The following is a 144,179-nucleotide window of genomic DNA, read 5'->3' as shown; positions in this document are numbered from 1 at the left end:
GGTCCTTCTTCAGCATCCAAGGTGAAGATAAGGACCCTGGCTATCCCTAAAGAACTCAGTATTTTATGCTACGTTAGGCAGAAGGGCAAATATAGTGCTATATGTATTCTTTCCTGCATTCTTTCTCTCTCCCTTCCCCATCATAAAAGATGAATCACTGCACAATAACCCTCAGGCAGTTTCCAGAGTTAGTAGCTCTGTTTTTGAGTTTTGTTTCATCATCATCCTTCTGCCCTCCCTGCTAGAGACTGAGGGAATTTTTTCAGGACGCTCAGGGAAAAAAGCAAGAGATATGGTAAAAAGCCTCCAATAGGACTGACTCTGTTCTCTGAAACAGTAGTTTTAATTGTATGTAGCATATACCATTCTGGAATTGTAATAATATCGCTCTTCTGCTTCCCTAGCAGATTCAGTTTCTCATTCATCAGGTAAGATATTATATTTGTTGAACTTACCTGTGACTATGTGAGCAGGTACTAAGGTTATGTAAACTGCTACCTGCACTTAATAAGGATCATTTGCAACTATTTTAAGAATACCTTGCTATTCAAGTCTTTCCTTCTGAATATATTGTGACTATGGAACAAACAAATCTGAATTTTCCTTTAAAATTTTATCAAAGACATAGGTTTTAAAAGTCACTAGTTTTCTCACAGTCCACGAGTGCCATCCACAGGATGAAATGCACATTTTTGTGCCACTCAATTTCTTTGATACTGCAGTCAGAAAAAAAAAATACTTATTTCAAGAGAAAAACCTGAAAGGAGATTAAATTACCCAATTTACTTTTGATATCATTTAAATTACAACCAAATAGAAAATTCTTTCTCTTATCTAACCTTATCCTATTTGCTTCAACTGGCTTGTAAGCAAAAACATGATTTAGATCTTTAAGCAGCTGATGCAGGATTTTTAACATCTTATGGAAGGTTAATGATACAAAATATACTAGAATTCTTTCCTCCCATGAAAATGATGTAGCTGTGAACTGTTTTATATCAAAGACAATTCTATGGTATTTATACAAATCATACTGATATACTGAAAGCAATTGAAGAAATACTTGTTTGCCTAGGGAGAATTCACAGGAGATTAAAACCATGAACTTCTGCAGGTCTGGGTTATCTAGCTAAGATGACAGCCTACAAAAGCTAATTTCGCAAACTAAGGTAGTATTCTCTAAGGTACCTTCTTATATAAGAAAGTGAAATGTACTGATTTTGTCTAGAACAGAGAGTTAGCTTTCTTCATAGCAGCTCATACACTACTGTGTTTTGAATTTATGACCAAAATAGTAGTGATAGCACACCAATATTTTCGTTGTTGCTGAGCAGCACTCACACAGAGCCCAGACCTTTTCTGCTCCCCACACTGTCTTGTCAGCAAGGAGCTGGGGGTGCGCAAGGAGCTGGGAGGGGACACAGCCAGCACAACTGACCCAGACTGACCCAAGGGATGTCCCACATCATATCACAGACTAACAGGATGTCAGGGATTGTCAGGGAAGAAAAACCTGGGAGAAGGAATAAAGGAGGGAGGACATTCGGCATGATAGTGGTTATCTTTCCAAGTAAGCAGTGTGTGTGTAGAAGCCCACCTATTCTGGAAAATCCTTAAACTTTTCCTGCCAATGGGAAATAGCAAATGAATTCCTTATTTTCCTTTGTTTGTGCCCACTAATTTTGCTTTATCTATTGAACTGTCTTTATCTCTATCACAGGTTTTCTCCCTGTTATCCATCTAATTTCCTCCTCTGCACCACTGAGGGAGGAGTGAGCGAACAGCAGTGTGGAGTTTAGCTGCCCCTCAAGGCTAAACCACAGCTGAAATCTGCAAGATAAAGGGAACTTTCTTATTAAAAGGTAACTGCATAAACTATTTTAAGATCTGTCATTATCTTCAAAAATACCTGTGAGTCAATATTTCCATACCATGAGTCCACAGAGAGAAAATACTTTAAAAGCTTTTTTTTTTTTTCAACATGAGAAAGCATAAATCAGGGGCTGCTAGAGAGTTATAAACTATTTTGAAAGATCCTGTATCATTAGTGACATTTGTACCACAGTTATGGAATCACTGACCCGAAGTTTTGGAGGGCCTTCTGCTATTGCTTGCAATGAAACGAGACAGACAGCTGCTCATTTCGTCATTATCAGAAGTTATCCCTGTCTTCTAATTGCCCCATTCTCTGTCTCCCATCACTGTTTTCTATGCCTGTTGTTTTTGTTAGCTCATTTGAAACACAGTTTTTTGCCTCCTCTTTGTGTATAGTTGTCTGTTTTTCTGCTTACCATGAAGCTATGTGTTGTTCTGAAGAAGTTGGTAGGTAAAAATGCTGAATGACCCTACATCAGTACCTTCTGAATATTTGTTGATTTCTTTTATCCTAACTATATTGTAATCTAGTATAATCACTACCACACTCTGTAATTATCTCTATCTCTCTACTGTCCGAATTTTCCCCTGTATACTTTTTGTATATATAGGTCAAGCATATTTTGTCTAGTCTACAAAATATGTTCCAAACTGTTGCAAAGTAGAAGTGATCCATGTACTAATGCATTTTGAGGAAGGAATGGGATTGATGTTATTGGAATACTTGCATATAAACTTAGTTTTTCAAAAGCTATGCCTAGGGAGCTAAAGACTAATAAGAATTTCAGCTACCCAGCACACCTTGCAGAATTAACCTTCTATGATTATCTTTTGTGCTCTCTGATGAAGGTAAGGTGGATGGGATGGAATTGCTTAAGTGCAACTGAGCACACATGTAATAATACAGCTGTTAGGATTGACCCAAGAATAGTGTATCCCAATGGTCTGATTCCTAGCTGAAACTGCAGGAGCAGTAATTTAAGATTTGATGGATTATTAAGTAAAGGTGATCTGGGAAAGAGTGCAGGAACAGTCACTGTTAGTTCCGTAATCTTATTTTACAGAGCAGTAAAATATCCTTCCTGAAAGTGTGACCCAGAAATCTATGCTATTTTTTTATTGTCAAACTGCTGGTTACCGTCGCACAGGTCAGTGCTTAAATAATGCATCACTTTGTAGGTTATTCTCCTTGCTTCATTTCTCACAGACAGTAAGTTCTGGTATCATAGGAGTTCTTTGTTTATGCCATTAATCTCTATTAAGTTCGCTGCTGAAAATGGAGCATAATGCTAGATGGTGGTGAAAAAAATGGCTTAACAGTTTTAAGTATTTTTCTGCTCTTTTAATATTTTTCAGACTTTTTTTCTTGAACAGTCTTTATGAAGCTAACTTATTAGATTAGCACCTCCTTGTGTCTGATTTTTTTTTCTTCCTCTGCAACTTTAATTCCATTGTAAACAACGATGTGAGCAAGTAGGTTTCTTTGGAACTATTGAGCACTCTGTGAGTTGACATCAACATGTATTAGGCTGACTAAAATGTCTCACTTTCTCCTCATTTTCAAGTACCAGTCATTACATTCTCTCACATTTAGCTTAGAACTGTTTGTAGCTCAGGAATTCTTTTATATATTTGTACTGAATTCACTGAAATAAAATGTTAGCCCACAGTTAAAGATTCAGAAAGCAATAATGGTTAACTCTAATAAAACATCCAATCCTAGAGAGAAGTGCTGCTTCCATTATCATAGGGAAAGGCTTTGAAAGAGAGAAATATGACTTCTTAGGTAAAGGATTTAAATTAAAGATGCTTTGAGATGCCGACTGTTAAGCTCTGTACAAAGGATGTATATACGGGGTAAACTGCTTCTCCTGTATCACCAGTATGCAATAAAATGGTTTGCTATCACTTTAATAAATAGAACATAACCATTGAGAATTGTATCAGCCTGAGTTTCTGAACAAGCTGTATTTATTGCCTGTTCAGATACTGATGTGATGAGAGGTCATGTCCCGTTCTGAAATGTCATCAGTAACCTATGTGCTATTGTATGCTGGGGGGAAGAACACCAGTATTATTTTTAACATGGCCATTGAAGAAATTTTTGGCAAGGACATCCACAAATGACATGTCTCAGGCTAGCCTAAAACATCAAATTCACACTGAGCTACTTGTCTTGACTAAAACCAGTTTGGGAGTGATGGAGGAGGTGTGATTTGCACAGACATATTTTTCAGGGCACCTATGACAGCACATGGCATTATGTAACAAAAATGCTGATGCCTTCCAGGAGGTCTCATTTGAGAGTTAATCTTCACCACTGACCTTCCTAAATCTGGCAGGGAATATGAGCCCATTGAATATTAACCAGTTTCCAAAGCAAGGACAGGGACTGCTGGAGGAAAACCAGTGGATTGTCCTTTCTGTTTGCAGTTTGGGGGGGGGGAGGGGGGGGGAGAAAATTGTCAACTAGGCCAAGGATAGATTTATTCACAGAAAGTAAGCAGTATGGGGAAGTAAGCAGCACAGTGCATTATAAGCATATTTAGTAGATTACTTGAGAGCCATCTCAAATTTTTATAACATGCTATGCCAACTTCTGCTCAACTTTGTGCAATGCAAGCTTTACTGCAGAAGTTCCAAGGGTGCCTTATCTTGCTTTTCCACCTGGTCTGTGAATGCAAGAATAATTAACAGTTTCACAGACCACATGGCACTTGCTTCTAATTCTAACTAATAATGTAGTTAATATGAATGTTCAGAGTATCATTATTTGTTTTAAACAAAGTAAATACCATCTAAGTACCAGAGAAATGTGAGGCCCTATTTTACATAGTGTCCATTTGAATCCCTCCAATTTACAGGGCAATGTAGTCTGTAAATTAAAATTATATTATGAACTTATTAGCAAAAATGAAACCAAACTTATCAAACAATGTCTCATCAACATGAATTCACAAATTAATCGCTTCCTTAATTCATGAATTCTCTCACAAATTCTCAAATTCCTAACTTGTAATTTGCATGCCTGTGTCCAAAATAGTTGCCTAGGCAAAAGTTAAGAGTGCTCATTCTTCCCTCTCTTCCTGTATAGCACCAAGAAGCATGAAAACCTCGCAAGCTGATCTACTTCAAAAGCTTTTTTGGGTAAACTGTTTTATTTATGTCTGGAAGTTTGGTCTATGCTGTATCAGTGGATTCTGAAGAAACTTCCATACAATTACAGTGCAAGAACACAGGAGATGATAGCTGCAAGGTGACAGCAAAGTGCTAGTGGCAGTGGCTGCACTGTAACATATTCTTTCCTGTCCATTGAGTCTTGCCAACCTATTGCTTTGAGTTTGATCAAACAGTTCATCCCCTAGTGTCCATCACAGGCTTTATCACAAACTGATATTAGGGGTCAAAATCAGAGCAGGAATTGAGAGGACAGCCATAACTATGTAGTCATAAAGTCTAACAGTAACTTGAATTCCTGAAAGAGAATGCTCACGGAATTGACGAGCTGAGCTGAAAATGACTTAATGTAATGTACTGGCTAAGCAACTCTGAGAACAAGATTGCTGAGCCAGAAAGAGACACACACACACAAAAAAAAAAAAAAAAAAAAAAAAAAAAAAAAAAAAAAACCACACCTTTTTTCTTCATGGAAACACATACAATGAAGTTGCATACAAAATTTCAGGGTCTTATCACATTAAAAATGTGACTGAAATGTGAAGGTAAAATCAATCTCTTTCAGCAGTCATGTCAAACCATAGCTCATTCCCACTGTATCTACTTTGTTTAAGTACTGAAGTGAATGTTCTTGCTTACTTGCTCTGTTCACTGTCACACATTTTTGTTATGCTTATTATTAGTTAACGCCTGGTGTAATACCCTGTTGGTTATCTGTAGCATCATAGACATGATGCTTAACTGAAGTTTGAGATATATATCAAGTAAGACTTATATTTGTCTAGGTTTGTTCCCCAAATCCCGTATCATGATCCAGTTTCCTTATTTTAAATTAAAGGAAATTTAAAAAGTGAATTGAAGACATTACAATGCCCAGAGTTCTGGAAAAGGGAGAAAAAAAGAGCTTTCTTTTGTATCCCTGAGGTAAGTATGTCTTTGGTGCACTTTTATAAACAGTAGGAGAGCCTTTTTTATAATCCAATCTGGCATAACAGTGAAGCAGGAAAGAATGATAAGATCCTGAAAGAATGAAACATTGCCAAGAATTTTAGCTTAAATTGACTTTAAAATACATTATTTAGATATATGCACATCTAGCATATGACTTATTAATTTTGTATAAACCTAATTTTTTTTTCATTCTTTTCAATAACACTAATCCTATAACTTTCATTGGTCAGTTATACCAGTGTTATTAGTATTATCTATCTGTCTGGACATCATAGTAAATATAGTAATTTAGTTCTATGAGACCTAGTTTCTATGAACATGGGTGCGACTGACACTGAAGATCATCAGGCTATTTAAACACTTGTGCCTTAAGCTTGAGTGCTTCATTTACCAAGATTCTCCTAAAGAATCACTAGCCAAGGGGAACCAGCAGACTCTCTAGCATTAATGCTCTTCTATTTCCACTGTCATCACATTTCCAGAAAGAATTCATAGGGCAGCTTGGGGAAAAAATTAAGGAATGCTGTAGGCTATGCTAAATTGGTAATGAATGTGCAAATGCCTATCTGGCAACCTTTAGCTTTTCAGCTAGTAAGCAACTGTTTATCTCAGCAGGTATATCATATCCTCCATTTTGTATGAAAAATATAAGTAGTTGTTTGTAAATTTTATCCCCTCTTGTGAACTCCATGCTGTTCATGATCTTCAGCGTGGAGATTATAAGGGCATGTTCTTTATCAAAGGGTAGCTCAATCATCACCATATTCCTGCTGAGTACCTGAAATAACATTCTTGTTTTCACTGCAGAGATAAATGAACGGTTTGTTCATCAGTTAAAGAACCACAATTGTCAACCTCCAGTGGAAAAAGAAAAGGCATTTTCATGCCTATGGGAGGAAAGGAGGAAGAGGAAGAGCGAGAAAGGGAAGAGGAAGGCAGGAAGGCAGGAAGGCAGGAAGGCAGGAAGGCAGGAAGGAAGGAAGGAAGGAAGGAAGGCTACCACCACAAACATTTATGTTTGTTCTTGTGATTAATATCATTTCCTAATACCTATGTGCTGGATCAGTCTCAGGGCCGTTGCTCTTTTTCCAGCTCTGATTTTGTTCTGCCCAGGAGAAACAATCTAAGTAGAAGTCTCCTCTAACATTTTTAACTTTATTTCCCATCTACCTCTTTTGAACTTTGATAAAAAATTGTGCAAAGAAGACTACATTTAATTGTGCATTAAATCACCGCCACATAGGAGATGAAAACCCTTCTGAGATCTTTTTTGGATTCTATAAACAAAGTCTGCATAAATATTTTTTGTAGCTGTATTACTCAGTGTTAGAAAATGTGAATCATTATAATCTGTTGTATTACATCTTCATACTTGGAGTTGATAGAATAGCAATATTTACATAAGCAGTACTGAAGCAGAACCAAGATATTTGTCTCATCTTAACATGCAGCACTGAAGGTGAGAATTAGTTTTTCAAAAAATATCTCTATTTCTTTGAATAATAATGATAATAAAAACAATAACAATAATAGTAATAGTAACAAGGCTAGTTTTGCTACTTTAACCACCTTTCTTTATCTGGGATTTTTCCACAGATATAATTTGATTGAATTTCTTTTGGTAATTTACTTCATTTCCAAACTCTAATAGAAATGAGTCTTACCAATACCTCTGCACATGTGTGACTTCATAATTGAGAATTTCATGAAGCTGTCTGGAACACATTGTTTTTTTTTCTCAATCTCTATATAATGAGGGAATCATTTTATCACAAAGCAGAAATGTTCTCATATATTGTGCATGATTACCAGTTTTCAAATGGATGAAATTATAAAAAATGTTTTATAATTACTCAGAGAACAAAATGTAATATATAGAGAATAAACAGAACAATTTCTGGTAACTTAAGCTCTTATTCCAAAACAAAGTTTGTTTTGCAGTGGTTTTCTAAAATTTCATAGTAGCTGTAACACTAACACAACAGCAACAACAGAGTCCTTGAGCAGGAAATCAAGGATATCTCTTTCAGAAATATATTATATTATTCAGTGCTTCCAAATTGTACTGCTCAAACTGAAATCTGCTGTTTCTATTAAGGTTGCGTAGGTTCAATATAGTAAAAAGAAGTGAAACAGCGAATCACTGGAACATTCCCCAAAATATGTAGCTGCCTAACCAGTGGTAAATTAAGTACACTAGAAACACTGCATATTTTCCCTACTTCTAAGCTCTTAGGCTGAGCTCCTAGATACAATACTAGGAGCAGCGACAAGAATGCCGTTTTTGGTACTGCATCCTTAAACTTGGAATTTGGAAGTCTTGCATTTTAATTCCAAAGCACGGATGAAGATGAGATTGGTGAAGAGCAACACTGCCCTCCGGTGGCCGGATTACTTTTTCTCGGAGATAAACACTGGAAATACTGGATAGGTCTATTTACGCAGTGCCTAGAATTGTATTGTTAGCAAAATTGCATGCATGGGACTGAGAATTTCAGGCTAGGTTTATAATATTAATGATTAAAGTATTATTTTACAGAAATATATCAAACAATTTTATGCAAGATTAAAAATCACTGGAAAACAAAAATGGAGAATATAGTAATGTATAAACTGTATAGTGTCAGTAAAGATAATTTAACTAGCTTCATGTCTCATTCACTGTCTCATGAGTTTTCTTTACTGTATAATGAGTTTTCAAACCCTGAGATTAAAGATTTATGGGGGATTTTCCAATCCTTTTAAAAATAGATCAGATTTTTTGAGATCTTAATTTTTAGTCACTGCACAAAGTTTAATAGACACTAGATCAGATAAATAGTGAAAATATTCCCTTTTGAGGCCAATCTGAAAGAAGCACGAGAATAAAATGTGTACAAGTTTGTGTATGTACAATTATGTTTATGTAAAAATAATTCTTCTTGTCAGATACCTATTCTTAGCTCTGGAAACAACTAATTGTTAACTTAGCAGACAAGTTTATCATGCTCCTCCTCATTTTAGCTGGGGTCTTTCAGCAATCTTGAAAAGCTTACCACCATTTGATAAAATTTTATGATAACCTTATACATTATATTTATAAAATTTTATATAACATTATCATACTGTATTTTTCCTGGTTCAGTAGTTTGTTTTATCATAAATATTGTCATGCTCAGTAACAAAAAACAGATTCAGAGCATTCATGAAATATTTCCATGGCCATTTTTCAAAGACTTGTTCTCCAGCACATCAGATTCTTTTTAGTGAAAGATACACAGAGTGCTGAAATTTTTCTATTGTCTCTAAAAATAATTATGATGGAGTTAAACTAAAAAATGAAATGCTGTTTACTGAAAGCCAGTTTTTCAGATAGTGATACGCCAGAAGCATATACTTTTCTCATACATGCAGCAGCAATTTTTATACTATGTTGCTTTGAGATATTGAGTTACTATCATGCCAGATTCCACTCAATTATTAGGACTACTAGGCAGGCTGTATATAGGCTAATGTCAATAATGTTGTTACAGATCTGATCTATCTCTTGTTCCTATCCTGAAAGATGTCAGCTACAGAACAAGTTTAATGTTCCATTTGTTCCAAGGAGACATTTGAACTCTTTCTGCTCACAAAAATAAAAAACCTCCTTCCATACTTACTTACACTACCACTTACACCTACCATTATACAATATGATATGTTAATGCTGACATTTTTAAAGACTATTACAGGAAGAAGATACTCTGATTCCATTTATATTCCAAGAAAGTTGTTTAACCTACTTCTTTATACTAGTGTTAAATGTCACCTTACCAATTACTTAGATCATGGGAAATGAGGGAAGGATAAGGTTATGTTGTACATCTGCACCTAACAAAAAATCAATATATATTTCAGTCTTTAAGTATTTTTGAACTTATATTAAAATCACTATTCTAGTGCCCCAGGATCCTTAAAAGAAAATAAACATCTGGCCTGAATCTTTCTTGCTGCAATTTAAGAATATTTTTTCCTGCCTCAATTGTATAATGAGCATATTATTTGCTATATCCACACAGTAGCATTTTATATTTATAGAAGTTTGTTGTAGCAGTTTAGACTCACATATTTGAGAGATTCCTTCTAAATTTCATTATAGTTTACAATTTTGAGACTCCAGATCTTCATTATGATTTTTAATTATATTTGATATCAATACAGAGACCTTAACAGGGATGGAGCAGGAGATATTATTTGCTTGTCATATAATCCCAGGTGGCTTTCTGGCTGTAATCTGCTAAGATTCAGAAACAGGGCAGCCTAGAGAACTGGGGAAGTGATTGTTGTGCTTAGCTCTGGTGAGGACACACCTCAAATCTGATGTTGTTGTGGGCCCCCCCACTGCAGAAAAGACATCATGGTGTTGAAGCATGCAAAGAAACACAGCAAAGCTGGTGAAGGATCTGGAACGCAAGTCTCAGGTGGAGCAGGTGAGAAAACTGGGTTTATTTAGCCTAGAGCACAGGAGCCTCAGGGATCTTATTGCTCTCTACAACTGCGTTAAAGGAGGCTGCAGAGAGGTGCAGATCAGACTGTTCCCTCAAGCAAAAAGTGATAGGACAAGAAAAAATGGCCTCAAGTTGCACCAAAGGAGACTGAAGATTTGGAAAAATTTCTTCACTAAGTTGTGAAGCATTGGAACAGGCTGACCAGGGAAGCAGTTGAGTCAAAATCCCTGCTGTTATTTAAAAGATGTGTAGTTGTGGTGCTTAAGGACATGGTTTAGTGATAGAGTTGGAAGTGCAAGGTTAATGCTTGGACTTGGTAACCTTAGAGGTCTTTTCCAAGCTAAATTATTCTACGATTCTATGGACTGCCACTTGTACTTTGTTCTGTAATAATGTTGTTTCTCCTGAAATATAATCCTTATAATAAACTTCCATGGGCATTTTTTCAGTTACCAGACCTTTGGTGTCAGCCTTCTGACTGACTTTTTAAAAATGCTCTGCATCTACCTAGCAACATTTTTATTATGAGACATTTTCATATAAAACAGGATAAAAAATCTACTTAAGTCAAAATATGTGACTGACCATATGACCTCTGCTATCCTAGGGGGAAAAAAAAAAAAAAAAAAAAAAAAAAGAAGGAAAAAGGAAAGGGAAAGAAAAAAAGAAAAGAAAAGAAAAGAAAAGAAAAGAAAAGAAAAGAAAAGAAAAGAAAAGAAAAGAAAAGAAAAGAAAAGAAAAGAAAAGAAAAGAAAAGAAAAGAAAAGAAAAGAAAAGAAAAGGAAGGAAGGGAAGGGAAGGGAAGGGAAGGGAAGGGAAGGGAAGGGAAGGGAAGGGAAGGGAAGGGAAGGGAAGGGAAGGGAAGGGAAGGGAAGGGAAGGGGAAGGGAAGGGAAGGGAGGGAAGGGAAGGGAAGGGAAGGGAAGGGAAGGGAAGGGAAGGGAAGGGAAGGGAAGGGAAGGGAAGGGAAGGGAAGGGAAGGGAAGGGAAGGGAAGGGAAGGGAAGGGAAGGGAAGGGAAGGGAAGGGAAGGGAAGGGAAGGAAGGGAAGGGAAGGGAAGGGAAGGGAAGGGAAGGAGGGAAGGAAGGGAAGGGAAGGGAAGGGAAGGGAAGGGAAGGGAAGGGAAGGGAAGGGAAGGGAAGGGAAGGGAAGGGAAGGGAAGGGAAGGGAAGGGAAGGGAAGGGAAGGGAAGGGAAGGGAAGGGAAGGGAAGGGAAGGGAAGGGAAGGAAGGGAAGGGAAGGGAAGGGAAGGGAAGGGAAGGGAAGGGAAGGGAAGGGAAGGGAAGGAAGGGAAGGGAAGGGAAGGAAGGAAGGAAAGGAAAGGAAAGGAAAGAAAAGAAAAGAAAAGAAAAGAAAAGAAAAGAAAAGAAAAGAAAAGAAAAGAAAAGAAAAGAAAAGAAAAGAAAAGAAAAGAAAAGAAAAGAAAAGAAAAGAAAAGAAAAGAAAAGAAAAGGGGGAACTGGAATTGAGTTACATGTTCTTTAAAACTCTGTGTTCTAACCTGTCAGTTTTCCTATCTCTATTTATTTGGAACACATTGAAGTAGTTGGAGTACTTTTTCCACTGTTTTTTACTGTTTTGTTGCTACTATTGTTGCTGTTGTTTTTCCATGAATTGAACCTACATCTGGAGTTGTGGTTTTCAGACATTTTTTAGTTACCTTTTGTAAATATATTATATTCTGGCTTTTTCATTGACACTTTTTCTCTACATGTCTTTTTCAAGCTGTTAGACCATTTCTGCCCTTGCATAATCTCCTTGCCTTAACTAAAATTCCCCAGAGGGAGGATCTTTTATTCTTCTTGTTTTTCACTTGGAGATTGACTTGGCTTTACCACATCCATGCCCGCAATGATATGGATGGCTTTCCTGACTCAAATTGCTGTCTGTCCAGATGCCATCTGTTTTACATTAAGAAAAAATAAACAGTGCATTTGATCTTAATTTTTTTGAAGGGTCTTCAAATCTGCCATTATGGTATCACTGTCTGCTAAGTATCTTAGTTCTCTTGACAGATTTCCATTTCCTCAATCCATCTTCTCCAGCAATAAAAAGCCATTCTTAAAGCCTTACACTGCAGAATCTTTTTTCTTAGCATGTTACCATTCACGCTGGCTGCATGTTACAGACAGGACAATGAAAGTATGACAGAAAGTACTTACCTTTAAGCTTATGTTTCCATGCTTTACTGAATCAAAGCTCAAATTATGAATCAAGTTAAATTTTCTCAGTGATTTTCAAAATACTGCAGCAATATGGTTCCTTCAACAACTGATTTGTTTAGTCTTCACAAACATGCATGATATTTCAAAACTATTCTGAATTGACCAGTTGTCTGTCCCATCCAAAGACTTTTTAAAGCATGACACTAAACTGCTGATTTTAGGAGACTGATCTGCCAAAATAGCACAGACATTTAATGTGTCTTAGCTTCTTTTTAAATACTGATGAGATTTTAAAAATTCTAGTGTTTTTGTAACTAAACAATATGCATTAGTTTACTAGGAAATCACTTTTAAACATGTTTTCTTAACATGTTGAACATTAAATACAACGTATTTAGGAGACTGTGTTTGCATATATATTTAAAATATATCAAAAAGCTGGCATAAATACAGTGAATTTAGATTTGAAATATCCTCTATAAATACATAATGTAGCAAGGTTCAAATGCAAATATGTTTTTTGTTTTGTCTTCTTTTTTTTGATGTTGTATTTGTTTTAATGTATGTAAGCACTATTCTGTGATTCCCTAGGGCCTGCTTCACAATCAGCTGTCATCAGTGGTGTCAGTAACAATGATGTCAGTAAGATGCTCCTTCTTTGGGCTTTGGATTAGACATACTAGCAACCACTTCCCACTTGGACCAATTCGCTTTGTAAGATTTTGTTGAAATAATTCCTGAAAAAGGAATAGGCCATTCTTAAAAAAATATATACATAATATATACATATATTTTATAAGCCTAAGCTTAGCTGATCCTTCCAGATATTAGAACATCTGGCCATCTTGGGTGATAAAAGGGGGCGTATCTCTCTGCTATCTAAATGCCAGTACACCAAAAAAAAAAAAAAAAAAAAAAAAAAAAAAGAAAAAGAAAAAAACAATGAAATTGAATCTACAACTCCAGAAAAGAACATTTAAAGAACATTTTGGTTCTATTATTCTGCAAAATTGCAGGAGGACTAACACAGCCTGGGGAAGATTCTGAAATGAATTATCCTTAGCTGCTCTTTCCCTTATGGCTGGATTCCAAAGCAAAGCACTTTCCTTCTATTCCTTATAAATATCTTTTCCTGTCAGCTCCTGGTTTATTTTACACTGAGGACATGATCAGTTTTTATGTGCTTTTAAAGATCCATTTCTGACAGAAGGTAATGGCATTTTGAACTTTTTGCCTTCACTATCACTTTAGATTTTTTTTGCGCAGTCAAATTGGTCTATTTTCCTTCTTAGTTTGCAGATGGTGAAAACTGATGTATCAGCCTCCTTCATGTTTCCCACTGGGCACCAAGAAATGAAAGGGCAAAATGCCAGGTCTGAAGGAGATCAAGAGACAAAAATTCAATTGTCATTTTTTTTCCTCAGCTTTCTGTTTAGCTTGAATTTCATGTTTTCTCTGCCAACGAGGAAAGATGGCATCACTCCAATAATATTTTATGGAAATTTCCGAACTACGAAAGTGGTACCACTGTTGATGGAGACAATGCTTTACAAATACTATGACGTCTACATTCAAGGGGGCAATGAATTATTCAGAGTGCTTGCAGGGTTTCAGTCTCTGGTCCCTTCTATAGTCCACTAAAGAGAAGTAGCTGTACCAAGTAAAGTACTTAGGTAATCTGCTTAGCCCCACTGCTGCTGCTAATATTTTTTCTGCTGACTGAATAAAGAGACTTAGTCAGACTGTTTGTTGGCCTGGATCAACCACTGCTGCTTGGAAACCAGACATTAATTTAGTCCCTATGACAAGGTTAGTTGTCTTTGCTAGTCAGATTGATGTGTCTGTTGATGTTTAAGCCTCTCTTTGAGTCATGTTTTTGGGGTACCTTTAATCTGGAACAAAGCATGATGCAAACAGTTTGATGGTTTAACAATTGTTTATTCATTAATACTCACAAAACATGTCTAGGAGCTGTTGAGTCAAGCATTAGCTTGCTCACCTCCCCTGACGAACCACAGCAGAGCTTTTGCTGACAAAGTAGGTATCATTCCTGAGAGCAGGTGTCAGCTTCACAGTGTTTGATAGATAGGCATGTAAACATTTGGGGGGGCAATGGGCAGCTTACAACAGGCCTTACCAAGACAGAAGTTTATGTCAGTCTTAGTGACACAGAGTTTCTAATTTCTCCTCGATAGCTAGCTGTTTATATTTAGATACTCATTAGCAGAAATAACAAAATAGTTTATGCTTTTCTCATATGCAAGATCAGCCCTAGCAAGATGCTTAATATAGTGAGTAAACACCATTGCTAGGCTTGGGACCATTGATGGCCTGTGAGAAATTTGGTGGCAGTAGTAGACTCTTAGAAGGCACAAAGTCATGATTATCACAATTGACACTAGCTAACCCAGCTGACCACAGCCACTGCTGAGCTGACACTGGAATTCGAGGATGGAAATAGCTGTGGAAACGAACTGCTATTTCATCCTACTGGAATTCTTGTTCAGACTGCTGTTCAAACTCAAGCAAAGCTTTGTCCTAGCAGTCATATTGTTGCCAAATAGGGAAAATACTGTAATGGTGTGAATTTACCTTGAATAGCTGGTGAAACACTTTGATAAGACCATTTGGATCTTTCAGTCATGATCCACAGTCAGTAGAAGATTACAAAACTCTTTTGTACTGGTGACACTTGACCTATGTTCATCAGCACCAGAATCCCCTGGATCATCTGCCTCTATACATATCTATACATATACATATATTAGGAGTCTATATACTGTGTTCTGAAAGCAGTTTGGAATTGTGAAGAATTAATGCTCTCTGACCTCTCTTCAGTAATGTCTTGTCACAGTTGAGCCAGTGCGAGAAGTACAATTATTATCTGAAACAGCGTAATGGAAAAAAAATATATCCTATGGAGAACCCTTGAAGGCACGTAGAAACCATAAAAGGTTTTATGACTCAGAGAAATATGTGTGGTACTTTGTAATAAGGGTTGCAGTTCATACCAACCAGACCTAAATCTGCACTTTAGCCCTATGAGTAACATCCATGGTCTTAATACAAGTAAAAATACATTATTTCACAATCACATTGAAAGACAACCTAATATTCTATTAAATATTATCTTTAGGCACTGATTGTATTATAGAATGGAAAATTAAGACAAGAAAGGTTTAAAAGAGACAAGAAAAAATCAGATTAAACCAAGTAATATTTTATTGGAGATTAAATAAGGGAGATTTCCTCATTAACAGTTAATATTATATTCACAATTTTTTATTAAATGTTTATTTTAGTTATTGTGTAGTTAAATTATAATCACTGCTACATAAAGCAACTCAAAACAAAATAAAGTGAATTAATGAAACTAATATTTAATTGCATTTTTATTTCTGATTTGCCTTTAAAGAGCAAAGCATAAAATCACCAAAGTAACTATATAATTGTTAAGAGAACTGACCTAAGTGGGATGTGAGTAAGGAAACCTGCGTACAGAAAATGTGTGAATTTGAATTTTCTTGTGTGTATCTTTCTGGGATGATCCTAAAGATAAATTCAGAAAGTGCAGAAAGTTTCAGAATTTCTTGGAAAAGCCTAAAATCACTGCCAATTGACAGCTCTTTACAAAAAAGAGTTTCTAGAAAGATACATCTTAAGGTGACTGAAAATAGACTGTGCTGGTTAAGTGGCTGTTAAACTTCTGTAATTAATTTCATTATGTAGGGAAGTATCTAGTGTCACTGAACAGCAGAACAGCAGAAATCCTGGTGATATCCTGAGGTAATATAAAACCTCATAACTGAGAATCAAAAATCTTGCTTTCTAATCGTGGGAGAAGAAAACTTCTTTATTTAGGAGTTCATATGAGAAGAATGGTGATAAACAATTAAGCAGATAAACAACTGGTTGCCTCCATATGCATAATATATTTTTCCTAAGGTGTGACAAATCCAGCAAGGAGAGTGATTCTTAAAAGAGGAAACACCCTGAAACTGAAAATTAAATATGTCTTACTCTGCCAGAAAAGTGAAGAAGTTCTCTTCTCCTGGGATAGACTCACAATTACTCCCTTAAAAATAACTGTCCAAGAAGCATATGAAGCTGTGAAACACTGATAATATCCCATACCTTTAGAAGAGATAATGGGTCTAAAACCTATAATACAGACATTGGTTAAAGATGGTCTTCTGGATCCCTGTACGTCACCCTATAACACTCCAATTTTGTCAGTACGGAAGGCAGATGGTACGTATTGGCTGGTGCAAGATCTAAGAAAAATTAATGAAATAGTTCTCAAGTGACACCCTGTGGTTCCTAACCCCTGTACTCTAATGAATCAGATCCCACACAAACACAAATGGTCTAGTGTAATAGACTCAGAAGATGCTTTCTGGACCTGCCTTTTGGACTGAGAGTTGGGATCTTTTTGTCTTTGAATGGGAGGACCCAGAAACGAGACAAAAGCAGAAATATAGGTGGATTGTTTTACACCAAAGGGTTCACAGAATCTTTTGAACAAGTGCTGGAGAAAGTTTTAGAAAAGTTTCAGGTTGAAGAGGGGGTCAAGTTGTTATAGCATGTGAATTATTTGCTGATTTGTGGAACAGAGGAGTCTAAAGTAGAAGAGACTACAACTCTTGAACTTCTTGGAGGAACGTTGGCTAAGGGTGTCTAAAAATAAACTGAAAATAAACTGCAGTATGTGGAAAAAGAAGTCAAATACCTTGGGCATGTGATTTCTGAAGGGAAATGGAGAATAAATTCTGAAAGAATTCAGGGAATTGTGCAGCTTTCTCTACCCAGAACAAAGCGGGAATTGCAAGTTTTTAGGTTTAATTGGATACTGTTGATTGTGAATGGTCCTTATTATTATTGTCCTGATTATGAATAGAAGCATATGCACAAAAAAAAAAAAAAAAAAAGAGGGGGGGGTTGTATCACAAACTATCAGAGGGAGAACTCAACATATTAAATGGACAAAGGAGGAAAAAGAATTAGTAGAAGTATCAAAATGGGACTTAATGACAGCACCAGTGTTAGAACTGCCTGCCTTAAAGAAACCATTTCATCTTTTTGTTAAGTGTCAGTGAAGGAGCTGCCCTAGGAGTTCTAACACAAGAAAGGGGGAAACAAAATAAAATCTATTGCATAATTGTCTAAGCTACTAGATCCTTTATATAGAGGTTGGCCTGAATGTGTCCAGGTGGTAGCACCAAATGCCTTATTGGTATAAAAAGGAAGTTGACCCTTCAAAAGTGTAAGAAGGAAATTGTTCAGTTGTTGATATTACATGTTTTGCCCTCCCACCCCACCCTCCACCCCCCTAAGAGATTGCTCCACATTTTGAGGCATGATCGTTAACAATGAAAAACAAACAAACAAACAAATAAACAAACAGAAAAAAAGGAAGAATGAGGGTAGAAGTCTGCTTTTCATCTTCTTAGAAAACCGTGGTGCCAACCCCTCCCCTGTGGGGATAGAATGGGAACAGAATAACTGGTCTAACTTAGAGGGAGTTGCAGATCATATAAATTCCCTTCACAAACAAACTTGTATGGGGTAGAGAAAGGGAAAAATCAATTATTTGTGCAGTTCTAGGAGCTGCTCTTACTGCTGCTTTAAAGACCCACAGCCAGCAGCACATGCCATAAATCCAAATTATTCAGTCCTTGCAGGAATTGGTCACATACCTACAGGGCCAAGTAGAAAATTGTAGGGGACAGTTATAGAAATAGAATAAATAGAATATAGAATAAAAAGTTCTCCTTTAACAAAGCTCTTAGAGAACAGCTAGTAAACGAGAGGGAGATGTTAATGCTAGTTGCCCAGGTAAAGACCTGTATCCAGGAGAAAGTCTGGAGGATGTGAAAGCCCAAAAAGAAATATTAGAACACCCAGCAATCCTTCTCTGCCCTCCAAAAGAAAGGGCATGAATATGAAGAAGGCAAAAGTGGGTACTCTGATGTTAGTATCAGGGAGGTCCCCTGTTCTGTTACTGAGCTGGCAAAATTATAGGAAGACTTTGGTCACGCTCCAAAACTTTGGATTTCACCTACCTTCTGATCTTGGTTTATTTGGGACCAGAAAGTTTTTTTTTTAATTTCCAGCTATGCCTCCTATAATCTTGGTTCCTCTGGAACCAGGAAGTTCTCTCTCTTTTGTTTTGCAGATGCTTAGGAATGCTGACACTGTTGTTGTGACTCACAAGTTCCCTTCTCACCCTGCTCCTTCTCCTGAGATCCCTGCGGTATCATTGGTGTCACCGTTTGGACAGGCATCTTCTTCAGATTAATATTTGTATTTGCCTATGCTGACCCTATCAAGTTCACTGACTGGTCATGGTCCCATGTCCACACTGGACATACCAGGCATATGGGACCAAATTCTAATTCTAACAGAGGGTTAACCCTTTCTATTATGGTTAAGCACAGTAATGAAATGTATTCAGGAAATGAATGGGGCCAGGGTAGTACTGGCCGACTCCCCCAACTCCTGGAAAATGCAGGATGAAGAATAAAGGAATGGTGTTGGATGTAATAGGTGATCTATGTGTACTGCAAAACCCCTGCAGTCTTCCCCACTAGCACTGGGAACCAACCAGCAGTTCTTATCTAATACATTATCTCAGTGGGAAAGAACAAATATAAGACCACCAGTTAACTGTAGATACACTTGCCGTAACTCAAAATAATGTCTTCTAGCTCTTAGTTGTAGAAAGTAAAGGAAACACTTAACCCACTGAAATTCAAAAGGCAATCTCGGACAATGCAAACAAATCTGAAAGAGATTTTCAATCTTAGAGACATCTAGTTAATTTTACTTATGACCCTTTTAATATCTATGCTATAGCTTTTGTCCTAACAATACACATTGCTTCAGTATATACCATATACCCAGTCATTACACTGGGACTGAATCACAACTGGTATATACTCTACCCATTAGAACACAGAGTATGGGCCCAAAAAAATGGAAACAAATGGCAAACTGTTGATGTTAGATCATGTGGTGTATGGGAACAACAAGGATTTATTTGTAGGAGTAATACCATCAAGGTTCAAGACATTTGTCTTGACACCGAGCAAAATATTTGCTATTTTGAGATGTATCGCACTGAGACCCCTGAAATAGTGCTTGTCTGTATTGAAGAAAGATATGTGTGTATGGGAACCTCTTGTAATTTCATACTCATAGGTAATATTACTATAGATACAAGCAATCATTCAAATGTTAGTGTTTGTAACTTTACCAACATCATGGAATGTGACTCTAATTATTCAGTTCCAGTTACATCATATCAGTTGTTACAATCCAATTACACATTAATCCGGAATTTGCTACCTGAATCAATTGGAATCTTGCTTTATTGAAGAAATTACTGCAACATAATTATCTATACCAACTGCTAGAAAACATCCGAGGTAATGGACAAAAACCTCTAATTGCTCTTCACCATGATGCAAAAGAGATACACTGTATCCTAGAAAGGGTGAAGAAGTATGGAGAACATCATTGGTAGGATGTGCTTCTTGGATGGTCACCAACAGCAAGGGGAGTTTTTAACTCTGTGCTTCACCCAGTTGTGATCTTATTAATCCTAACATTGATGTGTTTGTTGCTTGTAATCATATTATATGTGAAAATCTGGCACATGTTGAGGTGACTGGCCTGACTCGAATTACCCAAGGAATTTGTAAGTTAGTCTAGGTAGTAGATTACTTTCTCTAGCCTCCTGGTGATCCATGGGTAAGGCAAGTTCTGCTGTGCACATTGGTGGCACTCACGTTTTGGTCCTTTGCTTTATGTCATTTCAACATATGTATCTTTCCTTTCTCCCCTCGATCCCCTCAATGCCTTTTTTCTTAATACCATCATGGGACAGTGATAACAAAGCACCGACTGGTGTGAGAAGCAGGAACAATGCTTGTCTCAAAGCTTGTTCAGTGGCACTCATCTGAGATATGAGAAGCTGCAGAATGCTTGACTCAAAGCCTGTTCAATGGCACCCATCTAAGAAATGACCTGACCAACAAGTTTTTGAAGTTAGTGGTTGACTACAATGAGCACAGTGGTAAGAGGACAAATGTGCTGTTCCTCATGATGAACAAACTGTGGGTACCCTGACAGCTACCATCACCACGATGGACAGGACATGATGTCCATGATAGTTGGGGTAGGCAGGCCCTGAGTGTCCCAAGGAAGAACAGGTTCCTCTCTGCCAAACTGCAACTGTTAGTTATCGAGATGTTGCTGACCAATCTGATGCCTCCCCACAGACCAACAAAATGTTGCTGGATCCTTTGGTGGTAACTATCCGCACTCTGTAAGACTTTTGCTAGAACTTCTTTCTTTACTATTGCTAAATTTCCCCATCTTCCCCACATTCCTTAGTACTACAATCTGGTTATGCATTAATTCAAGACTTACTACCTGTTCTTATCAGGGTGAATAGTACAGTGGTGAAGAGTATGGAGAATAGCAAGATTATTAGTTTTGATGATAAATTATTATTGTCAATTGTCATGCCTGATTAGAAAGATAGTTTTCTTATATAAGAAGTGTTTTATACTTTGGGACAAAAACACAAGAAGGGTACAAAGAAAAAGAGGGGAAATTATGAGAGGCAGTTTGTGTTTTTGCAGTGGAAGTTTCCAGTATTTCTGTATGTAGTGTTGGATAAGTTGTTTTCCACAAAGAAAGCTGTTGAACAGAGTGAAGTTGAGACTGGGGCATTCTGACCTGGGTAGAATTGGCACAGGCACAAGGTAAGGTAAAGACTCATGGCAGGGAGAGCCTAGTACAGGACAGAATGAATGCGCTAACTTTTGGAAACATTGCCCTCCTTTCTCCATAGAAAAGTAAATAGAAAAGTAAAAACATACCTAAAAGTAGTAGCTGGTAACAGACCTTGTATCGTAGCAACAGCATCAGGAAGACTGTAAGCCTGAGACGCTCAACAATAAGTGCCAGGAGAAGTATTACCTATGTCAGACCCAGAGTATTCAATGGAATGGATTTCATTAACTAGACGTGCAATTTCTCTCTTGTCAGTAGGGAGTGTGTGCCCACTATTGCAATAATAAATAAACTGCTGTTTATGAAGATATTTACTTGACTACAAATTCTTGATTTTAAACATGTTTCTCACAAACTTAAGGAAAAAAAAATGTAGCTTTTTATAAGAAGTTACAAAGAAATACAATTGAGAAAAAAAAAAAAAAATCTCTATGAATTTTTCTCAATGAATTTTCCTGTAATTTAGAGTTGTATATCTGAAATTAAGAAGCATCAATACTTCACTGGTTCCTCTGAATAAATAAATACAATTTTCAGTGATACATTACTTTCCATCACAGGCATTGCAATAATTTATGAAACATTGCTGATCATGTGTCAATACAATTAAATCTCACACGTAATGAAACAGATAAGGGCTACAAGTGAATATTAGAGGAAATAAAATCTGCACAAAGTCCAAACTTGTCCATCTTAGAAGGTAAAGTTCACACAGTAGTCAACAATCAATTCCAGTTTCCTTAGTGGCAGTTTGCACTGCAGAATTTGGTATATGTATGCATAAGCACACTGATAGAAAAATCAGTCCCCTTAAGTTCTATCATTTGTTAGAACTAATGTACAGTACTACCGAACACCTGCCAATCAAAAATGGCTTGTCTGAAAATTGTCAAGGATATCTAGCAAGTACGGATCGAGGAGATTATTTCCTTGAACTTATAGGAATGACCACACTCTGCCTTTTTTCATTCCAAATTTGTTATATAAGAGTATTCTTGGCAAACGCAAAGCTTCCAGTAAAATTGCATGTTTTACAGTACCTTCAGCTTTTCTCTGACACAAGGTTTGTTGCCCTGAATTCTCACCTAGCATTTTCAGAGGAACACACTTCAAAGCACAGGACTACATTCTCAAAAGAGCACAGTACTTTGAATGTGAATTTAACCTGCTATGCTCTTTGTGATGTTTGAAAGCAGTTTATGTCATTAGATTAATACAGTCATAACCTGCTGTTTGAGTTCTGAGGAGATTCCAGCCTGTCAGAGGATGACTGGAGCACAGCCAACTGCCAGCCAAGTAATCTCTCCTCATTTGTACCCTACACAACACATTTATACTCTCTTTGGCTGTTTGTCAGAATCCAAATCCATACCTTTTGTGATGATTTAGAGCTAAGGAATGTGCTATTATCTATTGCCTTAGATCAGTAATATGAGCTGTACATTCATAAGGAGAAGAGATTTTGCCTATGTTCAGTTTTGTTCACGGTTTGGTTTTGGTGTTTTTTGGTGTTATTTTTACCTATAAAGCCACTAACAGATTGCATTTTACAACAGGTTGGTTGTGCTTTAAGCAGGCTCTTACTTTAACCTTAATTCTAAAATTTAGTCAATTTCTATGAAGTAAAAAACTTAGTCAAATTTGATCTGCCTATGGAAAAAAATCATTTTCCTCCTCTTTTTCAAAAGCTAAAGGAATATCTTAATTAAAATTTCTTTAAAAAAGCAAATGCAAAGAATCATAGAGTCATAGAATCATAGAATCACCAAGGTTGAAAAAGACCTCCAAGATAATTCAGTCCAATAATCTATTTGCATCATCCTGCTCATAGTAGGACCTCTTGCTTATCCTGAGAGTGTAAAAGCACCAACTATAAGCTCTTCTCATGAGATCCTAGTTGCCTTCCCAAGGAGATGTTCAAAGCTGAACTATGTCCTCTGGTATACGACTGTTAGCTCTGTGACCCTCTTGAAGTGAGCATCTCTGCACTAACTTAGAAATTCAGGAAGAATAGTAGAAAGATTTAAAGTTTTGAGTTTGGTAGGAGATATTTGAGAAAATAGATACATTATTTTCATTTCTTGAATTACTAATCCATAATAAAACCATGTATTACTATTAACAAGCTTTCAAAAGATAAACAGAAATACCTTTTTCCTAACACGCACTTAAAAATAATTCACTGCAATTCCAGCAGAGGATCAAACTGACTCATCTGTGTGCACAGTTGCTAATGCATAAAATCAGATAACCAACGTCATATAGAACTAACTTATTTTTGAAGAGACGTGGCATATATCTTGCATTTTTTATTAAATTTGTTCAAGAATTGTATACTAAAATGCATCAGTGCTCAGTGATCGGCTACATTAAGACTAACCTTTCAAGTTCTTTACATACTGAAGCTTTGGTTATAGGTTCTTCTTGTTTACATTAAAAATTTACTTGGAAACATTTAAAAAAGAAAATGTATAGCATGCAACTTTTATGACCTTTTCACTGCAAATGCATATAACTCTTGCTATTGATAGTCTTCTTTCCATTGGTTGATGATATCAAAACCAATCCCAAGTAATTAGGTAGATTTAAATCATGCATCTGCTGTCTTCTCGTGTGAAGCTATTCAATAGCCTTTGTCAAGCATTTCTCTTTCTTCTACAGTTAATGATATTTCTTGCAATGCAAGTTCTGACCTGCCCTTTTTTTTTTCTGTGAAATTATGGATCGCTTGACCTTGACTTTTCTGTTCCTTGTTTTGGCTGTTTTTACTAGCAAAATGTATATTTCTGTTTTATTAGATACTTGTTTTTCATTGTTATCTTTCTCACTAGAATCACCATATTCAGCAATGCCCGTATTCACAATATGCTGTGTAATTCAAAAAAAGTAAAATCCTCAAGAAGAAATGTTCAGTAATGAGTCTCTTGATTGAAGGTGTAGAAAGCTTGCTTTTATGTTCCTACATTTGGTTTTTGCACACTTGAGGACCAAATTACATTCCAATAAAGAAAGTTAAGCTGTAGCTAAGCAATTGGTAACTACTGTCTGAAGTCAGTGTTGCTTGCTTTTGTTATTGATCTTACGATTAAGGTGTTATCTTGCTGTGTGAATTGTGATATCGAAGGTCACATTTTCATCATTTTTGTTTCAGTGGCAGTCAGGCTCAAGGGTATACTTACAGATAGGCATAAACTTATGTGCTCTTCTAAATTAAGGTCTTAGGCTCTGCTTCAGCAATCAGATCTATGCAAATGTTTGGTGTCATTGCCATGGGCACATGGTTCTCTCTACTCACAGAAACTGTGATTAAACATGAAATTCTTGCTGAAAATTGATACCAAGATACAATGTGCACTTCCGTAAGCAGATAAGAGTTGTTCTCAATTCATTAGAAATGCTGTGTATAGGCTCAGAAAAAGAGGTATATCTTTGGAGCTATGGTGAATAGTTTAAGTGAAAACTTTGTGTAATGAATAGATACTCACTTGCTAAGTTAGAAATATGTTTGAAGGGATTTTTAAAAAATATTTCTAATATATACATATACTCTATTCATTTTCTAAAGATACACAGTTTTAATTATTTGTATGTATATTATACACATATGCACGTACAGAAAACTGTCCCCGCATAACCTTTGAGAAGTGTTTTACTGTGCAGCAGTGCAACTGTTAAGAAGATATTCAGTGATGGAAGAGAATTCTATCCTACAGTAGATTGTGTGAAAATAATGGAGCTGTAGCCTCCCCTGCCCTCTCTCTCCAGTATGCACTAAAATTCAGAAATTTCTCTAGTCTGTCATTCCATGTTTGCTGAGAAATGTTTTCTTAGTTGCGGTTTGAAATTGCTTGAAGGTGATTTCAAATTCTACATCAAATTTAGGGTTTATGTGGGAGTATAGAAAAAAAAATAATGGTAAAAGCACTCTAACTTAGATCCATTTAAATCTACCTGAGCAGACAGATGTTCTTTTCATAGCTGATGAATGCAGATTACACCCTGGAGAATGAGGGTGTCAAGACAAGACAACCAAAAGGAAAGTCATAGTGCTAAACAAAAACAAACAATAAGAAAGATTGCTAGAACTGTGGTCTTCTCATTATGGGTTTACTCTTTTTACTCTGATTTAGTAAGAGAGGGGATATGATCCTTCATTAGGTGCAGTAATGGGGATACAGTCCTGAATTCAGAGTTGTAATAGCTTTTTTATTTTAGATGGACCAAGCATGGCCCTTTGATAAAAACAGCACAGAAGAAAGTCTCAAACATAGGAACTTACAGGAACTGCTATAATAATGTCATTAACTATTTGCCTATAGCTCCTCAGTGCCTGTTTGCCCACTGTTGCTACTACACCACTGTGCTAACAGAAAGAATGAAAAAGCTTTTTGGCTTTCACAAGCTGTTCTAAATAAAAATGCTTCTAGTTACAAATACTTCTCTCAGCTACCCACAGCTATAGTAACCTCTTCCACACTCTCTCAGTAGCACATAGTGACCTGTGTGAGAGATTTTTAATTAACCACTTCTGCTTCTGTTAGAGCATTTTCTTATACAGTTATGGGTTATTTTTTGTGTGTGTGCTTTGTGTAGTGGCTTCTTTTGCTCTTTTTATTATTATTTTTTTTTAATATTGGTAGAATAAACATTTTAGCCCATGATTTTCCAGACAATATGCATGCATTTATAATATGCATTTAGAGGTCACCCTCTAAAAATAGTGCCTCCTATTTATTTCCATGAAAGATACAGCTGATACAAAAAGCACAATAAAACTAGTTGATAGAGCAAATGCTCAGCTACAAAATAATCTTTTTCAACATAGTCACCACCATTAGTTATGCATTTTCAATAGCAATGGACAAGAGCCAGTATATCTCTTTGTAGAAATTTAGACTAGTGGAGGTGACCCACTGTCACTATCGTCAGAAACAAACCATCCACCACCTCACTGTACTCACATTCACTTTTTGGTCTCCGTAAACGTTCAGCAAGTGTCAATGAATATCAGTGGGTGCCACTTGGAGGAATTCAGTGACACAATTTTGTTTCATGTGCACTTCCATGTCAGATGCCATTCTGTCAGACTGCCCCTCTGCTGCCATCTATCACATAAAAACAAAATGTAATGGAATGTTGGTAGGAAGGCTAAACTTCTACTGACATATCACCAACATTTGCTTCTGATGTCATAATAATAACATACAATGCAGTACTTTGGAGCAGCTCTTGTATTTTGAACTTAGTGATAACAATTTGACGTACATAAATTTTACATTACGAAAAGTAATCAGGGAGTGTTAAAATATTGAAACAATATGTATTTCTTCAGATTATAAATTTGACACTTTTAGATAAGACAAAAGGGAAATATTTGGCTTCACTCTATTGCAATGAGATATTTAAAAGATTAAGATTAATATTATATTTTGTAAATCTGTTTTCTGTACTTCATTTTCCAGAATGGCCACAGTAGGAGCATATAAACTTCAGTTTATTCCACTTGTCCTCAGGGGCTGAAAACTTCCTTTCTGTGCTAATGTACCACCTGTAACCCTTTGCTCAGCCTCCAAACAGTCTGTGATAACATGGAAAGTGAAGTTAAATGCAACTAATTACCAGTTACTACCAAAACCTGCATATTTTTGGTGTGCATAACCTAACAAAACTGCCTTTCTTTGATGAACAGCAGCTCAGAAAAATCTGATTTTATTCTCAGCTAAATGCAGTGTTTGGCCATTACATACCATAGTCAGTTATACATACACTGTATTGATCTCCACAGTAGTAGTGTGCCATTAAATAAAAAAATACAAAACTTTTTATTGAATAATATGTTTGAGTATGTGAAAATGACGTGCATGAGCTTTTTGGTCTCTTGAACTGGACAACACATTTCATTTATGCAAAAACATTAAATCTGATTCCATAGGACAATGGGAAATGATGTACCAGGATAACAACCCTTTTTAAATTTTCTTCTATATATAAACAAATAGAAATATTATAATGTATTTTTAGGTAAGTATGATAGGATGATTTCAGTGATTTGATTTTCTTTTTCCCACATCGGGGTTAGTGTCCATTGTGACAGAGTAGAAAAAGAAAGGCAAATAAAAAGGGGAAGGAGTATAGTGCCAATACTTAAGAAACAGTTAATTATTCTAAATATTAAAATTTGCAAATGTTAGAGCTTTTTGGAAGAATTAATTTCTAGTACCACAGTTATAATCTTCCACAAAACATCATTGTCAACTCTGTCAGTTTCTATAAATTAAGAACAAATTTTGCACAGTAAAATACATTTTGCAAATAAGGGATATCTGAAGCATTTCAAACATCTACCTTTCAGAATTTTGTGATATTTGATAATGTTTGGTTGTTTTCTCTGCATCACCTTTTGTTGCACATGATCACAATGATTCTGAGTCTTTACAGGAAAGCAACAAAAAAGTGAAAGTTAATTTAAAGTAAATCATGTTTCATTTCCAGACCAAACCAAATCTAATACTTTGAGAATAACAAAATGACAGGATTTATATTAACCATTATATGGATCTGGATCACCACTTTTACTTGCAGACCGTAGTATAGGAGAACTTAGAAAATTGTACTATGCAATCATTTTTGAGTGATGGATAACAACATCCTTTGAATATTAGTGTTATTTGATACAATTTCTTATACCTTTTCTCATATATATACAGCATCGTATACAAATAACCTTATACAACAGGAAAGAATAAAAAAGTAGATTAATAGCAAGTCTGCACATATAAACCCTCAGCATTAAGTACACAGTAGGTAATATGTCAAGAGCTAACTGGAAGAAAGGTGACCAAGAAGTATTATATACATTAGGAATAGGTGAAATGGGTCTCTCCCAAGTAAAAAGGTAAGGCTGAACAGCCTAGATGCAAAGTAGCTGATAATTTATAGCCTATAAACTTATGCGATTCCTTGTGTAGATTTAGATTAATTCTATATTAGTGCTTAAGACAATAAAAGGAAGGTCTGGCATGATGAAGTGCTACTCTGACCTTGTAATTTGTTAATGTTCATGTCTTGAACCATTTCAGAACTGAGCTATTATTGGAAACCTTCTGCCTCAGCAGTTTAAAATTCCCCATTGCCCTGCTTGTTAAAGTAGTTGTTTAAAAAATCTTTCCTCTTTGCAATGTCACTGACTCTCACCAATGTGCATGTTTCATATCACTGTATTAGATATGATGCCTATCATATCTACTGCATTGTTACTTATTTACTCAGTGTATTACATCATTAAATTAAGTAATATTTGTTTTGTTTACTGCAAGTCTGCTTGGGCTGGAGTTAACTTACTTCATAGTGTTCTGTGCTTTGTATTTCTGGCTAGCCCAGGTTCGGTAATTCACTGATAATGCTGCTCATAAGAGCTTGTGCAGTATCAATGAAGATTTACTCTTTTCTTAATACCCCAGATGCTGGGGATAGGAAGGAACATAGACAACATCGATATTTTTATTGAATTGAATTGAAACATTTCCTAGCTGGAAATGCTGAAACATATATAATTATATTTTAAGCAATGTAAGAGAGACAAATGCTAACTAGAATGCCCAATATTTGCAAACCTTAAATTTCTATCTTGTGGAATTATGGTCATGCATCCAGTTTTCATGTTACTCCTATGTAAAAATCTTGTGCAATCTGAAATATCATGTGAAATCTCTATTGGCTGCATTTGATCAGTTTGTAGCCAGTTTTTTACCTTTCACTGTGTTTCAGAAAGACCTAATAAAACAGTTGTATTTCTCATTTCACGTGCGTTTTCCTACACAACATATCAAGTCTGTCAAAGTCAATTTATATTTGTATGTAAATCCTTTCATGTGGAGTAGTTCTGCTTCTCAGTTGACAGATTTTCATCATTTTTTCTGTGCTAATTCTGATTTCTAAGGAAGAAGAAATGAGACTGAAAGCCTGCCATTGATAAAAGCTATGCAAATTAAAATACAATTGATAGTATTTTGTATCTGATATTTGGTATTTTTTCCCCTCTTTTTATAGATATTAATATAAAAAACTCATTAATACTTCTAAGTTTTTACAAGTTTTAATGGTTTTTGCATATTCAGTGTCTTGGGAGCATTTAAATTATTTCAAAAGAGATAGTCTTATTTTTGCAGCACTTACAGTGGATGATGATTAACAATATCAACATAGTGACCAAAATTTGAACTCCTGGTCAGATAGTTCAGCACAGTTTTATGAACCTTTGAGAAAGCAATTACATGCTTAGTTGACCCCATTTTTGAAATCCAAGAGCATCTTCTTCATCCTTCTGCTTTCTGTAAATTCCTGTTAAAATAATTATCACCAAAAAAAAGCACACTGTACATTCTTTATCTTATTTCTCCATTATCTTGTCAAATATCCAATGTGAAAAGTTAATTTGATGTAAGATAAATAGATTACCAGAGAGGGCTAACCCAGATGCCTTTTTACATGTATTTAAAAGCATATAAATTATCTCTGTTCAGTAGTCATACCATGGGTCAAGTATAGAGGACAAGAAAATAAGAGTGATCAAATAATTTAGCGATTGAACTTTTGATCTGTTTTATCTTGATTGTGGGCATTTGAAAGATGCATTACAGTTGTTTTTTTATTATTCCTTTCCTCCAAAATAAGCAATTTGAAAAACATTAAAACAATCCAATAATTGTTGCCTTTCTGATATATTAGGTGTAATGTATGATTATTTCTAAGTGTTCTGCACTGAAGTAATTCTTCTACCAATCAAGCTCAGCTTTTATTGAAAAGTTTACCATAGATTTCAAAAGAAAAGTAACAAAATGAAGGCCAACTGTTTTTGGAATTTTTGGATATTGTTAACGTCAAAAGTATTTTAAAAATTTTTAAATTCATTTCATAACAGGTATATTTAGAAAGACTAGACATGCTTACTCTTGAAATATTGAGCATTCGGTAATTTTTTATTAGTGCTCTTACAGTTTATCTGGCCTCAGTTTTCTTCCCATTTTTTGCACTATTTAGATGAGTGAACTGCAAGGATTTCAGATTTCCTCTTCTTCTCTTTGAAGTCATATATACTCCCTCTGACTTGCATATCAGTTTCCTTTTGCTTTGGATAATGTGATCAAGAAGAAAAAAACATCTCTGAGATGGTAACATGGCATAATAATAGAGATATTCAGAAGGTTTATTTGTTTTTGTTTTTGTTTTTTTTAATTGTTTTTCTTTCATAGAATCTCAGTCAGCTGAAAGTGCTGTCATATCCATAATATTGCTACACAGGAGTACAAATATTTCATAAGAACAAAAGTGGACTTTACACAGGTTTTCCTAATCACTCCAAGGACTTCTGGACAAGACATTTTAGTTCTTGTAGTATTTATTATATTGGTTAGAAATATTTATTACTTCTTCCAAAGTTGTAAAAGGAAAGATCAATTTTTGCCTAAGAAAGCCAGAGATTTGAGAAAATTATCTTAAGACTAGGACCTTCTAAAGTGTTTGAATTGAAGAGAAAAAGGATTTACTCCCATTTTTCATAGTTAATGACCTTCTAAGTATCTTTAGGTAGCTGATCTATGAAACAGCAAAACAGTTGATACTACAATCTGTGGTCAATAAAACGCTCAATGGTTAAAATCATTATTATGATATACTGATGTTGATGCTTTAATTTTTATTTGGACATGGAATTTCCCATTTCTCGTATTCTTATTTTGAATGATACATATTTCTAAATACATATCAAGAACTACAACTAGCTAGCTTTTACAACCCTGGGAAAGATTGCTGGAGGCTGCACAAAAAGGGGAAGGTGCATTTTTAAGAACAGCTTCTTATTGTACAACGTATACCGTATTAAAACAAGCATTTTTTTTCCCATATGGATTATTTATATATCTTCAAATGGTTTACGTAGAATGAAAAGAAGTTAAACTAGCCCATACCTAAGCCTTTGCTTCAGACCTTTTTGACATGCAAGCATGTTTTTATTCCAGTGCTTCTAAGGAAACAAATGCATGCTGACAAAAAGCTGTGTGCCTAGTATACAAAAAGGAGACTGCATTTATTCTGGCATTCTGAATAGAAGCTAATAAAGACAGAGAACCATTCCTCTGCCAATTTTATTTTCCTTTCAAGATTTCCGTATTGGCCTACAAGGCGCAAAACTATGTGCACAATAATGTTGCTGTAATTGGTTTTATTCATGGGAACTATTAAACTGTGACAAATTTACTGCTGTTTTCAGCTACCACTCCATTATTAATACCCTGGCTTTTACATTAATTTAATCAAAAGAACAATAGTACTGTTACTACCTCTTGATCCCTTGTTTTTTACCTGCTTCTGCCAATCAGCATTTTCAGACAAGTTTTGACTGATTCCTTCTCCTGTGTGGCATATCTGGGTCTATTTAGTTCTTATAAAGAAATTGGCATTGGCATGTTCTTTTCATTCCTCAGTTGGTGGCCCATTTCGGAATTTAAATAAATTATGAATGCACAAACCAGCATAAAAATAATCTAACGTAATAGTAATGTAAAACCCCTTTGAACTATTTTGCCAGAGTCTCAGTATGATCCTCAGATAAAGCAAATGTATAACTGCATTCAGTTACCTAATTACTTTGCGCAGCATAAAAAGGCTGCTCTGAAAGGAATGCCTCCTACTCATTATGCTGGCCCACAAGGTCAGAAGTGGTTGTTGGCGGTACAGCAGTAGAGGCTGAACCTTCCTACCAATATTCCATTACATTTTGTGACAGATGGCAGCAGAGGGGCAGTATGACAGAATGGCATCTGACATGAAAGTGTAGATGAAACAGTGGTGTAAAACTGAATTCCTCTATGTGGAAAAAATTGCACTCATTGATATTCATCAATGCTTGCTGAATGTTTATGGAGATCAAACAGCGGATGGTAGCACAATGAGGTGGTGGGTGGTGCGCTTCAGCAGTTGCAACGTTGATGTGAATGACCACATTCCTGACAGCCATGCACAGCTATTACACCTCAAAATGAAGAGTATCTCTATAGCTCATCCACATGAATTGGTGGCTTACGACTAGGGAATTGTGTCTTCAGTGTGTTGGAAAAAAATGGTGGTAACACTGGAATATTACAATTTCATTCCAGGTAGGGCCCACAAATACTCACACGGGAAAAAAAAAGAACATTGTATGCACATTTGTCAGGGCCTATTTAAACACTATGAGGCTGAAGGTGACAGTTTCCTGGATCACCTCATTACTGGTAACAAGACATGGTGCCACCACCATGAGTTGTAGTCAAAACATAGGATCATGGACTCATGACATGAATTTCTTCATCAAATAAAAAGTTGAAGACGCAGTCCTAAATAAGTAGTGGTGTGCACTGTCTTCTAAGTTAGGAAAAGGCTAATCCTTCTGAATTTCATGGGGCCCAGGCAAACCATCAACTGTTACATCATGACACTCTCTAAGCTAACGGCTCAAACTCCCAAAGTCAGCCAAGAGAAGAAGACAACCTTTCTTTTGCAACATGAAAACACCAGGCCCTACAGAAACTTAAAGACTGTGGAATACATTGCCAGTCTCGGCTGGACAATCTTACCACACCCATTGTATATTCAGGATTTCGTGTCTTTTGACTTCCACCTGCTCAAGATGATGATAAGTGGACTGTGTGGGCAATATTTTCCTAGCAGCAGCAGCATCATAGCAGCTGTGAAGCAGTAGGTCACCTTCACAAGTGAAGAATTTACAAGTACAGAAAGTGCATGACTAATGGTGATGTCTACGTTGAAAAATATTTTTTCTAGATGAGAATTTGCTCTACCCTACCGAGTAGTGTTATTGTGTTTATTGCATCTTTTACAGTTTCCAGTGGGAAAAAAATTGGAGGCATCACTTTTGGAGCAGCCCATGTGTACCTCATCTGTTCATTGATCATCCTTGCAAAATTCTATTTCTTATCAGCTGTGTATATGAAAGTTCTCAGGTACTGTCTCAGAGCAAATACTGTTCTAAGATAACTCCATAAGATCTTCATACTGCCAATAAATCCTCCAATGTGAGGAAAACTAGAAAAACTCAACCAAGCTTTCAACAACTATTATTTCACTGTATACTCAGAGCCCCATTTTGGGCAGTGCTTAAGGATTGAAGGGAGAGCAGTGTCCACCTACCTTCCCTATATTCATGCCTTGGATATATCTTAACCTAAAGAAGTTCTACATTACCTAGGCCTATGAGCAGTTGTACTTGTTCCATGACTCTGAAATCAGATTGCTTATTTATTTATTTATTAATAGTTCAAACTAACAGTTTCAGTGTGAAAATAGAGACATTGTTCTCTCATACCTTTCACTTGACTAAAACATGTCTTTCCTAAACTGCTACTGTTTCTGATCACAGAATCATTTGTTGAATATTTTTATGTCCTGCAGCATAGTAATTTTACCATCCATAGTCCAATTTTTTTTAAGATGATGTCTTTAATACTGTATGAGATTTTAAAATCTCATAAACTTGTCTAAGGACCTCTCTAGATAAGAAATAGCATCCCAGACAACTGAGTATTAAACAAGTTCTCCAGTCTCAGTTTTCCTGGAAGTGGACGAAAATAGTGTGTATATAAACAATGTGTGATCCTCTGACAAGTCACAATTCTTCTGCAAAGATAAGTCTTTCTGAGCCAAATAAGTTTTAGAAGATATTTACGCCACTTTTAGTTTTAAATAATTGATTGCAGAACAAATCTTACATTTTCAACTGCTAAAAATACTGTTAACTAGTAAATTAAATCTATATTTTTCATTTCATACAAAGTTTTGCACATGACAGACCACCACCATATATCTTTCTCCTCATCAATACAAACAGTTGGAAGAGTTAAAGGTAAGCAATATGTAAGGATTTTATTTTGAAATACAACTTTGCTGGAAGTTGTGCTTTCCTAGAACTCCCTTTTATAATTTTGTTTATGATGTAAAAACAAGCCCATAGTCTGTTTCTACACTTTCACTGCAGGTCTATAGATTCAGTCCTGCGTTCGTATGTGGAATTCTACACAGCAAAAGGTACAAATCATCTTGACATCTGAAAACAGCTGCCTTAAGAAAGCCAATTTCCATTTCATTTAGATAGCGGAGGGCAAGTCTGCGTAGGTAACCAAAATAGTTTTGTGCAGATTGCTAGCAATTAATAGAATGTCAGGCATTAAGTACATTTGTGGATATTAGAGGTATTATCAGAACACAACATTCCCTCCTTTCTATGTCAGCAGACTTTTCAGTCTGTGCTGAAGAATGATTAAATAAGAAAATAAACGGAGCCCAGTAAGGCCATAAATCCTGTGGAGCTGCAGATGTAGATGCAATATAAACCAACTAAATTGTGAATCTGTTAGGCTCCTTCCCCAGTGAAGGTCTATTTCTTTGAAAATGGCCTAAGTTGAAACATCACTAGCATGTTGATACTAGTACTTCTGAAAAATTATTGATTATAGTTTTTTTTTACCAATACGTAAATATCTTTCTCTAATTTTGAACACTGCTCATAGAATATTTGCCTTTATAACTTTTTAACTTTTTTTTTTAAACCATACTATAATTGATTACCATAGAGTTCACAAACGGCATGGCAAAACAAGAGCTTAGAAAATGGCATGTGACTTATTTCATTAGTTTTCTATTTGCACATTTTTGCCAATATAATTGAATATTGTAGTTTATTATTTTTGTATTAATTGCTTTAGTGATTAATTTCTGTGCTGCAGGCAGCTCATGGCTTGCAACTATTCACAACTTGCAATACGGTAGAAAAAGTCTCTCTGATTTTGTAGTAACACTGCCCCCTCTTTTCCTGAATGGATCACACAATTTCATCAGTTTAGTTACGTAGCAAATAACCAAATCTAATTTTCAAGAGTCCTATCAATCTGTAAAAGAAATGAAAGTGGAAAAATAAACTTTAAAATTATATCAGGAGAAAAAATACACACCTAATATTTCAGACGGGGAAGGAGCAGGAAGACTAATAATTTAATCAGGGATAAGAGAATAGGAGTGAAGTCACTAGGCTTCCTTGTCATTAAAAAACAGATATAGGCTGACAGAAGACTCATGAGGTTCAACAGAGCTCAACAAGAGCAAATTCTATAATAATCCTAGGTGCCAATAGAGGCTGGGAGCCAATCAGTTGGTAGGGATGCCTAATTGCTGTCTTCAGCCATTTAAGTGGTAATTTCAGAGAAGGGGCCATCTCTTTTCAGAGGGTCATAGTGAAAGGCTGAGAAGCAGTAGGCATAAATTGAAGTGACGAAAGTTCTAGTAAGACATTAGGAAAGAAAATCGCTCTGCAGGCAATCAAGTGCTGGCACAGGTGGTTTTTGAAAGAGGTTCTGAGGTCCTCCATCTTGGTGATATACAGAACTTGTCTGGATATAGCCCTGAACAAACGAATCAAATTCCAGTTAGCCCTTGCTTGAGCAGGAAGTTAAACCAGATGACTTTCAGAGGTCCCTTTCAGCATAAACGCTGCTAATATGATTCAAGACTAATGCTAAGCTAGTGTTAACACTGTGCTGAAGTCCTCCCATCTAATTTTTAAGATTCACAAATGACTATGAGAAATCATAAAGTGTTATATTCTTTTTTCATCAGCTTACAGCAGAACAGACTCTAAGATGTTACAGTTGATGAACGAGAGCTCACTTAATTACTATCAGCTCAGCTTCCAGGGCTTGCCTGTTAATTATTGCTACCAGGACCTTGTTACCAGCTAGAATTGCTTAGCAAATTAGATCCTTTGTAGCAGTCACAACTGCAATTGGAGACTACCTATGATAAGTTTTGTCCTTGGCTAGGGTGGAACAAATATGAGTATATATGCATCTTGACGATCACCACGTGCAAGGTGCTAGTGAAACACTGAATTCTAAGTGACCATGACTTCATTTACTTCTCCTTTGACCCATCTCCTCTGGGCATCAATTCCAAATTTAAATTGTAATAACATTTACAGGTGGTGATGTTGAGCTTTTACTAATGATGTACAGTGTCGATGATACAAAGTCAAAGCATGCAAAATACTACAGAGGAATCCAAAGTCAGTTTGAACTCAGCTCCTCAGATTTGTGAAAGAAAATGTCTGGTGATGAGCAAGACCAGTTCTAGTATTGTTTCATACAACATGGGATATTTTGGTGGATTGACATCATACAGCAGGCAGACTCTAATCATTCCCTATCCCAACTCCTCTCCTCAACAGGATACTGTGTGAAAATAAGACGGAAGATCAAGGAATAATAGAAAGGACCTATAAGATCATCTAGTCCAATTGTAGAACTTGTGGGCTGAGATTAAAACAAGAAAATCCCTCACCATTTTGTATTTTCTCCAGGACTTTCATCATGTGTAAAACAGGAAAATGGGGAAAATTAACTTATTTTCACTTAAAAATTGATTTGGATAGTGAGAAACAAAGACAAAACTAGAACACCTTTTTCCCAATCCACTTCATCCTAGGCTCACCTTCTTCATTCCTAACTCCCATCTCCCTCAGTGGCACAGGAGAAATGGGAATCGGGCCTGTTTTCATCCTCTCAGAGTTACTTTCTGCCTCTTTTCTCCTCACACTTTTTCCCTGCTCCAGTGCAGGTCCTGTGCAGGCTGCAGTTCCTCCCAGCAACCTGCTTCTGTGTGGGATCCTCCCCATGTGCTGCTGTTCAGTCCTGGATCCTGCTCCAGCATGGGATCTCTTTCCTCTGCAGCTTCCTTCAGATGACATGCACTTGCTCCACCATGAATTCCTTCATGGCTGTAGTGTGGAAATCTGCTCCACTGTGGGATCTCCGTAGTCTGCTCTCCACAGGGTGCTGTAGGGTCACTCCTTATCCTGCTCCCCTCACCCCTCGTAGCCATGTGCTGTGTGCCTTTCCCTACCCAGGCTGTCTCCAAGCACACCAGGGTGGCTTCTTTGCCCTGCCCTGCCCTGCTGGGACCATTGGAGCTTGCTGGAATTGTCTGTGATGAGTCATAATGACCAGTTTTGCATTTCTTTGCTTCTTGCTTTTTTTTTTTTTTTTTTTTTTTAATTTTATTTTATTTTATTTAAATCTGGGACAGAAATTTTAATATTTCCTTTCTGAAGAGATTTCTTCATTTTTGCATATCTTGTATCTTGTTAATGAATATGAACGCTCAGAAATGTTGTAAAAAAACCCTGTCTATTAAGTTTTATGGTGTAATTAATTGATAGGCGTCTCCTGTAAATAAACAAATATTCCTTCCAACCCCTGCACTTCTGTGATTCTGTGATTCATGTGAATTATTACCCTCATTTTCAGGTTATTTCTTTCTCATGTCAGTCCTCTGTTGGTACAAGCTTTCAGGACAGAAATGAAGCTGAGAAAATCATCTAGTGAGAAATACGTTCCTCTCAGTTACTATGAAATTTTGTTTGTTTCTCTGCTTGCACTTTTGATGTGTGTTTGTGTGGGGCTGATTGCACTTTCATGGTTAACAATCAAGGAGTTAAAACAAGGTAAGTACCAACATTCAACTTATTCAGGAGATCCTCGGTAAAACTTCAGATTTTGAGGACAGTATCATTGTCACTGTAATTATATTTTGTATTTCTTCCTATAATTCTAATGGTTTTGGCTTGGTTTTTATTTGTTTGTTTTACACTTCCCTCTCTGGATATTGATCTAGACAAAATAAGCCAAGATAAAAGCACTGACACATGCCTTGAAGCCTGATGAAATGAGAGAATTTTCACATCTAATAATTTAAGAGAAGTCCTTGGAATTTAATCCAAACTGTAAAGCTTTGTTTATTCAGTCATATTCATCAAATAGTGAACATAATATTGCAAACTATGAATGTTTGCTTTTTCACTATGTGTATTGTTTGACACATGAAGACATTCGTAATCCATTGGAGTCTCTGGAGAATTTTAAAGTGCTCTAGAATCCTTTGAATCTTCTTTTCTTAAAAAAAGGGAAAAAGAAAAAATATCTTTTTGTTGTTGTTGTTGATCTATACAGTTAGGAGAGAGATTCTGTAGTAGACAGTCAGCTCCTAGAATTATATAAGGTTTATACAAAGTAATTCTCAGTATCTACTTGATGCTCGTAATGTGAGGAAATCACACAACTGATGTTTGAAGTAAAGTAAATTTAAGAAATCTACACAGAATGACTTTTAAAAGGAATTGAAATTTTAGTTTAAAGATTTTTTTTTAGATTTATATTAACTGTGCACTTCATCAGGAATGCCGTGTTCAGTTCTGGTCTCCCCAGGGAGATGTTGAACTTCCCAGGTGTCTTTCTTACAGCAGATGCACTAGCATTAGTTTCATCATGTATAAATAATATTTCTAAGACATTTTTTAAATTATATATGACATGATTTACTTAGAAAGGAAAAAAAAAAACCTACTATTTAGAAACATTTGTTTAAATAGATATGCAGTTATAAGGACAAATAGAAGACTTAAGGTAATATAATTACTGGTTGATATTAGGAAATATGTCACCAGCTTACGCTCCTCCATCACGAATTGTCTATTGCAGTACTTCTTAGTTAGCTTCTCTTTTATTTAAATTCATTCTTGGATGTTAATGCCATTAATCCCATTCTAAAAATACCCCTGGTAATATAGCTGATAAACAAAAGGTATTTTCTATCAGTCACATTAATTCAGCTCTTATCTGAGAATTTCCAGGTTTTGTTCCTTATATTAGACATAGTTTCACATGTTATAGAGATTCACAGAATCAGGGAATGATTTAGCTTCAAAGGGATCTCTGAAGACACTCTAGTCCAATACCCTGCTCAAGCAGGGCTGCCTAGAGATGTCTGCCCAGAGCCATGTGCGGATGGGTTTTCAATATCTTCAGGGACAGAGATTCCACAACCTCTCCAGACAATCTGTTCTAGTGCTCAGGCACCCCCACAGTAATACTACTGTCTCCTTTAACTGTTCAAACTGCTGCTGGAAAGTTCAGCATTTAGTGTGAAACTAAAAGTAATGAGAACCAAGGGCACATTGTGTTCATATGTTTACAGTTATTACTTTTGTCAAAAATGATCTGACACTTATGAAAAATCAGCGCTTGGCAAAATCTCTTTATACAAAGCAAAACAGGTTAAAAAATAATCTTTATGATCTGCATAGAATAAAATATAATACATTTCTTTATATTATTATAATTATTATGTTATTTATAAATATTTAATTATATTTTTAATAATCTAGCTCAAACTGCTGGAAATAGCCAAGGCTACACAGGAACATTTAAAATAATTTCTGGGACATCATTCACTCCTGCTTTGCAAGATAAATCATCAGGGGACTTCAAAGTCCTTGCTTTTGATGTTGAACACCTGGTAAGAACCTATTTATCTCCGGTTAAACCAAGAGTATGCGGTAGCTACATTAATTTCCTAACATAACCTGTTGATAATGCATTTTTACTTTCCCCAGACTGTGACATTTAGTATCTTAAGCTTGATCAGAAATCATCATAGAATCATAGAATCACCAAGATTGGAAAAGACACTCAAGATCATTCAGTCCAACCATCCACCTACCATCAATATTCCTCCACTAAATCATGTCCCTTAGTACCACATCTAAATATTTCTTGAATATCCCCAAGGATAGTGACTCCACCGCCTCCCTGACAGCCTGTTCGAAATCCTGACCACTCCTTCTGAGAAGAAATTTTTCTTAATATCCAGTGTGAACCTCCCCTGACACAACTTGAGGCATTCCCTCTTGTTCTATTTCTAGTTGCATGGGAAAAGAGGCAAACTGACACCTCACCGCAATCTCCAGGGACATTTTAGTGATAAGGTCTTCTATGGGTGTCTTCTTCTCCAGACTAGACAGTCCCAGCTCCCTTGGCTGCTTCTTACAAGACTTGTGCTCCAGACCCCTCACCAGCTTTGATTGCCCTTCTCTGAATACACTTCAGGGCCTCAATGTCTTTTTGTATTGAGGAGCATGAAACTGATTGCATACTCAAGGTGTGGTCTCACCAGAGCTGAATACAGAGGGACAATCATCTCCCTGCTCCAGCTGACAACACTACTTCAGATACAAGCCAGACTGCCATTGGCCTTCTTGGCAACTTGGGCACACTGCTGTCTCATGTTTAGACAAGTGTCGACAAACATCCTCATGTCCATTATATTCTTTCTTTGTGAAAATCAGTGAAGCATCAAATAAAGTTTGCTGATATGAGGTGTGAGGAGGGAAAATATATTAAAACCATGAATGCAGTGTGCAAGTTCGTGTATTTTTCATTATTTTATTGGTTAAATATTTACCTTTTTTGTACAGATACAAGAAATCTTTCAAGCAAGTGATCTGAGAAATAAATTTGAGAGATGTGAAATTTTCCAGTTCAAGTAAGTAAATTTGCAGGTTTGCTGTTCTTCCTATCTAGAAGAAAGTTCAGGAAAGAGATTTTCTGTTGGCATAACCTGAGATGAATGGAAATATACTAATATGTCTCTATGGACTCAGGTCCATTTAAATCGTATCACTTAAGGAATTTGCAAGTGAAGCTGTCACTTGGCACCATTTAAAGCTGCATCTTGTGTGTCCTAAAGAATCCATAGTATAGGCAGAGTAAGAGTAGCTTAATTTCACTTCTCAATATCCTGTTATCTCTGTTGTCCTACGGAAGGCTATCCGGCAAAACAGTTCAGTAAATGCAGCGAACTCTGTGGTATTAATTCAACCTGCACTACTCTTCACATGGTCTTGAGTGTACACAGCAAATATAACACTATAATCCACTTTTATACAGTTCCAGAACACACTTGCATCCTATCCGCAGCATTAAACATTATAAGCTCAAGGAGAATAATATGCTTTTTTCTTTTTTTCCTATAGGAACCCTGAAGAAGGTAATGAAATCTTGAAGACATCTGAAACAGGGTAATTGCATACAACAATTTTCAGTTAGACATGAGCAGGAAACAGGGATTTTACTAATAGGATAAGGATATTTGCCAGCTATGAATGCATCTATGCTGAAAATCAGAAGCAGATTTGAATCAATAGTGACGTTATAAAACAAATTACATGGAAAGATGGACTACGATAACCTTATGAAGGATTTTATAATACTATTTTATAATACTAAGGGAAAAGAAGTAGGCACTACATGCAGGCTTTTGTCTCTGTGAAGATGGATCCAAGTAGCAAACTTTTGTTTCTGCGTGTAGAATTAGACTTATCAAAATTGTTCACTGAAGATAGAAGCATATCTGAGCTAGTTGCTCAAAACTGATTATAAATAAAGGGGAAAAAAAGTTACTTTTAAGGTTTTCACATCTATTATATTTGGATGCCTTTTCAGGAGAAGATCAATTATGCCAAAGAACAGCTTGTTTCCTTTCATCAAATGCAATAGAAATCTAGACATTTGTCTTCATTTCTGCTTTGAAATAACATCTGTTTATTTCAAAAATGATTTTCACGTTGACTCTTGCCATTAAAAAGGTGTTTATCCCTTTGGGCAACCTTGTTATTATTTGACCTTTAAAACTCTTTTGAGTCACAATGAAAGCAATAAAAGCTTTTGTTTACTCAGCACGGCCTACAGGTTATGAGAAACAAGAAATTAAAGAGGAGAGTTTTTCCTTACACTGCAAACTGCTCCATCCTGCAGTACAGCTGCAGGCCATATCAAAAAACACTGCTGAGTCTGTTTCAATTTGATACTATAAACACTTAGGAATAAAAATAAACAACCACACTGAAATCTAAGTAAATGGAAAAAATATATATCTTTAGCACACATCATACTTTGACTTCAATCAGATACTTCAATCTAGCTACAAATATTGTATATAATGATGGAGTAAGAGACTGCAAATAAACAAAATTCTGGATAAAATTCAGGCCTCACAGAAGTTAAATAAAGTACAACCACTGATTTCAAAATATCTATGGTTATATCCATTATTGTTTACTTATGGAAATATAGGTAATCACACAGCAGATCCTTGCGAAAGCATAATCCATAGAGGATGTTTGCTATCCAGCATTGACCAGTTTGTGTTATATTTTTATATTGTGAAAACTTCAGGTTCACCATCAATATTTTTGAGATTAAACTAGAAGACCTGTTAAGTACTGAATAAACCTACTTCTTCAGTTTATTCCAATTCATTTTCATTGCATTAATAATAGTGCTATTGCTTTTTCTCTCCTACAATGGATCTAAGAGTTGCAAGGGAGATGAAAATGGTTTCTCCAATGTTCTAATGTTCTAAGCTAAAATTAAGAGTTTTTCCTTCCTTATATTAACCAGCCATCACTTTATGATACTACAAGTTTACAAGTGAAACCCCTATTATAATTAAATGTAGTCAAAATATCAGTAACTCAAATCAAAGATTCCATTATCTTGCTTAACTTTCTGTTTTATATTGCTAGTGTTGTTGTGATCTTCGGCCTCTATCTTACCCAGGGAATAACAGCTGAGAAAATAAAGAATGAGTTACTTTCAGTTATCAACTCAAATGCAACTGATCTTTCTCAGACCTTGAAAATTGATGTGAACAGCATACAAATCACAGGTAATGCTAATATAAATCCTTGAAAACTGCTGTTAATATGAGCGAAAACTTTGGATTCCAACCATCAGAAGGATTGTTATGCTTATGGGTGTTCTCCATTACTCCATCTCCATCAGCAGGTGAAAGAACTTTGTCAAACAGAAAGTATGAATCAGTTTAGTGTATGTCCCCTGTGGAAGAAATAAAGGTAAAAGTAGGGATTTCCCAGTCAAAAGCACCCAACTGCATCTATTTTATGCAGCATAACACTTGTAATTTCATTGTCCCTCAGATTAATGCAATTAAGCCTGGACTGTGTTTCATAAGTAAATGCAACTATCAATTTGTTTTGCTCAAGAATAAGGAAAGTGGTTCAGCTTTGCAGTGACTGAGGACTTATTTATTGAAAAGATGTCAAAAAGAATAGCAAGCTAATACAGTCTGTGACTTCTGGAGAAGGATACCTTAGTATCAAATTCCTCTGATACTTAGGTAAAGTGTAAATGGGAAACAAATGATGCGGCTTTAAAAACTAGATGTTTTCAAATTTTGGAAATACTCAAATATAGTGATTTTAAGCAAGTACTAGAAAACTGGGCAAAACCTAAGAAAAAGCCCAGCAAAATGGATGAGAATCTTTTTTTTTTAATTTCAGTAAAACTCAAAATAGGCCTTCACTAAGTATAATAATAAAAAACAATTTGAATCCTTTGAAGTAGAAGTTGATTAGCTGATATTTGAAGACCTGATGGAGCTACTATCAAGTAGCTACTGATTGCCTTAAGAGGAGTAAAACATTTGTTATGCAACATTTCTTACGCTGTTCTAAAAGGTGCATTTCTTGCAAAGTACTTCCGCTATTCAAAGGCTAAATTTAGAGTCCTGACATCTTTATTTCTTTTTACTATCTGCACCACATTTAAGAACTTGTTCTAAATAGCTGCATGTTACTGTGGAAAGCAATTGCTTATTATACTTGAAAAATGCCTCCAAACGAAATTATGAAGAGCTTTTTAAAAGATTACATATCTGTTGATGAATTTTGAAGCAGTAAAACTTTTCTTGATGTGCATCATTAAAATGTCTCTTTTCACATGAGATGTCATCTGTCTATTCTATCAGGAGTGCTGCAATAAAGTAACAACTGTAACTAACGATCCCACGTATACATAGCACTTTTGCTTTCAATGTCTCAGTATGTTCTTCAAGACAAACTTTGTTTCTATCTCATATCATAGAGGGAACAAACTATAACACTTATCTGTGTTTTGCTCCAAATGAATTTCCATAGTGACTAAGAGTAACTTTCTATCTTGCAAACAATTCCAGATTAATTTTAACTAATTTATCTGATATAAATACTGCTTTATGATGCAGATGCTCTGAAAAGCTCCATGGTATAAAAGAGTCAAGAGATTTCCAAGATAAAGACATTTTATATGTGAGATAATAAACAGAGACTCAGGATAGAAGGGAATTACGAGACTTTTCCTCCTTTGGAAGGTCAGAGTCTGAGAAAATAATGAGAAATGGTCAAAAATAGAGAAGCAGGATACTGTTAGTGATACAAATAAGAAAAAGTCACAGCTTTTGAGGATTTTTGACTGTGTTTTCTTTCTATTTTGTATAAAAATAGATATTGCACTATAAAAGGAGTTCATAATGAACTTGCTTTCTTTCAGTTGTTGCTGAAAATCCTGCTACTACAATACTGCCTTTAACTTCATCAGGTCAGTATCCATCATGAAACAGAAGCTATTTTTTGCATCTGTACAGCAGAAGAAACATAGACTTACTGTTCAGCTGGTCTAGTTTAAAAAGCCACCTTGATTATACTTGGGAATTGTCAGTGTTCATTCAGTGATAGCTACTCTTCATCATTTTTGACCATATGGGACACCAGTAATCTGAATTTGTACAAAAGCTGTAAGAGCTTATTCTGAGGATCAAAACAAAAGTTGAATCTGTCAACCATCTGAGCCACATGCTGACATTTTCATAGATTCAGACAGATAGATTCACATACTACGATTCCTAGTACACTGAGTAATGTTAGTAGATTTTAATTCTGCTATCACTGGAAGACTTGTGAGTATAGGGAACAGGGCAGACACATCTCTCAAACTTGCATAGTAGAAACCCACCAAAAGTAAGCCAGAGAGACAAGTAGTATAATATGTCCTTTTTAGCACAAGATACAGATACACATAATACATACAAGTTGCCACATATAAATTATCCAGAGCAGAATCGTGGTACCAAATCAGGCACATTGTGCAATTAATATGAAGTCAAGATACATATGTTATGTATAGACTTATAAATATAGGAGCCAACTATTTATCAGTAGCCTAATTACACTCATAAATAAATAAATAAATAAATAAATAAATAAATAAATAAATAAATGTTAGTCCTTTTATAGGCCTATTAACGCACATAGTCCAAAGTATACAGTTGCTACTCTTTATTTCCAGTGATACCATTAAAAACTGATAATACACAGATTTTCTCCTAGCTATCACTTTCTCTGGCCTGCTATCTGAACGTCACTTTGAGTCCTAAGGTCAGTGTTGCTAGTCCATAGCAAGAAGAAAATGAGAGTGAGGGGGAGGAAGGGGGAAGGGAGCAGGGAATTGCTGGCATCCTAAACTGGAATTGCAATAGTATTTCTGGCATGAATGGATTCCTTCCCTCTTTTTTTGGGTCTCCGTGAGATCGCAGAATCATAGAATACCTTGAGTTGGAAGAGACCCACAAGGCTCATTGATTCCAACTCCCAAATCCAGTTATTTTTATATGCTTGCTAATACTACTAGCTTCCTTGTTCTTTCTTAGTCCCAAGTCCACATTTTACCATATGCAGTATGGTATATCTGTTGGAACTTGGGCTTACTCTCTCTGTTAACCCTAAAGCCTACTTTATCCACCTCACATATTCTGTTAGTGAAACTGCTCAGTAACTGAGCATGTATGATTTGTATTTATACTACTAATGCCTCTGCCACTGTCCTATGCCTTTGCTTTTGTGGCTTTTGTCATCAACTTATATGTGCATATTTGGGAGTAACACTTGTAATAACCCTATTTTTACAACCTTCGAGATTTGTTTTATTAGAACAGCCTACTCATGCATGCATCTATTTAACAGTTATTTCCTCCCAAAATAATGATCCATTAAATGAGACAACAAGAAGTAAATTAGGTAGATACGTATGCATGTAATACTTCACAAACTACTGTGAAGCTATGAGTAATGTCCTCTGCTGAGTGAGCTGTGAGAAAACAGTCCATCCAGCTGCACACTCCCTGCACTTTCTCTGCTCTCTCTTCTGTCTTTGAACTCTGTCCTCAGATTTGCTGCATATAATGGACCTGAATGGTCCATTTACTACAAAATGACTTAGCTTAGCTTAATAGTGTTTGCCAAATCAACATGATTTGATAGAAAATTATTAGCAAATCCTCATGCAAGTTTGTGCACCAGTAAGTTTGAGTAAGAACATCTAACAAAAGTTAACTGTCTCTGACTCTAGTGATCAGCAACTACTAACAGCAAAAGTGATAGATGATAAACTATAAAGAAGACTTTACTACATTTCCCACTTTATTTCTTCTAGTCTGTCATCTCATAAACTGAAAGGGTCATTGACTGTAATGACACATATTTAAGTGTTGATATAAGTAAAAAAGTACAGAGGCATGCTAATACAATTTTAAAGAGGAAAAAAGGAGAAAGTAGGAACTGAGAATGTCCAGGGACATCCTCAATAAGATGAAGATTGTTATTAAAAAAAATCTCTTGTGGAAAGGTATGTGGAGCAATCATAAGAAAGTATGAAACAGATTTTTTTCCAATTTACTATCACTAATGTAAGTCTACTCAAGTACCTAGGCATTTGATTATTTGTAAATACGTAAAAACACATATATGTAAATATGCCAGTATGTAAATATGCAACTACACAGATTTGAGTCTCCTTATACTGTGACCACTAATTTGTTGGGCAATGTTATTTATATGAAGAAGTACTTATATGTTTAGTAGTAATTTGAAATTCTCATAACTTCTCTTTTATTCAACAAATCCTGTGAGTCTGTCTGTTCTCTGGCATCAACCCCAATCAGAAAAGGGAAGGGAAAGAGAAGACAAGAAATCATTATTGTTGTATGTTCTATGATTCTTTTAATAAATTTTTTAAAAGCATTTTGAAGTTATTGAAAATGCATGAGACTAAGAATAAAAGAATGTAATTTACAATAATTTTGGTTTCCATGTATTTCTCTTAAATTTATTTTGACATTTGACAATCAGATTCAAATCACTTAAACTGGAGTTACATTACCTGAGCTGGGGTTTCAAGATGCAGTGAATAATGCAGATCTCATAACAGCAGATCAGTAGCTTCTTAGTAATGCCCAAACAACTGTAGGGGTACTTTCAGAGACTAAGAAGTAAAGTTCTAATGCAGGGTTGTGTTTATGCAGGTTCAGAACAACTCACAACAAGCAAGGCTGCTATAACTTCAGGTAGGTAACTCTGTATGGGAAGAAGCAGGGCAATTATATGAAACAGTCTGGGATCTTAGGGTTACACTGTTTTTGTATATCTTGTTTTCATATTATTTCTTGTATTCCATTTCTGCAAGTACACAATATGCAGATTTACCTTTGATTTGACAAGAGAGGCCTCTTCAAAGAGACTGTACATTCTACACAAATGCTTCATGAGTTATACAAATGCTGATATATGTATATTGATACCCATACTGACTGTTCATTTTTGATGCATATTATTTCTTAGGGTTTAAAGGAAATTCTTAACTGGTAACAAACTCTCACAGTAATTCTGATGGATAGAAAGCCAAACCTGTTTGAATTGTTGAAAACTTTCCCTCATAAAATCTCATAAAATGGTGAAATATATATGACATTTATAAGCATTTTTAAATGGGTCTTATTTATTTACTGCCATTTCTAAGTTGACTTCAGCAGTCATATTGCAATTAAGGATAATTTACTGTTTCCAAAAGAAGCCAAAATGTTTCACTAGAAAATGTTAATTTATTTATATCCAGTAGATGGCAATGCTGTTTAGTTTTATGATTTGAAGAACTAATCTAGAGTGGATCATGTCATATGTAAACAGTGTTTTCTTCTGTATTGGGCAAAGCATATTCCTAGATTATTGATAAGGTTTTGTTTTTCTGTCTAGAATGCAGTCTCATCTTTACTCATCCATGGCAATTAATTTATTGACACTAACACCTCCATCACTTGACTGATGCAGTTTTGGTTACCGATTGGATTCAAAATGGCAACTCTTTTGCTTTTTGCTGCTAACACTGAAAGTTTTTATTTGTAAATCAGTCTGAAACATTACCATACATCAAAAAAAATTTCCAGTCCTTGTTACTTTTACATACATTTATATAAAAAATGCATTTACTTAATCAAATTACAAAGAAATAATGAATTTGAAAATGTATTCAGTATATTGCATAAAATAGTTTATTTAAGTAGATGAAGGAGATGGGAATTCATGGAAATTTTCTTCTAGCCCTGCTTCAAACATAATTTTTAAAAATACGCCACTTCTCATACCATTCTCTACTCTGTGCTAAACATTCCTTTTTAGTATGCAATATTTCATTCCTGGCTTCTAAAAATGCCGTTTTATGAAACACAATAGAGTGGTTGGTTTGATTTGTGCTAGAGTAGCCAAAAGTAAGTCAATTTTCCATTGTAGTAAAACTGCATTGCTGCTTTATTGTTACTGCTGTTTTGCTTTCTATTTCAGTTGAGTGCTTGCCGCCTGCTGAAATTTGTGATGATGGAGTAACCTGCATTGGAAAGGATTTATTTTGTGATGGAATCTTGGACTGCCCAGATGGTTCAGATGAATCTGAAAAAAGATGTGGTAAGAATGTAAATCTATTTAAAGCAGTATTTCTGAGCATACTTAAAACTGTCAGTATTTTTTAAGTACTTCATAAGCAAGTAGCTTCATTAACTCTGCTAAAAATACTAGCAACAATATCTAAGTGTTATAACCCTTATCTTGTAAATGCAATTTCATTTAAAATTTTTATTGATAAATAATGTGCTCAATATATAAGAAGAAAATAACACAAGGCATCTACATTAATACAAAATGATATAGAAGATGGTGTTTAATATATGTATTAATAACTATAAATAAATTAATAGAAATAGAAATAAATATAATAGAAAATATAAAACAATGTCAAAATCTCATGTGAAGTTGTGTACTAGAAATACCAACTATGTTCTTTCCAAAAACAAATGTTAAATCACATTATCCAGTATCAGAAGTTACTTACTGTCATATTTAGCATTAGAAGACAGGTTTATCTTTTGATTCCATCATTAAAAATATCATCATAAAAAATACTACAAACAGATTTTCATAATATACTAGATACGCTCTGGTTCAGTGATGTTTTATTTCACTATGCTTTTCATTAAAAACAATGTATTCTCCTTGCTGATCTTCTCTCTGTCACCAGATAATTGGTTTTGGCTTTGTGCATAGAAAAATGAGGCAAGAACTAAGCTGATATGCCCGATCCCATTGTAAAGTTTCTACAGTAACATTAGCTATAAAACATCTGTGTGGCTTTTCCTGGTAAAATCTCTTATGCTTCAACTAACAGTGTACTCTCTAAACTAATGATATCTTGAATTTACTTTTTATTTAGATTTGTTTTTCTTATTTTAATGTATTTTTGGTAAAATTATAAAGTAAATTAAAACAGTTGAAATTTGCCCTCTCTGAAATGATTATACACAGCTAAGGATTCATAGAACTTAAAACCGTTCATACTGAATGGAGATGAATTTTTTTCATTTTAGTGGTAAGAAATTTAGATCAATTGGCCACCTCCTTGAAAGTTTGGTTACTGCTCTATCAGAAAAGTTGCATTCTGTGAGTCTGTATCTCATATGAAGTGCCGCCACCTCCCTCCTGCCTCCCTCCATTCTCAGGCTTAGTTGGTGTGATAGGGGTGTCCTGTGGCAACATCTTGTGGGCGGAATGGTTGAGAGTGACTCACATCATGGCACCCTTTGTTGGCAATCTATTTCCATCTTGTTACATTGAGTGCTAGGAAATGGGTCTAGAAAAATATTAAGTTGCTAACCACAATTAGAAATGCACAATGATGATTTGTACCATGTCCATAGAAAGGCAACAAAGCTGGTGAAGGTTTTGGTGCACAATTCTTATGGGGAGCTGCTGAGGGATCTGGGATTGTTTAGTCTGGAGAAGAGGAGACTCAGGGGAGACCTTATGAGTCTCTAAAACTCAATAAAAGGAGATTGTATCCAGGTGGGAGTTGAACTCTTCTACTAGATGATAGCAATAAGACAACAGGCCTCAAGTTGTGCCAGAGGATGTTCAGGTTGGGCATTAAGAAAAATTTCTTCTCTAAAAGAGTGGTAGTGCATTGGAAGAGGCTGCCCAGGGAAGTGTTGGAATCACTGTCCCTGAGGTGCTCAAGAACCATGTAGATATAGTACTGAGGGACATGGTTTAGTGGGCAATAGTGGTGGTAGGCAGACATTTGGGCTACATAATCTTAGAGGTCTTTTCCAGCTTTGGTGATTCTATGATTCTATAAAGTGAACATTTCAGCAGACAGCTCTAGGTGATCCTGCATGAGCATGATGTTGGACAAGGTTCATCCATCCAATCTCAACTGATCTAAGATTCTGTGAAAATCTTACAACCAAAAAAATTACATCCTTCACCCTTACCTAATTTCCCTGAGCCTTTTTTTTTTTTTTTTTTTTTTTTTTTTTTGTGCAGAATTGGCAGTGCTCCATTTAGCAGTGAATACTGTCAAATTGTACCAAGGAATCTGTTACTGTGTACCAAAATGCAGCTTTTTGATGGGGAGGTACACTTGCTAATGTCTTTGTTGCTTTTCACAGTCTTACCTCTAGTATTTTCTTGCAAAGAAAACTTTTTAATGTTCTGGGAGATGCTGGAGCAATTAGCTCCCTGAGGTGTTTTTTAGAAAATATAATTTTGTACTAGAGGAGTCAGGAAAACTTATTTCAATTCTGTTGTGAAAACATATTTCTGAGCTCTCCTGGGTGATGAAGTCAGTCTGGCCTAAATATTCAGAAATATGTGAATTGCTGAACTCTGGTTTAAAAACAAAGAAGTAAACAAAAGATTGATATTTTTAATAACTTTTATACGACTCCTGTCAGAAGTGGAATCTTCTTCACACCAAAATGCTAATTGCAGACCTGCTTGTTACTTACATTTTTTTGACTGCAGCCAGCTGAGAAGGGAGATCTAGTCAGAACTTTGGGGGAACTATCTTTCAATATACTTAGTGTATCCATTGAAACACATCAAAATCTCTATCTTAATAGCTACATCCACAGCTGCATGATCAGATGCAAGATCACTCTACATTGGGGAAAGCTGAAGATCCTAAAGTAGCTACTGCAGGGTTTGGGGCAGCACAACACCAAAGAATTATTCAGTAATTCATTTCTATTTTTTCACTGTTGTTCTGAGATGTGGGATTTTGGTTTTGGTGAGTTATGTTTTTATTGTGGACACAGCTAAATAACAAAGTGAAGGTCTTATAATAGTTAATAATTAGCAATATATATCTCATAAAAATCTTTTTTGCTACTTTGAATAATTAGATTCAAATTTATAAGTTTTACTTATATTTTATGAAATTTATTACAACCCTACCTGTTATTGATGAGAATTTAATTGATACTCATACATTGATATTCATCCACTTGCAGTCAAAGTTATGTATACATGGTTCAGTAGTGTCCTGAAGGCTGCAATGTGGTAAAATTGTCTAGATTTTCAGAAATATGTCAGTGTCTTACAGTGAGCTTTATAGCTGGAAGGTAATTCTTCTTGTTCTTTCACACAATGGAGTTGCCACCCTTTAAACAACTCAGTTTGTTTTTCTAGGGTGATTAGCTTTGTTGAGTACTTGTGAGTTTATAGTACATTTGTAGTATTAAAATATAGGATATGCGTGGAATATTTAATAGTCTTCTTGTGCATTAAACAGAATTCAGGAAAGTCTAACATTCTCAGAAAATGAACACCTTCATTGTTTGCTTTTATTGATAAAAATTATCTTGAAAAGTTTCTCTCTGGTTCTGCAATGGAGTGCAGTAACAAAAGGCCATTGCAAAAGTACAGTTAGCAATTTCAGTGAAAGGGTCTCTAGAGAAATGCAGAAGTCTGAACAGCATCTATTAATAATAGCTTGCAATGACGAAAAGCAGCCATGTAGCACATGAGTAGAAGGAAAAGGAGATTGGAGCTTGAGCCCAGGAGCTGTTTCACTTTGCAGACTCTCATCTCAATTATTATATGTCTAGGCTAACATTTTGTGATCACCTACCTCACAACATTACTAGAGTACTGAGAGTGATCAATCATACGAAAGCCAAGAAGAAATATGTTGCCCTTGGCAGAGAAAGAGCCTATCAAATGAAATTTGTGGACTTGATCTGACCAGTTCAGGGAGCTTCTCCATGGAATGCAGGAATAACAGGATTAAGCCTTCTTAATACTCCCTGTATACCACATGAATAAACAAAAATGGACAGAGACATGTAGGGAAGCAGTGAAAGTGATGCCTATAAGAGATGTCTCCTGTCTCGTTAGGAGAACAGCTGAGGCTTCTCTGAGAGCTCCAGGAAAAAGAAAAACTGTACTTGTTTGTTACTCTGCTAGTCTCTACCCTGAGATGTGGAACTGCTAGGAGCATACTGATGGCTTCCAGTCACCTTCCAGGTCATTCCTAAGATATCAAGCATTTACTATTCCTAGACAGTGGAGAGCACCTTAAGAGCTTTTGTCTTTATCTCTTTGTCCTGTTTCAGGTTATTCAATATCTCTTAGGAGGTAAGAAGAAACAGGAAAAAAAACCAAGAACAGCAAGTAATTATTGAAAAGAGCAAAATAGTCACTATTTTTATAAAAACAGTATGTTAGAGGTTTTAATTATTATTGCACGTACTAAAAAACCCTTTTTAGGTTAGCATGCGTCTTGCTAGCCATTTGTTAACAGTACTGCTGTTTTTCATACTTCACACCTCAGAGCTAGGCACTTTTCTTCTTCTTCTTACACTAATTTTACTCTTCTTACACTAATAATGGCATCAAATAGGGAATTCTATATCACATTATTTGTTACTACTTGTATCTACTATCTTGCACTGCCTTTCCCTTTCTTCATTCATGGTATCTGCTATTTTTTCCAGTCCTTTTCCTGTGTTCCTCATACCTGTTGGTTTCCATTTGGTGATTGCATGTGCAATTAAGCGTGTTGACACCTGAAATTCATCCCACAAGTATAGCCAAAGTTTCATTCTGCTCAAACTGAAAACTAAGCTTGTGGATTTATATTTTTAAATGTCTCCATTAAATATCTTTGTTAATGATTTCTTCTTTTCCTCTACTATTTCCGAATATTTTATTAATACTGACTTTGGAAAGATATCCATAGTATTTTCTCTGTCCATTAAGTAAAAAAAAAATAGTTGTAAATTTTAACACATTAGTGAAAACAGGGAATATACATATTCAAAGGGACAGAAAAATTCATTCTATGCCTGCTCCAAAACTAACCTGATTAGAAGATTGTATAGAATAGTAAGTCTCTTTCATAGACCTACTTTCTCCATGTAGTATTTAAAACCATACATGGTCTGGCTTCCTCCCAAAGACCATGAGAGTTGCAAAATGGAACATGCTAACAAGTTTCTATTCCAGCTTATTCTTGAGTCCTGTAATTGTTAGTGAAATTCATTCTACACAGCCTTTATTAACACAGTATGACTGAACCTGACAGAAAAAAAGCCTGATTTTTATGTTATGTTTGCAGTGATAGTCAGAAAGAATTTTACACTTATCAAATGAACTGGCAAGGAGTACTAATTTATCATTTTATGTAATCATTTCCCAGAGGAGAACTATGGTCAGTAAAATTTCCATTTAATTTTCAATATGATTGATCATTCATAATTTGAATAGTCATTATGGATATGATTTCACTTCTGACGTTAATGAAAAGCTGTATCTAATTCTGGTTATCAGTCTCAAATTGATGAACTTGTCATTTACCTCTTCAGCTAATCATGTATTGATTATAGCATTATTTGAAAATATGATGCTTTCCTAAAAACTGAAGGAAAACCATCCTCAGAATCTTTGCATCACGTTCAATGAGATGCAACAAAGGTTTCAACAGTGCTTCAATGTCTTCAGAAATGAAAAAACTCTACATTAATTAACATTTTTAGTCTTGTGGAAGCTTAAAAATATGATTTTTTTTTAACTAATTGATTTTTAAACTGAGCATGCATAAAATGAAATTGCAAGACCAAGAAAATAAAACTAATACAAACATCTTGAAAATTACATCATAATGAAGGAGGTTTGGCTTAGACTTGATAGCTGAAAGGATACAGAATATCCACTTAGCTCTTTGAGTAATTAGTAAAATGTAAGGTAAGGAACCAGGGAGCTCATAAAAGTAGAGAAAGCAATGTCAGCCATATCCCTTCTTGACATCATTAACATGATATCAGATTGTTTCCAGGCATATTTTCCTCATTTAAAATAGCAGTAGATAAGAAATACTAAGAGGAAATTTTTTAATAATGTAAAAAGCAAAATGAAAGACAGTTGAATTAATCAGATGTTTAATTAGACTGATTGATTTAGACTAGTTTGGATTAGTTGCATTGTCTCTAACATAAAAATTAAATTGTCTGTAATATTGTAGTATTTTGAGATTAAATAATCACTGGAATTCAAAATGGGAGTGGGATGGTAATGTGTTTTAGTTTATCATTCCATTCTTGCTTACAAGGTATTTTCTAGGTAATAGTTGCAAACTAATATTTAAGGTCGCTATCACTTTGACACTGCTTCCATTTTTCAAATGGCATTTTGACAAATGTTCTTCATTATATTTTTACAGCTGCGATTTGTGATGGAAAATTCATGCTGACTGATTCCTCTGGGTCTTTTCACTCTATGAATTATCCAAAACCATATAATGCAAATATTGTTTGCCAGTGGATTATACTGTAAGGCATTTTCTGATGATTTTCTACTTAACATTTGTTCAATTATGAGGTTATATTGTTTCCTGTACATCAACCCTCTGTCATTTGTTTGTATTCTCAAATATCATAGCATGGAAAATACGAAATAGCATTTTCTCCTTTGTATTTCTTTAAAAACTTGCAGACCCCAAACTGACACTAATAATGATAGTTGTGGTATATGATTTTGATAAATCAGTTGTGCTGCATGTATGTACAAGAATGTATTTGTAAGCTTACAATAAATCATACAACTCAAAATAATTGCAATACATATAGTATATAGTAGCCTTTAGTTACTAACTTTATAAGACATCACTATTTTTAAAAAGCGGAGAATTCAAGAATTCCCATCATTTAGGGATACAAAGTTCAATTTGAAATTATTAGTATTTAAGGTCCTAATTCATTTAGAAATATTTTAAAATTACGCATATGACTGAATAGCATCAGACATATGACTGAATAGCATCAGATAACAGAACAAAAGTTCTCAGCAAAGGAGGTAAAATTTGTTTAACCAAGCATACACACCTATAGGGATGGACAGCTACTTGACTATGATATTCTAGGTTCTCTTTATTGCCTAGGAAGAACAAAGATAGCTATAGTACGTGATAAATCTCATCCTAAAGTATACACCTAAAATAAGACAGGTGATTAGAAGTTTGAAGCTTCTAAAATCCACAGAATGATTGTCAGTTCAGAAGTTACTGAATTGAGAGACAGTGATTATGATGATGGCTTTATAATAACAGCCATTCTTTGATATTGAGAAGTATTAGTTTTGTAAAAAAAAAAGTTTTAAAACAGATTAAGGAAATATTTTGAAAATTGAATAAGATTTGAAATTCTTCCTTCCAAAGACTCCTTTGAGAGCTCTACTCTTTGAGTTCATTCAGAATCTTCACCTTTACACTTCTGGAATAAGTCATCATTTTTCTTGTTTGATACAGTTGCTCCTTCCATTCACCAATACTTACACCACAGAGATTTTAATATATAGTGTGTTATAAGAAAAGCAAAAGATTGTGTTGATTTTACAGTTCCACCCCTCTAATCTTTCCATGAAGAAGCAATTTCTTCTCCTTTCAAAAGTAAGAGCAGTATGTTCAATATTTACCTAAAAGATTAGCTCCTCTTGAACTTTCAACAAAATGTTTTACCGTTTTAAAACAAATGATAATTGTTTACCAGTGGATAAACATTTTAAAAAAAAAATTAAAAAAAATGATCACACTTCTCTACTAATCAGTATTGATAAGTTCCAGCAGATTGCTGTTAAAAAGAAAAAAAATCTTTATTGGCTCTTTCAATTCCAAAAACAACAAAGGATGATATAAGAAGCTGGTTGTGATAGCATGATAGCACTGCTTTGGAATTTGTACTACCACAAATATATCTATTTAATTATAGGTTACTAAATGAATATAATTTCAGTAAAAACAAAATACAGCAATTTTTACACTTTTATTGAAATAAATGCTACTAAATTACTAGTATTATAAATGCTATTAAAATTACTGGGTGATTATTAGATTTGATAACATATTCTCAAACAATGTTTTTGAGGTCTCAACTCTTCATGTAAATTTAAAGAGGCATTTTAATAAAAGACCTCATAATAAAAGAGGATTTTCAAGAAGGATTGACATCTGTCTCTTTTGAAAGATTTTGATCTCTTGCTATTCATATTGATAGCATCACACTACTTTTCTGACTTAGAGAATTCTGCCTGAGCAGCTAGATACTATTTATCAGTAATGTATTCAAAAGTGATTTAGAATTAATGAACCACAGAGAAAAAATGGCTGTCCAACTGAATATCATATTCTCAATTTTTAAAAGATTCAGTTCCTAAAATATTCTTGGCTCCAGTGAGTTCAGGAATACCTCTACTTTTACAAAAGGTCAATGCCCTATTACATCTGCAATTCTACAAACTAGGAGTTAGCCAAATTGCTAATGTTAATTAATCATCTTGGTTGACATTATTTCACTTGGGTTCTGAACTGATTGTTATTCAAGCATACAATAAATTTGTTACAGTATATTTTTTTAAATTTTTATCTTTTCTGCTTTACATTTCTGTTTTCATCTTAGAGTGCCTCAAGGATTATCCATTAAGGTGAACTTCACTTCTTTTGATACAGAGGAGTTTATGGACAATTTAAACATTTTTGAAGGTATAGGACAAAACAAGACTTTAAGAGGTAAAGTTATTTTTCAGCTAATATTACTTTCCCGTTAACTGAATTCATGTAGTAAAAGATTCTAAACTGAAAAAGAATGCATTTGTATGTTTAAAGTATGTTGAAAAAATGAATCTGTGTAGAGTTTTCCTTTTGAAGTTTGTATCAATATACTGAACCATTCTTATGCAGTGGACAGATAAATGTAGGCCTAACATGTAAGAAAACACAATTTTTTAAAGGCCTTATCTGGGCAATGAAAATACCTTGACTATTGCCATGATCCTTTAATGTCATCCATAGTGACATTAAAATAAGTGATCTAAACTGAAGCTGATAGGATGAGTACTTGGTACTCTGCAAATTATTATATGTGTGGCATTATTGACTCAGACCTGGAAATGGAGAAGATACTGAAGACAGATAACTAGTTTCTCTCTATATTCTATTTTGAAAAAATAGGTTTCTGCCCATTTTTCACTAGACTCAGTTTATCCAGATGAATTCCACCATAGGTGGAATACATGTACGTGAAGATAAATATCTAGATCCGAAATCTTTCTAAGTCAGAAAGATCTTTAATATGTATTCATATTTTTGGAAGCAGGGAGGGAATGGGACTGTAAAGTAGTGAAAGACATGGAATACAGAGTACAGAAACTCCACTCCTTCTACTGCTCTGAATATAAATCCACTTTGGAATTTAAATTTCTGTGAGAGAGATTGCTTCAGTAGTACAGTTTGCAGCAACCATTAACTTGCCATTAACATTTTTTAAGGCTGCTGTGAGCGTGTCTGGTAATAGTGCAATGATATAAACTTAAAGATTGTCCTTCAGTTGGTTTTGTAAAACATTGCAGTTAAAAGGTACATCTCCAGTAGACTCTACATTTAAATAAATAAAATAATTTTACGTTAATTTCAAAATTCGAATGTCTGTAAGCATATGTACTAATTATTAAACCATGAGAGAAAGTTTATATAACAAATATATATATTCAGTGTTGTTATTACAGAGTTTCAGAGTGCATATCTGTACATTGAAAAAATCTGCAGCATAAAAAGCATGTATATGAAGATTTTAGATTTTAATATATGGATATTGTATAACAAAATAAAAATATAATCACACTGTAATATAGGCAATGATTCTGCACTAGCTGATGATATCCACATTGGGAGATATGTGAGATGGGAAACGCAGAATAATTATATTTAGCCAAATGACTAAATGGCTTCAGGATTTTGAAGGTCTCATAGACAGATCACAATGCAAGAGAGAGTATTATTTAAAATTCAAAAGAACTTTTTAATATATTATTTCTTAAAACAGTGCTAGGGATTTCATTATACATGGGATTTTTTTTTTTACTGATTAATTTACTCTCTGTTTGTTTTCAGCTTCTCTCTCAGGGTCTAATCCTGAGACAGTTCACATTTTTTCTCATGAGGTTACAGCCAGGTTTACATCTGATTATTCTGTAAACTACAATGGCTTTAATGCAACATACACTGCTTTTAATGCAAGTGAACTAAAAAGTAAGTGTTCTTTTTTGCTATTGTTGTAGTTGCGGTAGTCTGCAATGCTTGATGAGACTATATGTTTCATTTTATAAAATGGAAATGGAAAGAGAAGCAGTATTTTCTAGCCTCAATCCTCTACCTTGGCCCACACTGGGAAATTTCATCTTTTTTTACAGACCATATCATTGATTTCAAAATGCCTGTCTACAGTCATACAGGCTGGATCTAGCAATAGGGAGTTGACTTACAGTGCTTGTGCTGTTAAAATAAAAGAATAAAACAATGGCTGTATTTCCTTGAGATTCTTTTCAGCAAGTTTGTTCACTAACAAACACAGTATAATCCCTGCTGCTAATCATTACTTTGTTATCTCTAGGCAATACCTGTTCTCCAGAGTTTCTCATGTCCTGTCTCATTGCCACAAATAGCAGCTCCAAGTGGTAAAACAACCATTAAGGAAAACACTGCTTCCGTGAATAGATATAGGGATCCAGATGTAACAAGTCTTCAGTGATAAAATCCAGCAATACAACTCATGCTCTGATGTACCTTAGCAGTTGTTAAAAAACTTAGATGCAGATTTTGCAAGTGAAGATTGCTTCAGGCTGCTAAATTTTGAGCAGAAATGAATAGGGAATGTGACTAGAAAGGGGTATGCTGCAGAAGAAACGTCCAAAATGTCACTAAATTCTTGTCATGTGGGCTAATTTGAAATTCAAGACACCACGAAAAGACACAGGACAAATTGTGGGAAGAAAAGCGATGTCACAGCGAATCTGTATGATCAAAGAAGGAGAAGAGAACAAAGAAAGGAAAATTCCTGGTGCATGAAGCACAGCATTTATATATTGAGCTTATAGTTGGTGGCTCTGATAGGAAGCCCTTTCAGCTGGAGCAGCCTGAACTGTGGCTAAGAGGGAGGCTAGTCCTTAGGGTCTGCTATGCAGGTCTCCTTTCTTGTTCATCCACCACTTATTGGCAAATGATCAGGAAAGAAGTTTGGTAAAGGAGTGCAACCTTCAGGCCACCTTCAGCAACAATGAATTGTTGACAATAAAAAAATACACATTTCAGTGAGTAATCATGTTTCTTAGAAGAGAGTCACCATAGGCTTCAATTTTCAAATGCATTTGAAAATTTAAACTTTGTCATTTTTGTAAATCTGAGAAAATATTTAATCTATTTGTCACTTTTATTTACTAGATGTTCTTGTTAACAGATTTTGAGAAAGTCAGTTGCACTTTTGAAGATGGCTTTTGTTACTGGATACAAGATTTAGATGATGATTTAGACTGGGAAAGATATCAGGGCCCTACCTTTCCCTTTTTGAGTGGTCCTGATTTTGATCATACATTTGGCAATGAGTCAGGTAAGGTAACATACAAATTGCCTTTATATTAAAGGAAAAGCTTATTTTAGCTTATGCTGTATAAGTCTAAGCTGTTTTCTGTAGAGAGGATGCAATTTTATTCTGCCATAAAAATTATTCAGAGCTATCAGACAAAACTCATTTTCATCTTGTGTAAGTATACCAAAACTAGAAATAAATGGAATATATGAAGTGATTAAGGTATGAGGTATCAAGGAATTTTAACACGGTTCAAAGTCTAGGAAAGATATATTATACAGTAGCGTTTTAGGTAAAAAAAAAAAATTCCTTCTTTACCTTAAAGGAAAGAAAAATTATTAATGTTTTTTTTTTTTTTTTTCCAAAACTACTTCTTTTTCATCTGTGTCTACATCATGACAGTCATAGAATAATTTTTATTTTAAAATGTTGACCTGAGTGGTATATATGTCTTCTGTTTTCCTAGTTATAACATCACATCAGACGCACTAATTTTCAACACACACATGCACAATAAACTCCAGGAACATCTATAGGAAAATATCTTGATCAGAAGAGTGATCATATCATGTATGGATTTTAATTACGGAGACAATACTGTTAGGAATCAGAGTTTGAATGCATACAATGGGTGCTTTTCTGAAATTGAATCCAGAAGTTTTTCTAGTTCAGAAGGAAAACCAAACAATCTGTATCAGCTGATTGATCAGCCCAATTAAAAGTAATTAATGTAATCTGGATTTCACAATGACCATATGTGTGCTATTCATGATAAATAAATTATACAGTGACAAATAAATTATACAGTGACAAGTATCTGGAAAAATTGCAGATTACTCTGGCAAAAGTTACTCAGAGGATAAGAAAAATATAATTCAGCATGTTATTGTATACAAATTATTCCTCTTTCTGAGTAAATGAACATTTTCTAAATAATTCACTGTTTTCCTGCTCAACTCCTATAGTACATATCAAATGAGAGAATGTAATATTTACTTCCTGAGACACTTGACAATAATTTCCAGCTGTCTTGAAAATGCTAACATATTCTAGATGTTTTCTCTTTCACTTTCATAGGTCTAAACTGATGTATAGAATGTTACTATATGTAATGTTATTTTTATTTTGAATGTTAATATTTCTAATATTTCTAATTGAAATAAAAGCATAAACTACAGTGTTAACATCTAGATATTATGTAGACAGTGTACGTTTGTTTTGCTGCTCTATTTCTTTTGCTGCAAGCAGAAGAATTAAAACATATTAACAAGCCTCAAAACCAAACCATTGTAATACTTCTGACCTCCATTAGAAATTATTTATTTTGATTAGATTATGCTTAAGCCTCATTTCACTTTTTGTTTACATCTGATTGTGTTACACGTCAGTATATTCATTAAAAATTATATATCCAATGTAACGAACATTCTAACAGCAGAAGTGCTAATGGAAAACATCATTCATTACTGGACAAGTTTTCCTAAATTGAATCAGAATGCTCAGAAAATTGATGATATAAAGACAGAGGACTTTCGTTTTGGCTATATAAAGACATTTTCTAAATAAGAATGTCACTCTTATTTTCTAAATCTGGATATCATTTATTTTTTGATATATGATTTTCTAAAGCAACTCAGGAATTTATTGATATTTCACACTATTTTGTGTGCTTGTGTACTTGAATCTTCTAGGTAGTCTGGAGGTATAAATAAAAATGTGGTATAATGTACATTAATTATAATTATTTTTAAATTCTATGTAATATTTGCATATATAGGAATTAGCTAGATATGCAGATAGAGAGAATAAAATCTGAAATTACAGTCAAGATTTCAATAAGGCAAAAGTCTTATCTTAGGACTTTTTCTCCGTCTACTTTTTCACTTTTCTGTGATAAAACACAATGCTTCTGTACCCTGGCCTTGTATTATATTTCCATATTGCAGCAGAAAGTTCAAATTCCCAGCTGCAAAGAATAAATTCAGAAAGGTTAAAAAAAAATCTCCAAATAAGATATCTTTCTTTTTTATGATGTTCCTCATGCTACACAGTGTTCACATAGTCACTCCCTCACTCCTCAACACACACCTTGTATCTCACACTATTATGTAGATAAAAGCTATGGCACTTTAGGAAATTCTGTAAATCCACAGTGCCAAACAGGATGGCATCTTTATAAACTAAGCAGAAATAAATTAATATCTGACTTTACTGAAGAAAATGCAGATCTCCCAGAGTTTAGAAGGGTTAGTTTCTCATTTCATGTTTAGTTCTGAGGACCATCCATCAAGCTTAAAAGCTCATTTTAATGTTGTTGACTGTTCACTTCTACTGTGTCAGGGATATTTCAATCCATTAGAAATATTTGTGCTTGATAGTATTAATACTATTTTTAAACAGAAAAAATAAAAATAAAAACAACACCTTGCTCTCATTTGAAAAATGAAAGTTCTGTATTCTCTAAAATGTGCTCATTATATTGCAGGATTCTATATTTCAACACCCTCAGGACTTGGAGTTGAAGGAGGAAGAGTTCGACTTCAAAGTTTGCCTTTGATCCCCTCAGATCCATCTTGTCTAAGTTTTTGGTAGTGCTATGTAACCTCTGTATATTACATGTGGATCCTATACATATCATTCATTTAAGAATAAAAACAAATAATTACTTTCATATATATTAGTTAAAGTCAGTGTAATAGCCTACATCTCTTTAGACTGCTATGACCAATCTTAACTTCTGAAACTTTTACTCCATTATAGATTTGAGTCTTGCAATTAGCTTTGATGTATTCTCTTTTTCACCCCATACCCAGCATTCATTTCTACACAGAAATATTAAGAATTCCTGAAATGTTTTTGTCACAAAGCTTAAGTATCCACGGAAAATGTGGCAAAAAAAAACGAGATAAAACTTTCAGTTTTAATCAAGAAAAATGGAACTCTTAACATTAAAAAGTTAGATATTACTCCACAGTTTCATTTTGTTCTAAAAATAGAAAACTTTGCTTTTACCCCTGTAGGTATTACATGTACAGTCCTAACATTTACCGTTTATGCGTTAACATAAGAAGTGAATATGGTCTTGAAAAGGTAATTTTCCAGAAAGAAGGAAACTATGGAAAAAACTGGATTTACGGACAAGTAACTTTAAATGAAACATCTGATTTTAAGGTTTGTTTAACATTTAGACTTTTATTTATTTAGGTTTTTTTTTAACTGATGTCAATTTTGTTCCAAATGAACTGAATGATCCACAGCTCCAAATTTATTCCATAGGTTTTTTAATGGCTTATCTTGCTATAGTAGATTTTATCAATGCAAAAACACTATCAGAAAGATGCATCCACTGCCTGAGGAAATGAATATGTCTGTGACCTGGCTGCATCACATTTCTAGCAAATGTGTGTTCTGGGACCTCAAGAACAGTTACAGTACTTTACTTATATATACTATATACCTATACCATATATTTTAAAGACATAAAAATGTCTTTTGCACAAATGCCTTGATAGCAGGATCTCTTTAAATACGTATATAGTAAAACACAGTAATGAACATCAGATAAATTGCAGGTTTTTTTATGTAGATAAGCCATTATATCACAAGGTTTGGACTGGTAAGTGATACTGAATGCTGTGTATCAAAAATTACATTAATTTATATGTAAATTATGGAATAGTTCTAAATTATGTTCATCACTTATATAAAGTTCCTGCATTCCTTAGAATGATTCATTCTGTTTGCATGGTAGGAATTTGTGTTGCTGGGAATCTTGTCTTGTCTCTCATAACCACCTCTGAGTGTAGCACCAGCTCAGATTATAATGGAAATGAAATGTCAGAAAGATAAAATGTGTTTCTTTCATTCATTCATTATATATATATATATACATATATATATTTCTGATGAATTTCAGGTTATATTTGATGCCTTTACAAAGATTGCTCCAAGTGAAATTGCCTTGGATGATATTAGCCTGACAGAGGGAAAGTGTAATGAAAGCAATTATATAGAGCCAACTGCACTTCCAATTGCCACTACTACTGCTTCAGTTCCCAGTAAGTAAACATGATAGGTGATTATCAGTTCTTTCCTGCATTTGTGTTTCAGGGATTCAAAAACTCACTTCAGCTTTACAAAATTCTCCAACATTATAAAATTAACTTCAAAATAATTGTTAGGAATTAGGTTTGCTGCTCATGACTCCATTCATAGCAATATAACTGATAGGTTCACGGCTTAAGCTATCAGTACATTATCTTCCAAACTTGAAGAGTGAAAGGCAAGTTGTGGTGGTTTCACATTGATGGCTTGCTAAAGTCCACTAAGCTGCTGTTTCACTCCCCTTCAAAGGAGCAGAGAAAGCCACATCTTGACCACAAGGAAACCACATCTTGGCAAGCCAGGTCTCATTGCATAGTATTTGTTCTGAAGGAAAGATGCATTCATAACAAGTGTCCCACGACCCCTTTTCCAGTTTTTGTTACTGAATATGACACCAGCAGAATGGAATATATTTTTGGTTAGTTTACCTCAGCTGCCCTTGAAATGTCCCCTCCCCATCTCTTGTCAACTGCCAGCTTACTGGTGTTGGAGGGGGATGGAGATTGCCTTTATGATTTCCAGCACAGCTCAGCACTAGCCAAAATATTGGTGCAATATCAATTCTGTTCTACCTACAAGTGCAGAACACAACATTATATGGGCTGCTTTGGAAAAAATAAACTTCATCCCAGCCAGGCTCAGTACATTAGTAAAGAATTTAGTATTTATATCTCAAATCTTTAATTAGTAAAACTTCCAGTACAACAGTAAGGTGGAGAGAACAAAGAGAGATGAGGATAGTAACTTCTGTATTTGAAATTATAAATGATTAATAGTGAGAAAAGAGTTTGCAAAATCACATCATGATATCTCCATACGTCTCGACAGCATATGTTCACCAAACTCTGAGAACACATGCACAATGAAAAATCCAATGCTTAAGGGCAATGAAAGAATAATAGTGCCAGAACAATTTAAGAATTATCTGTATGACCATTTAATACCCAAAATGGGAGTATTTATCTGGATCAAGGCTCACAGTGAATGAGATCTTCCAATTTGCATTTGGCCACGTTGTTATTCATTCTAGGTACTATTACATTAAAAAGGAAAAATAGAGCAGTATTTGGTTTGTAAAAAATCTTAGTAGGAAAACAGAAAAGACAGAATGAGGAGTTCTGATGGCAGGAAAAAAAAAAAACAAAACAATAACAACACAACAATCAAAGTTGTTTGTCTGTCTGATCTAATGAGCGATTTCAATATTTGCATAAATAACAAACGTGCCAAAACCAACTCCTGACTTTATCAGTCTTCACAGAATCACTGAATCATAGAATCACAAGGTTGGAAAGGACCTATAAGATCATCTAGTCCAACCATCCTCCTATCACCATTACTACCACTAAGCTATTAAACCATATGTTGTAGCATCTCATTCAGATGCCTATTGGACATGATCTTGCTTTGCTAAATTATCTCCCTGTGAGGAATAGCTACTGGCTCTAGTAACAATGGATGGAGTATTTCTCCTGCTATGAGGAATTTGATTTCAACTCACAAAACCATCTTCTTGACCTTCTTTCTGAATCTTGGAAACAGGAGGAGGAGTTGATTTTACTTGTGTATTTTCTCCACATCATCTGAAAATTAATGAAATAGTAAGAATTACATTTCTACATATATTAATTCATCTTGCTTTAGACACACCACATTGTGGAGTCCTTTAAAGGAAAACAGAGATTTAAGATTCCACATAAATTAAAATTTCACAGAGCCAGGTCACGGAGCCAGAATCTCACTGAGAAAAAGTATGTAAAAATACCTATTGGCATCATTTTAAGTCTAAGAAATGCACATAAAACAATGAAGAATAATTCCATATGATGTAAACAGTTCCACATACATTCAAAAACTGACATAAATACATTCAAAATACATTCAAAACCAGATACAAATCTGAAAAGATATTGTGGCAAAATAAAATATTTTATGAGGCTTTGTAACATAATGTGGACATGAACTTTATTGGGGAAAATAAAGACTTCCAGATTTATTCTCAGAAGGCTTGAAATCATTAAATCAGAAAATACGTTCCAGAACTGCCTCCTGTTATATTTACTGTCCCTTACAAGACACAGCTAGTTGCTCCCTTCAAAACATGCAGCTAATAGAAGTCTAAAATTAAAATGATAGAAAAAGACTATATGCACTATATTTATACCGGTGCTCTATGTACTAATATTGTGATTCTATCAAATCTATCACCTCTAAATCTACTGCATTAGAACAGGGAAGGAACCAATTCTTCCAAATTGAGAGCAAAATTAAATTTTAGAGCACTGTAACAAAAAAGGGACATAAAGTCCAACAAGACATATCTGTTAGTAAAATAAATTGTTATTAACACTAGTAATTTCAGTCAGGTGAGCAAGGTAAGTTTAGGAATTTGATTGCAATTTTCATTAAACTGTTAGGAGATGCTGATGTATGCCACCTCCTTATAAGTTAACTTCAATCAAATGATTAATGATGGAAAGTCTCTGTAATAGAATGTCACTGAGTTCTGCTGTCAAAATGTCACAGAAATGGTTTTCAAACTATGGATCTCAATGCAAAGTATAGCGTTGAGACCTGAATATTTAAGAATGAAGTATTTGTGTGGTGTATAACTAACTCCATATAAAATGAATAAGAGGATCCATATTGTCCTTCAATATGACGCAAAAGTGTTATATCAGCAGTTCCTGAGGAAAAGCTAACTTGGTTTGCATTCTGACTTTATTGAAGCATGCTATACATGCTGCTTGTAACCTGCTGAAAAACGTCAATATTATCAATCATCTTCAAAGAAGCATGACATTATTTTGATGGATGTGGTGCAACTTTACTAATGCTGATGGTTTCACTACAAATGTCACATATATAAATGAGAGACAAAAGAATTTGCATTGAGCCAATTCCCTTTGCTAGATTTAGAGTTTCAGTGAGATATATTGGCATAATTTGCAGTGCCACAAAAGTTCACTGAAAAGTCAATTTTTTTTTTTTTGCCATTGTGTGTGGTAGGAAAGCTGGATTTCCTTTTGTCATTTACACAAGACTGTTACCTTACACTTTCATCTAAAGCAAGGATTGCTTTAATCTTCATACTCATTTATAACCTGTCTTCTAATACAAACCACAGTGTGAAAATTACAGAGTAGATTCTACACTTTTAATGTGTATGTCAATATAAATTAATGTTTTGGCAAAATCACAGAAGATTTTTCCCCCTCAGGAAAAGTCATCATTTTCTACAGTGTTGAGAAAATCCTGCATTATGCCCACTGAAAGAAGCAAGATTGTCATCAGATGCTACTGGCTATGCATCTTAGATTCTTTATGCAGCTTCACAGTAGTTCTGTGTCTCTTTGTATCGCCACTAATATTTCATAACAAAAGCCAGTTTAATGCTTTTTTGTTCATAATGGTCTTACACACTTGTTTTCAAGCTTTTAAATTAACTGACAGTTAAATTATAAACTTTTCGACCAATTTGCTGTCACGTGTACAGTTTGCAGACCAGTAGTCATCATATGAAGGAAATTGTTATTCCACTGCCTACATAGGGAATGACTTTTCATAACATCATCAGGACTGCAGTTGAACACCTTGCCATTAGCACTTCACTGACCTCTAGCTGTAGGTAACAAAATGTCATGAATTATATGGGTCAGCAAGTCTGACTTAGACACTGCAACTGAGAGGGATAGTGAAGCTTTCACACATTCTCCAATGATCCTTACTGGGATGGTGACTTCTCATAATTAATTGTTCAAGCTTTATAACAGTAGCAGCATAGCTGTGTCCTCATACTGGTAATGTTAAATAACTTCTTCATAAAATTACTGTTTCCAAATTATCTTTGAAGACAACTGATTGCAACAGTAAGGAAATAGATTATTTATTTTCTTGTAATGTTCTCTTTTTCAGCTGACTGTGGGGGTCCAGTTGAACTCTGGGAGCCAAACAATACATTCAGCTCTAAAAACTTTCCAAACAATTATCCTAATCAAGCTTCTTGTAAGTTATTCTTCTCCAAGTCTTCAGGAAAAGTTTAGTTGAATAATAGTTCTAAATGTGTTTTCCTACTGTCAAGCTGAAAAGATTTTAGCTAAATACAGTGGGCTCTTTTAACTAAAGTGTATGTGTATGGCACTTAGCAGAAGCTAAGGAATCTTGTGCCAGTTGATTTAAAAAATATTATAATGAGTTCACACTATTATGTTTCAGACTGGCCAGTTGCATCACATCTTTCATATCAAATATTTTTATGTCAGTACAACAGACAAAATGCAGAACGTTTGCATTTTAACATTTCACCTCAATGTATTTGCCAGGTTAGTAGCCTGGTCATCACTTCTATTAAATTGCTAACTTTTTTAAGGTGAAAGAATGTATGCATTTTGCAACTTCTCTATAGAATGTTTCTTAACATATTGGTGAAAAGATGGCACTATTCTACTAATGTTACTTGATATATATTAAGCTAGAGTTGGCAAAATTAATAAGAAAATTAGAATACAATGCTTCAAGGTGATTTGCTAAGTGCGGTTGATGGATGAAGCAAGGAAGAGAACTTTGCTGTTACTTCTTAAATAAATTTCAGTTATTTATTACTTCATCTTTAACTGTAGAATTGTGTTGTGATGCTAATCACAAAAAACGTTATTCTGTGTTTTTGTCCCATTTGAGATATGGTTCTCATTGCCAAGTGTTAATTTCACACGTTCCCAGATGAGATTGTGACTAGCGAGAAAATATTTTTCCCTCTATGAAGTGAGAAAAGTGTTTTATGTTGTTTATTTTTAACTTTGCAAGATTTCCATAGTATCCTCACTTACACAGAATAAATATGGTAAGGTTAAACAGAGGCAAATACTTCTTCTGTAAATAACTTTAAAAGCAGTTTTCTGTGTACAATGATAGAAAATATTTTACTATCAAATAGCATAAGGATTAGTTGACAAAACTATTTGTCATGTTTTCATATGTACAAAATAATTACCCTTTTTATAGTCAGAGAAAACTGCAGATGCCATGAATGGTAATAAATACGTGTGTATGTCTTAGAAGCTTAAATGCAATTTTCAAAGGTATTTTAGAGAGCCAGAGTCAACAAAATTTTAGGTCTTGACAGCATTAGTTCCTTTTAACGTTAAGATTTAAACCTCTACATCTTTTTTTTTTTTTTTTTTAAGAAAATTGCACAGTAAACTCTGAAAAACAATAAGGTGATTTTTGTGTTTGTGTGTTACTATTTTCTAGGTGTATGGTACTTAAATGCTGAAAAAGGAAAAAACATTCAACTTCATTTTCAGGTTTTTGATCTGGAAAATATTTATGATGTTGTTGAAGTCAGAGATGGCAGAGGACAAGATTCCTTACTTTTGGGTAAGTAACTCTGATGTGTAGTAAAATGAATACAATCAGGCCACTCAAGCAAATTGGTGGATCAAACGTAAAGGAAATTAATTCTCTCTTTCTTCTTTATTTCTTCATATTCATTTGTCTTGGAAAGTAGGAGAACTTGAGATAACATACCATATGTGACACTGCATTTCCAAAGTGTTTGTAAACACTTAGCTTGTCATACATCCAAGAGAAAACAACTTAGTAAATAATACTGTTCATGCTCCTGGACAAACAGTGTCATTATTTTCTGTTCTGATGTGTCAAATTAGGGGTTGGGCTTTGGACATTGCAATCTTATTGCATCTAGTTTTGAGAAATAGCTGCATTCATGCAGTAGCAGTGTTTGCACTGAACCCTAAAACATTTTGAAATTAATAAGAACAAAATAACATAAATATCTTCATGTTCTCCTGGAGAATAGCTGTCTATACAGGAAACGACCCATTGCCTGATGTCTTCTCTACAACAAACCAGATGACAGTAACTCTTTTTACGGACGAGATTGCAACAGGCAAGGGATTTCTTGCAAACTTTACTACTGGCTACAATCTAGGTAAGTATATGATCTCTTGTCTTTAAGAGCTTATACCAGAGCTGAAATAAAATTGAAGTGCACATAGAAGGTGTCTCTCTGTCCTTAGTCAACAGAAATACCAAAAAGTTAAAAAGATTAGCAGTTACTCATCTGCACTGTATGTTTTCTAGAACAAAAAGTGACATTTTTGATACTTTATAAAATGACCTATTGGTCAGTATCTGTACCATCTCCAATTCTCTGCAATTGTATGTGAAAAAGTGACTCATTATTTTGGCTGATAAACATTTTAAATATAAGAGGGCAAATATTAATGATTGTTTATTAAAGCTCTGTCATTAGATCACTTTTTTACACATTTGATGATGTCATTAATGTCTGACAATTGGTCTTCTGAGATATGAATGCATACTGCTAGCTCATGGCTAGCTTTTTGCCCACAAGGAGGTCCTTCACAAGGACCCCCATATCATGCTCCGCAAGTCTACTCTGCATGAGTTCTTTCAGTCTGTACACATATCTGGGATCGCCCCCAGCTCAAGAGCAATGTTGAATCCCATTAAGCTTATGTAAGCCAACTTCTCAAGCTTCTCCAAGTCCCATTGGATGTCATCCCTTCCTTCTGTTGTATCAACTGCACCACTTGCTTGTGTCCTCTGTAAACTTGCCAGCAGTGCACTTAATATCTGAAAAATCTGGGAAAAGAGACTTTTATATATTTGGACAGCAGTGTGTTTCTGGTTCTAGTCTGTCCTCTGATGAAATAGTTCTGTTTTTCTTGATTGCACTTAGACCTGTCATTTGCAAAATTCAGTGATTGTCTCTCCAAAAACATGCAAAATTGAGCCAAATACAAAAGTATATGCAAGAGCAACATGCTTACAAGGACAAACTTACGCTATCACTGTCTCTAGAACAAGTCTTATGGAAACTGACTAAAGGCTTTGTGTTACTTTTATGGAAGTCTGACAACAGAAATAAGAGAATAGAAAAGCAGTGTGTTCAGAGATGCATGCAGTACCATTCACTTGCATGTAGAGAAGGAAAACAAGAACCTAAACTTTTTTTTCTTTAAATATCATAAAGACAAGTATCTTCAGGCATGTTAAATAGCTGCAGCTCTTTTACAGATTAGTAGTAGCACTTATATTAATTTTCTTAATATCTCAAAAATCTTAATCATTGATTTATTGTTGCAAAATCAACTCGCATTGTTCAAGACTGAGATGCAGATTTATACTGGCATAAGCCCATTTTACTTTTTCTCTTTCTTCCTTCTCTATCACATTTATTAAGTCCAACAATGCTAAGACTTCTTTCAGCTGATTCAGCAAAAATGAAACGTTCCCCACACTTGGCTGTAAAATAAGAATTAAGCTTAGTGAGGCAAAGTTCTCAAAGTGGCCATGGCCAGTTCTTCTTAAATATATCGAAAAGTTTTCATTTCCAAAAGAATTATGCTTATTCATGATCTTTGCAGCCAAAGGACACATATTAATTTCATTAGCCTACAGGTCTATAAAAATAAAAAGATAAAAGCATTGCCATTAAGTGAATTTTAGAAGAAAAGCAGATTTTTCTTCACATGTTATTTTTCCATGAAATATTGAGATTCTGATATGGGAGCATAATTTGACAATAAATACTTTTTATGGTATAAAATATAATTTTTGTAAAAGGCGGATTTGGAAAATCTTGTTCTCATCTAGCCATGCAAAGTGATTTCTGTGGAAAATCTGGCATCAGCTGTTGCCAGTTAATGTGTTTAGAAATCATATTCTTTTCCATATATGTTACACAGCAGTCTATGCTGACTGTCAAATGAATAATTTTATATGGATATTAAAAATTTAGACGCTAATCACTTGTCTTGCCTTAAATAAGACTTCCACAAAATAAATTGCACCATTAAAAATACACTTTGAACACAGAAATAATTATAGCTTTATATTTACTCTATATGTGATATATATTCCCTTCTATTTATCTAAAAATAGTCTTTATTCTGAAAAATAGATAAAAGGAAAGGGGAAGCAAGGAAATAGAAAACAGAATTAGAGCAGAAGGGCATTAGGAAAAGGTCCTCTGTATTATTCAATCAATTTTATTTTATGGTAAACTGGATGATCTGCATTGAACATCAATATAACCTAGTAATTATAATTTCCTTCTCCTTTTCTGTTCTCATTTAGGAGCTTGTGCACCTGAAGAATATCAGTGTCGCAGTGGAGAGTGCATACCATTGGATAACCTTTGTGATAAGCTACCTCAGTGTGAAGATGGCTCTGATGAAGAAAAATGCAGTGAGTTTCCCTTCATACATAGAAAAAGGATGCATGTATATTTAGTAGGTGTTACCTAGGCAAACAGGCACAATAACACAGCTTGTGTGAACTACTGGAACTGCATGCAAGACATGCTAATTTACACATCAGTATCTGTTGGCTTTGTCAGGGATAGAAAAGTAAAATCACATTTCTGAGTCAATGTATGCAATCTGGTGGAAATTTCTGTTAAAGGTAGAAAGTTGCTCTATGCTTAAACCAGTGACTGCTTATAATGACCTCAAAATATAATGAAAACTCATTACATGCTATCCCCTACATCCATTTCAGATTTCCAAATTTTATCACTTTTTCCTGCAAGTAATTTGAGATTAATAGCAGTATAAATGCTGCAGTGTGGGGTAAGGGTTAAATCTTCTTGACAGAAACTCTCAAATACTTCTGTGAGTGGGAAGTCAAACTGCGTCATGTGGCACCCTCCAGACTGCTTGGACTCCATCTTATGCAGGCATTGCCACAGGGTGAAGACATGGCACGGCTGCAAAAGTGGCATCTGTTGCTCACTGCAAATGTGCAGATTCCTACAACAGGAAAAGCAACAGCTACTGTTGCTTAATCTCCTAATAAAATGGCCATTTCCAAAATTTAGGTTTACAACATATGGCTTCATTTCATATAACATGGAAATAATATTCCCTAAACAACAACTTAAATGTAAAACTGATGTTAAAATCATATTGGGCCTACAGCAAAAACCAAATTTCTGTTCCTGACAAAGTGCTTTTCTGACACTGTATTATGGAGCACTAATGGGAAAGTTAAAAGCAGGCTTTTAAGCTCTGTACATCATCATCTGCCTTGTTTTAAGGAAGACTTCTGTGCTTGAGATATGTCCTGAGATGTATGCTGATAGTTCTTATTGATTTCAACATCTTTTATATATATGTGTGTGTATGAAAGCCCAAATTCAGCCTTCATATTAATGCTTTAACTATTTTGTTGCAATAATATCCTGCTTCTTAAAATGAACAAAATAAAATTCACTTCAGCTTTTTCTTAAGCAAAGAGGACCGGAAAGTTTTGTTCCAGAGCTTGTTAAAGATCTGGAGAAGTTACTATCACCTACTTTAACATTTTGTACGTTTTCCCAAAGATTTATTTTGCCATGGGTTGTCTATTCCTTCTTAACAAATTACCTCACATTAAAGGATTGGCAGAATTGTTTCCAAAAACCCATTTAATCCAAAAGTTGGCTGAATCAATCTAATCTTTAAAATAAAATGAAAATTTAATTAGACACTATCACATTGAGTCTTTTCAGTGTCCAAAATACTTGCTCCTTTTCCTAAATTTCAATTTTTTATCATAACTGCCATTTTAAACTTGACAAACTGGCATTTTCAAATACTTCCAACTTTTGAAACTCCCCATGGGCAGCGAAGGGAAAACATAACATATGTCTTCATATGGAAAGTAGTAAAATATATGAACTTTTGAATTAAATTTTGAATTAAACTTTTGAGTGCTCAGTAAGTCTTTTATGGCTTAACAGAAGTGTGTTTGGAGATGAATGTAGAAGTGATGAGGAGAAAGGAAGAGGAATTATAGTTCAAGTAGGAGAGAGGAAAGGTGTCAAAAATAATTTGGAGAAATCTCAAACTGCATGCAATTCTGAGATTTTTAATAGTACTCCAAAATCTAGCATGATTGAAGTATACCATTAATCTACTCCCATATATCACTTCATTCATGTGCTCTGAGTTTCAAAAGGCATTCCTAAATATTTGTTTGTTTGTTTGTTTGTTTGTTTATAGGAAGGCTTTAATTATTAGGGAAAAAGCAGTGGAAAATAGTTTTCTGGAGAGCTAGTATTATTTGAAAAAATTTTATTTTAAAAAAATTTTAAAAAATTTTAAAAAATCAGTAACCAGTAAATTACAAATACCTTGTGTTTTTTTCTTCCTTACTTCATGCTGGCAATAACCATTACTTGTTTCAAATGCAGTTTTAGCTCATGCTATAGACAGGATTCTGTTGACCTTCCACTCCAACTTCCTCAGTCACCATGCCAATAGCATAAAATTTTTCACCACATTATTGATGGCTTTACAAATTTTTTTTCTGAACACTGTCTTTTGGAAAACTTTTGATGGAAATACTGGTTTTCAGAGAAATGTATTGCTATTACTATTATTTTAACTTAAGCTGCAGTGAAAGCAAAAGTTCTCATAGCAACTGAAACTGGATAATCCTATTTTTCAGTTAGCTCTGTTTTAAAACTTTATTTCCAGTTATCATTACTGACCATTGTATAGCTAAAACTTCACAAGCAGTTGGAAATTACATAGTGCTGGCTAAGAATAAATATTGTTTAGAGTAGATGGAAAATATACTATTTGCTGTCTTTTCTCAAGACACTTGCAAAATACAAGCTATGAAACTGTCCTGTGGCAGAAATATAGAAGAAGATAATGTTTCCTCCCCATAGGAATGCAATATCCTGAACATGCTGGGTTTATTACTGCTGTAGTGCATCTTAACATCTTTACTTCTTTTGTTCTTTGCTAGCAATAATAAATCTGTGCATACTGCCTTGTTTTTCATTGGGGGTGGTTTTCCTTTGTATTTTAATCACCTATCTAAAATGCTTCTGTCCATTTTGGTCTACAGTGAGATTGCTTAATGGTTCTGCAAGCACTGAAGGACTGGTACAGGTCAGGATCGGGAAGGTATGGCACCTGGCATGTGCAGCTGATTGGAATGAAAAGATTTCAGACAATGTTTGCCAGCAGCTGGGATTAGGGTGAGTGAAAATATTAAATGCTCTTGTAACTTGTTTGAAGTTTTGCTGAGTTTGTGAATTTGTGTTTTTCTCATCATTTTAGTGGTATTGTTACGACCCATAAAAACCGAAACAAATATACTTTTCTGTAGTAAATGAAGCTCCAAATCAGTGAACAAATTTGTACGTGTCACAATGCTTATTTTTAAATCATTCATCACTGTATTACTAACTCTGAAAACAGCAGATTAAATATGAGTACACATATTGGAGAACACTGTGAGTCTCGTGTGAAAGCATTAGTCTTTTATCACTGTGTCATCATTTATGTCTTCATTTTTGCGAGAACAGCACAAAATCAAATCTTGAGAAAACAGGATCCTTGCCTACTTTACTGTCATGCTGATGTTCATTTCAAGTAAATTCAAGATAACCACTTGAGTATCCTGTAACTGGGCTCCCAATACATTTCATACCTATCATTAAACATGAGTTGTTGGGGTAGGGAACTATTTCACTCGAGGTGTGTTTGCGGCTGGAGGAAGGAGGGAAGCATATGATTGAAAAAGCAGATTTGTCTTCAGTTGCTGCTATTCAGCGGAATTTCCAGGGAAGAGGCAAGGAGAGTTTAGTGCAGAAGTGTTGTATTTTTACAGAAATTTATGGCCCGAATTCTGGCCCCACTTACACTGTATGAAATTTCACTGCCATCCAATGAATAATAAATGTCTTTCCTACAGTGCTGAGGTTTTTAGAGAATGTAATTTACTCAAGTAATAATCAAATAAAATTCTTAGCTTGCAGTTTATTATGTTGCTCTCCAACAAAAGTAAGATGCCTGCAAATGCCTGTCTCATAAATTAACTGTAGAAATGGCAAAGTAAAGAGGGCTAGGAAAAAAGACAAAATGTTATTTGAAAGCATTTTCAATCATCCAATGAATATGTACTGTTTTATTCTTATTTCTTTTGGTTAAGTACTGCTTTTGTGTACATATCAGATGCACAAATCCTATTTGTAATATTGGTATGTAGTTATCTTTTTTATGCATGTATATAAGGACACAAAAAGTATGACTAAGTGTTCTTTGAGTCAGATGCCTCATCCATTTACAATGGCCATTAGCCTTCTTCCTCTCCCTCTTTCTCCCTCTCTGCCTGTCATTGCCTCTTTTTCCTCTATAACTTTTGAATACTAGTCATTTTGTGGTCTAATGGTTTAGTTTATATTTAAATAATTTATAGGCTTCACTGAACTTTTTTTTCCATGACACTTTCTATTAACATTTTAAAATTACTTATGCTGTTGTCTCAATAACATTCTGTATTAATGTATTTTAGAGTTTGTCTCTACAGTAATGTCAAATATTCCTGTCCAAAAAAATTCTTTTAAGTTTCTTGGTTAGTTCTTTTTAATTCCATTGCTCAGATTTTTACCTGTTCTCATTGTTTTTTAAAAAATAGTGTTTTTATAACTAAATTGCATCACCTCTGATATCCTGGGTGCTACTTCTGTTAAAAATCCTGATAGCAGAATGAAACTTTCACACAAATCTAGAAATCCCTTAAATATCACACTATTTATACTTTCTTTGAATCTATCTCCTTGTTGCAGCATATTTGTTAACGATTAGCACCACGTTTGTTAGTAAATGAATGTTTGTAATAGCAGGTCCTTGATAGGCTGTATCTCATGCTGCTCTACTGAATAATTACCTGGAATTATCAGAGAAAGAGGCTAAGGTTAATCTGGATTATTTACTTTTGCTATTAACTGCTTATACATTTACTAGTCTCGTTTACTGTTTATTTTATGAAAAGGAGTGAAACGATGCCCTGCAGCATATGATGATTATTTATGTAGCTGAGCTAGAAAGTGTAATGTTCAAATAGATTCTAGTATATCACACATCAGAATCCTTTTGCCTCCATTCTTCAAGTATGCAGCTGTTGTATTTGTGATATGTACCAAGCAAGCAAATCTAGAGCGATGCCCATGTGTGCATCTACGAAAATATAGGTTAGGGAAATAATTCACAAATACACAAATACACAAAAGTGAGTCCAGAGAAAAAGGTGCATGGAATGGTGGAACTGAGAAACCTAAAGAAGGATCCTTTGTTCAGTATGTGCTTTGTGACCGTGTGCACAACACTGCCATGCCTGATTATTGTTGTCATTATTAGCATTGATTTTCTTTGAGCCATCAGTTCAGACACTGAACTTTCCACCATTTCCTCTGTTTGGTTTCAAATACATTTGTTTCTTTAGGACCAGTGTTGGCAGACCTGTAGCCTGTTTTATTCATGAACCCATAAAATTCTTGAAAATTAACTAACAAATAAAATGTCATGTTTGAGATGCCCAGGTCACTTACATTTTCATTTACTCCACTAGTAAACAGTCAGTAGTAGTAGTAGCTACATGCCTAGCTACTAGAAATACCAGATAAAATCATTTTGACTTCTGACTGCCAGACTCAGGCTTTCCAGTGTGGCAAAATGCTATAAAAGTCATTGACTGGAGGTAGAAAAGAACCTGTTCCTCAGTGTATTGAGGCCGAGTTTGCAGCCAGAATGAGAACTGTCCTGATAGCTTGGTGATAGACTTAATGTCATGTCAGTTGTCAACTGGAAGCCACAAGAGAAGTTTCATGTTCAGGTTTTTTGGAGATTTTCAGGTTCACTCACGTACAGAAACTGTGAGCAACCTTTGTTTAACCCCTCTTATAAGATGCTTCTTTTCAAATCAAGAAAGCCTAGAGAGGTTATTTTTATTTTCTATTTGCATGATTTCTTCTAAAAATATTGTGTGCACATCAGCAGTTAGGAAATAGTTGTTCTTCATATGAATCCACATGTGAACAAAGCCTTTCTTTTATACTAAAGAAAGTATTCACTGTTGACAATTTGCTACAATTCTTTAGTATTGTTTTCCTGTTTGTCATAAAATCAGTGGACAAAGCAGAAACACTACCCTGTGAATTAAGCATAAATAAAACAAATTACAAATATCCTGCAGTCTGAAAATTAAACAATAGAATGAAAAATCTGTAAATATATTTTCTTCAAATAAGCATGTGGATTTTTATTTTTATTTTTTTAGATAAGAGAAAAAATTGTAGTTATTGAACAAATGGCATTATTATTCAGAATAATTATTCAGAAATGTACCACTTCATTTGAATCTTTTCTAACATTTGGTACTGCTTATTGTTACTGATCATATCAGGGACATAGATAGAGACTGAAACCGTAAATACCTCTGTAGATCTGTGTGTAAGAAACTTATCCAAAATTATTCTGTAAATTCTGGCTAGTGAGGGCTACTTAATTCGTAGGTTAGCCTCCTTAAGGCCATTTTTGTCATAGCCTTCAATACTTCTAATAAATCATTTTCATTAACAGTAGATCCCCAGTGAAAACTAAATTACACATCACCTTTAGGATCTGGCCCATGGTGTTAATCTTTCTTCCTTTTGAAATGATAAGAAGCTAGATTACTAGAGCTAAAATCTATCATAATATTCCATTATCATTCCCTCTAATTAAAAACTAACTGTATTTTGAATGCTAATCAGTTCTAGCAAAGCAATCTTATTAGAACACTTTGTCTTGAGTACACCATATGTATGTGTTGGATAATGCCTTGAATCAAGGAATATTTAAGAGCTGTGACTTGGAATTGCTGCATAATAATACATAATGATACATTGCTGTTACTAAACTGCATTGCTCCAGGAAAAGTATATGATTTCTTATACTTACAGAAACACCATTTATCAATACATTAATTGAAAGAAGAGCAGCTTGGTTTTGCAATCACTGATAACATTTAGGAATCTCCAGCTGTGTGTATCTCAGGAATTCAAAGAATACAAATGAATCAAATGAAATTACCAAAGGTTTTCTCAAAAAAGCACTTTAGATTTTATTTCAGAAAGATGAGGAAGCTAAATAAAGTCCCTATTGTTAAAGGAAAGATCAGAGAAGATCCAGCCTGTAATCCAGAAATTTCAGCATTTAAGTAGGTTGCTGCAAAAATAATACCTTCTATTTATTTCCACAGAAACTGTAATAGCTAAAGAAACTAAAGAACACAATAGCACTACTTGATAGAGCAAATTCACAGCTACAAAATACTAACTTTCAATACAGTCACCATTATTAGCTGTGCATTTTTGTCATCGATGAACAAGAGCCTGCATGCTACACTCATAAAAAACCTGCACCAGCAGTATCAATCCACTGTTGATATCACCACTTCTGAAATGTACCACCCAGCACCTCACTGTGCTCACATCCGATGTTTGGTTTCCATAAATGTTCAGCAAGAGTCAACAAATATCAATGGATGGCATTTTTTTCCACATAGAGAAATTTAATGACACACCTTCACATCATCCACACTTCCATGCCAGACACCATTTTGTCAGATTGCCCCTCTACTGCCAACTGTCACATGGCAACAACATATAATGGGATACTGTCAAGAAGCTTCAGTCTTTATTGCCATACCACCACAATCCATCTCCATATATTTAAGAATCAGTATTGCAAACCATTCACTGTGGCACAAAAGAGGATAAACTCATAATTTACTTTCATTAAAATAATTGTTTTCTCTCCATTGTAGCACTGGAGTTCTTAGAATAAGGTGAATGAAGTTAGGCAAGTCACTGTGAAAGTTTTAATCCTCACACATCTCCAGATAATTCCACAAACATCATCATTTCCCAGACAGTCCTCCACCAATAAAACAGCATAAATTTCTAAAAATACCTATGTGTGTCTTTTCCTTCCAGGAATTCAAATATGTCATCAACTGTATTATTCACTGGAGATGGTCCATTTGTCGACATCACTGAAGTAGCGAATCAGAGCCTAATATTTACAAAAAAGTGAGTAGAGTGAGGTTGCTTCCTCATGCTAAGGAAAAATGCAAGTGCAGTGACTATGATTTGTACAATAATTTCCAGCTTAAGTTTATCTGAAGACTAATGTGATTCTGTACGAGGTCTGGACCATAGAAATAGGTTTTATTCTGTGTCTACTGTTGAATTGTATGCATCATTGTGCAGTTCACTTTTCCACATTCCATTCTTGTTTGCCTATTACAAATCTTAAATAAGAGAGATGCTTGATGTATTTTTAGCATTTGGTATAATTTTATGCAATATTTTTATATATTTATTGTGAAAATTATTAATACTGTTACTTTTACATTTCTTTTTACATGCACATTTTGTTTGAAAATGCTATTTATAAAATGTTTCTTATCTAGAGATCTCTAAACTATGAATACATCAATTTCACTCTTGGTTCTCCCTAAAATCAACAGAGAAAAAAAGTATTTCCAAATTCTAATTTGTCTAGCTATCTTTTCTGGAATAAGATGAATCACATTTTGTAATCCATTGAGTTTATTGATAAGACACATAGGACAACAGCTGTATCTATGTTTAGACAAATTAATTTAGTTCAAAAAATGTTTCCACGTGTCATTCTCATGTCGTGTCTCCATATTTATCATTAGATGAAATGATCGTTGGAATGCATTACATCCTTATCTTCCTCAGTCCAAATAACACCTGAAGTGATTCTGAAAAGTCATACAAACTGTCAGTCAGTGTTTCTTGTAGATTAAATGAAAATTTAATGTTTGCCCAGGATTACTTTCTCAGGAAATACCGGGTTTAAGTACACCTCTACAAAGTAGAAAGGATTGCCACCATCAAATAAAACATTATATAATGACTTCAGTTACTGAGTTTCTGCTTATAAGAAGGTTTGTAACAAACATTATCCTGGAATCCTACTACAAGCATTGACGCAGAAAATTACTGTATAATTGCTAAAATGATGAAATGATGTGGATGATGTCAAGAGTCCATGTTCTTACAGGTTTCCTTTATGAGCACACCGCATGGTAGCAAAGCGGGTAGAACTCTTAGTTTGATATGCTGTATTATTTCTTTTTAAAAAAAAAAAAAATCCATTGTTTGTTCCAGTTATACTCTGTTAATCCCGACATTTGTCATTTTTACTGGTGGCGAAAGGATATTTTACAATTGAGATACTGCAAGTTACTTTTCATGTTTTTCTTGACTACATGTCTAAATAAGGATAACCACAAGAGATCTTAAACAACAGCAGTAATTTAAAGATGTCTTCTGTTAATATCTCTTAAACACTTGAAGATAATTGATGCAGGAGTGGATGGAATAACTTCATTAATCTTAGTTGCATTTCTGTTGATGAAATGGGTATCTAGACAGATATTCTTCATCTAGAAAACTGATAGGAATCATTTTACAGGGTAACACCATTAAAGTCTCACATGCTTTTGTTGTGTGTATGTTAGAATGATCACATAGATTTGATAATTAAAAAATCAAATTGGTAATCAAATTTTAAAAAGCTGCTTCTCACATTGCCTATGGTCTTAGTTTCAAGAGTAACTGCCATGAATGTAAAGGGTCATACAGATACCTGAAAGCTGTAGTACGGAAACGGCATAACTGCTCTCTGATGCCATTAGGTAATGGATTTCTTGGCAGAATTGCTTTGTATGGGCCAAAATTCTGCTTTGAAGATACACATGAGCAGATGCTACAGGCATATTTTTTTTTGCCATTCCTAAGTGAGACCATACTCATAGATTTAAGATTTCTTCCCAGCATGCTCCTTCACAGATAATTCTCACAGAGTTACATAGGATGGATATTTAGCACATGTAGTGTGACTCTACTGCCTTTTGGACTCTGAGCTAACCAAGGGGTAACTGAGGACTGATAAATTGAAATGCAGGCAAGGAAATGGTTTTCATACTGGAAACTTACTCCAAATAGACAAAAAAATGGACTCCCATAAAGTACCTTCTACTAAGCAATCAGTAGGTACCGATGGTGGGAGATAGACCCTAATTTCAACATAAAAATAGGGACAAATCTGACAAGCTGAGTATTAGATTGGCTAGTTTGTATGATACAATACAGAGCTGGAGGCATATTTCACCCTCTTACACTCACCATAATGAAGATTTAATTAGATAGAGATGGAGGTGAAGGTTACATGTTCTCACTTGCTGGGCTGTCACTCATTATTTCTCTCACAAAAAATGCCAAATTTTAGTGCAACTATAGTGAGGGATGCATAATGCTATATTCTGCTTAAAGAATGCTTCCTTTTATCTCTTTGAAAAAATGAAGTGGAAATGCATACTGTGACCTAGCCCTTAGCTGACTTTTTTTTCTTTCTGATATATTTCTGTGTATCCAATTTAAATTGCTAGCACACACACTGTCCCAAGTGTTCAGATTCATTACAAGCTATGAAGATAATCTTAAAACCTCTAGGTATCAGAAATGCTTGAGTAGTTTTGATCTGTGGTTTCATGCTCTTCAGGCTCTGGCTTTATATCTCTGCTAAATAATTCCTTCCCCTCTATATGCAGCTATATATTTTATTGTGCACTATAAGCTTAGTAAAAAAGATACAGTGATATCGAACTAACCATTTCAAAATTCTTTGGTTACACTGATCTCTAGTGGTAAGTTATTAAAACTTCTCAAAAGGTAAAATAAATGCAGCATGCAGTTACAGTTTTATTTAGAATCTGTCATGAATGAAGCTAATGTACATTTACATACATGAAAGAGTTACTTGGTATACAGATACTTGTGATTTAATTATACTTTCCTTCTAGAGAACTTTGTTTAAACAACCTGGTGATTCATCTGCAGTGTAATATTAAACGTAAGTACATTTACCCTGGGAATGTTTCACATAGAAATCAGATTGTTCAGTCCATAAAGCCTAATGTTTATAGTTTGAATTGAAAGGTTAGGAAATGGACTATAAAAGCCATGCTTGTAATGATATAAACACAGCAAAATTTACAATCTTCACTTGTTTTCAGAGTTAAGTATACACTGGAGACGGGTCAATACTGAAAGCAAATATATACAAAAATTTAAGATCTTAGGATATAAAACATCTAAATCCAAGTTACGAAGTTGCATCTTGATTTCAGCTATAAAATGGCAAACTTTTCTCCACAGTAATAATATTTTTGAATAGCAGGTCAGGTAGTACCAAGACTATTTTTCCAAGAATTTAACTACTCAAATAAAGCATACCATGTTCTTCTACAAATTTGCATGTATTTATTTAAAATACATATATGCATTTATTTTAGCTTGTGGAAAACGCCTGGAAATTGAGCACAAAGGAACAAGGATTGTAGGTGGAAGTGATGCCAGAAGAGAGGCTTGGCCTTGGATTGTCTCACTCCGTTTTAATTCCAGACCCGTTTGTGGAGCCTCCCTTGTCAATGAGGAATGGCTGGTGACAGCGGCACACTGTGTATATGGGTAACTTTCACTGTACTCATAAGTTAATGCATTCTGATGCTCCCACAACATGCAAGTACCTAAATGGTGGATATCTGTCAGTAAAGTTGGGCTGAAGTATAATCTTGAGTCATTGGTCAATCACAGAGCAAATCGCAATTTTAAAGGATCATATTGAAACCATTGGTAGGAGGTACTTTTTAGATGTTTGAAATGAAATTATTACAGATTCACAAATGCATCTTTGTCTCCACTGACTGCAGGGCATCCTGCTGACTTGTTGAGATGGCCAGATGACATCCATACCATGTCTTTTTCATTTTAAGAAAGCATGTGAAACATTTGCTTTATGTGCAGATTGACTAAGGATGTATCTGATAATTAATAATTTGTGATTCTAATATAAAAACTTAATAACTACTTCACTGTTAAATTACTATGTTTGAATCACATAAAGCTCTGCTACGTACAAGTAAATCCTCAGTCCTTATTTTAAAGCAGACAGTCATAGAAACCAAGAGCCATTTTCTGAACAATGAACATTTAAAATACATGGTATTAATACTGAGCATTTTTACTTTACCTATAAGCAGTGTGGGCCTCCGTTGCTCACAGGAATCTCTGTTAGTGGTTAGAGGATGGTATGTAGTGGTTAAAGGATTAAGTATCTAAGAAAGGTAAAATCATTTTTTCCCATTCCACCTGTTAAGTATCACAGATTGATCAAGATCTACTGTGCATAATTTGAATGAACCTTGATTCATAAATATTGATCAGGCAATATTGCAATGTCCTCCAGATAGCATTGTTTGTACCACAAAGAAGTGATGCATATAAATATTTTCTAAGATTTGCTTCCATAACGTCTGTAATAGAAACTAGTACTGAAGAAGACACTCAGAAACTGCAATAGCAAAAGACAAACGTTATTATTCAAAACTATAGTAGATTTTTCATTATGAATAGCTAAATAATAATACTGGGGAGGCTATGCCAGTATAAGAATGACTCCTCATTCCCTTACAGGAGTATATTCCACACAAAGCCCTTGAAATGAGGGGGATCAAGCCATGTTAGTTTGCACATGATAAATCCACACTTACATTGGTGCTTCCTTTTCACCTATTTCCCATTTCTATTTTCACTTAGATATCATTTTATTGTGTTGAATTTGCTGGAGTTTTTCCTTTAAGCAACAGTTTATATTTTTAGCTCTTAATTCTGAATATTTAACTGAAATGCTGATTTAGAACAAGGTAGCCTCCAGATGTCAGTCAAAAAGATAAACAGAAACCAATTCCATACATCAAGCAGACTGAAATAATGTTTTAGAATAAAAATGAACTTGATTAAAAAACTAGCAAATGCATGTGTTCACTAGCTTAGAAACCTCAGAAAGCTTAGTTTCAAACCAGCATAGATGGCTCAGCAAAAAAAAAAAAAAAAAAAAAAAAAAACAAGCATGTAGATTTATGCCATAGCTGTCTGAACATATTTTTTTTAACTTAGATAAAAAACTAAGGGACCAATTTTCTGAGTCAATGAGCTGAAGTACTTTCTACTACAACATTGTAATCTATTATTCTTCAGACAGTTCTATAATTTTCTAACTAGGACCAATGCTAATTGCATTGTGGGCAGTCAGCAGTATTGTTTCGAATGCTAAAAAAGACATAGTGATTTAATTAATGTATCTTATTCCACTGCACTGCTGTATGATTAATTCTTCTAAATAACGCATATAAGCTTAAAATCAAAAGTCAATCACATACTACAGTATGAATGTTTAAGATAATATAACTACCACAAAATTGTATGGACCTCTACTACATTATCCTATTAATTGAGGGGAAAATGAGAGCATGCTACTTATTATAATGAGTTTAAAGATTAGCATTTTATCTAGCATATTTTTCAGAATGTTCATTAATCATTCATAATTATGAATATTCCTTGCAACTTCCAGGAGGCAATTACAACCATCTACATGGAAAGCAGTTCTTGGCTTATATGACCAGTCAAATATGACAGACACTTTAACGGTAGTTCAAAACATTGATCAAATAGTTATAAATCCTCACTATAACAAACTTACAAAAGACAGTGATATTGCTCTGATGCATCTTCAGAACAAAGTTCAATATACAGGTAAGTAAGTGAGTTTGTATTTTTCCACAAAACGTATATGTTGCTTAAACCCTAAATATGCTAACCATGATGGAATGAATGGCTGTACATTTTGTACAGTCTAATTATTCTTGAGTTCATCCACTACTTCCTGGTTATTGTGTCCCAAAAATGAATTTGAACTAATGAATACTTTCTTTTTTGACTTCATAAAAAAAAAAAGAATAAAGAAAAGAGATTGAAATTGATTGCTTATTTTGCATTCACAGATTACATACAACCTATCTGCTTACCGCATGAAAATCAACAGTTTCTACCAGGAATTAACTGTTCCATTGCTGGCTGGGGTGCTATTAGATATGAAGGTGGGTAAATTATGCTGGGAAAATTTGCTCCTGATTCCACAGAAGCTGCTAAGGTCAAACAGGTTAGAGATATGCCCTTCTAGAAAAAAGTTTTCTACCATTCCACTCCCCCACCATTTCTACTCAAAAGAAATAAAGTTACAACATATTTATTAGAAAAAATATATACATCTCCAATCATTAAATTAATAAAAGACCTTATTGCATCTCCTTAGTAGTTATGAGGACTACTTTTCTCAATTTACAGAATATGAACATCTTATTTCCAGATAACTGGGGAGATGAAGGGATCAGAAAGAACAAAGATTCATGTTTCTGACAGTGTTCAAATTATTTTCCCCAGAAGCCAAGAATACCGAGTGTAGTGTGAAATGTACTTTCTGTTTCTATATCACATGCTCCAAATTTGAGGTCTCTATAAAATAATAAACATGCAAATTCATTTTCATGGTTGCTTGTACATATTTGTATCCATATTTTCAGAGTAGAATTGTATTTAAAGTTTTAAGTAAGAACTTGTAATAGAAATGCTTATAAAAACTAGATATATGCAATCAAAGATACGCAACAAATAGTGTGGAAACACTGGAAAATCCAAGCTTCTAAGCCTTTAATAAGCTCTTAGATCTCTCTACAGTAAGTTCATAGTCATTGATTTTAGTAACTTTCATTTAATTACAACCAAATTCAGTCCCATTACGCAAATGAAAGACAGGATTCAGTTAATGAGCACCATTTAATCAGTGATTGTGTTACAGAGGCATAAACCTGAATAATACAGTAGTCTGGCAGGGCTTCCTGCTGTTCAGTAACATGCCTACATGTTGGAACAAGAACAAAGCTATCAGTGTTCTGAACATGTTATACATATTTAATGCAGCACGTAAATGTACTCTGTATTTTCATCAGGTCCCACTTCAAATATACTGCAAGAAGCAGAGGTCCCTCTCATTTTAAATGAAAAATGCCAGGAATGGTTGCCAGAATATACTATTACTGAGAATATGATCTGTGCAGGCTATGACATGGGAGGTGTAGATTCCTGTCAGGTAAGAATAAATGGCTAATTCTCACTGCTAGCACATAGCACATCTAATTATGGAGTAAAGTGCTCTTTGATACTCCAGTCATTAAGACCAGATGGTCACTGTCTATGAATATTATTTTTATGCTCAATATTTAGCTCTTTATCAGAATACATGTTGTAAAGATAAAAGTCGATTTTGTATGATCTCAATGCAAACAACAATGGAAGGAGATAAATATGTGGACTGGATATTTTATGCACTGAGCTTTGAATTATTACTGCTGAGGAAGGAGGAAGACTTTTAGCAAAAAGTAAGGTACAGAGAAATGCATAACAAATAGGTCAAAAAAATCTCAAAAATGCTTCTCACGGTGAAAGGGGTAGAGCAATGATGTATTTCCCCAGAATATGTAGGCTTTAGAAACATTTCATAAGTGAACACCGCAGTATTTTGAAGAAGCTGCCTTTCTGCACTTATCTTACAGGCTACTTCCTGGGGCTGTTTCTCACGTCTGTCCATTCTATCTCTGCTCATTATGTAACACTTCTCTTTAAGAGCACAGTGTTGGTCAACACTTAATCTTTCTTCCAGCAATGTGGAGTCCATGGCATGGAGACTGGTTCTCCTCAGATCTGATAAGGAGCATCCTCACATAACTCCTCTTACTTTATTATCACAACCCTAAATCTTTATCATGCACAGTGAGTTTGGCTACGTTAGTCAAGCAGGAATGTATGCAAGCCTATTTGATTTGCCTTTTTCTCAATGTCTGTGATTCCTCATCTCTTTTTGTTTTTCGACCCTCAAACTGAAAAAAAAGAAAAAAAAAAAAAAATTGTAGCACTATAAGTTGATACAGAGCACAAGTGACCAGCACTGTGATCAATGACCATTCAACCATAAGCAAAGAGGAGCAAGCGAGTCCTGATACTACTTTGTCCTCTAGGCTGCTGTCACAGCCTTTGAACTTTTGTGGATGCCCTAGAGTTATAGACAGAAGTATTTTAAAGACTGAGTTCCCACAGAAGTCTCCCCTAAAGCTCTCTTCATAGGGCCATGAAAAGACAACAATAATACTAGTTGAATTAACTTGCTTCAAACCAAACAATAAAAAATAATCATTGTTTTCTTTCTCATCAAAGCAAGACATTCATAGCTACTCAGGCAGTAGAATGAATAAAATTTGGTCCCCACACTCTATTGCATGGGTATCCAACCTTCTGACTTGCCTGGCCCGCAATAAGCAGAAAGGAATGTAATGGGCCACATGTAAAATATATAATAAAGTTAACATAAATAAGTAACAAGAAATATTTTTAATGTTTTATATTTTATTATATTTTTATTATAGAAATATTTTTTATTAAAATGTTAAAATACACTACAAAAACATAAAACAAAACTAATAGGATGTTTGCTCTTGTTTTTGTGAAATTAATGCATCAGTCTAGTTCAAGGGCAGTGAGTGGCATTCCTAGTGAGTTCTCAAGGTGGTCATCAGAGATTTTTTATGAAATGTTACCCTTCCTGTGCTTCATCCTTGACAATAATTGTTCACAATTGTACTTACTGCCAAAAAGCAATGACATGAACAAGGCATGACTGTGAAGTGAGATCTATTTTTATTGGATAAAACGGGCCTTATAAAAGCCTGATAAAGAGACATGACCACATTTCACTTTGAGTTGAAGGTCTGATTGTAACTCCGTATATTTCATTGAAAATTTGCAGGTAATGTACTTATGTAAACTCAAAGAAGAGTCACAATATACAAAAAAAAATATCTTTTTTTTTTGGAAATCTGGAAACCTATTCCTAAAACTCTCTCAAAATGGAAAGCACATCCACATATTTTTCACTGTTCACAGGACTGTGTTTAGCCAGTGTATCGAAATGCATGAAATAATTTGCCGTAATTTGAGTTTGCCATAACTTTCATTTCAAATGCTATTATGGTTTGAAAAGCAGCACAGATATGTTGATATACGTCCTGAAGACACATGTTTGACTAATTTAAATGAGCACCAAAATCGACCAAAAATGCTAAATCTGTGAGCCATTTTTAGTCTTCGTGTTCTGGCATAACTCTTCCTTCTGATTCCATGAAGGACTTGACTTCACTTTGAAAATCATGAAGTCTTTTTAGTATTTTACCCAAACTTAGCCACCTTCTTTTAGAAAAGTAAGTGATGACCCGTAAGTCAATATCCCTACTCCTAAGGAATTCCTAGAATTAGCAATGATTCCATCCCTTGGACTTTATGAAATTCACAGCTTTGATGATGATTTGCACAAGACTGTCCATTTGTAAAGCTTTCACACATAAAATTTTTGTGATGTCCAATGCAGTGATATTTCATCAAAAGTGAGTTGCCAGTGGAAACTGCATGATCTTCTAATAATTTTATAAGTTTATTTTTTTTACCAACAATTACCGGGGCACCATCAGTAGATATATCAGATATGTTGACAAAAATTAAAGAAAATTGCTTTAACGTGTTTTTTTACTGCTTCACACAAATAAAGAGATTTAGCTGTGTCTTTCAATGACACCAAAGAAGCAATTGCTTCAGTGACATCATGTTTATTATCAGTATCTGTAATGAAAATTGCAAGTTGAGCCATATCTGTAGCAGCGCTACTTTCGTCTATAGCCAAAGGAAAAAAAAAAAGGGAAATTAGCAAATTTTGTTCAATAGATATTTATGTTTCTTCAGATTGCCTGACTATGGTCTGATAAACTGATAGTACTGACATAAACTGACATAAACTGATTTTAGACAAACTGTTTTTTTATCAGGATATATTATATCAGCCATGCATTCCATACATTGCTTAATAAACTCACCATCAATAAAAACAGAATTTGGCAGCACATTTTTGCCCATAATGTCTTTTCAAATTCTAATCTTTGAAAGCTGACATGATCTCTTTGCTAATTAAGTACAATGCCATATTATTTGTCAGCACTGTGCTGTGCCCTCCATGGGCAGTCCCAGGGCCCTCCATCGGCAGTCCCAGGGCTGGGTTGGGCCACTCAGCAGGGCAGAAGCACTGCCATGATGGCATGGCAGGAGAACCTGCCACATTACAAGCTGTGCCAGACCATGTGCAGCCCACAGACTGCTTGTTGGACATGCCTGCAGATTACTACAATTCTGTAACTCCTAAATTACTGAGAAGGAGGTGGCAGAAAAACTCACCTCCTCTTCTGGAAATCTTGTCATCATTTCCTCTAAATTTGAAATTGTCAAAATTCTGGAGGGACAGAAGATAGAACTGCTTCTTAGCTAAATAGATTCAGCTAAAAAATAATGCTACACATTTATCCAGGAGTTGTGAAAATGATGGGTTAAATGTACTTAGGACATTCTGAAAGTAATGCTTCCTATATATTTTCATAGAAAATACAATAGACACAATTAAACTATTTGATAGAGCAAATTTTCAGCTACAAAACACTGTTTTCAACACAGTCACCACCATCTGCTCTGCATTTTTGCCAGTGATGAACAAGAGTCTGCACTCCATGCTCATTAAAATTTGTATCAGCAGAGGTGGCCCACTTTTTCACAGCAGCTATGATAGTGTCATTGATAGGAAAATGTTGCTCATACAGTCCAACTTTCACTGTACTAAGACTCCTTTTTGGTCTCCAAACCCAGCTCAGCAACCATCAATGCATGTCAGTGGGTGGCATTTTTTCCGCATGGAGTATCTCCATGACATTCCTTTGCTTCATCCACACTTCCACATAAGACACCATTCCGTCAGAATCCTCTGCTGACATCTGTCACATGCAACAGAATGTAACAGAATACTGGTGGAAATGTTCTGCCTTTATTGACATATCACCCACATCTGTTTCTGATGTCAACCTGGGCCAACATAATAAAATAGCAGGCAATACTTTCAGAGCATTCCTCATATAATAATCCTTTGAAACTTAGTCCTGTATCTAGAAGACTGATGGGAGCTTAAAATTGCAGTCTTGAAAGAAAAAGAAAGTAAGTTGAATTATTTCAAGATTTTTTTCTATATAGAAGATTCCACATTGATTATCTTTCTGATGTCCAAAAGATAAGATGCAATTTTTATGATTAAGGATCAATTACAAAAAATACCATAAACAATTAACAATTGTACACTTTTAACTTTTGAATTTCATATTGCAGGGAGATTCAGGAGGCCCTCTGATGTCTGAAGATGGTAATCAATGGGTTTTGGTAGGTGTGACATCATTTGGCTATAAGTGTGCAGTTGCCCAACGACCAGGAGTGTACGTTCGGGTCGCTATGTTTGTGGACTGGATCCAAAAAATCATCTACTACCCTGATTTTCCTTAACAAAGAAATAGAAGTTAAAGACTGCAATTAAGCCATTGCAGAGCAATACAGTACAGACTGGCATTCAATACTCATAATTAGGGAATCTAAAAAAAAAGTAATGATTCAAATTGCAGTCTGGTTTCAAATTTAGGAAAGGAAAACATTGACAAATAAAAATTCCTTTCCTTATCAATTGAGAGGAATATTTCAAATGAGATAGATTCTATGCTTTTGTTAATAGTTTTAGCAGTTTACTGTTCGCTTTATGTAAGAGGTAAATCAGTCATCAGTCCATGGTATGGGAAAACAGTCTATATGAACATCACTGTATTAAATGTGTAGTTAGGGTTTTCTAAAGTGTGGCAAGGAGGAAGGAAAGAAGAAGGGCAGAAAGAAGGAAAGAAGAAGGAGAGGGAGGGAGGAAGGATTTTTAAAGCCACAGATGCTTTATGAAAAATGGTCTAAATTGTTAATTTGGGGATAAATTGTCAGAAAAATTGTGAATTTCAGGATAAATGTGAATTATTTTTATGATTTTACAGTACATTTCCCAATGTGCATTTTCATTTCAATGCACAGTCAATTCTTCTCAGTAATTGCCACATATCAAAATGAAGGTATATGTTATCTGAAACTGGGCTCATGAGAGTTCTCCTATCTTGCCTTTACAAAAAGCTCTAAAATGAAGTTTGTAGATTGTGAATAATGGTTGATCATGTATCATGCTGCTTTATAACAAGCAAACTGAATGGATCATAAAAATTATCTCTGGTGTAATTTGTTTGCTTTTCAGTTTTTCTTTCATGCAAACCTTCTGGTAATTATTCAAATAATTATAGATATGTACTTGCATGTACCTTTGTAGAAACATGCAATACTACACTTCCCCTCATATATATGGTTTAACAACTGACAATAATGAGGATCGGTCATTCATGGTGAATAAAATGTAATTAGGGTTCATTTGATATTTCATGCTTTCTCTATAATGATTTTGTGTTTTGTATAGATTCTATCCTGATGCCCATTAACAGAAGTCCAAGTGGTATAAAATATGTAAAAACAAACAAAAGAAAAGCAGTTCTATTATAATAATTCTTATTGAAATACCTTAAATTCAATGGTGTTTTAATGTTAGTGTAATATGATATATGTCCTTTATTTCTGCTTATAGATTGTATAGTAATTTAATGTCTTTTTCATTCTACAGTATACATGAAAACACAAAATGCATTTTAATTTACTGCACATATGTATCTACACATGTACTCGTAGATGTATGATTTTTGTAAGGAGCTTCCATACTTGTTATTCACAATGTTAAATGCAGATATGAAGTGCTCAGAATACAAGGCAAGCTTACAAACACAGGTTGATGGTCACTGAGAAAAAATGTCTTTTGGTCATCATAAATGTCAAGGAATTAGGTCCAGACCAAAATGTGCAGTTCCATCAATATATCTGTGTCCATAAGTCAGACAGATGTAATTAAGCCAGAGAGCAGACAAAAAGTATCTTAGACTCTTTCATACAAACTACACAGTGCCATTGTTGCGAGTTAACTAAAGATATTTCATTTTATTCTGAATTCGTTTCTAAACTATTTGATTAACATTTCAGAGCTGCTAACCTTATCTTCAGTAGTAGTCTTTTTTCTCCTATTCATCTCTTTCACTGGAAAAAAGCCAATGAAAATAAAGTGCATTCTGCTATCAAGTATAAATTGATGTGGATGAAGCAATTACATTAAAATACTTAATTAAAATGTGACATGAATTCAGTAATATTTACAATACATCACTGTTGTAAATGGCATTTCATTCTGCTAATGAAATACAAAAGCCAAATCAAAGCAGATTCAGTTACTAGAAGATCTGGTTCCCAGAAATACAGTAATATCCTTTCATTTATGTGTATTTTTTGCTTCCCAAAATGCAAAGCATAGATTTCGAGATATAAATTAATAAACTATCACACTGGACTCAAAAATTTCCCATTGTAAACTTCTATCCAGAAGCGTATATGTAACATACACTAGATAGTATAATTAAAAATAAATACTTTATTTCAACTTATATCAGGATAACCTTTGCCAAGCACATTATAGCCTTCATTCAGCATCCATTACTTCAGCATGCCTGTCCCATATTAGCCTGTGTTGAAATCAGCCATTAATACATTAATATATGTGGGCAGCATGGATAATTTTTTATTTGAGTTAAAGGTCTGAGATATTTTAAAATAGGGTATGGGAACTTGATGCTGATTTACACTTGCACCTGAAAAGATTAAAGGACTGAAGGAAGCAACAAGAGCTTTCTATCTGCCATGCTATTTACTTGCAAAAGGCCAGAATCACTATGGAAAAAAAAGAAAAATTACATTTCTTGAGGAAAACAGGGAATGGAGGCAAGAAGTACAATGTTTTTTAGAATGCCAAATTGAAGTCATGATGTCCATTTGAGGCCTACTTATATCTTTACTCTTCTTCGTCAATTCCTTGCCTCACACCTCCTGCGTCAATTTGTGAGATTAAGGGTAGTAGCAAGAATGTGGTCAGCATGAGCTGACCCATAGCTGCCTGCAGTTGACAAGCTGCTTTGAAGTAGCTGTTGTTGATGAAATCTATCACCTGAAATTGTTCCTTCCACCAGTTTGTAGAACTTAATGTAGCATGAATTTAATGTTTGTAGGATTTAATGTCCTTCATGAATATGAAGGACAAAGTTTTTAGCTTTTTTTGTGTTTGTTGTTATTTGTGGGTTTTTTTAAATAGCAAATCTGTTTTCACTAATGTACTGTCACATAAAAATCTGCTTTCCTGGATTATCTAAGCCCACCAAAAATCCAAAGGAATTTTGCATAAAGTTCTACATGTGAAATGTGAAACACTTTCTTTTTTTTTTTTTTCTCCTTTCCTCTCTTACTATTACACCTATTTCCCTTTGGAATGCAAAACTAGGGAAATAAATATGAAATAATTTGTGTACATATGGGATTTATTGGTTGTGCATGCAAAATAAACACCACCTTAAAAGTGGAACTAACTGATGTAAGACTGCACAGTTTATTGTCTGCACTCTCTTTTACAGAGGACTCTAAGACTGTTTTGATTTTACCTGGTATCTAGAAACTCAATACTAGGCAAACAAAATACAAGCAAGGAAACAGATTCCTTCTTCTTAGACTGGTGAAATGATATAGAAATATTTTGTCCAATAATCAGTATTTCTTATTGATATGTGAAATCTAAGTTCATTATAACTAAACCATAGCATGCCATTTTCCATTCCTCCTTCACAGAATTTAAGATTGGCCAACACTGATAAATGCCCAGCAATCACCTTTGCCCCTTTGGAAAGACATCTGAAGGTGTTTGCATTCTCCTGACTGCAGCATGGAAATGACTCCTGTCACTTCTGCTGCACCAATCACAGTATTGACCGCCAAGTGTCATTTGGAAGTACAAAGTATGAAGAGATGGCAGCTCTGTAGATTTAGGTTAAAAATCACTCTCTTGTCCCCTGTTTTCTTGAAGGAGTTAATCCATAAAGATCCAGTTGTGATTACCCCAAACATTCCCAAGGAAGATGAAGCTCTTGCCCTCAGGTGAGTTAAGCATCATTTAGGTCATGGAAAGAAAAACAACCCTGGTCTTGATGATCATGCAGGACCATAGTATTTTTTGTTTTATTTTTAATCACTATAAAGGAAGTTGTGAATAAACAAAATCTACAGAATAGTGCAAGAAAGAATGGCAATGCTTGACCTGAACTACAGGAGGCAGCTTCTTCAAAGAGGAAATAAAAACATGGCATAACTTCAAATTTAAGATGCCTCCAAAAGAGTTGCAACGATAGCATTGCACAACTAGTATTAGTGCTTTGGAACTTAAATTATTTTTTTTTCTTTACTCAGAAAAATTGATACACATTTGTCCATGAATTTCAGAAGCTATAGTCAATATCAGCAATCACAGCGCAGGCTTCACAAACTGTAATATGCTCTCACTTCTATCCAGCTTCCCCAGCTCCCACCCAGCATTTCTATTAATGGAAAGCCTGACAAACTTGAACTTGTGCTTTTGAACTCTTGCTGCAAACTGCAGTAAAACCTGTTAGCCTTTCTTAAACAGCACCAGACTGTCACCAACAAATCAGCTAGAGTGCTTTTGCTAGCACCCTGAGATGTCATCCTAATAGCACAGAAAGCTCTTAAGGCATCAAAGAGAATGAACATTAATGATATTAGTAATATTTTTTTATAAAGGACTTTAAATGCATCAGTGTTACCTCTAGATCTACCAATTAACATAATTAACACTCTTCTAGCTAAGCCTCATTAAAGCTGGGATCAGTCTCTTAGTGCTGCTTCCAAGAAAAGCCATTTGTCTTCCTTTTGATCCATTATTCCTAAAAAACTATTAACCATATTTAAATAATCTTTAAAGTCTTCTCTACATAGATTTACTGAAACAACTAATTCTATTCTTAAACTCTTGCCCACTGGGTTACTGAAATTTGTATTTTCTCTCAGAAAAAGTTAAAAATATTTTGCTTAACCAGTGTAAAAAGAACTGTATTCAAAGGTACTTCATTATTGTTTTATCATTTGCCAAGTGATTGATGTTGACCTTGGACCAATACATCAAGAAGATATGGTGGTCACTCCCTGATAAAGTGGATTCACTATAAGATTAAACCACTTTTGAATCCTTGAATTTTGTCATAGCTGATGAATGTTGCAATATGGCAGAAGTATCTGCCAGCAAGCATAATTTATGTATACAAAAGTAATTTGTGCCTGAGGATCAAAAACTGTCGTAAGTGTGCAAATAAATACTAAACAAATATTTTGTATCAAACATTTATGCAAAGATAAATAATTGTTACACTGCAAAATTGTCAGTTTCATGTACAGTACATCAACTAGGTTACAATGCATAGGAGATTAAAGAAAACAAGAAGGTTTTGTTTAACTACAAACAATCTATCTTAAAATTGATATACATTGTAGATATGTCCTCATAAAAATTTCAAATGCATTTTCAATTCATTACTCACAACTAGCTAACTTACATCTCTTAGCAAAATAAACACATACCCTTTATTTAGCATGGCATATTTTGTTACTGAATTAATAATCAAACATTATATAAAAATGATCTGAACATTTGCCTCAAGGGGGAGCTTACAGTTCATTCTTGTAGATCCTTTGCATTTTCAAGCCATTCCAAGCTAATGTTCTCAGACGACATTATAATACAGCCCGACTGCAAAATGTTATTTTTGCTTTGCTTTCAGTCAGTAAATCATTATATCTCCATGCTACTGTCCTTCCTAGGGGTTTTTGAAATCCAAAGTGTGGACTGGTTCGGACTCGTTTTTGTTCTTCCTTTACTGAAAAATAAAAATATAAACTATTCTCAGTGTACACATACCTTTACAGTTCTGATTCAGATTTGTGATCAGCCCCGGATATTTCAGCCCCTATTTGAAGGCTGTCTTTGTTGGCATAGATGTCCCCTCCACACAAGAGCCATGCCCATGCTGGACCAAACTTAGTGCCACAGTGGTGGGTCAAGGTAAGTAACTGTTACCAATGTTACAGCACCACCCTGTTTAGGAGAGCTCCTTCCATGCAGTGACTAGACTTGGACAGTATTTATTTTTCATTTTTCAGTTCACATCCATTCACACTTACTCATACAGCATAGCCTTTCCTATCTCTGGCCACAGACTAAAACCTCTCAGAAGATGACTATGCTCTATGAACAGATGTGAGTGAATGTGTGGACACAGTTTCACCAGAGCAATTCCCTTGAATAGGATACACAAGGGACAGGAGCATACATGTCTCCAAGCCTACGTCCATGTGCTCAAGATCTAGCCCACCCAACCAAAAGGGCTACCACAACCCTGACCATGTGCGTATGGAGGCTGCACACCTGTGCTCATGACACATCAACAGGTGCCAGCTTAGCCAGAAAGCCTCTTCCTTTTGGGGCTTGAGCTAACATCTAATGAAGCAATGGGATATGAATCAGACTCCTAGAATGAATGTCCAGTAGAAAGCTTCCTGAGGCCTAGTTTTCATTCAGTGCCATTGACAGTAGTTTTTGTGAGCTTGGTTTTGTAGGATTTTTCAGTAAAAATATAAAACTGATCTGAAAGCACTTGCTCTGGAACACTGCAAAACCAGTCACACTAATACTTACAGGGAACCCTGAGGTACCCTGCAGGTTGAAGGCAGTTTTTCCACATGGCTAGCATCTTCTCAGGTATGACTGCCACAATGCACCATCATTCCTCATTTAGATGTCAAGTAACTGCAGTCTACTGAAAAGAACAGGAATGGCATGAGCCACTGCAGCTGCATTGTGATCAAAATATTTTAGTCTCTGGCCAGAATATTTCATACTGATACATTGTCTGATTTAGTGAAAGGGAAAGTGGCCTTTGTGGCACCATGTAATTCTGTATGTTGGAAGCCTGAGAGTCAAGATCCCAACAGTACTATACATTCAGTTTTAGTCAGTTATTACTGGTGTGTAAATGTAAGCAAGTCTGGAATGATTTAAAACACACTTTCAGGGAGCTGAATGGGATAGTAGTTTTCAGTCCCTCCAGACTTACCTCTGATGCTCTACAAGTAATGTATTATGTACCTGATCCCATTGGAGTAATTGAAAAGCCTCCTATAATTTCAGTGGACTTTAGATCAGGCCACAGTGCTATAAACAAAGCAACTGCAACGAATCAAGTACTTTAAGTTCTTCTTTAAGAAATTGATTCACTACTGATTTCCAGATTAATAGAGCAAAATCAAGCATATTTTGTAAATTTCTGATGAAATGCTTTGAATAGCATCTTTGCTACACAGCAGGAAGAATTTCTAAATACCTTGGGCCAGATACAAGCTAATCTTTAGTTAACCTAAATTGTTTTTCAAAAGCTACGCATCTATTTCAAGAAACAGGTTTTAGTACAGAAGGTGCAATAAATAGCACATTGCTGTTTTGATCATCAAATGCAATTGTAGAAATTGAGAAATATACCAGGTTGGAATTTAAACTTTCTGCAAGGCATTCAGATGATAATGGAGATGGGTCTTTGAAGCAGTTTCTCCTTGCTTCCCTGGAAGAAATGAAAGGGAGAGTATCTAAGCATGAACAAGCTGATCATTTCTGCTGGCTACAGGGAAGACGTTTTGCTTTGCCTTTATTACTACCCTTTAAGAGCCCAACACCAGGCAAAATTAGTCATGACCTTTCAAGCTAGGCATGTCCTGGTTGGCCATGGATTGTGGCTTTCAGAGGAAAGGTCACCATGTTGTGGAAGCCTAAAAAAGAATGAGAAGTCAAGTTCATTTGGAAAGTTGGGGATCCCTCCTTCCCCAGCAGGATAGCGTCCCTTTCCTAAAACTCCTCAGTGTCCAACTGATTAGTTTAAGAGGTTGACTTTTTCTTTTATTTTCTTTTGCCCAAGAATTGTGTATTTTTGATGAACCAAAATGATTTGCAAGGTAAGTTATTTGTGGGGGAAAAAAAATAGACACTTTTTTTTTTAAAGACTTGTTTCAATTGATACAAATTAAATTGCTTCATTTTTTGGTGATACTAAAATATTTGCTTCTGATTTAGATGTGCTTTAATGAAAAAAAAGAAAAAAAGATTTTACTGTCCTTAAAAACTTTGGTGTAAACCCATTTGGAAAAAAACATTTGTTTATTTTTCAAGCTGGATTTCCTATTTCTTTGTCATGTGATTTTTAATTCTAGAAAGTTCAAATTTATTACTCCTTGATGAACTTCTATAGCATCAAAGGCCTGATTAAAGCCCACCGAAGTCAACACTACAATCTATTGATATCAGTGGGCCACAAATCTCTCATTGTCCTCTTAGGATTATTTGAGAGCTTCAGCTTCTAAACCACTTTTTTTTCTTTTTTTTAATCTTAAAGGGAGAAATTGCTGCTGGAAAAGATGTGAACACGTTTATCATTACACTTAGCAAGCAATTCAGGTCCACTATATAACATGTTCCAGATTTAAATTGTCCATGTAATTCCTACTGTTACGCACAAAGTTCTTTTTTCTCCTTTGAGTTGCTATCTATTTTATTTTTAGTAATAATCTATTTTATATTGCAGAGCTTGTAGTACTTTTTCTATATGTTCACTTCTCTCGAGAAGACATATTTATTAATAAGGATCACTGTGATCATTGGTGTACATGAATACAGATTCAAGCAGACTTTTACATTTGGAGTGTTTTCTCATTTGAAATAATGTATTTGTAGGAAGTACTAAATGAGAAGGAGAAAGAAAGGAAAGGAAAGGAAAGGAAAGGAAAGGAAAGGAAAGGAAAGGAAAGGAAAGGAAAGGAAAGGAAAGGAAAGGAAAGGAAAGGAAAGGAAAGGAAAGGAAAGGAAAGGAAAGGAAAGGAAAGGAAAGGAAAGGAAAGGAAAGGAAAGGAAAGGAAAGGAAAGGAAAGGAAAGGAAAGGAAAGGAAAGGAAAGGAAAGGAAAGAAAGGAAAGGAAAGGAAAGGAAAGGAAAGGAAAGGAAAGGAAAGGAAAGGAAAGGAAAGGAAAGGAAAGGAAAGGAAAGGAAAGGAAAGGAAAGGAAAGGAAAGGAAAGGAAAGGAAAGGAAAGGAAAGGAAAGAAAGGAAGGAACGAAGGAAGGAAGGAAGAAAAAGTAAGGAGGATTTTTTTGTTTTTATTTCTAATTTCTTACAACTATGATGTCAAATTTGTCCATGTTGCTGCACTTCAAGAGAGATAACAGAGCCTGTGAATCTGCTCATTGTTCTTTCTGTTACTTTACCAAAATAATTTTTATCCATTAAAATTTCTTCCTGATATCTAGTCTATCTACCCTCTCCAAATCTACCCTCTTCCAGTTTAAAACCATTTCCCCTTGTTCTGTCTGAAATACTTCAGTTTAAACTTCTCTAGAGTACATTAACACTTTGTGAAAATAATGCAGAATGAAAAAAGTCCTTGAAAGTTTCAGAAAGATTAGCTGAGAAAAAAATTACTCGCACATTTTCATATCTTGGCATACCATATTTTTGAGAAAGAAGAAATGTCAAGAAGTATTTAAAGTGTGAATCAAAACATATCCTTTTCCATTGGCTGAAATATTTCCTATTTACATAATGAAGCAGCTGTTTGACCCTATCTCTATCAATGCATATCCCTTCATTTTATCATCTCTGACAGATAAATGATGTACAAAGAAGTGGCAATGGCATGTGGCTCAAAACAAGTTTTTTGTTTGTTTGTTTTCAATCTGCCCGCACCAATGTTTCATCTTGATCTTATGGGATGTGCACTGAAGCAGCTCCTGGTCCCTCTCACAACAAACTAGCATTTTGGTCAGAAAATGAGGTGAGTCCTTGAGTCTGCCCTGTATCAGTGAGGATCCCACTATTAGTCCCTAAAGCCCAGAAACTACATAGGAGGTAAATCGTGATGGAAAATGTGAAGTAAAATGCTGCCAGGGACTCAGCAGATCAAATGGTCAGCAAAGATATCTTCTTCAAAACAAGTGAAGTCATAGGGGCAATATACTTAGAGAGACCTGGAATTCTTTCGGCTTATTCTGGAAAAGCCTGAAGGTGAATGTTCAGCTCTAGCAGCTGTAAACTACTTGGATTTTAATAGATGATAAGATGCTTATTTGCATACTTGGAGGTGTAAGCAGTCCTTCAGTATGAATAGCTTGCCAATGGAAACATGAATTCTGCATTGTTAGACCAGTTTCAATTAGTGTATTTTACCTTTTATGAAGCATCTGGAAACAGCAAGTCCCAAAAGCCACCAGTATTAACAGTAGTAGTGGTATAGTGGGTATTACGACATAAATTAGATTTGGAATTATACCTACAAGACAAAAAGTTCTCATTAATGCCTCTCATGTTGAAATACTCTTGACAATGTTAGTAAAAGTCTGGAATAAACTATCAAAAATACATTATCTTACACAGAATATTTATGTATTCCTTCTATAGGAAAAGCTAGGAAAAGATGAGTCAATAAAATCAATAATAAAATAGTTTCCCCAGTGAAATCTAAAACATACCTTAAGGTTTTAAATTTTGACCTTTCCATTGTATGTCAGTACAAGATTTCCAAACTTGTGATTGAAAATTCAAGTATTTAAAAGAGTACATTTCTAGTCTATTATTTCTGCAATACATATAACCTTTTGAGTTAGTTACTCTTATATACTGGATTCCAGATGCACAGGACTACTAAAGAAACAACCCCTGCTCTTTCTCCCAATTCCCCTTGAAAGACATACATAAAATGTCCTCAGCTAACATGAAGACAAATAAAAGATAAAAGTGCTTCCCTGCAGATCCCTGAGCAAATTTTGCAAAAGCAAAACTACTCTGTTATCTGCCTAGAATAGAACATGGGGCTTACAGATTCCAGGATGTGTATGTTTCTTAGTAACTATATGCCAATGTTTTATAACAGTATACACCTAAGGTACATACTATGGAGACTTTCTTATCCATTGTGCTCTTTTGAAAATATTTGTATGTGCAAGAATAAATGTGAATGTTCAGGCTAGGTTTCTTTATTTGTATTAGTCTTTGTACAGTTTGTAGAAAATACTTGTATCATTTTCAAAATAGAGTTCATCAGTATGTCCATTCCCCTGGAGGTGCAAACAGTCAGTTAGGAAACTGGCTCAAATCCAACCAGTAAGTGCAGAAAGGGAGTGCCAACTTTCCATAATACCATGCTGTATCGTGTGAGAACCTGAGTTGCACCCTGGAGACGTGCAGTTCCTAAGGCCATGCTACAACCCTTCAAGAACAGCAGGACTCTGTTCAAGACATAATTTGCTAAGTGAACATCCAAGAGCATTACAGCAAGCTCCCACTCAGCATTTAGCATTCCTTAAAACATGAGGTTCTTGGGAGATGCATGACACAGGGCTTATTCAACAGATAAGTGAGAACTCTGTGCCCTATCTGTTAGGAAAGATTCCTTAGTGCCTTCTTTGTGATCCCTGGGTATAAGGTATAACAGATATGTACCTTGTGTTACTTGTAGGAGAAGAGAATAGGAGACAAAGAACCAACGTTATCATAGCTCTAGATGGAGATCCTCCACAGCTGGATGAAAGCTAGTGAAATCTTGTATCTTCATAGAGATCACTGGGGTCACAGCATCACTGCAGATTTTAATGGCTGCTGAACTGCAGGTTTGGATCAAAATTTGGGGATACGTGGAAATATTTTATTTCCAGAGCTACAAACAGGACAAAGTAGAACTCTTGAGCTGTTATTCAAAGAATTCTTCAGAGCATCTCCTGAGGCAATAGATTGTCCTTCTCACTGACAATAATGGAAATTATTAATAATTTAAATAAGTCTACTGTTAAATGTTCTTAGCATACCATTACATTCTTATTACCTGTTTCAGTAGCTATAACATGATACTGATCTTCTGGTTTGTTTGTGTCATATGGATTTCCTGCTGGCACCGTTGGAAAAATTCCTAAAAAGAATATCAGACCTGTTAGGAAATCAACATGCACAAAATAGAGCTGTTACACTGTTTAAAAATTTAACCACAATTACATTTTAATTTCTATTAGAAAAAATAACTTTTTCTGGATTAAACTGACAGAAGTAAATCTGTAAATAGGATTTTGTTGCAAAATTGGGATTTCATCTGGAACAGGAATTATGACCAGAAGTATATGAATGATAGCCATATTCACTATTAGTCTCCAAGATACATCTTTCATATGTTCCAGTACTAGCCTATACCTGATAAACTTAAGTAATTTTGCAGGTTCCTGTAAGTTATTCTTATCATTACACATTTATTATTGCAATTCAATTAAATGTTTCGAAATTTCTTACCGTAATCTGGCTCTGCTCTGTCTCCTAATTCTTTTTCTAAGACATTGTCTGTTAAATCAATATTTGAAATCAATCGTTGAAGAAAGAATGTGTGTAATAAAACAGATACTTTCATTATTTTGCATGCAGCATCACAGAAATAGATTTATCCTCCAAAACAATAGTTGCTTAATTTTTCAGCAGCATTACCAATGATTATTTGCAAACTAGAGTAAATTTTCTTCTACTTCATACATTTTCCTCTCCTGAGAAAAGGGTTACAGTTCATTCTAGTTCCAATTCTTGATGGCATTTGCTAAATTATTACAAAATTACTGAATCTTTTAATTCTTGTGCTGAATAAGACTCTTAACATATCCAAAGTTTCATTTACATAGATGATACTAAGGCAATATAAGAGAAAGTGTTCTTGATTAATACTTAAATCTATTCATTTTTTAAATATAATAATTAAAGAATTTCAGACTTAAAAAAACAGTAATGGGTAGTGAATTCTAATGTTATACATAGGGAAGTGAAATTACCAAAAGGCAAAGGATAGTATCACATTCCTTGTAATGTGTAAGAAACCAGAGGAGCAATTCATGGCTTTGAGCTGCACTGCAGAGGTTTGCAAGTTTACTTATAGTGACCATTATAGCTAAAATTTTATGAAGATTACGGAAATAATAATCTCATATCAAAAGGATGAGCGTAGGAGTGGAATCTGCATGATTGATGGAATAAAATAATTAATGTTATGTCAATATGTTTATATAATAGTGCTACTAGCCTGCAGTTCCAAGTGTTCTCATTATCACAAAATGCTGAGAGAAATCAAAGGGGCATAAACACCTACTAGAGCAAAAGGTCATATTTGGCCATAAGTAAAGAAAGATATCAAAACACCACTGAAAATTGAATTGATCACTCTAGATAGTAGACAAGAAGATGAGTTTTTAATGTGATAGCATAATCAAACATACAGGAGACGGACGGGAAAAAATGCAGTTGCTATTATCAACCTATAATGAAATTCAAGATCACCGAATGATCAATATCATTTAAAAGCAAACCAAACACTGCAACAGCATGGTTAAAAAATGAATGTATGGCTTGAACATGCTTGAATGTGAATGCCTAATGAAGGACTGCCCTGAACCTACTGCTAGTAAAATTAGGCACAACTTTGTCATGGCCACTTACAACCTTTCCATTTTGGCCTACGCTGTATATTCTAAACATATGATAATGTTGTGAAAAACAATACATTTACATAATAAAGTGAAATTCAATATTGGTGTGCCACTGTTATACTACTAGTAAACTGGCAGTGTTGCAGTAAATAGCTGAAGTTGAAGTTATTAGAGCTATTTGGAGAGGAAAGTAAGGTTTTTCATAAGTCTTACGTATGGGTTTTAGATAGCATATGTAGTTTACTTACACCATGGTATTACCTTTAGGTAATGAAGGAAATGTTATATACCCATTTATATGCATTTATACATCTATTCTTTTCCTCCATGTGATACAAAAATACATTTCTGGAGAATAGTCTGTTTTGCTAGCGAGAATTATTGCAGCAGCATGGAAGGTAAATAGCTACAATTTTGCAGTACTGTATTTAGCTACATAACAATGCCAATCTTAATAATTATGTATATATTGTTTGCCTTATTGATACAATGTTCCTTATTATACAAGAGTAACCTATTTCTATATGATGAAAGAATATAAATTCATTTTCTTTGTTACTTTTATCCTTTTGCTTTCTGCTAACCCCAAACACCCAGCATTGTTTTTTTAATGGAGAAAGCAATAGAAGTTAATAAATCTTTATCACACCGTAGCTAGAACGGTAAGTAGTTTGCTGTTGTGGAATGATGATTTCATTTACATTTCTGAGTTTTTAAAGTCATGAAATATACTCAAAACTGCACTATTTTAATCCAGCCTGCATTTTCTGACACAAAAAGTATTGTTATTTTAATAACAAAACGTGTTTTATTCTCTTATTTCAAATCAGCTGTGATCAGCTGTAAAAGTGGTAAGGCTTTATATGTCACAATTCCTTGAATGGCTCATGTGACTGAGATGATCACTGATCGCCGTAAGACAACAATAGTCATTACTAATTTTAGAAGCAGTAACAGATTTTGGAGAGTAGAGTTGTGAAATATGTGGATATATCTAGCCTTCCAAGTATTTAATATCTACTTACAATATTAATTGGCATTAAAAATGTCATTTTGGCAATAGCCAATGAGAGAACTGTCTATCCACGAAAGCTGGTGGAAGAAAATAGCCTGGATCAATGACTGTGATCATTACTAGATCATGAATACAGAAAAAGCAGGTAGGAAATTACACAGAATTTGGTGGGTTAAATAGCTGGTAAAAGTAAGATTTTATATTAATTCTGACTTGGAGCTTAGTTTTTGAAAAGCAAAAACACTATATATTATTTGAAGAAATGTGCATGATCCTACTGAAAAACATGGTTTGATTTTCTGTAGGTACCATCAAAAGCAAAACCTGTTACAGGTTCAACTTCGAAGTTTACTTCTCATGTCTTTTTACTGATTGCACAGTATTCTAGTTCATAGTTCAAATTTCCTCTGCTGAACCTATATCATGCCTGAAGTATATTGCATAAGACTTGGGTTTTTTCTGCCACCATCTGCAGATGAAGACTTTTTTTCCTACTGTTCTTTCTTTCATTAAAACAATACTGTTGGAAATAATTATCATATATAAGTTGATACAGAATTTCAGAGGTATGAAACTGCAAAAACGGCTTAAATTTTTGTGGTAGGATCAAGAGATGGTTTGACCATCCTATAGGAGAGCAAGTAGGGAAAGGAAAAAATGGCCGTTTAGAATAATTTTTTGAAGAGTAAACTAGTAAATAAATTAAATCAGTATAATCCTGAGAAGGAAAGATAGTGAATCTTGAAAAAACATTCTTCTTTAACACAGATAGTTTTACTTAAAACACCACTAGCCTTGATAAATTGCAACTCCAATTAATGTCAGCTCTGTCACTCACTCTCCAAAGGAATCGGTAACATTGGCAAGTCTAATAGTGCGGCCAGAAAACATTTGCAGCTTCCTTCACAAAACAAGAGGCAGTAGATTTTCTAAGGAAGCACCCCATCTGTGAGAGATGATTTTAGTTTCACCTACCTGGACCATACTTGCAGATAAAATTGTGCTTCATGTTGCATCTATCATCATTCCATTGATAAAGATACGGCCCTCCCAGACCAGGGTTTGCAGTTGGCTGATGATACATGACAACACAGGCTTCACTTCCACAGGAAGGCTCATCTGTATACCAATTTCTAGCAGTAAATAAATAAAAACTTTCAAATTTTGACAATAAAATTAATCAGAATATCAAGGAGAACAGTTAATATCAATAAAAAAAAGTGACTTCGTCTTCTTCAATGATTAACAGCATTTCCCACAACATCTCTATAAAAGGCATTTAAAACCTGGACTGCAAATTTCTGGATCTTAAAGTTCTGATCAAAACCATCTCTGTATAAATAACATTCTGTTAGAAATAACACTGCTCTTTTACTCGTTTTCATTCCTATTTGACTCTTAACAGATCCCCTTTGTCCTGAGGCCTGTGAGCTGCTGTTTTTCTGGCCTTATGCTTAATCATGAAATTAAAGCTTTTTCAAAAGACAGTGTAGAAACAGAACAGTTTGCATTAAGCAACCTGCATTAATTTATTTGCTGGCTAGCCGCCTGACTTGTGGTGGCCAGTCTTGCAGAATTTATTTGAAATGGAAGCAAAGAAAATTGTAGGCTGCCATCTCCTATGCCATCCCTTCACAGATTAAAATTCAAAACCCTGGCTGCCAGCTCTCCCTTGGCTGGAGAAGCTAAGGAGTTATGCTATTAACTTCATAGGGCAGCAAGTGGGTCCCTCCCAACCCAACCCCTTCTGTGATTTTACAATTCTGTGATATTTTTTTTTTTTACCAGACATTTCACTCTTCATTTGTTTCCATTATACCTGCTCAATAAGCAGCTTTAGAGACTTACCTGAAGGGTGACATACTTCCATCAGCCCAATGGTAGAGGTCAGGGCAAGCACTGGAGGTGGTCAGTCCATCACCACTTCTCCACAATCCAATCCAGAAATCACCATCAGAAATCCCAGAGCCTGACTTAGTGAGGTTCTGTAACATGTTTTCTATTAGTTGCTGCTCAGCTTCACTTTCCAAGCTCAGTAAAGCCCCGCCATCCATTTCACAAGCTTGGCGGGCCTCCTGAAAGCCCACGCGTCTAGATAAGTCCTGGAAATAAGCTATCTTGTAGCAGGAACGCTTGAAGCCACCATAGCACACCTTTTGACCTGAAAAAAAGAAGTAGATACGTGACAAATGTGAAAAAAGGAAAAAAATAAATAAAAAAATACAGCATATCATGAATAAAGGTGTAGGTGAGTAGGCACTTATTGTGAAAGGACTCACAGTAACACAGTGGCACTGCTGAAAACCTTAGCTTGAATTTAACATGGCTCATAATGTACAGTTCATTGGAATCTATGTTTTCTTCCCACGCTCATTAAACTTACTGAGACACTGAAGATTCCCACTTACTTCTAGAAATGCTTCTCTGCTTTTAATGATTGTACTGTTAAGTCCTACTGTTAAAGCTAGGATCTGGAGGGTATTTCATAATTAATGGGCCAACTCCACTTCTCATTGCTAAGGAAAGCTATTTGACCAGAAAAAAAAAAAAAAAAAAAAAAAAAAAAAGTTTGAACTTCTCAGTGTTAGAGGCAGGAAGAAGCTAACTCATTCTTTGTTCTGCCATGTGACCGTGAGAGGCTGCTTTCACAAGGACATAGTTACACACAATTACTCTCTGCTATGGCATCTCTAAATGCAACCTCTAAGTCCGTGCAGAAGGAGAATGCTCCTTAAAGGGTCAATGTCAAAGAAGTGAATGACTTCTTCATTTTAAAAAGAGTTAGTAAAAGCAAGAGGAAGCAATAAACATATAGACACAAGTCTGACAGGCAAATGTCATGGAGAAAACTAGGAGATAAACATTTGTCTGACACCAACTGGAAGGCAATCAAGAAAATGCATGCAAACATGGCTTTGCTTCTGATAAGGATGCAAACCTGGGGGCTCAGGGAGTTGGGGGTTTGCGGAACTGTATACACCAATGATGGACAGTGCAGGGTTAATAAATGGGGAGGAACAGGGAGGAAAAGATGGAAAAGGATAAAAAACAGTCATGTAAAATGGGGCCTGGTCAGCACACTCAGCTGACTGAGCCCTGCAGGTAGTCACTGCAGTCTATCCTGTCTTATTATTAAATTTTTTCTTAACTGTTTATCTGTGTATTATCACATTTCACCGCAAATATAGGGATGCTCTTAGCATCAGCTCCTAAAGCAGGCAGGGTTTCCACCCCAGCTAGGCCTCTCTCACTACCAGCAGCAGGACTGATGCCAGTCCTAAAAATCAGTTCTAGGGAGGCACCAGCTTGAGACAAGGGCAGGCTCCACATCAGTGGCTGGAGCTGGGCAGTAGAACCAAGCCCAGGTGCCAGCTACTAAGGGGCTGAGTGTCTGTAACTTAACTCAGTGTGCATGTATACGTAAATTGCTCCACAAGCAATGGCTCCTATTGTAGCTTGCATGGAAACAGATACAAAGAGCACAATGACACTATTTGATACAGCAAATTCTCAGCTATAAAACACTATTTGTCAACATAGCCACCATCTTGTTGCAGCAAGCTTCAAGCTCAGCCTGTGAGTAGCTGATTCATGAAGCAGGTAAGGAGTCTGGGATCTGAAGTAGGTAAGGAGTCTGGGATCTGGGTGGACAGTGGGCACCTGCCAGTACTCAAGGGACCCACAAACGTGCATGCATCAGCCTGAAGAGTGGATCCCACGGGTGGATGCTGTTGAAGGCAGCACCTTGTCTGCAGCTGTTTGTATGATCAGCCTTGTCTGCATGTCTCTGGGACATATGCTCAGTTTTGCTGCATACTGAATGAACATGCAAGTAGGAAAATGGCAGCCATGTCCTCCAAGTCCAGAGATCCCAAGCACCAGTCTGGACTCTACAAGTCCAGCAAGTCAGGCAGAAGTCCATGAACCAGCGGTGCTGGAGATGGCAGCCATGATCCTAATGTCCCTTAACACAGCAAGAGAAGTTCCAGACATTTGCAGACATCTCAGTGCTATCAAGATACTGAATAATCCCCACGATGCTTTCAAAAAGCACTGGATCTACTGCATTCACAGAGGGTTTCCCTTCTCTTCTTAGTTAGAAGTGTGGAAAAATATCAGAAGGCAATGACAAAATAATGTTTTTTTCCTTCTAGTTCTTTGGCAGAGAAAGACACCCTTCTCCTGAAAAGGAAAAACAATTATCTTCAACTAGAGGGATTCTCTAGAGCTTATTCAACATGTACAAAATGTGGAATGAGCAGACTCACTAAGCAGTAAGTTTATTTGGTGGACAGAGGAAGGGTTCAAAAAGTGAACATAAAGACATGATCACCTCATGACTTTTAGCTAAATCTGAAAGTAACTTCTATTTTTTATACACTACACTTAATTTTTTAATGTTTTCTGTGATTGTTGTGAACCTTCCTCAAAAAATCTGAAACCTTTTTCTTTATGACAGTCTATTATAGTTCACCTAGAGGAAACACTATCAGTAAAAAAAAACCTTTTACTTAGGCTTAGCAGACAGATTTCTGGAGTTGTCTTTTATCAGCTGTTATCTTGACAAAACAGTGTAGGAACAAGAAAAATCTAATGTAAGGACAAACTTGAGCAATGAATCAGGTTCAGTGACCAGGAGGAGTCTACCTCCTTGGACTTTCTCTGATAATGTCCTGACAACTCTACAGTTTGTCCTTGTTTCTTCACTGATATTTTCCTTCATTCAAATAAGTGAAGAGCCTTGATATCAGTGAATCTACACAGAGCCAAAGTCTAGCTGGGCAAGGCTGCTGAAGAATCAAGGGGAAGACACTTCATTAGAGATGCATTAGATGCATTCATTAGAGATGTAAAATAAGGGGTTTCTTTATAGCACTTCTTTGGAAAAAAAAAAAAAGAAAAAAGAAGAAAAAAAAAAAGGACACCTATTATCAAAATAACAAAGCAATGTCTGAATGAACAGAAGTATGAAATGCAAGACTGAAAGCTGCATATGAAATAACAGCTCAACTCTTTCATATATAATGTACTTCAAATTTTGCTGGTGTGATCACAAACCTTCTTACTTTCCTCAGGACCTTTGTCTCATTGACAAGATGGAGTGCACAGTAAAGGAGAATTCTGACTGCCATCACTGGGAATGAGTGACTATGGCTTACTGCCAGAGTACACATATGTACATAGGAGTGCAAACATCCAAAGGTTAGCACTGAATTAAGACAGAAATAATCATTTAAATGGAGATTGGACTCTCCCTGTAACTGAAGATTGAATTCAAAGCTTTAATTCATGAAGTAGAAGCAGATTTATGGAGATTCCTTGGTCCATTGTCTTCTTCGTTTTACTTCCCAGACAGCTTTCAGAAAAAAATCTTTTACAACTCCTCTCCTTCTATGCATATATTTCTCTTTGACAACAAGTAGTAAGTTATGAGCAAATTCAGATAACAAAATATCTCTATCATGGTTTCATTCAAGTAGACCACCAGTTTGACTAGTTTGGTCACTTCAGATGTCAATGCCTCTGCTGCAGCTCTTCCTTTCCTGGGAAAATAACCACCTTTCCCTCCATAGCATCATACTTCCAGCCACCCTGTTCCTCATGTTTCTCGTGTGCCTGAAATGCTCTTTCATGTTCCATTCTCATGCACATTCCCTTTCTTCTGTTACTGAATTGAAGGACCTTTCCAACAGGAGAAATTAGTCTTTGCTGGTCAACTGACCAAGCTTCTTCAGTGTGCTGATCTCCCAGTTAAATGTGTCATTCTCAGTCAGATGTTGCAAGGAGACTCTTACCAAATGGCATGTGATGTTTCTGAGCTGCTATAAAGCCTGTATCCATAAGCTGTAAGCTGCACTGTATGCTCATGCAACTTCAATACTGGACTAGTGTGAACATCTCCATTATTCCCACCAAGCTGAGTAAAACACATAAGGCTGCATGGAGTGAGGAAAAGGACAGGTATTTGTGATGCACAGTGGCAGCAGAATTGTGCAATTGGTGCTACTGTAGCACTTGGTATGTACCTGCTTTGTGCAGCCCAGTAAGTCTGTTAAGCACTCTGAGTAAGGTGCTTTCTTGGGAGGTCCAGAATACAAAAACAAAGGACCAATCTGTACCCTTTCTGTTTATCTGAAATGGTTAGTGAATTAAAACCTTGAAGGATCATCAAGTCAAACTCCTGGCTCCACACAGGACCACCTAAAAATCAACCCCATGTCTGAGAGTAGAGTTCAAACACTTTTGAACTCCAGGAGGCCCAGTGCTACTACCACTGCCCTACTCCAGTGCCTCTTAACATTTGTTACTCTCTATACAAAAGAAATGTTCCTTCCCTACAGGCTGATCATTTGTGCAAGAATACGTGTCAAAACAAAAATAGAGAAAACAGCAAGCAACCAAGAAATATCTGGGTTTAAGACTTATCCTTTAAGAATGAAGTGTAGAAGTGTAGTAAGCTTTCTGGAAGAAGCTCTGAATTTTCTTTTGTTCCAGTTAATTTAGTTCCTGTGTTTAGGCATTGACCCTCTCTGAATTTTTTCTTTCTTCTTTCAAAGGGGACTTTTATCTGCTGTTGCAGATCTAGTTCAATGTGTTAATGGAAATCTGCAGTCCTACGTTAATAGCTGGCAAATCAGCTGACATTTTAGTGTTCTTTTAAGAGCATGCTGAGATGTCAAGCATTAAAGCAATATTTTTTACAGCTTTGTCTCCCTACTAATTTATGAACTACAAAGCAAAAATAATTCACTAGTGAAAATGAGAGAATGGACCACACTGTAAAGCAGATAAGTATGGAAACATTAACTATAGCGTTTTTCAAATATCTTTATCAAACATCTTTATAGCTGTCAACACCCTACTGTTAGTTCTAAAACAACATTGGCTATTTCAACTTTATAAGTTTAATTCCAATTTTCCTATCGCAACTGAATTGAAACTAGTTTTACGAGTTGGAATTAATCAGGCTTGGATACTGCTCAACATGAATAAACACAGGTAAGTATGGTCTTTGCAACCTTTCCATAAAGTCTACCCTAGGCTGCTTTAGTTGAAAAAACCTTGAAGAAAAATAATGTTTCATCACAGCGCATCCAGAAAGAAAAAAAAAGATGCAAATGTATTTAGTCCTCCCTCAAGTATGAGACCAAAGATCTAACTAATGCAATAAAGAAAATTTAATAATTTATTCTCACTGCTATCCTTTACAAATGCTCAAATTGGTATTTCAACCAACCCTATCTGACTACCTATAGATACCTATAGATACCTATATCCTTCTTTTCATGGAATCAGTAGGCTCCTTAACTCCTAACTAACCTCCCCTCACCCAAGCAGCTGCCCTCAGACCTTGCTCAGAAGTAGGCATAGAGACAGGCACTTGAATTATTGCCATTAACACTCACATTACCTTTTCATCATCACCAGAGCACCAGAAAGTCTGTTGAAGTTAGAGTGCTGCATTGAACTGACAGAAAGAAAAACTGTTCTCCCACTATTGCACTGCAGAACTACAAGGTTAGAACTCCCAGATGTTCTCATCAGGGAACAAACCTGAAGAAGTTTATAATTTTCTCCTTGTCCTGCACACACCAGCCATAAAGCATAGCTCTACCCCTGGTCCCTCAGCCCTCTCTGCCTTAGCAATTCTATTTGCCTACTGCAGAGAAGTTGATTTAAAATCCCTTTCTTTCACTTCTTCTCGCCATTCCCGCAGCTGAAGAAAGCAAGGGCACAATATCTATGCTAAGAAACATTAAGCACCGTCATGTTACTTTTTCATCCTTAGGTGTCTCAGCGCCTCCCTAATAAAATACTTTGATAACAACATTGAAATAAATCTAGCTTTTAGTTCAAATATTGATACTTACTTAAAACATTTCTGCAGACAAAGTAAGAAAGGAGATCTCCTTTAAGAAAAGGAGTAGTGAACAAATACTAGGTACTTCAATCAGGAATATCTCTGCTATGTTTTAATAGTGGTTCCTCATTTGAAAGAAACAATAGGTTCCTTTAGGTTTATCATGATAGAATTTATAGCAATGTCACTGACAACAAAGCTTACTGATATTATCCATCTCAAAGAGCCACCTCTGTAACTGCCAACTACATCCCTATGGGCCATGAGAGGCATAAGGTTTATCCTGTGTCATGAACATGACTCAGCTTGAAGTTTTGGAAATCCCAATAAAAGACAAGCTCCCTGCTTGTAAATCCCATCTCCCTCTTGAACATTGTTGACTAAGCTACAACCCAAGGCTCAGTTCAGCTACAATTAGCACTCATCCAGATTTGTGGTAACAGTAGCTGAATGCATACAGCATAAAGAGAAAAAATGGACGTACAAAGCCTGCTCTAGAAAGTCCATTATGTTTTCATATGGTGACTTATAAGATAATGAATTTAGCTGAAAACAGAGGAACGTTCGGTGCAAACACATGTGGAACAGTCAACACTAACCAAAGTCCCAAAGACCAGAATGAGGCTAACAGAGGCCTCTGAAAGTATAGTAATAAAGACATGGAGACTTAAAGAGATAAAGAAAAATAATAGCGGGACAGAAGTCTCTGTAAATTAATTAAAATATTCTACTGCTTTAATAATACTTTCCTGCTTGCGTTATGAAAACAGATTTCAGTCCGGAACTTATGTGAGCACACTGATTTCGGAAGCTGTGTAGCCAGAATGCAAGATACAGGCTACTCCACAACAAGCCATAAAAATGCACTTTAGAATGTGGTCTAAAGATATTACAATTTCCTAATCACATTTTGATTCAAAGATGGGGCATCGTGTCAACTAACCCTTGTATCATTAGTCAGATTTCAATGAAGCTCAGGTGCTGGTCTTGTTTTGACATTTTATGTTACTGTTCTTTATGTTTTACTGCATCATGCTTGTGTTCATCCAGTCTACTGAATTTAATTTATATTTTTGAAGAGTCATCTTTTTTTTTTTTTTTAAAGAACTGTTACTGTGATGAGATTTCATAATTATGCTGTCTGTTTTTATTGTAAGAGAAAATTACTATCTTCTCTCACAAGGTTTGTAATGCTGAAGACACACTGTTCTCCAGTTTACTCAGTACTCAGCTCACATATGTTGCCCAACTCAAGCTCCAAAGCAGTTTAGGGAATTGAGTTTGCTACCAAATTTGCCCTACATACTGCTACGAAGATCAGCTCTCTCTGTAGTAACATTTTCTTTGCTTCGTCTTTTGTACCTTGATTGGTACTTCTTCTCCCAGTCTCTTAATATCAAAGTCTGCAGAGAGAAGAATAACTTCTTATTTATAACTTTTTCATGGATTAAGGTTTAAACCTAGCTGCCATAATACAGTTTCTCTAAAGTGATTTATATGAAAGAAAAAAAAAAACACCACTTACGAGTTTTCTGAGTTCTCTTTAAGTGCTTACATAAAATATGGGAGTCATGTGAGTCTATTAAGTAGCTGTGCTTTGGGTTTTTGTACAGGCAGATAGTCTGTGTGCCTATCATACTGTTGTAGCACATAGACAAAGTTTCTTGAGAGGAACAGTCTTTCTTAAGCAACGCTTGTCTATGAGCCAGAAATTTTACAATACTTTTCATAATAAGTGATAAATTCTCAGGTATTAGCATACAAAACCAATAAAGGCAGAGAATAGAATTTACCTCTTTTTATAAGTGCTTTCTGTTCTCTCTCAAACATAGATCGAGTAATCTATCTTCAGCTACTAACTATCCCATATCACATGAATCAGAAAAGTTGATGACAGAGGCACTCAGACACCTGCCAAACACCAATCTCTAAAATTAATGCAACTCCTGCACAGAAAGAAAATGGGGAAGATGGAAGTTGAAGGTTAAAAGTACTGTATCATACTATTTGTTCATGCTGAGATTTAATGCACCTGAACAGTATACAAAGCAACATAAGGCATATTTGTCCTAGTCCAGTCCAGGGATTCTTTATTTTTTTTATTTTGCCATGAGAAGTGAAGTTTTCAACTATATGCCAGCCTTGACTGTTTATACTGTTGAGTTGCCAAGTGCTTTGGGAGACAGGGATTTTTCTGGGTTATTTCTGAATAACGAATGCTCTCAGATCCATAACACCTACACTTTTACAAAACCGAGCAACCAAAAAGAGTACAGATCTATTTGTAAGGTGACACTGTCCAGAGCTCATTTGGCTATTACTTGTAACAGCCATTCTCCCTTATGCCTGGACTTTGCTATCTGGATGAAAAATAAACAAGCAAAAAAGAAAGAAATTAAATGATTTTCAATAGCCTCCCTGCACGTTGCAGAAAGATAGTTGGTAAGTTAAATAGGAAGTTAAAGTGTCTATATATAAACACTGATGACAGGTATTCATCTGAATGGATTATTATGGGGAGATTTATTAAAGTCAAGTAGTCAGAAGTTCTATCCTCAGAATTTGCACATTTCTTGTCATGGAAAGATGGAAGCAAAGATTTCTTGTCCCGCAAAAGATGGTTTCACTGTGTTGGTTAAAGTGCTGGAAGAATCTGTACTCCCCAGAGCAGACAAGTCAGCTTGGATTTTCAAAACTGGGGATGTGGTGCATCAGTCACTAGCTTGTTCCTGATGTACTCAGGACTGGAACATTTGTCCTCATGAAAGGCTGCCATCTTTCCAAAGCAGTAACAGGCTTATTCACTTCTTTCAGATAAAATAACAGTTATTTCTCATAGTTAGCTTCTTAGCACTGCACACATGGCATGCTGCTAATAGAGCCATAAAGAAGTAGTTTGATATCTAAATCTCATTAGAAGCTAATCAACATTTTGCCATCCATAATTATCCATGTGGAACATGCAGTTGACAGAATCAATACAACATAAGTGTGTTCTACTGGGAAATAAATATCCATTTTTATAGAACAATCAAGTAGTATTAATTGCTGGTTTGCATGATATGTCAGTTTTGAAAAAAAATGTTTGTTAATTATTTCCTGAAAACTTTTTTTTCACCCCAGTCAAATCACTGAAGCTCTGAAATCTTCCCTCTCTTCTTGGCATCAGTTCACTTTCACATCATAAATTAAAACCTATGTATTTAGCTTTTCCTGTAATAACTTTTTTCTTTCTTCTGATCATGTGAACGAGTATATATCACAGAACTGATCATAGCAGACAGCCACTTGCTTGTATAAGGAGCCAGTGCACAACAGCACTCAGGGATTCATCATGTGTGCAAAGTGTCAATATAGTTGCCACGTGAACCCTCTAAAAGTTTCAACTTGACTTCTCTTTTTCTATATTGAGAAGAAAGAGACTGGTATCAGATCAAATTTTCCCCCTTTCTTTCTTTGATAGGTCTAGCAATATCATCACAGCAAGCAACCAGCTTCTTGGCCCCACTATGCATGAGGACAATGCCAACTGAGCATCAGCATCCACACACAAATTCAATGACAGGCTTGCATTTCAACATGACACAACATGAACCGTCTCAACAAAGAAGCTTGTTAAAAAGTCTGCAATGCTAGCCAAAATATAATGCATGAGAAGTATTAATCAACCATACTAACTTCCACAGATTCACACAGGGAGACCAGTGATGACACATATGTCGGTGACCGAGTCTGTTCAGACTAAGAGGAAATACAAGGTGTTAGAAAGACCCACATATCTACAAGTCTTCTCCAGGATCTAAATTACTTAGCCAAGACTTAAAACACTGCTGAAACTGTTAGCAATGCTTTGGCTTGATATTTTTATTTTTCTGAGATCTTTCATAAATGCACAAAACATGTATTTTTACATAGAATCATCTAGGTTGGAGAAGAACTTCATGATTCCATCAAGTCCAATCATTAACCTGACCTACCAAGTCCTGTCACTAATTCATGTCCCTTAGTGCCATGTCCGTAAAAACAGCTCCAGGGATGGGGATTTCCTTGGGTAATGTGTGCCAATGCTCAGTCACCTTCTCCATGAAGCAATTCTTCCCAGTGTTCAATCAGAACCTCCTCTGGCACAATTTGAGACATTTCCTGGCATTCAACCAGTTGTCAAAAGAGATCATTTGAGAAAAAGGGCTTAACACCCTCCTCACTGCAATCTACTTTCAGGTAGTTGCAGAGAGCAATAAAGTGTGTATGCCACAGCCTAAAGACACCAAGAAAACTCCATTTATTTCAGACATTTCAGCAGTTTAACAAAAAGGCTGAAGTACTGACAGAATCAGTCTTGCAAGAAAACTGGCAAATTAAGTCTCTCCATCTATAGTTTTCAGTGTGGCTAAAAAAACAGAAAAGATTTCCTAGATCACATTAGGACAAGCATAACATGGAAGCTAGTAAGTTGTTTTTAGCATTTTTTGAAATAGACTTGATAGAAACTGTAGGGTCTGAGTAGCTCAAGCTTCATGTCTGCCAGCCTAGGAGAGCAGAGTATACTGATTCCCTTACCTCAAATCAGCAGACATTTCCATAAATACATCAGTAGATTCCTTCAACCAGATTTATCACAAGCATGAATTTAAGCACTTCTGAGAGTTTCTGCTCATTGCTCATGTCTTATTTTAGTCTCTAGAAAGGAATTGCTCATAAATCTTTAATCATTAAAATCATTGAAATTACTCATCAGTCAGCATCCACAGCAAGCATCTCTACACTCTTATTCTTTTTCAGCTAAATTTCTTTTTCTTTTTCCTGTCAGTGTATTTTCATATATTTGTTACAAAGAGACCTGTATTTATGTACATAAAATTTAAACATGAATGTGAAATTATATTCATTTCCTTGTTTCATAGAATTAAAGTTTCCTTGGTGGATCACCTTACAATCATCTCTGTATGTGTGCAATAGTGTGCTGACTTTTCTACATTAGTCTCACAATGAAAAGAGTTAGCAATGGACAAATTCTTGCTCATTCATCTTCTGATCACAAGCATGGGAAAAACCTTTCTATGTGGGAACTTAGAACTTAGTGATTACAGTTCACTTTGGGCAAAGATAGGAGCTTCCTAAGGAGGGAAAAAAACAAATGTTTTTTTAGAGGGAAATATCACTTATTATAAAGCCAAATGGAGGTAAAGTATAACTGGCTATTTCACATCACATGTATGAAACACCACAAGGAAATAAGTTGTTGATACATCCAGTGCAATTTGTCTTTACCAATTCAGAACATAGCTGTCAGTATCTGAGCTGTCTTACTAACCTCACTGTGTAGACGACTGAAAATAACAAGTGTTTCTAGGGTGTGTTGGCAGTATTTTCAAGACTGTTAAAATGATATAATCACACTCTAAATATATATTTTTTCCTTCACTGTTTATGAAGCAATCCTAGAATTATTAACTGTATATTGCAGCTACATTTATATGCTGATTAGAGTAATGCTAACTTTTTAGTTAGGATTCATTATTTCTTTAGACTGCTTGGAGTTGAAAGTCCTATCTTTTGTCAGTGATGGGGACTTCTTCATCAAGAGGCTCCAATCATTTTGGAATAGTGAGTCCCTAGTATAGGCATGGGAATACCATGACTATCAAGTCATTGTTATTTCTTATTTCATGTATAATAGAGTACATTCTTTTCAGATTCATGAGTGATTGGAGAAGAGAAAGTCATTATGAGAATTAGTCTTAAAAATCAGATAGTGTTGTAAATTTACAGAATACCTTATGAACCAAAGCATGTTTTCCTGCAAACAGCTTATAAACCCAAAGTTTCACCTTCACACAATCAGATCTGAACTACAGAGAAGTAAACTCAAGATATAGAAAACAACTTCAAGAAGGTAAGAGATTATTTTGCACCAAGCTGCTGCACTGGTACAAAACATTGGCCTTGTCTCACCAGGAGCAAGAAAAGCTGTGAAAGACAGGCAAAACATCCATCCTGCCCCACAGTCTATGTACCACAGCTCCCTCTGTGGTATGTTCTCTTAAGCCTGCTCACCCGAGACAAAATGTTAGAATTTTAGACTCTGACATAGAAGTCCAATTCCTGGAACTGATCTAAGTACTCTTGTATATCTGCTCTGCCATGGAAAAACTCCTCCACCATCATGCATCTCAAGTTATCTAAACTATGCTCTTAGCACATTCATAGCAGTTTACTTCAGGCTGCCCATGGCCCCATCCAATCTGGTTTGAGAACCTCCAGATATGGGGCATCAACAACTTCTCTTGGCAAGCTGTTCCAGCACCTCATCACTCTCTTAGTAAAGATTTATTGCTCATATCTAATGTAAATCCAACCTCTTTTAGCTTAAAACTATTACTCCTTGCCCTATCACAACACTGCAAGATAAAGACTCCCTCCCTATCTTTCCTCCAGGCCAGTGAGGTGTTCCTGGAACCTCCTCTTCTATAGGCTGAACAAGCCCAACTCCCTCAGCTTTTCTTCATTTCAGAGGTGCTCCAGCCATCTGACTGCCTTTGTGGCTCTCCTCTGAACTCTCTCCAACAGCTCTGCATCTTTCTTGAGCTGGAAGCCCAAGGCCTAGATGCGGTAATTCCGTATTATGTAACTTCCTTCTTAGGAGCAAAAAGTGTTTAACAGAAGCATGCATCTATAACCAGGATTCATCATTTCATTTCCATTTAAGATCCTAGATCACTGACTAATCACCAAGGAGACACTGGTCAAAATAGATGTGTAAAGAAAGAATTAATAAAGGAGTTTATGGGCATTAAGTACCCAACTTCCCTTGCAGTTCTCAAAGACTCAGCAACAGCAATTATCCAAAATAGTATGTTTAAACCATCCCAACAAAAAGATCCTGTACCACACAGATATGCATTTCCATTAAAACCTTTTCTATTACGGAACCAAATGCTGAGCATTCACAATTCTGTGTTCATTACAGAGCAATCACACATGTACCTTTTCCAGGTAAGAAGAGCAGTGTTCTTTTTAATAATACTTCTTCAAGCTCTGAGCTACCAGTGTATCTTAAAAATAACAGTCCATGTTACTAAGAACATCAAAAAGTTTCATCAACCAAAAATACTTAAAGCCACAAAGACAAAACTCAGGTGTAACAAGTAGGCCAAGCCAAGTGACCTGAATTGAATTTTGCCTTTTGAAAAAGGATTTGTTATCAGTTCATGGATATTCAATGCAATACCCAGGAAAATACTTCATAATACTTATGACTTTCTCAAATGTGATTATGAGCTGTGCGAATTAAAACATCTACATCCTAGATGTGAAACAAACAAGCCTATAGTTTAGTGGCCACCCTTGTTGTTTTGTGATCCAAAAAATGTTTTACTTTATTTGGGATTTCATATAGCCAGTTACTTTTATACCAAAATATTGTATCACTTAATCTGGTACTGACACATTGCCACAGTGAAGAGAAAAATGTTAAAAGCCATAGAAATACAAACATACAGCAAACAGCAGCCATTAAGGTATAATGTCTATGATTAATATATAGGCTGTTAAATGACTAGTAATAAGATTAGTTTGCATCTTTCCTGCCCAATAGATACTTAAAGTAATTGCATTTTGCAAACTGCATTATCATCACTTCACATTCCTCATGAGGTCATGGGGTAGCAAGGCAGACTCAGCAGTTTCTCCAGAGCTGCTTTAATTCTTTTCTCTGACCATCAATTCTTTGGCAATACTAAATACTCTGACACAGAGGCTGTGAGCACGCCTCGCAAAGCATCTCTCTAGCTGCATTAACACTGCAAACCACTTGTACTACTTCTCTTTAACAACTTTCAAATTAGAGATGGCAGAATAACACCTAAATATGAATGTCTTGATGCAAATAATCAACTTTGCAATTGCCTAGGGGAAAAAAAAAAAAAAAAAAAAAAAAAAAAATGCACATTCTTTGAAAAAGAAACAGGAAACTTTTAGCTAAGGAAGTGGCATTTTCAAAAGGTAGACTCTTCCTTCTGTGCCCTCTTGATGCTGAGAGCAAAATGGCTGCAATTTTTTTGCAATTGTTGCTCAGGCTGCTGCAAACTTACCACAATTAATGGGAATCTTTCCAGAAGCTTCAAGCTTCAACCAGCACTCAGGTTAAGGTAATGAACTTGTTTTTTTTTTTTTTTTTTTTTTTTTTTTTTTTTTTTTTTTAATGTGAGTGATGGGGATTATTTTTTTAAACATATTTGGAAAACTGAGATATTTCCATTTCCTACATATTATGAAGATTGAAGCATAAGTTAACATTTTTCTCAGAAACAGGTCTGTTTAGAATGAAGGTTTGTAATTTTAAATGTAAGCCTGCTTAAGTCCAAAAGACAACCAAGACTGGAGAGAGGTAGGCAGCACACACTGTCCAGTAGTTCAGCAGTAGTACTTCTTTCTTGAAAAGTGCATATTAATCATTGTACACCCGTGTGCATGTGGCAGGAGAGGGTGGGGTTCATGTGAGAAACAATGAGTCCTCCCCACATATTGCAGGACACACTGATAGAGGCACACTGAGTATCTTCAACTGTTTCTGTATAGTATGGGTCCTCTTTACCTAATGAATACAAATGTAGCTAATATATCTAATAGGATACAAATGGTTCCTTCTGTAAGTGGCTTTAAATCCTCTTCTGTATTAAATTAACCAAGCATTAGCTAGAATAATAGAGTGGCATGAGACTGATTGCACGCTTTGAATACTGCAGTCTGTATTCTGTCCAAAACCTAAAGTCTTATACACAACTAGAACAGGTGGTACTTGTGTTATATGCACTCTTTTATAAGATGGCTTCTATTCAGTTTGCTGCGTATGTCATTTAAGTGCAGAAGATCCAGGTAGAAGACAAAGGGATGAGCTTTCCTCAGCCACAAGTGGACTCTTACACCAAGAATGCTAATGCAAAATGCAATCTTATGAATGTGCAATCTTCACTGTTCCTTACTATAACAAAATGCACTACAGCATTAACATAAATTGTTAAACTAAGAGCTCTACTGTATTGTAAATGACTACAAATTTTATAACAGAGGTGGATTAAATACTTCTGGGTAAATGCTAGGCAGGCAAGCTTTTCCTAAATGTTTGCAGCACTTCTACTTAGCTATTTTTTTCCTGAAAGATAGTTTCACATACACACATACAGTACATCTGTTGTGCACATGAGCTTGCTTCAAACAAGACATCACTGGAATGGTCGGTGACTGTACTCCATGAGCAGCTACAAAGAAAACTGTCTGGAATCAGAAACCTAATGTTGAATACCAAAAGCCCTGCAAAAAACTTTCCTTGACAAGTTGCCATTGCAGTCTTTGTGACAGCTCATAGAAATAACTTGCACTGTTCTGCAGTAGGTTTATGAAGACACGTTTTTACCTGCACATACAGAGACTTACACACTACTCATTAACAAGTGTAATCAGGTGTCTAAATCTTTGCTTCAAGATAGACATAAGGATTTGGTTGTGCACCCAGCATGCCTCCAGGAGCCTGTTAGCTTTAGCTTGGAGGATCTGACACAAATCCAATTAAAAACATTTTCTTCATTACACTTTGCAGCTTCTCTGCAAATGAACCTGTGTGCTGGGAATGTACAATGCGATCCCACAGCTTTTAACTAAACCTAATCTCATGCTTTGGATACATGTTTCTGAAGTACTGTTTTCTCTCTTAAGAGAGCTCTGGGTGCACCCACACATCACAAAACTACTTGTGCCGTGTTCTTAATAGTTTGCTTCTTCCTCCCACCTGTATTACAAAGAGAAGAAACATTCCCGCATGGCCACAAACATTTCAAGGCACAAGGCTCAGAGACACTGCAACGTGTCCGTTCTCTCTTGTCCCGCCGACAGAACGGACCAGAGTTACGCAGGCACTCAATCAGCTCAAAAACTCTGTCTGCACAAGAAAACACCGCGGTGGCAGGAACTGCCTTACGGCTACCGCAGAAGTTTGGCAGCGGAACTTTCCGTCTCCCAGGACCCGCAATCAGAGCTGTGCCCAGCCTCCACCGGACGGAGAGTGCTCGCCAACTCCGACGCTGCGGTGAGAGCGCCCGCAGATGCACTTAGACGTGCGCCAAGTCGCTCCGGAGCGTCAGCACAGCAGCGCTGGCCCGCAGGATTACTTCTTGAGTGCTTTGCCCCCATCTCTCCCCTCCGTCGATTCCCACTCCCGCCTGCTCCCCGTTCCCGCTACTTACCGCTGAGGACGCGCCCTCCGAGCGCTCCGCTCCCGCACAGCGCGGCGGCCGCCAGCACCGCGGCCAGTCCCAGCCCCAGCCCCAGCCCCAGCCCCATGGCGAAGGCTCCGCGTACAGCAGCCCCGCTCAGGGCAGGACAAGCCCCACACACATGCCGGGGAAAAGCAGCCCGCTCGCTCCTCGCTTCGCAATGCTGCCCGCCGCCGCCTCCCCGTCGCTATATACCTTTAGAGGCGGGGGCCGGGCCGGGCAGAAGGCCAGCACCGCCCCCCGCCTCCCCCTGCCGCCCCCCGGCCCCGAGATCCGCACTGTGCCAGCGACTCCAGTAGTGCTTGGATGCCTCGACGTAGGGGCGCTCAGGGCGGGTGACCGTGCTGAGAGCGAGAGCCTGACCGAGCGCTTTCTGCAGCATTTTGGGGCTTTGTAGGTCTTCTGATCTATGTTTCCCCTGACAAGGGTAGAAATAGGTTGTTTCCCACTTAAATGTGTACATCTACATATATAAGTACAGGTGTATAAGCTGCAAAGTTCCCTTTTCTCACTGCTCTAGAAGATATGGACACCAAATTCACATTACCATCATTTTTAAAACATGCCACGGTAACTCTTCTGGACCTGTTCATAGGACTGCTTCAAAGACCTTCCAGTACCTCATGTTGTCAAGGGCTTCTTCTGTAAATATCTATCTGTAGATTTCTAAAGACAGACACTCTTTCCAAGCACCAATCTTTTACTTGAATTCCAGAGAATGGCTTAGACAGATTACCATTGAGTTTAATGGACATCTTGCATGCAAATTATTTGATGGTTTGCCAGTCAACTTCATCTTTCTCAAAACTCAGCTAGAGACCATATATATACGTGTCATATTTGTAAGTTATTTTCCTTCTGGATGTTTATAGCCAGGTTGTGAAGTCAATACATCTCAGATTACTATGGATTTTAAAATACTTGATGGATTTCCTAGTTGTTTTAAAACTACCTGAGATCAGTTTCCTACTGAAAAACCCACATAAACTGTAATGGAAAATTATTTCCAGTTCTGTTGTATTTTGCCACAACCTTTTTCTATTTCTTAATAACAGTTATTTATTTGTTTGAGTGATGAGACTTGGTCTTCCAAGTGGATTTTAGGGTTCCAAGCCAATAACTATTATTCTCTAAATCTATAAGTACATTGAGAAATAGTCTCAAAATGGTCATACTGTACAAAATGTTTTGGAATAAAGTTACTTAAGAGCAGATGAGAAATAGTGGAGCCAGCAGAAGCAGGGAGGTGATTAGAACCCTGTCCTCATCTCTGGTGAGGCCATACCTCCAGTAATTTTCAGTTGTGGGCTCTTCATCATGAGAAAGACAACAAGGCCCTGGAGCGTGTCCAAAGAAGGGCAACAAAACTGTGAGAGGTATGGAGTACAAATCTTATGAGGAGTGGCTGAGGGAGCTGGGATTGTTTAGTCCGGAGAGCAGGGGACTCAGGGGGGACCTTGTAGCACTCTACAATAACTTGAAAGAAGGTTGTGGTGAGGTGGGAGTGGGCTTCTTCTCCCAGCAATGGCCACGGGACAACAGGTAATGGCCTCAATTTGCACCAGAGGAGGTTCAGGTTAACAAATTTCTTGTTAACGTTTCTTCTCAGGAAGAGTGGTGAGGCACTCAGGGAAGGGAAGTGATGGAGTCACTATCCCTGAGATTTTAAAAAAACTTATAGATGTGGCACTGAGGGACGTGGTTAGTGGGCACAGTGGGGATGCATTGGTGGTTGGACTAGATAGTCTTGGAGGTCTTTTCTAACCTTAATGATTTTATGGTCTCCCTGGTATCTTAGATTCAAGCATTTCCTCACATAAGGTTGATGGTATGCAGAAAGAGAAGAGCATGGCCAAAAAACTGTAATAAATACAGTGAGTATTGGGGGTGAGGCTGGGGAGGGAAAGTGTGTCACAGCATTTTAGTCTTACATGTTTGTAACCTACTGGAGTAGGTAGTCTTACTTAGGAGGGAGTTCAAGTTTTGATGTGTTTGAATCCCAAGTAACATCCAGCCAAAAGAAGTGGGAAAATAAGAAAAATGTCAAAAGTTTTCCAAAGTGGCAGGACCCTCTACTGTCTCAGGAATGGCATTCAGGTAGTAAGAAATGAATTCCTCACCTATATTGGTGGGAATCTTCTATTGAATACCTGCCATATGCAGCAGAAATATCTTCCTCCTTTTCCTTAGGCCTTTTCAAAAATTTGTTTAATGATCAGTTCTTAAAGCAAGGCTGAAATGAAATATATTTGCATATCTAAAGAAACTCTCCAGGCACACACACCACCATCTCTTTTCCATTGAAATTAAGAGCATGCATAAAACAAATTCTCCCTTTAGCAAATTACGCAGCATTTTTCTCGTCTTGCTTTATGTGGGTTTACTAGCCAAGATGCAGTGACAGTTCCTGGCATTCTTCTGATCTTTACTGGACTTTTCATCATATGGATCGCCTGGGAAAAAAAAAAAAAAGAAAAGAAAAGAAAAATAAAAGTAAAATAAGAATATGGACAGTTGGGAAATTGCATTTTTGTAGTTTTTATCTGTGGAAATTTTCCAGTCTCTTCATCTTACTTGCAGCCACTTGCTCCTTTTTCTCCTGCAGAAAGAGAGCACTGAGCACTAATATAAGACATAGAGGCATTTTCCTTACCAGTACCCATTAACACCAGCTGAGGAGGTACCTACTGATCTGTCTTCCTACCTCTTTTGTAATTGAAGTATATTTCTTTTTTTCAGGATGAGTCAAATTTCACTTAAAAATAATTGATTCCCAGACCTGGCAACTGTATAATTTGGAGTTGTTAACCTGGGCCTTTTAAATGAGGAAAAGAGGAACTAATTGGTTGCTCTCTACTGGGACCAAGTTTATGGTCTTTATTAAACACTCAATCTCTTGATATTCTGGTTTCGTCTTTAGTATATGTCCCATCTCAGAACTGTGCATAACTTGACCAGCCTAGAATTTTAACAAATTGTGATAACTGTATTGCAACACACACACACACATACACACACACCAAAAACAAAACAAAACAAAACAAAAAAAAAACCAAAACCAATGTGTATTTCAAGAACCTGGTATCCAGGACATACGTAATTCCAGTTTATTAAATGTTAGGATAAAATTTATAAATATTATCGCAATATCCTAGCATCTTTTCATCCAGGAAACAACAGGTAGACTGTTGTTTGTCCAGAGTCACTATTTTGCTGCATTGCAAGGTTTTATTTCCTAATCTAGGGAAGACTAAATAAGAAAGAGGATAGCTTAGCTGAAGATAAAGCTTTCAAAATATTACTATCTTTGAATCAGAGGTAGGCATCTTTCTGAAGTAAATTTTACTCTAAGATAATTTAGACTAAAAGTACAGATAAAGAGTCTGAGACAAACTAGACTGAAGATAAATAAATGTCTTATCACAGAAGAAGATGGGTAAGCTTGTGTGCTTTTATTCCAAAAACCGGTTACATCACTGGCTAGCAATGGTATTCATTCTATGAATTTGTGAATAAATATGATCTTTGTGTGATGGTGCTTTTACTGCTTACTCAATTTAAACTTTAAAGAATAGATTTACTCATTCTTTTAAAAAGTGTACTATGTAGTAGCATTGATCAATTTTAAAACAAACCTAGAAGGGGAAAAAAAGGAAGACATATTGAAATAGTTATCCTTTGAGGTGGCTTGTGATTTTCTCTATTTCAGCATTAACCAAAGAGGCAGTGTTCTCTATTTCATTTTCTTGAGGTACTGTTAAAATATGAGTTACAGCTATATACTCTGTTCATTTCTCATCAGTGATTATTTTCTTTCTAATTTTCCCACTCATATCTAAAATTTTTCTGTCATTTGCCCATAATCCTAGATGATGCAGTTTCTATAGATGCCCAGCGTACCATTGGAAGTAGGAGGAGAAAAGAGTTTTATACAACAGTCTGCATACAGTAAATAACATTTCTAGAGCTCTTTCAATTTCATATCCCACTGGCTTCCAAAAACAGTTTAAGCTACTTAGCTTCTCCTGCCAATTCTCTTAGTACTATAATAGCATTATATTTTTATGGCTATTTTTTTAGTATTATTATTCCTTATGTTATGGAGAAGTATTCAGTACAGGTCCTAAAAACATTTGAGAAGTTGTTAGATGTTCCAGAGGAGGGAAGGGATTTGAGAAATTTTAAGTTTCATTCACCCCCCTTCAGTATCATGTAAGATACCTGCCTGCATTGAAGTTGATGCAAGTCAAAAGAAAAACAGGAGCAGAAAAGAGGAGAAATAAGAATGTGTACTTCATTTTCTACTCAAGAGTCTAAAAACATTTATCTATCTTTCACAATGCAGTGCCACTTGGAAATTCCTGAATACCTGAAAAACAGCATTTTGCACAGCCGGGGACAGAGGAGCTTGAGCTATGGTACCCTTTGCCCAATTTGAGGGGCACTGTTCCCAAATTAATCTACCCAGCTCTGAAGCCAGATAATTTGGTGCTAACTCAGGTATTTCTGCATAGTGCTGCATTGCACTGTGTAAAATACCAGCGTGGTTGTACATGCAATGCAGCACAGCTGACAGTTACACCAAGCTCTGCCAACAAGGATCAAAGTAATTTAATTTCCTTCAATTATAATCCATTTAGATATAACATATAGCAGAAAAAAAAAAAAGAAAAAAAAGAAAAAAACCTTTTAGATAAACAGGCTCTCTTAAAGGCCATAGGATATTTTTTATGTGCTAGCACAAAACTTGCTAGCTCACAGAATTTTTAAGCATTCTTAAACTGTGATATCTTGTATCTGTTAAAGTAAAGCAATTTTTTCTCCTTAAAATTTCATTAAAGCTAATTATTCAGCAAAATCTTCATGGCTATTGTCATAACTTATTAATATTTCTTGGGTTTAGATCAGAATAATCAGTAGAATAAAAATTAATTAAGCCTGATTTTCAAATCAGATGCAAAATAGTAACTCTGAGCAGCAGAATAGTTGCCCAAGGAGGTTATGGATGCCTCATCCCTGGAGACATTCAACGCCAGACTGGATGTGGCTCTGGGCAGCCTGGTCTAGTTGTTAGCGACCCTGCCCATGGCAGGGGGTTTGAAACCAGATGATCTTCGAGGTTCTTTTCAACCCAGGCCATTCTATGATTCCATTCTATGATTTATGTCCCAAACTGAGATCAGAGTATGTCCTGTTTTCAATACCAAAATTATTATTTTGGAAATGTGTTCAAGGCAAGGAAGCATATGAAAAGCATTGTTAGAAAATTTGTCTTTGTGGGTAAAAATAGTAACTCCTCAGAATTTGCCGGTGAGGCAAATTTTTAGCCACTGATTTCCCTGTCCTCTTCAACAAGGAAACAGCAATTGCACAGCAAGTACCCAGTTTCAGAGTCCCAGTGTCCTCAACTATAAGGAGATTGTTATGCATCCTTGGTTGAACACAAGCTTCTCTATTTCTTTATTTGATTTATCTGAATGAGAACCTAATTCCTAATTACTGATGTTCATCAAGTATAGTGTAGCAAATTGAGGCAGTAGAAGTACTGAGATTAATACTGTTCTTTCTCTATATTAATCTGTTTTTCCTGTGTTATTGGAGACAAAGACAGGACCTCATTTGGATGTTATGGTTTGTATGTATTACAGATATCAGCACTATTTACATAAGGCATTCCCAGAATGAAAGTTGTACTGCACATTTCCTTTTTGTTGTGACCTTTGTGGCTATCCAATCATAATTTTGCTCATATTTTATCTAAATCTCTGCAGCTTGGAATTTTCTAGACTTCCTGGGTAGTAAGTTCGGGACTGTCATAGGACTTACTCTTCAAATTTCCAGACCTTGGTTTTACTGTTTAGTCCAAAATCCTATTTTGATGACTGAGCAAGACAGGCTTGCTAGGAGTGTCCATCAAACAACCTGTGAATCAGTGATTACATGAGAGGGAAGACAGATTTTATCTTGGACTTCTTTAACCACAGTGTTTTTTCCCCTAAAAATTTCACCTGTTTCTTAAAACATGACTACTAGGCCAACACACTCATGCTTTCTTTCTCATCTGCTTTCAAGCATTTGAAAAGAAAAAGTGGTTCAAAGAAGATCTGCTTACCAGTAAAGGTTGATGACTATTATGGCTGCTCTGCAATAGAGTTTGCCTATTATTTTACTGGTGGAACCTGAGCTGGATTGAGCTTTGCTGTATGTTCTTACTGATGGAGGTATTTGTACCTTATAGATGAAAAGCTTTGTCTAGGCTGTATGAGGAAAAATGAGTACTTCAAATTAGTTTTGATTATATAGAGATGTTGCCTTTTAAGCACTTTCTTGAAATCTATTTTTCAGTTTTTTTCATCTTTATCAATGCTTATTCTGTTTCTCTGCTTCATATTCTGTTATTCTAATGCAGTAATTTTGAGGGTGTTATTGTAAGCCTGCTTCAGTCTCACTCTAACACTACCTGTTCTTTGAGTATCTTTTCTTTCATTCTACTGATACCAAGGACTGCAGTTTGCACTCTTTCTGATAAATCTGAATTAAGCTCCATATACCCTGTAATGCTGTGAAAGGAATTCTTAGTGCTGATCTCCTAATAACAATGATATGACCATGCACAGAACACTGTTCCCTGCCACACCTTTCTTGTTCACACCAATTCACCAACAAGACTGCTTTCCTTTTCAGGAGCTGCTGGCTTCTAATGTTGAGTCCTGAAGTCTGATGTGTTACAGAAGAAATAGGAGCACTCAGACAGCGATGAATAGCAGGGATGTCATCTCTGTCCCCTTCTCTGGGAGGGATGTAGTTTTTCTATAGCAGAACAAGGAGTCTTGCCCATCGCTCAGTGTCTGCTTTTGTTCATGTCTCAGCTTTTTAATGATCCAAGTAACTAATGCACTTGAGTAGAAGGAAAAAAATCTTTGTTTCACAACCTTGCTCTGTGTCTTAATTTATTCTGAGCAAGTTGTGCAATTTGTTACTGAGAACTCTCAAAAAAATTGTAGCGCTGTATTATGAAGTTCGTTATGCACCTTCTTCTCTCTCTTCCAAGCAGAAGAATAAATAACAATTTGTAATTCCAAATCTATCTTGTAACAGTATGTGTTTTGGTGTGTTCCTCCTAGCTTGGACAAGTCAGTCACATCTCTTAGTCAGCATAACTAATGTGTTTGTCTCTGATACAGAGAAAGTGAAAGATGAGACTTTGCACACTCCATTAAAACAGACCAAAATATGGTCAAAGTCAGGCTGAATACACTCACTGTGCAAGACATGGCTGTGCGTGCAGAGATGATTTCTTACATCTCTGCTGATTGAACTGTGTGAACTGTACATTAATGGAGTCATGACCAAATAAAGCAGGAATGCATGAGCAAAAGAAAAGAGACATCAGAAACACAGATGAACATAAATTGTTTTCAGTTGCTCCAGATGATATTGCATTTGGTTGTCAGCAAATGACATTTCAAGCTTTTCTTGCTTCATTTCTGATCCAAACACTCTCACTAGCAGTAACAATATTACTTGGAAAAACTTCAAAATAAAAATCTTGTTCTGGAGACAAAAATGCATTCCTTCTTTAATGGTCACTTTAAAGTTCCTTTGAAGACTCACACAGGAAGGTTATTACAATGAAATTATACTGTTAGTATTTCTCAATCTTGCTTGAACATAGGTTGGCAAGGCCTATCTGCTTAAGACAGAAACTGAAGTAAGAACTTGCTTAATTTCTAATGTACAATTTCTTCTTGGTCTTTCAAAGGCTGGTAGCCTGAAATGTTACATTGCCTCTAAATTCACGACATCCTTGTGTGCAGTCAACTGATTTGATCTTCTGTCATTTGAGTCCGTGCATCCACTAATAAAGAGCTCTGCTTATGACCAGGAAGGAATAATTTTGATGATACTCTGTAGTATGGTTTCTCTGATCCATCCCTGAGTAGAGACAGACCAAAATCTCTAAGTAGCTGACTCTTAATCTACTCTGCAGTCTAATAGCAGACAAAATCCCCAGAAAACTGAAGGATAATGATTAAGGACTTCGCATCTCATGGTTTAGATCTTTACTTCCTCTCTCTGGGAAGTCTCCCATCATCTGGGTTCTTACGCTTCAGTACTGAGGATTAACAGTTACATGCTGCTACCCTTGTTCCCTGTCTTCTCCTGCATTCATCCCCCGCTCCTCTCACATGTTTCCTGAGCAAAATTGTCCTTCATTGCCCTGAATTTGTTCAGGCTGGAAGTCTTGCAAAGAAGAACCTCTTCATTCATTGATGTCAACTAATTCTCTTACTAGAATCAAATAAGCTGTGATTCTAAAGCTCTGAAAGAGGCTAAGCCTACTGTCACATTACTATTGTAACCTAACATGTGACACTAAAATAGTGATGTCTCTGGATTTATTCTCTTGAACTACAGGTGGTAGTCTTTTCCAGACAAAATGTCTGTTAAGGCTACCTAAATCTTGGAAAATTACTTCTCTAATAAGGCATAGCGTGGTCATAGATCTCTCTTCAATTTGGAGAACTACCATGGCCTCATAACTTTCTGTAATTCAGGTGGTGGTAATAAGGTGTCAGTGACTTCTCACTGTTTCATTACTCTAATTCCTGGAGAGCTGGGATTAATTCAGTTACAGTTGTCAAGTGTTTTGCTAATTAAACTCTGCAGCTATAAGGTGGCTGATTCAGCAGGAAGCAGAATTCATTTTCTTCAAGACACACTGGTACTTCTTTTCCCTAGCTAAGCTATCCTGTGATCCTCCCTACGTTGCAGAAGCAGGAATGCCAGACATAACTACAGTTCTTGTATTCCCAATGAGATCTGATTGATACTGGGGATGCCAGGAACTCTGAAGTTTTGGCTCTCATGCCCCTGTCCAAAACTGAGCTTTGGCCAGTAATGCCATCTGATCATGCAGCTTTCTCTGAATAGATTTGTTTTACTCCTCCTTTCATATCTTCCCCTTTTCCCTGCAGTGAGCTATTTAAATAAATAAATAAATGAAGAGAATTAAAAGCAATCCACACAATACACCCTGCAGCAACTTATTTAACAGATAGCATACATGGAATACAAAATCATCCTCTAGAAAGTCTAATCAGTAGGTTTTGTTTCATCTTTAAGGAAAAGAATGGATAATCCCATTAGGCTATGTTATTGATTTAAAGTCTCAATTGTATTAAGAGCGGAAGGTTTTGTTCAAGAGATCTGCTAATATCACCAGCACAAAAATAAATCCAGAAACTTAAGTAATGAGAATTCCTGTATGAGAAAATTGATTAGTAATAGATTAAAAGAACTTTCCATAGCTTTATAAAAGGAAAGAGGATATGATTATGTTCCTAGAGAACATTTGGCAAAGGTTCTTTTTATGGCAAGAGGGCATAGCACTCAGGATACCACCCCTCTCCCCCCCTCTGAAAAAAAAAAATTGGATTAAGATTAAGCAAAAACAAATAGTGGTATAGCAAGAATGCCAGTTACAGTTGCTACACTGAAAGATCTATGTAGGAAGCTTATATGATACATTAACTGACTTAAAGTATATGGAATACCTTAAGGACATCTGCTTGTTAATATGATTCTTGTCAAACTCCTTGTTTGGCATTGTGGGTTTCCTAACATGGAATGCCTTCAGGTAAATAGAATTGAATGCCAAATGACAGAAAGTATACATGAGTGGATGGAATGAAAAATATTTCATGTTCTCCTCAAGAGAACTCACTGTGGAAAAATTATTTTAAAGTTTGCTGTTCCTCTGAAGTTATCTGGTTGTACTTCCACACGCAGTGTAAACTCTTACTATTTAATTTTATAGACAACCTGTAGAACAACTCAAATATTAAGGAATTTATATGGTGAAACTGCAGAGATAGTGTCACTGCCAAAGTGGATAGGCCACAGGGCAAGATAATTAAGGATTTCTCTTAACCTATTGTAATCAACTTGTAAAAAAAAATCACTTTATCAATCTCTGAATGCATTTGGAGTTCCCACAATCCTGCAAACACACATGCGGATAAGGTAAATACACTATTTAACTGACACTAAAAATTAAGCACTTTTCATAGCTCAGTAAAAGATAATTAGACAAGTGATGATATTAAAATAGAACAAAAATTGTTAAAAGTATAAAATCAGACTGTGGAGTACATTTGGAGTTTACCTGAAAGCAGCAAAAGAAACCCTTGCCAATCATCTCTGAAAAATCACATCACTGTGATCCAAATATTCCATTAAAGTTTTTGTTTAATTCCAACAAGTTTCTTCACTGATAGAAAAATCTTGGAAAAAAAATATTTTTATACTTCATTTGAGGAAGACCCAAACAGCATCAAGAGTTAGAGAATATATGTTGTATATGTATATACACAGACACATATTTTGTTCTAAGGTCAAGCAACATATTGTCAAATATTCTATGCATACATATGTATGGACACATATATATGTTAGATACCATATCATAATACTCCAGGTAGAGTGATGATAGCTATAAAGAAATGAAGTGCCGAAAACATCAGTTATCTATTCTAAAACAAAGGATATAACTATTGTTTCTTGTGTTCTGTGTAAGATGCTGCAGACATAAAACATAAAAAAATTGTCCGTTTCATTTGAGGCATGTATCCATCTTTGTGCTGAAATCTAAAGAAATTTAGAAATGCTTTTGATATGATAAGGAATGTTAGGTTGTTGTATCTTAACTTTAGCCAAGTGGCTAACTGTGGGTAGTTGTGCATCTTTTAAGAGTTTTTCTTTGTTTATTTGGCATGTGTTCTTTTTTGCTTTTGGTATATTTTTGTTTCTTTGTTTTTGTTGTTTGTTTTGTGTTTGTTTGTTTGTTTTATGGTGGGGCAAGGAAGCTGAAAACTCAATAATGATATCTATCCAATTCATCTTAAGTGCATAACTACTGCTTTGTTATTCCTACCTGTTATGATTTCTCCTGAAACATGTGCATCAGGCTCTTTTCTTCGTCTTTATTTGAAGGTTCCTCTTTTCCTTCTCCAAGGACTTTAACATAAGTCCAGTTTGTTCCCCAGTCTTTCACTGAAGTTAATATCAGTCCCAACAGAACTATTCAATTTTAGCCAGGGATTTAGATATCGTATACTTCATTATTGCATACATCTTTATAACTATATATTGTTCAGTCTAGGACTAGATATTTCACAAAGGAAAATATTTCTATTTCAACACATCATAAATCTTTTACTAGTTGAATCTTTTTCCTTTGGATACTGCTTTATACTTTTTTTTTTAACCCTCTTCCATTTAAACAGCTTTTATTCCACCAATGTTTGTTGCATGGAGCTTTCTACCCATGGTCTTCTCTCCTCTTTGTAAAGAGAAAATCTTTACATCATCTTCCTTTACAAAAGCATTGAAAATTTTGAGAATATTTGCCATAAATGAAACAAGAAAATCATTTAGCATATACAAAGTTTATGTTTTTATTTTCTGAGAAGGGAGAAAGATTGATGAAAGCATTAAATGGAAAATATCTTAGTGCTTGTGGCTCTTCCATCTGCCTGATATGGAAAATACGAGAGTGTTTCTTAGTGAGATAGACAAAGGGAATGCAGCCAAGAGTCTGTGCTGGAACTGTCCTAGAAGAAGTGGTCTTAGTTGGCAGAATTGTCAACAGTTATGCTTTGGTGCCTATTGAGCTCAGGAAAGGATTGGATTTGGTCTGAATGTTAAAAATTTTCAATAAAAGCTATATATGAGCTAGATTTCATGTACAGTGACATACTGTATTTTTAAAAAGCGTGTTAAGGAGAATATAATAACAACAAGCTATCTTTATAATCAGTGAGAACTTGCAAGTGTTTGTAAACAATGCCATGGCAATATTTGACTGGAAATAGACTTTTTATTTTTTCTTGTCTCTACCTAATTGTTCTATATCAGTTGTTCATTCACTCTCCATCTTGAAAGCTAGAGTTCAAAAATGAGTGGTTCTGTGCAGAGGGAATTATACTTAGAAAGATTTGAGTATCTGAACAACCTAAATAGAAGGTGTGTTGATGTGTTGTTTGTTTTATTTGTTTTTAATCTAAATGCTATAAACAGAAACTGAAAGTTCTCCAAACATCCTATAATGATCTCATGTGTATTGCAGACCTTATCCCTCTTACATTGAAGCCAGTGAGAGGCTTGATGCTGACTTGACTTCCTAAGACATGGGAATCTTCTTTCTACAATTAACATGAACACTATAAACACTATATCTCTTTGATCCCAGGAGCCATATCCAGAATTGCCCTGAGCCACGTGAGCTGTTCAGAATTAAAAGTAAAGGAAGGAAGCTGACACTTAATTGTGCAGACTGCTTTAATATGAGATAAGTACCTCAGAGTGGTGAAGTTCCAGAAGTATTCCACAAATATCTTTGCTGATGCTCCCAGGTGAATAGACATTATGTGCGTGGATTTGTTCTGGTGAATGGAAGGAAGCTTCCTGGAAGCAGATCAGTTCCTCTGTAGAGAATGTAAATAAATTCATTACATAGATTTCATATAAAAGGTAAAATAAAAAGGAAAAAATAAGCATTTTTTTATGAAAATTGAATGAAAATGTAAACATCATGCTATTTCCTGAAGAGTCTTATACTGCCATCTTCTGGGGGTATAAAGAGAAGATAAATAAAAGCAAGAAAGAAAGTCAAGCTTAAGCAACTCTCTTTTCAAAAGCTGCAAAAGCTCCTTATTGACTTCTCAAACCAGCTTGCAGATTTCAGTAAACAAGGAGACTCTTGAACTCCATTTTGCATCTTCTTGACCTCTAAATAACCCATTCACTTACACCTCTGTTGTTTGAGTGCTTTTCCATCCTTCAGTTTTGTAATCTGACTATGAGATATATTCAAATAACCAAAATAGTCTTTTTGCATCTTTGGGCCTTTATTTATACATTCTGGTAGTTACTATAGAATCTGACCAGTGTAACTTTGGAAAAATGATCTCTTTTTAATAAAAACTAAAAAGAACTATTTGAGTTATAAGTTTGAGAGGTTTTACTTTTGTTTTATATCAAAGCAAAATTATGTTGTAGAAGCAAATCACTATTAGAAACATAGATCTGTGGAGACAGTGGTTGGAAAAAAACCACAAAATAAATTCCAAGGAAATTATTATGTAATTATTATTTTACTTTTTTGGTAAAATGGTAAAGTGACTCTGGAAGCTGATTGTCAAGTTCTCCTTTGAAAACAGCAGATACTTTCTTTTATATTTCTTCATTCTTTTTTATTGACCAGAGTTTCCCATTTCACATTACTACTTTAATGTTGATACTTTTCACTTTGTGACAAATTGGATGTTCCACATTAGGATTTTCTGTGCTTAGAGTCAAGGCTTCAGTGAATCCTAATGGCACAAGGACATTTGTTTACCCATATTTGACAACATCCCCATTGTGGTAGTGTGTTAAAATAAACTTCTGAAGTGTAGCATACTTTCTTTAAGTAATGGATTTTTATCCTATTATGAGATCATCAGATGTTCTTCATACCCCAGAATTTATATTTCATTGAATTTTCAGATTTCATATTTACTTGCATATCCATGCAAATCAATATAATTTCAGTATCCATTTATGAAGTTGTAATGGAATGGACATAAACCATTAGTGGATGACTTTACTCTGTTCAATATGGTACAATAGCAACCTAATAGTTTATGAAAATCTTTGTTACATGTAGCTATACAACCACTACTCAGACATGTACTTCTCCTTCAGTAGAGACTTGTGTACTCAATCCCTGCTAGCACTTTTAACGAATTTCAGTCCTTAATAGCTGTGTAGTTCTTCAAGTGTTCAATAGATGCGCTTTCAGATGTATCACTGCAAAAAAAAAAAAAAAAATACAACAGAAACACAAAAATGTCAGGACAACAGTAAGTTCCATATAAGGGTAAGTATGACCACTTGTCTGTATAAGAAGTAGCCAAGTATGTAAATGTTGTGATTTTGTTAGAAGAACTACAAAAAGGCTGAACTCACTAAGTTAATTTGTTGTAGAAGAATAATCCTAAGGAATTAACTTTATGCCTTTTTTTGTTTTCGTGCCTTAAATACTCTTTCAATTGATAAACTTGAGAAGTTTAGTGAAAATTTTTCAATAGAAGTGGAGTCAACAATGGTTAACTTTTCTGCCTTAAGGAGTGTTTAGTGAGAGAAAAATCTTCTGTGTTCACCTAAAAATAAATTCAGCTATGAGAAAGAATTTTCAAGTGTGCTAATAAGTCCTTTGTGAAAGATATCTGTGTTTTTACATTAACAAGATCTAAGGTTTTCTGTTTATTTCATTGAGAGACGCACCAGATAAAGAATAGTATCAAAAGTAAGCTGTCCAAGATGAACAGGAAGCAACAATTTTGCAGTCTGTATATGCAACTATCAAGTCAATTCAGTTGTGGATGCTGAAAGTTGTTTATGAAACAGTAAATGAACTGCTAAAGTATTCTTCTGTAAAATGTATTTCACATGCCTTTATTTTGATTTTCTTTCTAGGGAATGCGATCAAAACTCTCACATCCCTCGTGCAAGGTTCTATTCTGAAGACTAGACACCAAGTGTCTTGAAACCAGTGAAAATGCTATAATACCTCATCAGCATTCATTAGCATAACACTGGTACTTGTAGGCAGGTGAAATCTAATCAAATAAAGAGGAAGGAAGATCTGTGTTGTGACAGACTCACACAGGACCATACATTACATCAACTGGATAAATCCTTACCTGCTAACTGTCTCGCCCTTTTATAGTATGAAGGAACCAGTCCCCATAACTGTTGAGAATCATACCATGTGGATGGCATTCTTGAAAATTATATCATAATGAGTATTCTGCTTTTTAAAACATACTTCCTGAATAGTATTATGTGAACTGTAATTAATTCTGGTAGGCTCAGAACAGGATTATGAAACTACTGTCTAGTCTATCTAATCAATTTATTGCATCAAACACCAAATAAAGAAACAGAAACGGGGGAAAATATTCTGTTCACAAACTTGGTTTTCTTGTACTGTGAATAAAAATACCAATTCCCCAAAGAGGAAGAAAATTATGCTGCAGGTCTGCTGTAGCACTCATGGTACCAGAGCTAATATAATAATAATTACTCACGTCATCTTTGCAAAATAAAGGAAGAGAACAAAGGTGAACAAAATGATCAGAATATGTACATGGGTTAGGGAAAGTGCTTATCTGGAACCCAAACTTCTGTGTGTGCTGGGGATTTAATTTTGACAGTTTGAAACAGGCTTGATCAGAAAGCATAATTTTTCATTGGAGGAACAGTGTAATTTTTCCATCTGAAGGTCCAAAAATGAAATCTGAATGAGAAGATTCAAATAAAAAAAATAATAACTTAAAGCTTCAAGGTTTGTTTTCACTTCAGTACTGAACGATAATACCTTTCGTCCATTTCACTAATTCTAATTTAAAAAAAAATACAATAAACTACTGAAGTCTTTAACCTCAAATTGAACAATTGAATCATCTGCTAAGAAAATCTGAAGTATAGTCTCAGGAACTTTTTTAACAGTTTTTAGCATTTTTGAGCTTCTACTCTTGTCAATGGACAAATTCAGGGGACAGAATTATAATAACAAAGATATCATATTTATACATATATATATATATATCATAACAAAGATAACAACAATTGCAAGGGAGAGGAAGAATCTGTAGGAAACTGAAACTGCTTTGGTATTGATATACAATGTATGTAGCCCTTTTTATAAAACTTTAAGTTTCAGATTTGTTTCAAATGGAATTTTAAGAAAAAAGAGTCTAGAATTTGGAATTGAGGATTGGGAGTGTGCTATCCCAGCCTGCAAGGCAAAATTGCTGTTGCTGGGTCAAATTTTCATTGGTGTTTACTTCCCAAGTGTACCCTAGAACTGCTGAAAACCATGAAAGTCACAGAGGTTTGTTGCACATCGGTGTTGCAATTAGTAGATAGTCCTGACTTTCTCTTCTCTTCCTTGTTTTAAATTTGCTTAGGATGTCCAAAGTGTGTATTTCATTTTAAGCCACCATAACTACTGACAAACAGTCCATAATCAGGTTTTATTATGATTATCCCCTTCTGATACTATTTATTTCTATTGCCCTTTGCCCTCCTCCTTTACTCATTTGCTTATCTCTGAGGTTCACTTACACAGTTCACAAAGCTGAAGGCTTGGATGCTTGGAATACCTGGAGCCCCCAGTACAAGAAAGATGCAGAGCTCTTGGAACAAGTCCAGTGGAGGACCACTAAGATGATCAGATGGCTGGAGCACCTCTCCTATGAGGAAAAGTTGAGGGAACTGGAATTGTTTAGCTTGGAGAATAGAAGGCTCCAGGGAGACTTCATTGTGGCCTTCCAGTACTTGAAGGGAGCATATAAACAGGTGGGGGAATGGCTGTTTATGAGGGTGGATAGTGATAGGACAAGGGGGAATGGTTTTAAACTGAGACAGGGGAGGTTTTTTTATATATTGGAAGGAAGTTTTTCACACAGAGGGTGGTGACACTTTTGGAACAGGTTGCCAAGGAGGTTGCAGATGCCCCATCCTTGGAGGCATTCAAGGCCAGGCTGGATGTGGCTCTGGGCAGCCTGGTCTGGTGGTTGGTGACTCTGCACATAGCAGGGAGGTTGAAACTAGATGATCATTATGATCCTTTTCTATCCAGGCTATTCTATGTTTCTAAGATTCTATGAATGTTACTAGAATTTATGGTTTTAATCCAGGAAAATATGTATGTCAGATATTCTGGCAAATATCTGTTGATGATTTTTGAGTTTAAACATCCTTACCTCTGCCAAAAAAGCCTTTTTCCCTAAGTCAGATGGTTAATATTCATCTCTAAATTGGTGTGATATAATGGAAGTTTTTAGGTAGTGTGTGCAATCCTGATAAGTCGGTAGTACGACACACATTTTTTGTCTGTTTTGATAGATAATAAAAGCCTAACCTTAGTAATAACCAAACCCCCCTGTTCTGTATTGCAAGTACATAAAAATTCCCTATGGGACCATTGAAACTTGAAATCAGTCAACTGGATACCTAGCTCCCCAAGGTGCTGAAAACTTTTGTTAGCATTCAGAAGGGCAGCTGCCAGCCAGGCTTCCGCTGTTGATCTTGTTCTATCAACAGCAAGGTGTGAAGCTGACAAGAAACAATAATTTTGCCACCAAGGACAGGCTTTTGGAAATGCTTCACTTCTTTCTGATGGTTTTCAGCACCGAGGAATTTATCTAGCTGTATTCAGTTCTAACCTATAAATTTAACTGTACTTGTCTTACACTGATTATCTGTGTTTTCTCTTTACAGTAGTCTTCTCTCCATGACAGCCAGAATTTTCTTCTAGAAAATACTAGCATAGGTACTAACAATAATGGATGGAGTTTCTGGGCAGTTCAGCAACACAAACAATAAAGCTATGCACAAATCATTCCAGCAAAGAGCTGATGAGTAATTTAGCTTGCATGAAGATGATTTTGCTTCTTTTTATCTTTAGCATCTTGAGTCCTTTGTCTTTGCTAATGCACTGTACTTCACTGCCATAGTTGAGGCAGAACATTAGAATAAAATGCTCTCTTTGATAAATTTCATCTGCAAGACAAACAGCTTCCTTTTTCCTGAAAAATGAAAGTGTCTGATGGTGGCTGATAACTAGCCTTCTGACATGTCTGTCACTGGGACATCAGCAGGCACTTGGAAGTCTTGGCAAACTCCTCAGTGGATAGACAAAGCAGTTAAAACTGTTCTGTTTTTCTATGGTCTTTAATGTTGAGAAAACTTCAGCATTCTGTATTCAGACATTCTTACCATAGCGTTAACCACCTGAATGAAAAAAACTTCTTTTTTTAAGTTTTATACTCTAGTTTGTGCAGCATGTCATTTGACCAAGTAAACACAGTCTAAGCAACCTGAAGGGTTCAAAAGAAACAGAAATGGTAACGCCGTACCATGTGTTCTGTGCTAAAAGAGGTGCAATTGGGCCATCAGAGATCTCATAGCAACTAGAAAAATACATGAACTGGAAAAAAAAGTAGCTTGCTTTTCAGATTTAAGGATGGTCTGACAGAACCAGTAGTAATAAAACCTAAACAAAACACCATTTTGCATGTGAACCGAGCAAATTTGATTGTAAAGTTACTGCTTCACAGCGTACTCAGATGCCTGAAATCAGTGCGCTGTGGCATGGACATATGGCTTCAACCTGTTTGCAGTACCCTAGTCTGGCATTCAATTCCTTATGTACTATTACAAAAAATAATCTAAGAAGTTCTATATGAAAAATGAAATAAAAACGTCCACTTGGCAATAGAAAAAAATTGAGGAGAATCTGTCTTATCATGATAATACTTCAGAAACACATCTATATCTATACTTCTGCCTATTTTTGATACAGCTGAATGCCCACTACATTTGGTATTTTGTTCTAGTGGATAACTTGAAGATTCCTTCAAAATTTTTTACAGAAGCCAGCCTGAATGTTGTCTAGCCAGTCATCTAGCACATGCACTGAGACCTAACTCCACCATATCTTTGCTGTCCCAGCTTTTTAATTTCCCAATAAAGCAATTGAAAAAACTACATTAAAACTTCCAGCCAACTGCATTAGATAGTCAAAAGATTACTCTGATAATGTAAGATTCTGGCTTGAACGCAACTTATTCTAGCTTAAGGTAGGCCGTCCAGATAAACAAGAGGATGCAATGCATAAATATCTGTGGGTATCCATTTTACTTGCACTACTACCTTCCAAAATTTTTTTAATGTAATCATAAGGTTTCAGTAAACCTGAGTCTGTTAGGAGGTTGAGGTCTTCATTACTGATTTTCTGTGGAAGCTGTACTAACTATAGATACTTTTTTCTATCATCTTTGAAGGAAAAAGATATATATTTTTAAACTTAATTCAAAGAAGAAATTAATTCAGAGATTAAAAGAATCTAGGAGGCCTTAGAATATTTTAAAACTGACCTTTATTAGAGCATAAAAGCACAGTTTTATTGGCTTACTGCAGAAATCAACAGTTACAGTTAAAAATATGGCCTTATAGTATATTTCAAAGAACTCTATTACCTGTACCATAATACCTTAGCTGGTAAAAAGATTATTTGATGTATGTACATTACTTTATTGACTTGCACATTACTCCAGGATAGATTTATTCATTTAAGTGACACCAAAATGATAAATATAAGATTTCAGATGAAAAAACATTTTTTATTGGCACAGTGCAGAGAGGGAAAAAAAGCAGCATATAAAATCTGGGCACAAGCAATCTACAGTTGTGAAATAAGGCCAAATTAGAGAAGAAAAGCAGTCACTGGAGCTTCAGCATGCTGTTCATTTTCCAATCATTAAAAATAAAATGGAAGACTGAAAACATTTTGGGGAATTTTTCACTGAAGTGCAAGCAGTAGTATATTTTATTACGTTGTAGAAAAGGGAGGCTTTCTCCTGCATCCAAGGAAAACACATTGCACTGCTTGCTGCAGTTCTATATTCTTGTGTGCAGTTCTCAGGAACACAGATGCTTAATTCATCATAAGAGTTCATCATACTGTGTAGGAGGGTTGAAAGAAATGCAATAGATGTGGCTTTGAGTGATATTTTTCACACAGCCTAAATGGCTTTTCAAGTTAAATTTCTTCAGTTTACTAATAGAGACAGAAGCCAGATCTTCCTTGCATGCATAACAAGAAGTTGAAGAGCTGTCCAGCTGTGTCAATAGAAATTAGTGAAAAGAAGCCTATGTCAGATAACAGCTAGAGATGAATGAGATACTGACTTCCTTTACTTTTCTTCTTTCTGATTTTTTTTCCTCAAATCTTTCTCCCCATTTTCTGTCACCACTCTGCACTTCAAGAGTGACTTTATGGTGTCATTCTGCTTCCTTAGTATCTCCTAGCTCCCTTCTCATCCTTAAGTCCTTCTTGTATTCTTATTGTTCCAGGGATTTCCTATTATTCATTTCTCATTTGCCATGATGCAAACTAGTCAAAGAAAGTTTTCAAATGGACAAATATCTGTTGGAAAGCAAATATATCTTGACTAAAAGAGATAGACAGACAGCTTCTAAGGAAGTGAGTGTTTCCACTTCTACTTTGCTGGTCATTTGTATTTCAGTAGCCAGGCAAGTGACATTTAGGAGATGGATAAGAAGGAAGTATAGATTTTTGATGTGTAACAATGAATAAACTACTAGAATCAAATACAAATGCTCCTTATGTTTACAGGAATAATACAAATAAATACATTAAAAACTATATCCTTTTCTTCAGCTGATCAGATGAAATGCACAGAGGAAATAATTGGTGTTCTTTTTCTGTTTTTCTGCAATTTTGTGTGTGTGTGTGTTTGTTTGTTTTACTAAAAGTAATGATGAATGTTTCACCTACCGATACTAAACTCAGTATCCGACTGAAA

General features: G+C 35.5%; 2 protein-coding genes across 3 annotated transcripts; one reads left to right on the top strand and one right to left on the bottom strand.

Annotated features, from left to right (window-relative positions):
* The first annotated feature begins 37,744 nt into the window (after window positions 1-37,744).
* On the top strand, window positions 37,745-92,302 carry TMPRSS15 (transmembrane serine protease 15). Its single transcript, XM_052666896.1, has 27 exons — window positions 37,745-37,984; window positions 39,704-39,834; window positions 40,793-40,860; window positions 41,351-41,395; window positions 42,902-43,044; window positions 44,706-44,753; window positions 47,512-47,553; window positions 48,824-48,943; window positions 55,032-55,140; window positions 57,262-57,371; window positions 58,752-58,889; window positions 60,094-60,243; window positions 62,708-62,810; window positions 63,243-63,393; window positions 64,139-64,280; window positions 68,242-68,331; window positions 69,577-69,702; window positions 70,145-70,276; window positions 72,451-72,561; window positions 75,214-75,346; window positions 80,129-80,224; window positions 83,032-83,081; window positions 83,524-83,698; window positions 85,644-85,825; window positions 86,074-86,169; window positions 87,079-87,218; window positions 91,373-92,302. The coding sequence occupies exons 1-27, from the start codon at window positions 37,840-37,842 to the stop codon at window positions 91,541-91,543; spliced, it is 3,147 nt and encodes a 1,048-aa protein (XP_052522856.1). The 5' UTR covers window positions 37,745-37,839; the 3' UTR covers window positions 91,544-92,302.
* On the bottom strand, window positions 92,071-123,882 carry CHODL (chondrolectin). 2 transcript variants are annotated; one of them, XM_052667088.1, is made up of 7 exons: window positions 123,706-123,882; window positions 107,452-107,764; window positions 106,579-106,736; window positions 103,414-103,461; window positions 102,959-103,042; window positions 101,308-101,410; window positions 92,071-96,924 (listed from the first exon to the last, which is right to left on the bottom strand). In XM_052667088.1, the coding sequence occupies exons 1-7, from the start codon at window positions 123,800-123,802 to the stop codon at window positions 96,840-96,842; spliced, it is 888 nt and encodes a 295-aa protein (XP_052523048.1). In that variant the 5' UTR covers window positions 123,803-123,882; the 3' UTR covers window positions 92,071-96,839. The 2 variants fall into 2 exon arrangements, with proteins under 2 accessions (XP_052523048.1, XP_052523058.1); XM_052667098.1 differs by lacking the exon at window positions 103,414-103,461.
* Window positions 123,883-144,179: the final 20,297 nt, after the last annotated feature.

The sequence above is a fragment of the Tympanuchus pallidicinctus genome, unplaced genomic scaffold, assembly GCF_026119805.1.
Source record: "Tympanuchus pallidicinctus isolate F22 unplaced genomic scaffold, pur_lepc_1.0 scaffold10, whole genome shotgun sequence".
In the NCBI taxonomy this organism is placed as follows: domain Eukaryota; kingdom Metazoa; phylum Chordata; class Aves; order Galliformes; family Phasianidae; genus Tympanuchus; species Tympanuchus pallidicinctus.
This window is presented reverse-complemented; position numbering and strand designations above follow the sequence as displayed.

Coding starts and splice junctions, on each gene's coding strand:
- CHODL (XM_052667088.1), bottom strand. CDS start 123,802: ATGGGGCTGGGGCTGGGGCTGGGGCTGGGACTGGCCGCGGTGCTGGCG. Junction 101,411..102,958: donor TGTTATAGCTACTGAAACAG/GTAATAAGAATG, acceptor TTTGTCTTGTAG/GTATAATTCCAAATCTAATT. Junction 96,925..101,307: donor TTCCAGATGCTTCATAAAAG/GTAAAATACACT, acceptor TTTATTTTTCAG/TAAAGGAAGAACAAAAACGA.
- TMPRSS15 (XM_052666896.1), top strand. CDS start 37,840: ATGAAGCTGAGAAAATCATCTAGTGAGAAATACGTTCCTCTCAGTTAC. Junction 48,944..55,031: donor TGAATCTGAAAAAAGATGTG/GTAAGAATGTAA, acceptor ATATTTTTACAG/CTGCGATTTGTGATGGAAAA. Junction 72,562..75,213: donor CTCTGATGAAGAAAAATGCA/GTGAGTTTCCCT, acceptor TTTGGTCTACAG/TGAGATTGCTTAATGGTTCT.